At 43.3% G+C, this 132,500-nt stretch overlaps 7 protein-coding genes and 1 long non-coding RNA gene across 16 annotated transcripts in view; 2 read left to right on the top strand and 6 right to left on the bottom strand.

Moving 5' to 3' along the window:
- The window catches only part of arhgap5 (Rho GTPase activating protein 5), a 79,592-nt gene extending 69,431 nt beyond the window's left edge, over window positions 1-10,161 (bottom strand). For both annotated transcript variants that reach the window (XM_063184363.1, XM_063184364.1), the window contains exons 1-3: window positions 9,869-10,161; window positions 1,784-5,740; window positions 179-326 (exon numbers count right to left, since the gene is read on the bottom strand). In XM_063184363.1, coding sequence (XP_063040433.1) covers window positions 179-326; window positions 1,784-5,509 — 3,874 coding nt within the window. In that variant the 5' untranslated portion in view covers window positions 5,510-5,740; window positions 9,869-10,161. The remainder of the gene's footprint in view (window positions 1-178; window positions 327-1,783; window positions 5,741-9,868) is intronic.
- A 13,759-nt stretch (window positions 10,162-23,920) lies between these two features.
- Window positions 23,921-35,641, bottom strand: nubpl (nucleotide binding protein-like). The gene is made up of 11 exons (XM_063184357.1): window positions 35,408-35,641; window positions 35,010-35,157; window positions 34,349-34,383; window positions 34,158-34,248; window positions 33,941-33,980; window positions 33,657-33,747; window positions 32,939-33,032; window positions 28,381-28,466; window positions 27,042-27,162; window positions 25,583-25,665; window positions 23,921-24,545 (listed from the first exon to the last, which is right to left on the bottom strand). The coding sequence occupies exons 1-11, from the start codon at window positions 35,540-35,542 to the stop codon at window positions 24,483-24,485; spliced, it is 987 nt and encodes a 328-aa protein (XP_063040427.1). The 5' UTR covers window positions 35,543-35,641; the 3' UTR covers window positions 23,921-24,482.
- On the top strand, window positions 35,086-37,174 carry dtd2 (D-aminoacyl-tRNA deacylase 2). Of its 3 annotated transcripts, none has more exons than XM_063184361.1 (4): window positions 35,086-35,171; window positions 35,741-35,824; window positions 35,944-36,013; window positions 36,203-37,174. In XM_063184361.1, the coding sequence occupies exons 1-4, from the start codon at window positions 35,154-35,156 to the stop codon at window positions 36,526-36,528; spliced, it is 498 nt and encodes a 165-aa protein (XP_063040431.1). In that variant the 5' UTR covers window positions 35,086-35,153; the 3' UTR covers window positions 36,529-37,174. The 3 variants fall into 3 exon arrangements, with proteins under 3 accessions (XP_063040431.1, XP_063040429.1, XP_063040428.1); XM_063184359.1 differs by having other exon boundaries at window positions 35,126-35,171; window positions 35,675-35,824; XM_063184358.1 differs by lacking the exon at window positions 35,086-35,171 and having other exon boundaries at window positions 35,613-35,824.
- Window positions 37,175-64,703: 27,529 nt separating this feature from the next.
- On the top strand, window positions 64,704-98,328 carry LOC134435417 (protein AHNAK2). Of its 3 annotated transcripts, none has more exons than XM_063184355.1 (8): window positions 64,704-65,288; window positions 80,609-80,658; window positions 83,044-83,148; window positions 84,678-84,788; window positions 85,216-85,369; window positions 85,714-85,874; window positions 85,990-95,292; window positions 95,872-98,328. In XM_063184355.1, exons 1-8 carry the CDS (start codon window positions 65,231-65,233, stop codon window positions 97,723-97,725), a joined length of 11,796 nt encoding a protein of 3,931 aa, XP_063040425.1. In that variant the 5' UTR covers window positions 64,704-65,230; the 3' UTR covers window positions 97,726-98,328. The 3 variants fall into 3 exon arrangements, with proteins under 3 accessions (XP_063040425.1, XP_063040426.1, XP_063040424.1); XM_063184356.1 differs by having other exon boundaries at window positions 85,990-96,489; window positions 96,578-96,712; XM_063184354.1 differs by having other exon boundaries at window positions 85,990-98,328.
- A 2,869-nt stretch (window positions 98,329-101,197) lies between these two features.
- LOC134470188 (DNA excision repair protein ERCC-6-like) lies at window positions 101,198-106,305 on the bottom strand. The gene has a single exon (XM_063224214.1). The coding sequence runs from the start codon at window positions 106,275-106,277 to the stop codon at window positions 101,598-101,600; it is 4,680 nt and encodes a 1,559-aa protein (XP_063080284.1). The 5' UTR covers window positions 106,278-106,305; the 3' UTR covers window positions 101,198-101,597.
- Window positions 106,306-106,397: 92 nt separating this feature from the next.
- Window positions 106,398-112,303, bottom strand: LOC134470187 (uncharacterized). Of its 2 annotated transcripts, none has more exons than XR_010039173.1 (3): window positions 112,172-112,303; window positions 108,972-109,053; window positions 106,398-106,759 (listed from the first exon to the last, which is right to left on the bottom strand). It is a non-coding gene; the product is annotated as an uncharacterized LOC134470187 (long non-coding RNA). The 2 variants fall into 2 exon arrangements; XR_010039174.1 differs by having other exon boundaries at window positions 108,972-109,050.
- A 4,929-nt stretch (window positions 112,304-117,232) lies between these two features.
- Window positions 117,233-128,552, bottom strand: LOC134435416 (cytochrome c oxidase assembly protein COX16 homolog, mitochondrial). The gene is made up of 4 exons (XM_063184353.1): window positions 128,367-128,552; window positions 127,987-128,064; window positions 118,633-118,701; window positions 117,233-117,889 (listed from the first exon to the last, which is right to left on the bottom strand). Exons 1-4 carry the CDS (start codon window positions 128,427-128,429, stop codon window positions 117,776-117,778), a joined length of 324 nt encoding a protein of 107 aa, XP_063040423.1. The 5' UTR covers window positions 128,430-128,552; the 3' UTR covers window positions 117,233-117,775.
- A 3,721-nt stretch (window positions 128,553-132,273) lies between these two features.
- actn1 (actinin, alpha 1) overlaps window positions 132,274-132,500 on the bottom strand; it is a 91,933-nt gene continuing 91,706 nt past the window's right edge. For 2 of the 3 annotated variants that reach the window (XM_063184375.1, XM_063184374.1), the window contains exon 21: window positions 132,275-132,500. This exon is cut by the window's right edge and continues 676 nt beyond it. The gene's annotated coding sequence lies outside the window, so the exon portion shown is untranslated. The other variant, XM_063184376.1, reaches the window with a different exon arrangement.

Genomic DNA, 132,500 nt, shown 5'->3' with positions numbered 1-132,500 from the left:
GACACGTGCACACGCACAGGGTCAAAGTAAAAAAAACAGCACACATACCCATCTATGACACACAGGCACACAAACTGCACGGCCGTGAGTGCCAACACACACACAGACAGCCCCAAAAAAGGCACACACATCCACTTCTGACCCGGCCCACCACCCAAAAAGGCTAATAGACACCTACCGGTCCGCTCGATGTAGTCCACACATTTCTCAATGAAGAGGGGGATGGGTCGATCGCAGCTGACCAGGCTCTGCAAGGGCACGCCAAAGTAGTTGCTCTCCCAGTTCCTCCGTGTCGGTGGATATAGAGGCTTGGCCGGCTTTTTGTTCTGTGTGCAGGAAAAAGGTAATACATTAATAATAAAATATTGTTGTTGCTATATTATATATATACATTATCTTGTAATATATTATATTGCTCTTAGCTGATGAGTATTGGTTACAGTCCCTGGACCACTGTGGGGTTAGGTGCCTTGCTCAAGGGCACTTCAGCCATGGATGGAGGTGTAGGGAGGGGTTAGGGTTGGATTTGAACCTGCAGCCCTCTGATCGTAAGACCACCTCCGTGACCATTAGGCCCCGGCTGCCCATATACAAAAGACATGTAATGTAAATAATAAGAAACACTGAAGAACAGAGGTGTCAGTTGCAAAAGGGCAATTGCATTTCAGCTTGCCGTTTGCTCATTTGTTTCAGGGGGAAAAGAAATGTGTTTCAGTTCTACAGCTCTGTTTGGCCTAGTAACCCTTCTTCTGCAGCCTCCCAGCTAAAACGCTGAAACACCATTTCTCAAATCCTTCTCACAGGAGAGTATTAGACAGCAGTACAACATAAATCTCGTATGGCTTTCTCTCCCCCCCCCCCAACTGATCACATAAGTGATTGATCAAAACTAAATGTTAGTAGGATCATTCCATCAATCATAGCGCTTCACCGCTGTGAATGAGAGCGAGCAGAAGAGAGGGGGAGAGGAACATGAAAATCGAAACAGCATTTCCGCCATCGCCTGGGAACGCTGCCATCCACTGCCCTCAACATCTGTCCACATGCAGTCAAAAGTACACTGCGGGATACCCCAAAAATTCCTGAACTGAATAGATTTCCTCTCGCTACATACCGTGCAGACACGCACACACAAAAACCAGACGGTGCTGTAACAAATGCTGTGACCATTTAAGAGGCTTAATCTTTTAACATTATACATATATTATATGTATGACATACACACACTCCTTCGTATTGATTACTCAGGACTACATAAAACAAGGCCATAGATTCAGAGCAACAGCCGGCTTCACATTAGACTGCCCTTTCATCAGAGTGCCAGAAGATGATCTGCTTTCAATAAGGCATTTTTAAACAAGCCCACCACCACAAGAGCTGAAAATGACCCGCTGTGGGAAAATTACCACCATCAACACACTCACACTAGCTGAGGCAAACGGCTCGCAGACATGGCTGACATGGCCCTCACTCACTCTCACCTTTTTCGATGTGAGAATCACTAAATACGAAAAAAATAAATGACAAGAAAAGCAAGTTAAGTCAGGCATGGCAGCACAAGTCTGACATGGTTTTCACACTCTCCATTTTTGATGTGAGAGTCACTGACATCACTAACATCACATGCAAAAAATGACAAGATAAAACAAGTGAAGCCTGACAGGACATGGCTCTCGCATTCCTTTTTCTGCTGTGGAAAGTCAACTGTTTTTTTTTTTGTCACTAACTGTGATGTTAGTAAAGTCAACCATGGCAAGTGATAAGTCACACATGGCTCACTCACCTTTTTGGGTTCCTTGGGGGCCTTCTGTGCCTTCTTCTTCCTCATCTTCTTGTCGTCCTGCTCGGGGTCCGAGGTGATGGCCGGGTTGTCTATCCCTCCCTTCCAGGGGTCCGCGGGGGAGAGCAAGGGGTCCTCCTCGCTGCCCCGGTTCCCCCTGCCCGCCTTCTTCCTCCGGTGAGCTGGGCCCGACTCGTCGTCGCTGATGTCCGAGTGCACGCGCCGCTGATAGGCCTTGGTCTTGCTGAAGAGGATCTTGGAGCGGTGTTTGTACTTGGAGGGCCTCCTGCCTGCCTGGGCCTTGGACAGGCGGTCGAACCCGTTCTCCTCCTCGCCGTGGAGGACGTGCAGCCCACCGAAGGAGTTGCGCATCTTGACGATGCGGCTGTGCATGTCGTCGGGCACGGCGTAGATGTCGTCGTTGAAGCCCTTGGACTTGAGCAGCGTGTCCACGGGCTCGGCGTAGTTGTCGGAGGACTCCAGGTCGTCGCCGTGGCCCATGGGCCCGCCGCCGCTGCGCATGCCTCGCCGGTGCGTATTCCGCATGCCGGCCTCGATGGTCTTGAGCAGGTTAGGGTCCAGCTTCTTGACGCTGGGCTTGGGCAGCACCGGCTTGGGTCTGACGGGAGGAGGCACTTTGTGGTTGCGCTCGTGCTCGCCCGTGGGCGTGCTGTGGACGGGGTACTCGTTGCCCTCCAGGTCGATCCGGCACTTGGGCAGCAGCTGGACGTCGTCGCCGATGGGGCTGTAGGGCGGGGGCGCCTCGGCATCTTCGTCCGAGTCGGGGTAGTAGTTGTAGGCGGGCGAGTGGCTGTGGGGCGACTGCGGGAAGACGCTGTCCTCGCTGGCGCCCATCATGCCGTCGCGCCCGCTGCCGCTGCTGCAGTCGAACATGAAGGAGCTCTCGATGCCGCCCTTCTTCTCCAGCACCTCGTTGAAGAACGGCGTGAAGACCTCCGTCTGCCGGTGGTACTGCGACAGCGAGTAGAGCGCCGTGAACTTGGCCGTGATCTCCGTGGCGATGTGCTCGCCCTCCGTCATCAGCTCCTTGATGGCCTCGTTCTCGAAGAAGTCGGCCTGGCTGTCCGTGATGGCCACCATCTGCACGGGGATGACGTCCTGGACCTCCGCCAGGAAGGCCCTCAGCATGGCCATGGAGGCCTTGCGCTTGGCCGAGTAGACCAGGATGTAGCCGTGGACCAGCTCGTCCTTGCGGATGCCGATGGAGGAGTGGTAGGAGAGGACGGTGACCTGTATCCGCCGGCGGGTGTCCCCGATGATTTTGTCGAGGATGAGGGTGTTGCTCTGGCCGGGCTGCCCGGCGCTGCAGGAGTGCGAGTCCAGGAAGGGCGAGAGGATGAGGTCCACGCTGAACGGGTCGCCGCACATGGCACACATGACGATGCGCAGGTCCGTCTCAGATAGGTCTTTGATGCAGGGCACGGGGCTCACATCAAAGTTGTGCTTCAGCCCATCCAGGACGCTGCGGAGAGCCTGTTTGATTTGCGACTCGTTGAATTTCCGCGGAAATGTGCCGGTGGGGATGTCTATGAAGGTGCACTGGAGCTTATTGGCAAGCTGTTGGCCCTGGTGCCTCAGGATAGGCATATTTTTGCAAACACTGTCTCTCTGGTTCGCTAGGATTAAAATGAATGGCATCGGGTGGGATAATCTGTCCCTCCGGCTGTGCGAGATCTCCGCCCTGATTCGGCTGACACAGTCACCGATAAAATTCAGTGACTCTATGGAGCTGAAGACGCAGAAGCAGCCATGGGGCTTGAAGCTGGGCGCCCACGGGTGACTCAAAAGCAGCGAGTTGCCGTCCACGGGCATCAAGTCCAGCTCATAGATTTTTCCATCCAAAGTGTACTCGTCATCCGTGGACTGCGCTCTGATTTCGTTCGCCAGCTCTTGGGCCAGCCCGTCCCGGCCCACGAGACACAAATTAATCTTATCGAAGTTGGCACTGTAGTAGAGGTTGGAGCGGCCGTGGTCCAGCTGAACCAGCCTGTTGCCGAGGACCTGCTCGACTTTCAGGTCCACGCAGGCTTGGCCGCTCAAGCAGGTCTCCTTGGTGGGGTGGTAGACAAAGCCAATGTGCTTCAGCAGTAGCGACTCCCTATCCGGGGCGAGCTTTTGCAGGGCTCTGTATCTGGGCTCCTCGTTCAGTACAGTGTGGATCTCGCTCATTTTGTCACAGCTTGGGGTGGCGTTTAAATCCAGGTCGTAGAACAGCTCTGCGTGCTCGAAAAGCATTTCCTGAAACTCCTCTTTGGCCCTTTCAACTATTTCCTGCTGGTGGCGGCTGTAAACATCCCGGCGATCGGACTCGCTGATATACTTGTAGGCCTCGTCCTCCATGACGAAACACATGACCTCGTCCCACGGCTGCCCGGGGCTGATGAAGTGCACGCGCTCCAGCGTCCGCTTGAACCTCTCCTTCATCTCCACCCGCCTCCTCTCCGAGATCAGATGCTGCACGTGGCCTTGGTATATCCTCTCCGCCTCCATGGTTCTGAGGATGTCAAAGGGCACCCTCCTGTCTGTCTTGTCTATGTGGTCCGACTCGTCCCAGGGCCCGTGTTCTAGAACCACGAACCAGTACTGAAACTCTTGCCGCGTTCTCATGAGGCTCTGCGCCTCTGACCAGCTCAGGCCCTCGATTTCGTCAAGGTTATTTAGCAAGTTATTAAGGATTTTTGGCAGGCTGGAGAGATAATCCTCTCTCCGCCTCCTGATATGCTCCTGCTTGAGCTGTTCGATGTGCTTGGAAAATGTGTTCCGGGCCTTTCTGGAGCCTTCCAAGGTAATGTATTCCTCGTAGTCGGGCTGGTTTTTCAGCGAGTTGCTCACGGCCTTCCATGTGGAGTGATAATCCCGCACGGTGGACACTATGAGCTTTTCAAACCTGTCTGTCACCGAGGCCACCAACTGCCTCTGGATCTTGTAGGCCTCCAAATATGGCATGATTTTGGGTTTGCCCCGCGTCTTGTCCATCTGCTGAATCAGAGCGTTAAAACACAGCTCGACGTTCACGGACGACCGGGCGGCTGTCTCCACAACCATAAGGTTCTTTTTGTTGGCGGCGAACGCCTGGAGGTCCCGCAGATATTGCTCCACACACTCATCGCATTTCGTCGCGGCGATGATGATGGGCTTTTTCGTCTTGGCCATCTGCGAGTAAAGGCTACTGACAAACTTCATCTGGTCGTCAAACTTCCTATTGCATCCCTTGCTAACGTCTATGCAGAGCACAAAGCCGTCAATGTTCAGCTTGCCGTCGGGCATCTGCTTTTGGTCAAAGTCCTGCTCCAGGCCCAGCTGGTCTGTGCAAATGTACATCAGCTTCTCAGCCGACTGCAGTTTGGAGGAGGCCGCCCGCTTGGTGTAGGGCTGCAAGTTTGTGCTGCGGTGCGGCAAGAAGGTCTGATCGTCGATGAACTCCGTCTGCTCAATGATGTGGAGCTTACACTCCAGGCAGTCATCGCCCCGGTGGAACACCTCCCCCCAGTACAGGAAGTGGTCATTGTTCACCACGCGTCCGCCAAAGTCAATTGTGCTCAACACTGAGGTGTGCTCTGTGTAGTAGTCGTCCGCGCTGGGGCGCACGTAGCGGTTGCACAGGCACGACTTGCCCACGCCGCAGTTGCCCTTCTCCTTCTCCGTCCCTGAGAGCCCCACCACGCTCACGGCGTAGGTAGGGGGCCGCGGCTCCTTGTTCTTGGCCATTAGATCCCCCCACTCATTGCCTTCACAGTCTCAGCAAAGATCTCCTGCAGGGCAAAGAAGATGCACTTCCATTTGCTCGGCTTTAAGGTGCGGTTTCCATGGCTCGGCGTCCAATAAGCGGATCCCTCCCTCCTGCTATCCGTCTCTCTCTCTCTCCTGTGGTGTGTGGCTGGGTGGGGAGTGTATGTGTGTGTGTGGGGCAGTCGACTCTCCCCCCTCTTTATCACCTGCCTGCGGAAACAAAAAGACAAAATGTAATTATAAACAGGATCAATGTCAGTTAATGTTTGCATTTTGTTAGTTCTTTTTTTCCTCTCCACTCTGAGGCTGATTCAAATTAACTACTAACATAATGTGGCAACTCGAGTCAAGAAGGCCGTTTTAGAGGGATTAGTCATGAGTCTCATAGCTAATGTCTGGGGAGATTGTCAGCAGTTTGTGATTTCAGATAAATCTTTTGGAGTTAATACCCCTCTGTTAAAATCACATGATAAATGAAAGTAGCTGTGCTTAGCAGCATATTAGCTCCTTCGGGATTAAACAGCTATTTTTCTCCATCCAATATTCTGTCAGTTATTTAAAAAGGGGAAATGTAAAAGGGAAACGCTAAAAGAGAAATTATAGCTGTAATGTATAAACATGCACGCAGTTCACATCCGATTTATGCAGAGTAAAAAAAAAAATGCCTGGCAACTTCAGCCTTTGAGAAGCAGTGACCTAGAAATGTGTTCTCTTTGCAAAGGGCTGCTGAGGGAAAAAGAAAAAAGAAAGCGCAGGAACAACAGTCATTTGACAGATGCCCTTTTTTTCTAAGGCGATTCATTAAGTCAGCGACAGCCACATAAATACCTGCTCAGAAGGACTGCAGGTGTCAAATCCTCCAATCTGAACATACTGGCGATACATTGCCAACAGCAAGCTCCAAAGGGAGCAGATTAGCAAAGCGCTTGTAAAAAGACAACATCTGATGCCAGTCAGTGCTATATGCAAAGCTGAGATATCACAAGCTATCAACAACATATTGCATTCGCTGACGATCTTTTCTAAAAGGTCAAACAGTCAAATATTTGCTTGGGCAGAATCCGCTGCTTGTTTAGCTTAAAGAGCAACGATTTCGATTCAGCTCAACGCCTCCTCGGATGAATCAGTGATAGTTTTTGACGGTGTCTGTGATTTGTTTACGTTTCTCTCCCCAAGGACACAGGGTGCAGACGACAAATGACCTTTAGATATTTAAGTACCATACAGCGTCTTGCCCCATTCCTTGCATGGAAAAGTGAGGTGATACGGAGGTGGCCCTAAGGCACCACAGGCACTACAAACACTGTGCTTAAATAAATGACTCACTACAACTACTGACCCCAATGCTGTGGCCAAATCTAGGATACACAAGATATATGCACACAAGCTACAGCCAGTCAAAACACTGTGATTATGACTGGGGTCCATTTAAAATTCGGACCTTTATGATGTAGGCAATGCTACACCTATTGTACTTAGAAATGGGAAGGACTTAAATAGGGCAGCCATGGGCTAATAGTTAAGGAGATGGGCTTTAGACAATCACTCCATGGCTGACGTGCCCTTGAGCAAGGAATCTGACCCCACTGTTTGAGGGACTGTAACCAATACCCTGCAAATGACTTTAAGTCACTTTGGATAAAAGCCTCAACTAAGTGTAATGTAGTTTAAAATAAATTTCAAAAATACTTCTGAAAAGAATAATTTCCAAATGAACTGTGGTGTGGACATCAGATTCCCCTGCTCTGGTGACCTTATCTCTGATGCAATGCCAGGTGCACTCAGCTGGACAACTGAACAATATGTGCAATTGTATTCTGTGTTCTCCCTGAGGACAAGAAACAGCTCACAAATTCTGGACACTCAATAACAGTAATTGCATTTGTGCCCAGGCAAAGGGGGCATGTCATGATGTGAGTGAGATATGCGAGTGGTCATTCACAGGGCCAGCCGGAGGTACTTCAATCAAAGCCAGACTCATGACATCAGTTTATCATGACCTATTTATGGCCCCGGCATTGCATAATGCCTCATCCTCCTCCCTCCTAATGGCCACACAAGCCTGAATGCTTCATTCACAAACAAAAACCCTCAACTGCTAACCATGTCCACCCTATAAAGTCGACTTTGGATTGTGTCCCCATGATTTTCCATGCAATTAAGGCTATGAAAGGTCATGACCTTTCTTTTTCTAAACAATCGTCAGAGCAGTGTAGGTCTCTCTTAATTTGTTGTTAAAGTTAATAAAAGACTTGCTGTTCATACAAAGCAACAGCCTACTGCTGAAAAATGCACAACATCACTTATGGGCCTATGTATTATTAACAGCGAGTAATCACATCAAAGACTGCTTTCTGCTGTGATGAAATAAAAAAAAAACTCCATGGTTCAAGCTTTTTTTTCTCCTTCTCCCCTGCCCGATAATGATGACATAGCACTTTCGGTGCCCGCCTGCGTTTTACATAGTAAGCATTTATTGATGAGATTCCTGCTGGCATTTGTGCCAGGCAAGCAAAGGTTAAGACATTAGACAAGGTCATACGACAGCCTACACTTTTTTACATTAGGAAAGAAACTACTACACTGGGGAGTTGCTGAATGTTTCCGGAGACGGTCACTTGTGGTGCGTTTGGCTTCGTGACACCTCGGCTTGACAGAAACTCAATCAACGACCTAGCCCAATCAGGGAGGCAGAAGAGGATAAATGAGAGTACATGGAGTTCACCCACCTCTTACATTTTGGAGACATAGTTTTAAGCCACTTCTCTATAGAAATACATTCAGCCTATGTTGCAGAATGACCTGTTTGGTCTTCATTACACTACAACTCATTTCAATGTGGCATGGCAACCTTGTGAGTAAAATGTCACCATTACGCAGCATATTACTATGGCTGAAAGACTGATTAACGTTCATTTCACAAACTATTAGTCTACATGTCATCGGAGTGAGAGGCATCAATACGAAAGACACCATACGACACAGGCGGAGTGTGTCTAACACTCGTAAATGTAATGTTAGTACCACACTGTGCCGTCTCTCGTGCGCTCTACAGCTATATCCATAGCATTGTCGCTCGTCGTTATAATATATCCAACAACTTGACGGTGGTTGATTTGATACTTCAAGGGGAGCAGCTACGTGCAAACACACAGTAGGCCTAGAATCCACTGTCACCTAAGGTGAAAGAGGACAAGGTGCAGCACAGACCAAATACAAACGTTGTTAGACTGTACTTTGTGGCCGATTGATAACATTGTTGCGGCTACACGCGTCCCCTCTTTGGCCTCACTCACCAACCACCAACCAACCACCACCAAGTAAATCTTGAGTAGGAAGATCATGTTCCAAGTTATTAATTGTTTACTTTATAAATGCCACCTGACTTAATGCATCCCACAGAATCGAACTTAACAACGTATTATTTCAATGTATTGTTGAATGCATGTATTTAATCGTGTTTGGATAAGCGATGCAACTGCATCTCACTGGCTTGGGTAGGACCGACTACAGCAAATTGTCAGAGCGAAGGTTTCCTTTAGTTCACTTTCTCGGTTAAACCAAAACGTTCTCCCTTTATCAATAATGGTGTCCTTCAGCGAATAATACGTATTGTTAATCAACAGATTATGCACGAGATGCCAGTCTATGAAAAAGGAAATTGGTACGAACGACTGGTCGCACAAGAAAAGGCATGAATACCAGCATTCATTTTGGCGACGTCTAATTTCAACACTGAACTTTCCAGATAACACTATAAATTCAGCTGTCACCCCATCAACCCAAAAATCTTCTCAACTGATCTTGGCTGATGTGACACACTGACTGCACCTTCAGCTAGCTTGTTAGCAACTCATCCAGTCAGTGTGTTACCCACTGAACTAGATCCCAGTACAAACGAAGCGTAATGTTCGGCTAATGTGTGTTAGCTACCCAGTTGACCAAGTGCAGTACATTGCAGGCTTCTGACGACCCGTCACTTTTGGTGAAATGAAAAGCAAGTGTCTTGCGACTCTGATTTATGGTCGGTCCACACCTGGGTTGATGAGCTTCACGAAACCGTGCATAGCACAACGCGCCCTGCCTTGATACTGGGAGAGAGAGAAATATATGCGCCTGGTTAGCTCGCTAGTAGGCTAGCCAACATTATGCCACACTGGAGTGAGCAGTCGAACAATACACTTTTAGAGGCGTGTGATACTGCATCGATGGAAGTTGTTTATGACATCGAGATTTTGGTTCGTCCTTCTCCAACTCGTCAAAGGAAAAACCCACCAAAATCCATAAACTGACAATAAAGAAAGTCAAAGCAGTTCATTCCAAAATACATTCCCCTACCTAACATGGTCGCTCCCAGCTCCCGATACTACGGAAAAGAGGTAGCATTCCAAGTGTCTTCTTTTATTTCCACGGTTTCGTCCTTAAAATATTATCCTTGGCATGTCTTGTCCATGAAGAAGGTTCGTCTATATGAAATACTTAAACGTATTTTTTTTATCTTGCAATTTAACTACAATAGTGGTATGCGTGTAATCCGAGACTCGCTCCCTCCCCTCTCATTCCACTCGGTAATGGCGACGAGGATGGATCCTGTGCTCTCACTCACTCTCTCCTTCTCCCCCAGTAACTTTTCCATTCGACTCTGTACAGGGGGCGCGTCTCTCGCTCATGGCTGCGGCGCAATCGTTGAGGAAAACACGTTTGAAGATTTGTGTGTTTCTTTCTTTCTCTCTCTCTCTCTCTCTCTCTCTCTCTCTGGCTGAAAGGCGATTAGTTGCATTGTTTATAGACTACTTGATGACAGTGGAATGTTTGATACTACAGTGGGATTTCTGTTGAATATGATTATGCCACAATTCCCAAGAATTGCCTAACTTAAAATCCCCTGAACTTCAATGACAACATAATTAGCCAGATAGTGAAAGTGAAGTAGCCTAACTATTTAAATCTGATGCTATAAACATAGGCCTATCCAAGGCTTAGTCGGACTATAGACATTCATATATGGGCCTAAGTAGCGATACAAATGTCGCATTCAGATGTGTCCTAGGCCTACAGGTCAGAGAAAAACACAATTGCACAGAGTATTGTGAATTAAATATCAAGAACTTGTGTTAGGCCTACTGGTAGGCCTAGTCTATTAAATGGCATCAGTTCTATCTGAGGCTTCATCACTCAACTTTATTCTTTTCCATTCTAAATTATTGTGCATGGGGCTCCCACGGCTATGAATGGGTCTTGAACATTAATAATTCAATCAAACTCAACAGCCTTGCCTGTCAGCTTTTTCAGCACAGTAGATTTTGAGAGTAGGCTACATCACATTGCTGAGTGTAGCAAAAAAAAAAAAAAAGGATGATGAAATTAATACTGTTGCCTAAGGCTAGTTAGGCCTACTTTTTGTATATAGAGTAAGGGTAAAAGCCTATATTTTTCAGGTTCAGGATCAGGTTTTTTTTCTCTGATAATTATTGTATAATGATTGTTAATTATCAGTGTACTGTCTGTTGTAGGCTACACTGTCCTCTCGAGTAGGCTATATAGCCTAGAGCAGGGGTTCCCAAACTTTACCATGCCAAGGCCCCCCATATACCGGTAGATTCCAGTCAAGGCCCCCCTGATATGGGCCGTGCCACACTATTTTTTTCTGTGCAACCGGTTTCACAACTCGATGAAATTGGTGCATTCCTAAAACCATTCAAGTACTACAGAAAGCATAATACATATATAAACATTGTAAAGAAGAAACTGATTCCACTTTGTTTAGCTTATTTTTGTTTTTTTTGGTAATTGTAAGTTATTTAATGTATAAAATAATTTAGTTGATTTCACAATATTTTTCCTGCCATCCTCTGCATTGTTTTGCAGGGCTTTTTTGTCTTGTGAAATGAAGCTGATATGACTGCAGAGAGCAACATAAGATAGTGAAGGGATTGCCCCAAAAGAGGATCCATATGATGGATTAGATGCAGCCTCATCCTCAAGGCTAAATACTCCTGACAGATGACGTAGTCGCTCAACCCTATCCTTTTTCAGAATGGGGGAATCCTCTTTAGCCCATTGTCTTAACTTACCAATCTGTCATTTGCTAAAAAGGAAGTGCTACTGAGGAAGTCAGAGGATGACTTTAACAGGATTAATTCTAGCCACTAACCCGTTATATCAAGACAGGCCTGTTCCGTGCCCCAGGGTCTGAAGTAGAGAGGGCATTTATTTATTTGAAGTCTCATATTTCGTGGATATGCACTGTAAATGGATTTTGAATATTTGACCACTCTTCTTGTCACATTTTGGTAAAATTAGGCATAATTGTGTCTTTGTCCAAATATAGGTTGGAGTGTTTTTCATTGTGTGTTTGGGAGTGGACTCAAAGTCGTGTCTGGCCAAATGGAGAGAACAGGAAGAAAGGCAGGCTGAGGAGTTTACATTATTTCGCTCCCTGTTCATTCGTTTATGTTGTTGTCAGCCTTGGCCCCTTCCAGCAGCACAGATCACAGCTCCCCAAGTTGTCTGAGCATTTGTAAAGACGTGTTGTTGGGGGGAGAGAGAGCTGCATAACACAACATACAAAATGGTTCACAAGCTTATAGAAAAAAAGGAGAGATTTTTTTTTACATCCTTTGAGCAAAACTGTCAAGCGGCCAATGGGGAGGCTGAGACAAGATCCCTGTGTTCCTACTTGGCTGATGGCCACTCAGTCAATATGAGCAAGAACAAGGACCTGGAATTTGAGCTGGCTAAAGGAACTCTGAATGCTGCAGGGGTTGAACGAGGGGGCTGTGTGCATGTACCGTGCGTATGACAAAGTGCACTTCCTCATGGCTCAAAGGTTGGGCCCTGTTAAGATGACCCCAGGTTTGTTGTTTCTGTCACATCTGATGCAGTTAACATGCTTACAAACGAGAGAGAGCACAGTGCCAGAGGACACGGATAATGTTTTTTTTTTTACAGGGGCCTTCAAACCTGGTACTCCTGGTATGCTGGTGCTGTTCTTAGTTTTTATAGGTTATCAGGGGGCTGTAAAGCGACAGACATGCAAAACATATACCAGACAGTCGACATCTAATGACTGCAATGGTATGGTTTTACTGCCATGTGCTCAAGTCATTTAGTATGTTTAATGTTATGTGGCCAACTCATTTTGTTTTCTTTTCGAATGTCATTTATACTATAGCAACTGCCAAAGTACCAGTTTAATATTTAATACACTCTGTGGTATAATGCCCTGCCTTTTGTGTCTTTTTCAGGTTACTATAATCTTGCGGTGTGCCGTAGCCTATAGGCAAACAGGATCAAAACCCCAATTCTGTTTAATTATTAATGTCAGACAAGGTGTCTTGTGAGCTCTGATGGTTAATATGTAATGTTGACTTAAAGCTGCCAGATATTTCTGCTTTAAGTAATCTGCATCTTTAGATCATGCCACTTTTTCATACCCTTGAGAATAATATTCAGTCTTGCTTGTTTTACAAACCTACTGTATAGTGGAGGCGTACTTGTTGATACTATGCATGATTCACCTCTGTCTTAGGCAACATGATAAACATAACCCTTGACCATGGGCCCAAAACATCCCTAACAGCTTTGTCTCAAGCTGTTAATGAGAACATGATTATTTATTGTGACGGGACATGGACTGTGGTGGGCTCAAATCTTAAAAACGACTGTTTTCCAGTACAGCTATAAACCATGAATGCTGGCCATCTATCGGACAAGATTCTCTCTCCTCTCCTCTCCTCACCTCTCCTCTCCTATCCTCTCCTCTCCTCTCCCCTCCTCTCTCCTGGCCAACAAACAAAATAGAAATGTGGGTGCTTTCTGTATTTATGACGGCAAAAGTGTAGTGCCATATCAGCTCATATATCTCAGCTCTCTGACCCCATTCTCTCTCTCGCAAAAGAGTCTTATCGCATCTGGCACTTTATTCGCACTTTCATCGTCTATGAGAGGCCCCGCAAAAAAAAAGAAAATCAATGAAAATCAGATCACTGTATTTGCACTTGACCTTCACGTACCCAATGGCGGCTATACAGTAAGCTGTAAGACTGTTTATCTGAACCTAGCACAATTACGCGCCATTCCACTCGCTGTCTCAATTAAGATGGGCCACAGATTACATCCATGCACTGTGGTGGCCCGGTGATGCTCGCTGACAGATATGACCTTGAGGCATCAAGAGGTCAAATGGTTTCCCTCTCTCGCAGCACTTTCAACGAAGTGAGCGAAGTAGAGAAATAGGAATCCCTGAGAACCTCTACACACTACACAGGCATGCCAATGGGAGGGGGATGTCAAAAGAGGTCACTTGGCCAGGGCCCAGGGAGAAAGGAGGCCTAGAATTGCGTCCTCAAAATGGTTTGGGACCCTTTCAGATCACTTTGTCGTGGGCCCGCACAAATCTGTCAGCGGCCCTGCTTCTACATTTCAGGATTTGCTAATGGTGCTCAGCATTACTGTCTTAAACAGGCTTGCCATTACTTGTTCTCAGCCAGCTCCGTTTAATGGCATGACAGGAGATGGGGGCCTCCTATGCAAATAACTCTTTCCGTATGAGGGGAGAGGAGAGGAGAGGCGGAAAAGCCATTTACACACACCTGCGCCTGCGTTATCTGCCTCAGTGAGACTATCGCTTTTGCTTTTTATCCGTAAGGCCTATACAGCCCACTTTACTCTCTCTCTCTCTCTCTCTCTCTCTCTCTCTCTCTCTCTCTCTCTCTCTCTCTCTCTCTCTCTCTCTCTCCTGAGTGGAAATATAGAGCAGCTGGATGAAGGAGGGAACAACACTAAAAACCCTGAAAGCCACCAAAAGAAAAAAAAACTGGGCCCTCCAATGAACCCGAGGCAGGTGCTCTCCCAGAAGTCAACCTTGAATACTTAGAAGTATTAAAGGGCAAATTTACACTTTTAAATAAGCTGAGAGACTGAATGAGAGAGAGAGAGAGAGAGAGAGAGAGAGAGAGAGAGAGGCTATGGTGAATACCACGGGCCATGTGAAGCGTTGCGAAACTCACTGGCAAATATTTTCAGAGTGCAGCTTCAGCACTACCGCAATTACTTGTGTGACTGCACAAGTACAGACAGGCATAGCAAAGGCAGTGTAAGCAAACACTGCGAAAATGAAACAATTAGCTACTTTCTCAGAGGGCCCCTCTGACCTAACACAATATACCACCAAGTCCAGTGCCTTATATGAAGAAGAATAGAGACAGGCTAGTAACAATCATGGTTGGGGTTTATTTTGTCCAGTCCATGTCCAATGTCCATTCTGGAGGCTAGCTGCCGTAATCGTTACTCGCTCATGGTGCCAAGGAAACCAAAACAGTTATGGTGGAGTAAAGCTAGATTTATGCTTCGCTCGCATAGAATCTGCGTCCGTCCGTTTTCTGTCTATGCGAGTCCACGCCCCCCTCTCAGAGGCTCTGCGCCCGTCGTCTAGCGCCTCGAAAAAATTCTAACTATCCGTCGGACGGACGCGGAGTACGCAGACAAAAAGGCACTATGATTGGTCGTCTCGCTACTTCCTTGTTCTGTTCTTGTGGCAGCGCAATGCCAGTAGTTTGCGAGAGCAGAGCTGTATTCTGTTAAAAACTTTATTAATGCCTTGTGTGTAAATGTGTGTAAATACACGAAGCTAAGCTAAGTAACAAATGCATCAGTTGAACACTCGTGGCACAATGCCTGCGGTTTTACTACCGTTCCTCCACCGAATGTAAACACACATCGGCAGAATCAACTGTCTTTACATGCTTGCATTTTCTGCTCGTGAAAACAGACTGGGTATGTCAAATAATGATACCACTGCATTGCCTTTGCAATTTGTGTGAAAATACCTAGCTAACCGGGATAGAAAGCAACATTGTTTAATAATGACCGCAGTGCTTACAATGTAGTGAAAGTAGCCTAATCGCGCAATTTCAAATGTGGCTGGCAACGAGACCTCGGACCTCGCAGAGCTCGCAGATGCATGAATACAAAATTGGTTCGTGGCCACTCCCACGCGACTTTTCACGCTCGCAGTTGCTGAAGTCTAATCTGACCTTAATTGTGAATTGCTATGGCAACACATACTCTTTATTTTATAATTGAACCCTCAGGCGACTATCTTGTGTGTGTCCACACACTCTGTCTCATAGCTAGGCCACTACTTATACTACCCTGCAGACGTAAGAGTTGGCGGAGCAGAGAGAGGTGGGAGTGTGTGTGTGTGTGTGTGTGTGTGTGTGTGTGTGTGTGTGTGTGTGTGTGTGTGTGTGTGTGTGTGTGTGTGTGTGTGTGTGTGTGTGTGTGTGTGTGTGTGTGTGTGTGTGCGCGCGCGTGTGCGTGTGACTGTGACTGTGTCCATGTATGTGTGTGTGGAAAAGCATATGTGTTTATTCCTGTGCATCCTTCTCTTATTGAGGTGATCACATTGCTGCCTCACCCATGGACCACGTCAGCACACAGCGTGCAGTGGCTTACTGAAAAACATAGCAGCAGCAGCAGCAGCAGAGCTGTACACCACCCCACCCCTGCCTTCTTCTACTGTATCAGTGTGTGTATGTGTGTAACATACCCTACCAGGCCTTAAACCTGCATTGGGTCTTTGTGTATGTTTTTGTATTTGTGTACATGTATTTACGTAAACTGACAGACTGCTTAATTTCCTTCGGGATTAATAAAAGTACTCTATCTACTCTACTCCACTACTATCTGTCCTCACCTTTAATCCACCATACCCTTGTCTGCATCTGTTTATCTCTCCTTCTGCCTTCTCCTGTTTGTCTGTCTGTCTGTGTCTGTCTGTCTGTCTGTGTCTGCCTGTTGGTCTATCTGCCTGCCTGCCCGCCTGCCTGCCAGTCGGTCTATCTGCCTGCCAGCCTGCCTGCCTGTCTGTCTGTCTGTCTGTCTGTCTGTCTGTCTGTCTGTCTGTCTGTCTGTCTGTCTGTCCGGCTACCATTTCCCAAAATCTTCCAGATCCTCTTTCTCTTTTTGCCTTTATGAATTATTCATCGTCCCGGGCTCCCATATCTCTCCCCACTCCTCCCCACAAACACACACACACACACACACACACACCGCACGCACGCACGCACGCACGCACGGACACACACACACACACACACACACATGTATGCACGCTCACACACACCCAAGACACTCACAGTCACCCTCACGCTCACGCGCACGCGCACGCGCACGCGCACACGCACACGCACACGCACACGCACACGCACACGCACGCACACGCACACGCACACCACACACACACACACACACACACACAACGCTCATCAGATTTTGGGGGGCCCTATATGGAGTGTTAGCAAGCGGTGCAGCAGAGGGGAGTGCCGCTGAGTCTCTCCAGAGTCCCACGCCGCCCGGTGTCCATTTCCTTTCTGGAGGCAGGGACACTCAGACGAGCGGCCTCATCATCTCATCATGAGAGAGAAATAGACAGACAGACGGACGGCCAGGCCGACACAAGGACGGGACACAGTAGAAACCCGAGGGCTATGGCTTTTTTCTTCTTTCCCTTTTTTTCTGCAGGGTCCATTCATTTATCTGGGCTTTAATTACTCTTAATGGCCAGGCTCTCTGGTGACGGGGCCCGGCCTGCCTGCCTGTGCAGCACTGCTGCAGTCGTAAAGAATATTAAACAGTTCTCCCTGCAAACACACACACATGCACACACACATCTGCACACACACACACACCTGCATGTGCACGCATGCACACACAGCTGCACACACACACACCTGCACACACACACGCACACTTGCATGCACACACACACTTGCATGCACACACACACACACACCCACACATGCGCGCGCACACACACACACACACACACACACACCATTGCACACACTTGGACACACACACACAAACAGAGACACACACACTCACACACACACTTGCACACACTGGGACACATACACGCACGCTGCGCGCGTGCACACACACACACACACACACACACACACACACACACACACACACACACACACACACACACACACACACACACACACACACACACACACACACACACACACACACACACACACACAAGTGTACAACAGCACACACACACATATATTCACCTCCCCAGACAAGAATGCTGCCGGGTGGTTTGGGTTGCCTTTGTTTGGATTTCAGACCCCTGGCTCTGGCTACCCCCCATACGAATTCTGAGCAGCTCTGACATGGAACAGGAAAAGAGCAATAAGGAGAGAAGGGGATAGAGAGAGAGAGAGAGAGAAAGAGAGGGACAGACAGACAGGCACAGAGAGAGAGAGAGAGAGAGAGACAGAGAGACCAGAGAGAAAGAGGGGAGGTCTTGCTCAGAGCCTTCCCGACAAACGCCACCCCCCAAGACCACCCCACTCCAACCGTCCACCCTCCAGTCCAGAGCGTGCCGGAGTGGAGAGGAGAGGAGTGGGGTGCATACATGCCCTCCCTGTGACGCAGCCCAATTGGAACCAGCTGCTGCTGTTTACCCCCTTGCACAGCTCAGCACAGCATAGGACAACATAGCACAGCACAGCACAGCACAGCACAGCACAGGACAACGTAGCACAGCACAGCACAGCACAGCACAGCGCAGCGCAGCGCAGCGCAGCGCAGCACAGCACAGCACAGCACAGCACAACACAACATACAGCACAGCAAAACATAACGCAGCACAGCACAGCACAGCAGTGCCACAGTTGCATTGGCATGGCAACCAAAAGTTACGCTTACGACCCCCGATGGGGTGGGTGGAGCAGAGTGGTGGGGGTCAAAGTGAGACGCATGGGGCCTCTCTGACCGAGCGGGTTATAGTGGTTAGTGGATGGTGGGTGGAGGTGCTGGTACTGGTGGGCGAGTGGGTTGTAGGTAAGCAGAGGAGGGGGTGGTGGTGGTGGTGGGGTGATGGGGGTGCGGGTAGGGGTGGGTGAGTGAGCGAACCCTCTCACCTCTCTCCTGTCTAGGGACGCCCATGGGGCCAGCAAAAGTCAGCCTGTTACAGCGTATACTTGCAGAAGACAAGACAGTTTAGCCGGACCTCAGGGAGCCATTTTGGGGGTGGGGGTGGGGTGGGGGGGACTTCAGACTCAAGACGTGGGTGTTTTGAATCTTTTTGAAAGACCCTGTTTGGGAGGGGCGTGCACTGCAGTGCAGTACTTCACAGGGCGGATTTTTCTCACTTTTTTGAGAGTGAAAGTTTCTGTTCTTTCCCCTCCTCTCTCCCCCTCCTCCTCCTTAATTTTGGAATGCAGGATGTGGTTTTTCATAACAATGGGGATTATATTTCATTTGGGCCAGGCCCGACACAGAACTGGAATGGTTGACTGGAATGAAACAGCTTCTAATTCAAGGGTATATACCCGCCCCTATGTCCAAATGGCAAGCACGGAGTTCTTTTTTTCCCCTTAATTAAAATATTTCAAATATGCATGCCTGGTTCTAAAAATTCAAAAAACAGTTCCTGATGAATGTGTTTCATGCAGATAGTACATTTTTTTAACAAGTTCGTCGGTCCTTGTGGACTCTCTAGAAACCCTCACTTAGCATAACTTTTATCAATAATAAATGCTATTCTGCTGTATTATATATGCGAAGATCACCACTTTGGATAAGTTACCCGAGTGAACGTCGCCCTGATACCAAGACTTTAGGTCTTCCTCGACCCGGGAGGATGTGGAGTGTAAAATATTCAAAAGACACAGCACTGCTGGGAGTGAAAATAATTTCTTGTCTCTGAGGTGAAGTTCTGTAAACTTTGTGCTCTGATTTTCCATTACTGAAATGTGGAATTACTTCTGTGACTATATATTTTTCCAGGAAGCTCAGGTAACAGTGAAAGCAAACACCCTCCTTCCTTCTCTTTCTTGCCCTCTTTCTCCTCTCTCTCTCTCTCTCTCTCTCTCTCTCTCTTTCACACACACACACGCACACACGCACGCACGCACGCACGCACGCACGCACACACACACACACACACACACTTTCTCGCCAAATGTGAATCTACGCCTGATTTAATTATTGATCTTTCACGGCTAGAGGAAGTGAAGGTCTCTCTATGGCCTTCCCAGAGGACACAGCGAGCGAGTCAGTGTACTTTTGAAACACGACAGACCTCGTCTTCACAGTTTCAGATTATTGCCTAATGGCCACCCACAGCCCATATCACCAGGGTCGCTGAGAGATTTGGCCAGAACTGGGACAAGGTCATCTGAAGTTGTACCCCTCCCAATACATACAATGTAATGTGGGCTCAAATCAGGGCTTTGAACTGTTATTTTTTTCCAAACGTTCCGTTCCGGAATTATAACGTTTCCGGTTCTGAGTTCCACCAATATATTGACGTTCCCGAACCGGTTAGAACCAAAAATTATTGTTCCCGGAACGGTTAATTTCGTTCCGGTCAGCTGATTATTCCCCATAGGCCTAACTGACGTTAAAAAAGAAAGACGGAAGTGCAAATGAGTCAGCCTACATTCAAAACTGTTTATTCAAGCGGATGAAAAGAATATCCTCCAGAATTTTGTTCATTCAGGGACAACCTAAGCGGAGAAGCAGAGAATAAACCTCAATGATGAAAATGTGCGCTCCACGCTGACTTGGGTAACGGGGAGCATTATGATGGACATTGTGAGTTTGTGCATATTTGAAGCGGCCATGGAAGCCCAATGACGCCGAACATTGTCGGTGCGCTTTGCACGCACTTCCCTGCAATGTCTTACAATAATGCAATGCAAACTCTGTCCTTTTGTATGACAGTGGTTTCTCTTATTTAAGATGTGGAGTGAAGACTTTGTAATCTACAGCTCTCTCTCCATTCAGTCAGAGAATGTCTGTCACACAGGACGTGAACCTCAGCCGCCATAGTAACGTGCGCAGGCAAATAATGACTTTGTTTGTTTGTTTGAGGAACGGTATTAACCGGTATTAACCGGTTACCATTATTTTTAAATAAGTGTTCCCGTTCCAGAACATAAAAAATAATAACGTTTCCGGTTTCGTTTCTGTTCCCTGTAAAATACAAAAAGTTTCTGGTTTTCGTTTTCGTTCCTTGAACCGGTTCGACGCCCTGGCTCAAATTGCCTCGCCCCCCTCCTCTCCTAGGGCCCGGGACAACTGACTTGTTTGTCCCTCCCTCTTGGCTTCCCTGCATATCATCTGAGGTGTTGCTTATCTTTCTACGGAATATTCTTGCACTGTTGGGAATGTCCCAAATCTTCCCAGAAAGAGGGCAGTCATACCACTGATGACACAGAATTATGTTATGACTCCATATTTAACTGAGGCAGTCAGGAGTGGTGACCCTTGATATTCACACGCCCCTTTCTCTCCTCTTTCTTCCATTTGACGCAGGCAGAGAGATAAGCACAGACACGCGTGCGCGCACACACACACACACACACACTTTCTGAATGAGAAACTAAATGTGTCAGGGTTTTTTTTGAGTGCACGCGTCACTGTTTTCCCTCCTCCTGACCTTTTTTAGTCTCTGACAGAAACCTTTGGCTGCACTTGTCAACCAGACGCATGGATGGTTCACTGGTAATTCCCGAGTGCAGTCATTCATCTGGTTATTCTCCTCTGGGCTTTCCAGCACCTCCTTCGGGTCTCCAGTTGTGGACTCGCTATACTATGTGGCTTGGCTTAGAGTAGACACACTTTCCAAGATGAAGATATTGCTTTATCCATACTGCCTTGCAAAAGACTCCTAAGGCTATTTATGCCCAAAACACTGACTGCGTAGGTGGTGATGGTGGAGACGGCTCCTCTGTGCTCGGAGCGGCCGTGCTATGACATGACACAATAGAGGAGGTGAGAGAAGAAAAGGAGGAAATGGTGGGAGGAAAGTGTGAAGGAAGGAAAGGAAAAAGGAAAAGAGAGGAGGAAAAGAGTATTTTTTGTTCGTTCAAGCTGGGTGAGGTGAAAGAGAGAGAAATGAGACAGAGCAGCTGAGAGACTGGTGAAAGAAGAGAGTAGGGAACTATACAGTACAAGCACCAGCACAGAACCCTTTGTGAGAGATGCTTTTCTTTTTTTTTCTTTTGCAATGTCATAACTTGAGGTGAGTGCACCAAGACCACTACTTACCTTGACGTGGGTGTTAGGCCAAAGGAACTTAATAATAAGAAGGGAAACTGAGGCCAGGGAATACAAGACAATGCTGACTTTGTCACAGAAAACTACAGCCTGGGTATACTATAACTAACAAAGTCCCTTTTTAAACACACAGTTTTACACAGTGTTTTGCACAATTGGATGTTTCTGTTGGGTCTGCCAAAACTCCAAAGGGAAGGATAGGGTGTGTGTGTGTGTGTGTGTGCGCGTGGTGTTTTGGTAATGAATGAATTGTGAAAAACAATGAATTGTGTAACAGTATCAGAGTTCACGGCCAGGTCCATTTGGACTCTGAGTTTGCGGTCCCTCCTGCAAACACCCGCCCACCGCACACACACACACCTAAATTCGTATAAACAGGCCAGTCTAGCAAACATGCAGGATGAAGCCTGAACTGGTAATCTAGCATACAGGGCATTTCCCAGTGGGATGACAGTCCTCAAGGGCTAATAATGCTGAGCCTTTATATTTTCTAAGAGCCTGTCCCAAAATTTAGAAGGGGCCGTGTGAAACTGTCGGAGCTTTTCTATTGGGTCCCAGTCCAGCGAACGTGTGGGATTGTGTGGCAAATTAGAATTATGGGGGTGCCACACTGGACTTCGGGGAACCATGGAAATATGCAGGAAGTGTGGAGCCTGTGTGTGGAACCTCACAGGGAAAATAAATATCTGTCCACTCCACAGAGAACTCCCCAGTCAGCATGTCTGTCCATCTCGCCAGCGCAGAGGCCCCCTGGTGGCTGTCATGTGTAATGTAATTTAATTGGCAGCTAGCTTCATATTCATGTGTTATGCATGCAGTTCAACTTTTGGGTCCTGGCTTCACACTCTTTTAAAAAGGTGTAATTTTCCAGGATAACAAGCTTTGAAGTATGCCACATTAATCTTCAGTCATAGCTCACTCTCAAAGGGACACTGTGTGAGATTTTTAGTTGTTTATTTCCAGAATTCATGCTGCCCATTCACTAATGTTACCTTTTTCATGAATACTTACCACCAGCATCAAATTCTAAGTATTCATTATGACTGGAAAAAATGCACTTTTCATACATGAAAAGGGGGATCCTCTCCATGGTCTGCCATTTTGAATTTCCAAAAATAGCAATTTTTAGCTGCAAAAATGACTGTACTTGGATCATACTAGAAAATATTTGTTTATTACTTAGTAAATTTTCATGTAAAGATCAAATTTGGCAATAGGCAGCCCAGTTTCAATAATCAGCATACTTGCAGTACCTTTTTTGACCATTTCCTGCACAGTGTCCCTTTAAAGCACCACTGTTAACCCATTACCACCTCCCTGCATCACCTGACCTCTGTAGCTTTTTCCTCTGAGTCTAATGGTGCGTGTGTGTGTGTGCTACTTTTCATCTGAGTCTGATGGTGCGTGATACTACACTACATTGAATAATGATTGATGATGGTTTAATTTAAAGTAGAAGGACTAAACAGTTTGCCCCTTTGATTTTCCTACAAGTGGAAAGTGATGTCTCTCAGTCAACTCGTCCTCCAAATGTATATTCAGTGCGATTACAGCCCATAGGACTGAAAAGAGAATTCAGACCTGCCCTATACCCTGTTACCACTCTGTGAACCCGTGAAGTGATTTTATAAAACATATTTTGGGGTTGAAAGGCTACTTTCAAAACAATGTGATGTAGATGACAAAATAAAGATCTGAGGGGTAACATGAAAAGGGAGAACACCAAATACCAGCATGATGCTTCTTAGTAGAACGATGCAGGTAAAAAAGGAAAACCGAAACACAGAGCAGAGAGACCTACGTGACCAGCACAGAGGCAGCCATTGAAGTCAACAAGGGTGGACAAACAGATCAGTTGTCCCGGGCCCAGGTAGAGAGGGTGCCAAAAAATTACATTGTATTTATTGCCTCATTACATTGTATTTATTGGGAGGAGGGCCCTTCTAGGTGACTTTGTCCTGGGCCCAGCCAAAGCTGTCAGCGGCCCTGGAGGCAGCCACCATGGAAGAACAGCGATAATGTCAACTGTTTGGATTTGACGGTAGATTAGCCTGTGTCTGGCTAATGCCACTGTTACAAAACGGTAAGAGCTTTCAGCGAAGGGTGGAAGGATGAAAAAAACCAAAAGTGTGTGCCCAAAAAATTCCAAAGACATTTTCCGCAACGTTAACTGATAAGATAACAGGAAATAACAGATGCTATGCAGCATGGCCTTGATTGTTTGGATAATTAATAAGAAGAGTGAACCACAGCAGCACATGGACCCAGACTCCAGAAAACAAATGAAATATGAGAGCAGTTGGGCATTGTTTTTTTCTCTGTTTAATTTCACAATTACTCATCCACTTTACTTTCCTGTACAGTCTTCCCAGGTGTGCACACAGTGCCATATCTTTCTCTTTTACAGCACACTGGAGAAAAATTACTGTGCGTAACAGCTTTCAGCACTCAGCCAGTACAGGCACATGAATTCACAGACTTGAGCACATTCTACCACATCAGACAGGGAGACAGTCATGCAAACAGACAGATATGGCAAGAGCCCCGAAAATGTTACGGGAAAGCCATATTTCTGCCCCATATTTTAGCCCCTACTGTCTTCCCCAAAGACAACCTGATGTGGCCACGGTGTGGCCAAGCACAATTCGACCATCACAGTGAATGCTACATGACGTAGTCAGAGCAGAGCATCTCAGCTTACTATAAGCCCTTAATAACAAAGACGTAGTGGAGTTCTGGCTATTGCAGATTGGAGTATGGGAGGTTGTCTGAGGGAGGGGGTGTACACTGACAGGTAAGACTTCTCGTGCAAGGGGGACGACCAGCACCTCTCTTCTGCTCAGTCATGGCAGAGATTGACGTCCCGTCAGCTCGAACTGTCTTCCAGCCGCTGAACAACTGAGGCCGCAACTTTTTTGTAAGCTTCAGCCTACAGAGGAGAGGAGAGGAGAGGAGAGGAGAGAAGAGAAGAGAAGAGAAGAGAAGAGAAGAGAAGAGAAGAGAAGAGAAGAGAAGAGAAGAGAAGAGAAGAGAAGAGAAGAGAAGAGAAGAGAAGAGAAGAGAAGAGAAGATCCACATGTTCAAAGGTCAAGTTGTATCTGTGTACCATTACATGTCAATGTACAAAGAACTCACATCTACTAAAGTAGTAGTAAAATTCCTCGCAAGTGTACTTGATCATAGACGATCAGAGCCTCAAATGAACAAAGCTTCCAAATGTACTGTAGATCCAAATGAACGAACAAAGCTTAAGATGATCAGACTCCAAGACAAACAAACAAAGGCACAAAATGCAAATGCCTTGAAATAAAATCCCCATCCATTATGCATAAGTGGGGTGTGAGACAGAGTTCAGCACTGAAACAGATTCACCTGCATGCAATTGGGGACAGTGAGCAATGAGAAGGAGAGAGAGGGGGGGTGGGGGGTGGGGGTGCAGGCAAGGCAGGAGCGTTTGAGGAGCGCTGCAGTAGACAGCACAGCAGCAGAGCAGAGGAGCAGAGCTGCCTGTTGTAGCAGTGAAATATGAAGGGGACATGAAAGAGGTTGAGCTGGTGATGATGAGGATGGGGGATGTAGGGAGGGGTGTAAAAATGTGTGTGTGGTGTGGTGTGTGTGTGTGTGAGAGAGAGAGACAGACAGACAGAGCGAGGAAGCAACAGCCTGTATGTGTGTGTGTGTTAGAGAGAAAGAGAAAGGCAGAGAGTGTGTGTTAGTGTGAGGGAGAGAGATGGAGTATGTGTGTGTGAGAGAGAGAGAGAGGAAGAGAGAAAAAGAAAGATAGAGAGAGTGTGTGTGTGTGTGTGTGTGTGTGTGTGTGTGTGTGTGTGTGTGTGTGTGTGTGTGTGTGTGTGTGTGTGTGTGTGTGTGTGTGTGTGTGTGTGTTAACTTGGGACTGTGATTAAAAGAGGACCGATGTGCTGATGAGCCTGAGCCAGCCGATGTGTGTGCCCAGTGCCTACGTACCTCCGGACTGTCTGGGGACGACACCACCACCGGTCGTCCCCTGTCTGACGTCTCCCTGATGTTCAGGTGCAGTGGGATGTCCCCTGGGGAGAACACAGTGCGGAGGGGAACAGGTAAGACTAGGTGGGGCGGACAATTAGTTCATCATCAGCGTACCCAGAATCCTCCAGAGGCGCCGCGGGCGCTTTGGATTCATTTATTCACACATCAGCGGAGCCGCGCGGACCTCACTTTTTTTCAAAAGGGAATCCTTTTTTCCCCCCCTCGTCACATCATGTGATTTTAAAAACTCATTCACAAATGACCATACATACAGCACATGCAGACATTGGTAATTCAGTTCATTACCATTTTTTCCTCTTTTGCCTGGTTACATGTTGAGTTCAATTAGCTCTCCGCATGTAGTCCTACTCCTAATATGAATATGTTTCAGCTATTAGCTAAACTAACCACATAATCACATTATTAACACATCATCACATTAATCTGCTGTAAAAGAGAAATGAATTTCACAAGAAACCCTTCCCTGTCTAGAAGTTTAGACAAGGCCGAGACTAAGCCTTTTTTTGGGGAGGAGAAGCCTGTAATATATGCAGGTGCTCAGTTTAGAGCTTAAATAAGTTATGAGGGCAAGACTGAGAAATGAATGTCAAGTGCAATGCTACTGCTATTTCAGTTTGTGACGTCCTCAGGAGCTACAGAGCTCCTAGAACTCATTATCGCCAGGCGAAAAGCGGAAGGTGGGAACAGAGAGAGAGAGAGAGAGAGAGAGAGAGAGAGAGAGAGAGATCCATATACTGTACATTCCACCTGGTGTATTCGAATCTGTGATAAATATAGAAAGTCGTTAGCGATCTGTAGGGCGGGATGGAACAGGGATGTGGACGTGTTAGGGATGGGCCAGGGCGCAGTATACGTTGTATAATATTAACTTGAAAATCTCATGTTGATTCATCCTTGTCCCCGTCCTCCTATATGTGTCCATTTCATGAGTCGTGTATCTGTCCGAACCTTGTATGTTGGGTTTGTTAGTTATGTCATGTTTGTTGGTTTACACTTGGGAATTAAACGTATGAATTGCATGTGTGAAAGGCTAAAAAAACAAACAAAAAAACCCCAAAGAGGTTGGGTAGTGATGGTCTAAAATATGGACGAAGGCTGGGAAAGGTAGCAGAGCAAAAGGCAGTGAAAAGTAGTAGCGTGGAGAGATCCATACAGTATACACCTGGCATATCCAAAACCGCTATACATTTAGAAAGCTGTTAGTGATCCGCAGGACAAGACAGGACAGGACAGGACATGAAGGGCAGTTCAGGGATGGGCGAGGACACAGAGAGAGGGGCACGGCTGCAGAGGTGTAATATAATGTCAAGTATGCATGCATGGCTGGCTGAGCTTCGGGCTGTAGTTCTCTGAATGGGCCGCCGCTGATTAATGGTGGCGAAAGGCGAGGGCTTACCAAGGACTTCAACTCCCAGAGTGGCGGCCAGCTCCCGCGCCCCATCTGTTCCAAAGATGTGGGTCTGGTGGTTGCATTTGGGGCACTGGAAGACACTCATGTTCTGCACCAAGCCCAGAACCTACCAGGCAACACAAACAAATACAAAGTATGTTACAGTATGTTACATTACATACTTGCTCTGATACTAGGGTTAGGGTTAACCCGTTAAGACACACCGTTTTAAATTTGCTGTTACCAGAATGGCATTGTGCATTACTAAAGGCCCTGTGTTATGTCATAGTAGTGTAGTACTATGGTAGTTAACTATTCAATGACTATTATAGTGTGCCACAGGAGGTACGGCGTGCATTAAGGGGCTACGATTAGATTTACAGTACATAATATTACATGTTGAATTATATGTTGATACAGACAATACCAAATTAAGTTTTATTGTAAATAAATATACAAATAAAATAACAATTAAGTTAATAGTCAGCAAGAAGATTAAAGAGCTGTTTGTAGTCGGGAATGTGTAATCTCCGCTCCCAATGGTTCTCTTCCTATGTGCAGAGGTATGTAATATTTTTCAGAAAATATACAATGCATTAGACACGGGGGAAAGCAATTTCTGAAATGCCATTCCCGGAATGTCACATCAAATGGCAGCGGGGTTTTTTTTCTATCCTGCCACTGAAAAGGCCATGGCGCAAGAAAAAGAGTTACCATTTCTTAAGCATCGAATATGATCCTAACTTGGCAGCGTTCTGCGAGTAATACTCTAATAAGCTGTATTCAGTAGAGGGAGAGGAGAGCCATTAGAGAGGATGACACCCAGAGCTTTGCTTTTTAACTTACTGAGCCGTTCTCACTCTCACAGCAGTTACCACTGACAGTGTTTCATTACGTTCAGTAAATGACTTGACTGCTGGACACTTAGGGCAGTCAGAGAGAGAGAGAGAGAGAGAGAGAGAGAGAGAGAGAGAGAGAGAGAGAGCAAGAATGAGAGAGAGAGAGAGAGAGCAAGAATGAGAGAGAGAGAGAGAGAGAGAGAGAGAGAGAGAGAGAGAGAGAGAGAGAGAGAGAATGAGAGAGAGAGGGAGAGAGTGAGAGCGAGAGAAAAAGAGTGAGACAGAGTGAGAACAAGAGAGAGAAAGAGAGAGACATAGAATTCTCTCTCTTCCTCTGTGTACAGCTGACGGAGATAGGAGAGGAGTGACGCTTCTCCATTTCCAACCACACCACATCCCATCCCATCCCATCCTCCCTCCCCACCCCACCCCTGTGACGGATGTCTGAGGAAGGGCAGGGGACGGCACAGGAAGTCCAGTCCCTGCTGTAACCAAAGGACCCTCACCGGCACGTTGACCTTGCGGAACATCTCGGCTCCCCTGCGCGCGTCCAGCAGAGCGATGTCCTGCGGCGTGGAGACTATCACCGCTCCTGGAGAGGAGAGGAAAGGAGAGGAGAGAGAGAGACGATACGGGAAGAGATGAGCGGAGAAAGAAAAAGAGAGGAGAATAGAAGAGAAAGTAAAAAGAGAGGAGAAGAGAATAAAAGAGAGGAGAGAAGAAGAGAGAAGAGTAGAAGAGAAAGTGAAAGAGAGAAAAGAGTAGATGAGAAAAACATAAAAGAGAAGAGGAGAGGAAGAATGCAGAAGAAAATAGAGAAGAGGAAGTGAAGCGTAGAGACAATAGGAGAGGAGAGGAGACAAGACGAGAAGAGCAGAGGAGAGGAGAGGAGAGGAGAGGAGAGGAGACAAGACGAGAAGAGCAGAGGAGAGGAGAGGAGCATATAAGAGATGAGAGGATAGGAAAAGAGAGGACGAAGTTCAGTCAAGGTCAAGGGTCTGATTAAAATGACAGCACAGTGACCATTGGCATCACATTTCAATCGTGATGAACTGCAAGACTGAACTGTTGAATGGCACTGCTTAGAATGCTAATAGGTTAACTACACTGTCAGTAATGATATAAAAGCATTAATATTAAGGCTTACCATGAAGGACACATCATCGTAAACTCGTCTGGATAATGGCTGGATGGAGTCCATTAGAGGGGTGTGAGGTTGGGGATTGGGTGGATTGAGGTTAATGGGGATTTGATGAAGGGTGTGCATTTTTAAGCAGGGGACTAGACTTGTGTAACACACACAACTAAATGTCAAACTAAAGTGCTTGCCAAGTTTAAACCCAGACAAAATAGCTGTTATCAGGTCATCTTACTTAAAGTATTACAGCTTCTCAGGGAGGTGTAATTTCGGCAGATAACACTGACACATAGCACTGCAAAAAGGGGCAACAAAAGATCCTGCCTATTTACCATTTTTCAAGCTCAGCATAATAAGCTGTCTTATTTTTTGAGAGTGACAAAATCTGTGGTAGGATGCCAACTTCACCCCCCCACAACACTTTGGAATAAAAATCATCAATCCTGTCTGAGAAGTTGGAACACACATTTTTAAAAGTGTAGGCTTACAACTCAACGTAAATGCACTACATATCCACCACATTCAGTGCTGTACAAACAAGTGCTTTGAATACCAAAGCTCAGAATTACTCAGAGAGAGAGAGAGAGAGAGAGAGAGAGAGAGGGAGAGAGAGAGAGAGAGAGAGAGAGAGAGAGAGAGAGAGAGAGAGAGAGAGAGAGAGAGAGAGAGAGAGAGAGAGAGAGAGAGGGAGAGAGAGAGAGAGAGATTATTATCTCATTATTCCTGGGTGGAGGTAATGCTGTTACTATGGGCCATATCAGCTCTGTGTGCTTTGTGTGGGAACTGTGATACAGCTGATAGCAATCAAAGGGTAAGGTGATGCTACACAAGGCCATTTTTCAAGAGAGCTTGTCACAAAGACAACACTATTCATAGTCATAATACTTTTCTGTTGATGCATTTCTGATTTTCAGATAAAGTTGTTTAACATCAAAAATGCATTTTTTCCCTCACAATCATCCAGTAGGAGTGTTAGTTGCAAAGTCAGTGGCATTACTTTCTTGCATCATCACACAGTGTTTGTATTATGCTAATTCATATTTTATATTATGTATTTTTTTTAGCATATAGCACCTTACTATGGACCTCAGGCCAGTTTCACTGCGCAGCGAGAAGACGGTAGTCTTTCTGCCGAGTCTTGGCCAGTGTGTTCTACTCAGCCTTTCACACTGACCGTGTCGGTGTTCGCGGCCAGTCCTGTTCAAATTTTCCCCCACTTCGCTAGCCAGGGCGAAAGCCGACTGTTGACTCCGTCAAACAGTCTGGCAAAAGCTCAGAGGAATCCGAATTCAAATTAGAACCCATGTTGTGCTTTATTAGCATGACCGTTACGAGAACAGTAATGGGTAAGCGGTTAGGGCGTCAGATTTGTAGCCTAAAGGTTGCCGGTTCGACTCCCGACCCGCCAGGTTGATGGGGGGAGTAATTAGTAAGTAAACCAGTGCTCTCCCCCCATCCTACTCCATGACTGAGGTACCCTGAGCATAGTACCGTTCTGCCGCACTGCTCCCTTGGGGCGCCATTGGGGACTGCCCCCTTGCACGGGTGAGGCATAAAATGCAATTTCGTTGTGTGCAGTGTGCATTGTACACTTGTGTGCTGTGGAGTTCCTTGGAGTGCACATCAGCGACGACCTCTCTTGGACCACCAACACTACATCACTGGCGAAGAAGGCCCATCAGCGTCTCTACTTCTTGCGCAAACTAAAGAAGGCAAGTGCTACACCCTCCATCATGACAACATTCTACAGAGGAACCATAGAGAGCGTCGTGTCCAGCTGCATCACAGTGTGGGGAGGAAGCTGCACGGAGAAAAACAGGAAGACACTCCAGCGTGTTGTGAACACAGCGAAGAAGATCATTGGAGTACCACTCCCCTCCCTGCAGGACATTTACACCGCACGCCTCACCCGGAAAGCACTGATGATCATCAAAGACACAAGCCACCCTGCACACAAACTGTTCAGCCTCCTGCCCTCTGGAAAGAGGTACAGGCGCCTCCGTTCCCGTACCACCAGGCTTGCAAGCAGCACGATGCATCAAGCAATCAAGATACTGAACACTCAACCCACTCTCCCTTCACTGTCAGCCTCTAGCCAGCCAGGCCACTGACAACGCCCCCCCCCCTCATCCCCCACCACCATATCTGCGACTGAACATTCCACATGCACTACTACATCTGTGACTGAACTTTCAACCTGCACTAACTCAAAACATACACATGCACACACACACACACACACACACACACACACACATACATACACACACACACACACACACACAAGCACACTGCACTTTCTGCACTAAACCCAAACATACACACACTGACACACAACTCATACTCACACACATACACACACACACACACACACATACACAGGTACACAGACGCACACCGCACTTTCTACCTGCACTAAACACACACACACACACACACACACACACACACACACACACACACACACACACACACACACACACACACACACACACACACACACACACACACACACACACACGCACGCACACAAAACACATACAAACACACACACACACACACATACTGCTGCTGGTGTATTTAATAAACCTTTTTAATTATTGTTTTCTTCAAATGCTACTATTACTATGTCAGAACGCTATAAAGGACTTTTAGAAAAAGCACAACAAAATACCTCCTCTTAATGTATGTTCTCTACAAGTCTTCTGTTGTCCAGTCTTGCACTTTAAATGTCTGTATGAGCAATGTCTACGTCCATACTGTCTATGTCCATGTATGAGTACTGTCTATGTCTATACTGTCTATGTCCTTACCTAGATTAGTCTATGTCTGAATGGGAGAGCAAGAAACGCAATTTCAAATTCTTTGTATGACCAGTGCATGTAAAGAAATTGACAATAAACTTGACTTGAACTTGAACTTGAACTTGAGTGCTGTGTCACAGTGACAATGGGAGTTGGAGTTTCCCAGGTGGGCTTTCGCTTTCTTTCGCATTAGTGTCCCAAGATACATAGAAATAACAAAACAAAAGTGTGAATAGTGTTACCTTAACCAATCAGTAACGGACTTCGTGGGTGAGTTCTGGGTCACCACTCTCAACTGTTTGCTGATTAGCTAAACAGTGAGCAAACCGAGCTAGGAGGGTTTGCCAGACTATGTGCGGAGCCAAAATCTTTGGGTGGAGTACATAGGATGGTGTCGCCAGGCTACCATTTTGCCAGCCATTTCAATGGGACACTGCCAGTCGTCGTTGTCAAAATTTCGCTCAAGTTGGACTGCCGCTGGTAGAAATCGATTCCGTCCCACGGACGGTGGCCATTCTGGTGGGAAAAGGCCTTATATATTATAGGTATATCATGTATGCATCTGGTTAAAAAGGGGATCTAACAGGCCAGAGAGTCCAATGCAACCTTCTCCGACTCCCTTTCATGGCCCTGGTTCCAGTGAATGGCATGGATAAGTCTCACAAAACCTACTCCAATACCATCTTAACTCATAACCATTCTTTTCAATACAGTATATATAATAGAACATGGCAACTGCTGTCATATCTGGGTTAAAATTGAGACCTTTCTCCAGTTCTCAGAGAGCTTGTCGTGAGTTTGGCATACTTTCCAGCATCTCCAAAAAAGACTTTGCTGACACAGTCTGTTTTCACAGCCTTCAAAAACATGCAAAATATGTGCCCCACTGACTGGCAGGCGGCCAGAAGAAAAGACCCAGATTTAGCTTGTCATCTTGTGTGCACTGAGAACTGCCACCTCCCTCTCTTACCGACCACACACATAGCAGAGCCAGATCTGACACAAATACTACATCCATGCTGCCCCCCTCTGGTCACAGTAGGACATTGCACATTCCATTGAATCATGACAGTAAAAAAAACACAAACTGCCTGCTTGAAAATGAGTGGATTCATTGCTCACCTGCAATGGGGATGTTCTGTGTTATGGAGAGCTGCACATCCCCAGTTCCAGGGGGCATGTCAACCACCAAGTAATCCAGTCGTCCCCAGTCGACCTGTTAACACACAGTTAATAGAGATAGTGTGACTGTGTGACAGATGGCCAGCAGATCAATGGAAATGATGCACTGTCTGCAAAACATCATTCTAGACAAAAACACAAAGTAAATAACTGCAAGATAAAACACAATTCTGAAAAATTCTAATGTCAGTTATTCATAGGGACATAGATTTGGTTGATCATTTTGCTGTCAATAACATGCATCGTCCAGCCAGTGGAATGCTATAATAATCAATGATTTGACAGGGTGACTGACAAATTTATAACTGTCTGGGACCATGACTTAACATATTGCTTTAACAGATTAAGAGCATTTCATCATGCATTAAGTGTAAACCGCAGTATGACCAAAGATGCACATCATACAGCCCATTTCCTCACCTTATATCCCCATTAAAAGCAAAAGCAGCCATCCACAAGCTACTGACAGCCATCCAATAAAGCATCAGTGTAATGCCCACCACCCATCACAACCTCTAGCACTTAGAAGACAAAGTGCCAAGGCCCCCCAACTCCATAAACCACTCACAGTGATGGCAGATTATGACAGAGAATATGAGCTGTGGTGGTGTGTACATCATCAGCAGCGCTGACCAGCGTTTAGTGTACTGCTGCTCACCTGCCGTAGTAATTTCTCAATGGCCGACATCACCATTAGTCCTCTCCATACGATGGGAGCAACGTCCTCAACCAGGAAGCCCATTGACATGCTGGAAAAGGACAGAGACAAGACAGGAGAAGAAGTCAAGCAGAGCAAACAGTAAAGGCTGAGGTCTAGACTCAGGTGTCCAGAAATAATGTATAAATCAGGAATGAGGAAGTGTTTTTTTTAAATAAATAAAGTTGAAAGCTAGATCTCTGAACAATGAAGGCCTTATGTACAGCATACTCTTGAGTACTTACCACGGGACTCCAAAATTTACAAGAGGTCTCATGAGATTATCTGAAAACATAAAAAAGAGCAATGGGTTGTTATACACTACTACAATACGTGTAATGCTGTAATAATAATACAATAATACAATAGTAATAATAACACAACAACAATACAAAATTTCTATTTCTTATATTCTGCAATAAACCTAGCCACATGAAATCACAACCCATTTCTGTAACCTACTGTCTGTCAGTTCTGGATTGCCCTTCAGATTCATCATCTTTGGCACTGAGGGGCCGTAGACGTCAGCATCCAGCAGACCCACGGATATACTCTAGAACATAGATCACAAAACGTCATCACTTTAGGACACAGAGTTGAAAGTAGCACGTCATATCATCATTCAGTTATGAACTTGAACTATGCAGCCTTACCGGATCATTGGCCATTAGTCCGAGAGCCAGATTCACTGTAATACATGGAAAAAATGCATTAGGATAAAGACACATCAGGACAAGTAGCCTTTTACTGCAGCTGGCCCCATCGACGGGCCTATTCACTCTTTGCTAAAAACACTCAACTACATCATACTAAAACAAATCAAGTAACATTCTTCCTGTCCCGTCTTGGATAAAAATCACAACGAAGTCATTGCACAATGATGTGTTATACACTGACAGTGATTGCACACTGACAGTGTAATTGTTCTCACGATCTGTCTGGACACAATACACGAAAAGACAAGCTTCTACACAGTAGGCCTAAGCCATCCCACCACATACTGTATACAGATTCACACATCATGCTGCCAATGTGTAATCATACATACATGTATTCAGCACAGGCTGGGATAGAAAGTAAAAAAAGACATATTTCTTCAAATGAAATCACCAGTGTTATCAGAACAGGCAGAATTGATATCTGACAGTACTTTTACTTTCTAGATCCAGTTTGTCTGTCCTGAAGCATGGAAATAACAAATATTATAGGGGAAAGGAACACATGGATACAACATGATGCACTTGAATGTACATTACTATGTTGAGTCCAATTCAATGTATGCCTAGTCAACCTGAGTAGGGGGGCATTGACTACCTGCTGTGGTTGACTTGCCCACGCCCCCCTTTCCTGATGCAACCACGATGACCTTCTTCACCCCAGTAATGGGCTTTTGTTTGGGTAGTCCTCTTGCCATGTGCTGCCTCTGCTTTTCATGAAGTCCTTTGTCAGCTGCACCTAATGACTGACCACACACAGGTAAAAAAAAAAAATAGGCCTACTGGTGAATTCCCTGGAGCCAAAGTTGCATTGCCAATGCACTCTCATAGTAATAGTACGTACATATTATTACGTAAGTACTTGGTAGCAGTCTTTATGCATTAGAAAGCCTATTAAGCAAAATGAAAATGCGAAAGCTCAAATGCAAATGTTAGTGGAAATACTGTTCCACGCTTGTTTTGCTAGGCTTAGCATAGCATGGGAAAACAGCTTACCTTGAAACGTATCAAATGTCTGCAGCAAATGGGTTGAAGCTGAACACGTCCCAACTTACATGCAAAGCGTGAGTCGATACTCTGAGGAATACACCTCAGCGCATGAAACAATTTTGAGTAGCTTACGTGTGCCATATTTTACTATCAAGCTCTTATTTTGAGAGTGACATTTGACCAACTGTCCATTTTTGATGACGCAATTCAGTATACGCCCAAAGCGGAAGTGTCAAAAACATTGCATTGAAGCTGTACCTGTGTGGTCTACAGATCGTGCATATGTGAGAGAAAGCAACTTTTTTCATCGCCATGACCGACAAACCACCTTCTCTGCAGGCTAGAACTACTCTCCAGCAATGCCTTCATGCAAGACTTCAAGTCAAACCGCCCGACGAACAATCTGAGGCTGAGTGGGTCGAGGTAGGTTATGAATGAATGGACATGGCTCCATTCAGTTTGACCAAAGTTGATTGATATTCTGTATGTCTGTAGGCCTAACAGTCCACCAATGGTAAGTTTTTTGTACAATTTTATTTCAGATTGACCGTGGAATGGTTATTTACATCTGCTTTTTCAAAGGAGCAACAGAAGATATCATTCCAAAGATGGGTAAGGGTCTTGCCATAGGCATTATTATACTGAATAATAATGTTACATCTTAATCATGCAAAAACAACAACAACAGCCTATCAGATGTTTAATTTCTTCTTCTTCTTCTTCTTCTTCTTCTTCTTCTTCTTCTTCTTCTTCTTCTTCTTCTTCTTCTTCTTCTTCTTCTTCTTCTTCTTCTTCTTCTAGTGACCTCTCTACTAAACATCAAACTGTGCGAAACAGACTCAGGAAAGTATGTGTCAGTGCTGGACCTCCCTGGAAGCATCCTCATCATCCCCCAGGCCACGCTGGGAGGCAAGGCCAAAGGCAAGGTAATGCAGTACCATGGCAATGTGGGCAAAGAAGATGGACAGCAGCTGTATGCACAGTTTGTCTCCCAGTGTGAGAAGGAGATCGCAGCCAACAGCAAATGCAGCGAAGCTGGTGTGGTGGTTAGACATGGGACCTACGGGAACAGACAAGTGCTTAAACTGGACACAAACGGGCCTTACACTCATTTGATGGAGTTCTGAAGTTGCGTCAGAGTGTTTTTGTTTTGTTTGTTTTTCTTTGTGTGTGTCATGAGTAGGGGAGTATGCCTGTGAAATATTGAAAACTCAACACAACGTTGAAAGGGATGCTCATGATATCATGATAATCTACTTCATAATAAAATAGTCCTGATGAATTGGAAATAAAAGACAGAGCCTGTTTGACCTGTTATCTATGGGTCATTCCACACTTTGGGGCCTGACCGGCACAGGTTTTAATGCAGTGTAATTGCCAAGTTTCATTAAAATCCATGGGCCCCAAAGTCTCAGATTTTTAGTGGAATGGCCCCTATGGACCATGTGGTGCATGTTGGACAGATGATTATTTGGAGTTACAAGCAGTTATGTCCTTTTCTATCACTCCTATTAGATTACATTCATACCCGTTAAGCAACTTTCATCTGCTCAACATCTGACTGTTTTGACAGAAATGCTCACAAATCTGAATCTAAACCTTTCAAAAGTGATTACCATGAAGAGATACATGGGAGGGAAAGATATTTTCAAATTGTGAAAGACTGAAGCTCATGCTGTAGCTATGAATATGCTAAAGGCAAGTGGAAGGAAGACATTTAGGCCACATGGCGAAAAAGGAAATCTTTGGCAAATAAATGTTGTATCATGGCCAGATTATTTGTATTGTCATAAATGAAGAATTGCCAGAAAGACTTGCGGGATGACGAAAATTGAAAAAACTCTTAACCGGCTACTGTGACTCATTAACCGGTGGTTAACAAGTTAACCGGTAATCTTATATTATACAACGTTTGCGTGCCTGATATGCACAGCACTGATTTTTTTAAATTTTATTTTTCACATAAGCCTTTTTTTTGCTGCGCCGACAGGGCCTGCCATGTCCAGCCAGTGTTGCCAGATGGAGAATGCTGAATTATCGTACTAAAACCTCAAAAGTATCGTTTTTTGGGAGGAAATTATTATTATAATTATTATTATTATTACAACCGGTTAACCGGTGGCAGAAAATTTTAACCGGTTAAAGTTGATCCGGTCGACTATCGGTTAAACGGTGACCGGTTAACATCCCTATTTATAACTGCGATCTGTGATTTGGTGCACAGTATGTGTAGGCTACAGTAGACCTAAAGAGAGCTCTGTATTTTGTAGGCCCGTTGTGATAGTCTTGTCAAGTCAAGTGCAACGTATGAAATCTTTGCACCATCTAGTGGAGATTTACTGTCTGGACAGTGTGAGGCTCCACCTACAGAAAACTTCAGCCACAAATTCTGACCAGTAATAGAGCTTCATGTAAGCAGGGGCTAAGTAGCTTTTAACCTTAAAGGTGTATTGTCACACCAGAAATCTTCTTTCCTCTAGAATTGCCTGCGTATCCAGCCTTGCACTAGCCTAGCGAGCCAGACCCGTACAGCAAAAAGCTGTTGCAATTGCCCCCGGGAGCAAATTCAATTTGCGGTCGCTAGGGGCGTCTAGATTTCTAGGCTAGCCTTGCACCCCAACCTCAGTGAAAACACATGCAGAGTCACAGCCTGGGGATGCTGGCTCATGACTCTCAGTCTGGCACGGCACCCATACGTGGCTTGAGCCTCTGTGAAAAAGGGCTACTGGTCATGGTCACTGTTCGAGTTAATAAATACTATAGCAGAGGGCGCTCAGCTTGCTTGGTATTATTGTTGAGGTGAGACTGGGGTCAGGTGGTTGAGCCTGAGTGGGTTCCAATCCAATGTTAACTCTGCATGTAAGCATCATACATGTTCTGTGGCATACTTCTCACCTAAGAATAGTTTTCATGTGAACCTCACCTCACCAGGTAGGAGCCAAGTCCAGTGATGACATGGCTGCATACGTAGCTGCCAAAACACTGCCATTCTCCCACCTCCCTGCATTCTCCTTATCATACAGTCTATACATTTTTCTCTGTAATTTACAATATATACTGGATATGGTCTTTATCTTGCCATCATCACACCACACATGCACTGTACTCAAATGCACTGTATGCATTTGTGCACATTGTATGCACGGGTGGCTGATCTGTACACAGTATGGGTCACTAGAGGGCGCTGCAGCTCTTGAACTCTGGTGCAGCAGGTTGAAATAACTGCAGCAAATAAGGACAGGAAAGAATTTTTTTTTTTAAATCCTCTCTCCCGCTCTCTCATTTCAATCCCATATCCATTATCAAACATTGTGATGCATTATACATCAGACAGTCAGTCATCTCAGCTGGTAATCTGTCACTGTCGAAGGTTGCGCTTGGCTTGCAGTTTTGACAGAGGGTCGTTTTCACTGTGAGCCCATGGGTACAGGGAGGTGGGGGGGTTAACAGTCAGCAGAAGAGTGGGGTGATGTGAGACCATGTTTAATTTATGAGCCAAAGTCAAGACCACAGAACGAAAGAGAGGTGGAAAGGAACAAGAAAAAAATGGAGGTGGGGAATAAGCAACATACATACATGAACAGACATGTCTGTGTTTCTGTGTATGACAGTGAGAAAGGGGGTGTATAAAGGGGGCTAGTGAAGAAAATGCAGGGAAAATATATTCAAGGAAAGACAATGATTGCGTATGCCTGTGCATGTCCTATGTGGCGTGCACAGTGTGTGTGTGTGTGTGTGTGTGTGTGTGTGTGTGTGTGTGTGTGTGTGTGTGTGTGTGTGTGTGTGTGTGTGTGTGTGTGTGTGTGTGTGTGTGTGTGTGTCCATGTGTGCATGTGATAATAGTTGTCATGTTTGGGTGGGAGGGATGCCAGCCGGGCATCATCGTGAGTCAGCACTATCTGACCACCTGAGAGCCACCGATCGGCTCCAGCCCTGAACAAGCGATCAAGGCACTGCAACCTGAACACACGCACACGCACACACACACACACACACACACACACACACACACACACACACACACACACACACACACACACACACACACTTCCTTAACTGTATGGGGCTCAATTGTGATCAGTTTCATGTCTTTTAATCTTCTTAACAGCAGAAAATGTTGCTTCACCGAGTGTGAACGACTCTGGGTGGATTCTTAAAGACTGAACAAGCAATCAAAGCACTGCAGCCTGATAGCACATTTCCTTAACCTTGCATAAGGCACGGGGCACACACGGTTGGAGCACATCCTGAAATGTGAGAAATGGCATGTCTATTGACTTTTGATTTCAAAACACTGCCCCCAACATATTTCTTATGTTGCTTCACTGGTTTTGAACTGAATGACACACTATAGTATTTGGATTCGTTAAAGGGACACTGTGTGAGATTTTTAGTTGTTTATTTCCAGAATCCATGCTACCAATTCAATAATGTTACCTTTTTCATAAATACTCACCACCAGCATCAAATTCTAAGTATTCATTATGACTGGAAAAATTGCACTTTTCATACATGAAAAGGGGGATCTTCTCCATGGTCTGCCATTTTGAATTTCCAAAAATAGCAATTTTTAGCTGCTAGAAACTATTTGTTCATTACTTAGTAAACTTTTATGTAAAGATCAAATTTGGCAATAGGCAGCCCAGTTTCAATGAGCAGCATAGTTGCAGTACCTTTTTTGACCATTTCCTGCACAGTGTCCCTTTAAGACAACTGAATACCTGACCCCAGCATTTGACAAAAAAGTACTAATACCGGAATTATTATTTCTTTATCCAAATCAAAATAAACCAGAAACATATTATTTCACGATTTAGATTTTGGACATGGGAAATAAGATTGGCGATTGACCAACAAATGATTATGGTCAGCCCATGTAAACTAAAGTACATAAGCCAAAGTCAACGTCTAAAATACATGAATTTCACTGGAAATGAAGGGTTGTATTTATGGAAATGGAAATGACAGTGTTTTTCAAATCATCAGCAACACCCTGTCTGACGCTTTTGGCTTGAAAGCCAGACTATGTGAAGACTGCGGCAGAAAAGGTTTCAGCTGCGGCATCATCTCTGACAATTTATTGTATTCCAAGGGCTGTTAAACTTACCATTCTCATAACAAAATCCCGCAAATGTAATCGTATGTATGTCTACCCTTTGTAGGGATTGTTAACAGTGCCCTAGTTTCTCCATATATTCTTACTTTATGCATGCTTTTCTTCTCCCTAAGTTTTTCTTAAGTGCCTAAGTGAATTTCTGAAACACTGTGAGATATTTCCATATCTATATATTGCTATACTGAGGGGCACCATGGAAGCATGCGGAAAGATTCAGAGAAGTTAGGGAAGATGTAAGAGAGAAATGCTAGGCTGCAACAGCAGGACATCTAACTGAGTTAAGCTGTGTTTAGTGAGTTGATTGGGCTAATTGGTTAAAGCATGCACTGGTTGTGAGCGGAGACAGACGGCCAAAGTCAGTGTCTTCCTCCTTCTCTCTCTTGCTCTCTCTACCGCTCTCTTTATCTCTTTGGCCTTATTTCTGTATTTCTCTTTCTATTGCCCCCCCCCCCCCCCCTCCTCCTCCTCCCCCCAACCCCTCCTGTCGGGTGTAGTGAAAGCCACAATAATTAGCTACGCACTAAGGGTCAGCAAACCACACTATGAGAGCACAGTTTCCTCAACTCAACTAGTATGCGGCCAGTTTTCAGGAGAAGAGGGAATTCACTGTCTGTGGAGCAGTTCAGCTCCCAACCCTGTGGAATACTCCTGTAGCCCAAAGCAAACATTTCAAAGCATTTCATGTCTGCTGTGCCTGTCCTTCTATCATCTACAACCTCAGTGTGCCTGGGAGACCACACCTTGTTGTGAGTGTGGGCCATGTGGTATCAGAAGTGGGTGAGTGACACCTTCTTAGACAGCTCCTTGGAAGAAGAGACCAACGAACGTGATGGGACCTGGTTAGAAACTGTAATGGCGGACTCACGCTTGGCTGAGTTGGGCCTGCAGCAGTCCCCTGTAGAGGAGGAAGATGGAGACAGCTCCTTGGAAGAAGAGACCAACGAACGTGATGGGGCCAGGTTGGAAACTTTAATGGCAGATATGCGCTTGGCTGAGTTGGGCCTGCAGCAGTCCACTGTAGAGGAGGAAGATGGAGACAGCTCCTTGGAAGAAGAGACCAACGAACATGATATGACCAGGTTGGAAACTTTAATGGCGAATACGTGCTTGGCTGAGTTGGGACTTCAGCAGCCCACTGTAGGGAAGGAAGATGGAGCCAGAGGTGAAGAGCCTGAAGTGTTCTCTGCTGCCGTAGTGGAAGAGGTAAACGAGGCACTGAACCTCACGTCTCTCCATGAGCTGATCCAGAAGTCTCTGGAGAACCAAGAGCGTGAGTCCCACAGACAGGAGCAACGATGGCGAAGTGTTCAAGTACAGTTGAGCAGTTTTCTGGAGATGATAAAGGCAAGAACATTTGGTGGTGGGCATCGGCCACTCCCTGTGCCTGCTTCACCGCCTGTTGATGTTACTGCTGCTGATCCTGGAGCACCTGTTGCAGAGACACCTGCAGGTGTTCTTCCTGATGCTGCTCCTTCTCAGCCCCCTACTGCTGTTCCTGATGCTGTTGCTCAGACTCCTGATACCCATTCCGCTGCTGTCCTCCCTGCTGCTCCTGTTGCTGGCCCTACTCAACCTGCTGCTACATCTCCTGTTGATGTTCCAGCTGCTATTTCGCCTTCTCCAGCTTCTCCTCCTCCTTCACCTCCACTCCCCACTACACCTCCTCTTGCTGTTCCTGCTACACCACCTGTTGCTCAACCGATGCCTGCAATAACACCAGCAGCACCCCAGCACCCACCACCTAGCCCGGAGACACCGCCTCCGGTCGCCTGGACCAGAGCAAATGTGCCAAAGATGGAGGAAAGAGATGACGTAGAGCAGTATCTGACCATGTTTGAGAAGCTCGCTACTGCATACAGATGGCCTCCTGCTTTTTGGCCTATTTTCCTGGTGCCTTATCTAGCGGGCACAGCACGGGCTGCGTACGTGGCGATGGATCCCTTTGATGCCGGGGATTATTTTAAGGTGAAGGACACCATCTTGGAGAAATATGGCATCGGTGCCGAAGTGTTTCGCCAACGATTCAGAGACCCCCGTATCATAGCAGAGGAGACCCCAAGGGACTTTTACAAATTCCTCAAAGAGTTATATCAAAAATGGATGAAACCATCTGAAAAGACTGTGGAGGAGATTGGGGAGATACTTATTTTGGAACAATATATGCGCTCCTTGTCTCCTGATGTGCGAGATTGGGTAAAGAAACACAACCCAGACACAGGACACCAAGCTGCTGAGCTGGTAGACTCCTTCCTGGCGGCTCACTGTAGATCTGGAAACTTCCGGTATCAGGACTCAAGCCGACACGTGGACAGACGTAAGTCTGAGGACTATGGTGGTGGAGTTGGTCCAAGACGCTATGACCAAAATTGGGGTCCAAGCCGCAGGACACATCCTACAGCACAGAGTGCAACACCACAAACACTAGCTACAGCCATGTACTCCAGATACCCAATACGCAGAGCTAGTATGACGCGTCAATACTACTGTAAACCTGGTCACTTTGTCAGACAAAACCCAAGCCCAAGCCAAAGCCAAAGAGCTACAAGTCGTCGGATGAGTGTTCAGTTGTACAATGGCTCACATGTGCAACCGAGAAGAGTGCAGATTATTGACGTGACCGTCAATGAAAGGCTGAAGCCTCGCTATGAGCTGATCCTGAGGTCTCTGCAGACCCAGGAGCTGGAATCACACAGGCAGATGAGGAGATGGCAAAGTGTTCAAGTGCAGTTGAACCGTTTTCCTGGGGAGCTGGAGCTGATAAGGGCAAGAGCAAACGCTCGTGGACCTCGGCCACTCCCTGTGCCCGCTGCTCGACCGCTATCACCTGCGGCTGTTCCCTCTGTTGTCCCTGCTCCTCTTCCTATTGCACCTTGTATGGTGCCTGCTGCCACAGCTCCCATTCCTATTCCTGGGGCTATTCCCATGTCACTACCTGCTGCATCGTGGAGGCCAACCCTGTCGCCAGTAGCTGCACGGACACCTGAATCTCCCCAGCACCCACCACCAAGTCCAAAGCCATTGTCTCCAACCGCCTGGACCAGAGCAGCCGTGCCAAGGATGAAGGAAGGAGATGATGTAGAGCAGTATCTGTCCATGTTTGAGAAGCTCGCTACAGCCTACAGGTGGCCCCGTGCTTACTGGCCTATCTTTCTGGTGCCCCACCTGTCGGGCAGAGCACGGGCTGCGTATGTGGCGATGGACCCATATGATGCCGGGGATTATATTAAAGTTAAGGACACCATCTTGGCGAAATATGGATTCAACCCCGAGGTGTTTCACCAAAGATTCCGAGACCCCCGCGTCACGTCTGGAGAATCCCCAAGGAGAGCGTACAATCGCCTCAAATACTTCTATCAGAAGTGGATGCAGCCATCCGAAAAGACTGTGGAGGAGATTGGGGAGACTCTTATTTTGGAACAGTATCTGCGCTCTTTGTCTCCTGATGTGCAAGCATGGGTAAAGAAGCACAACCCACGCACGGGACGGCGAGCCGCAGAACTGGTGGAGTCCTTCCTTGGTGCTCGTCGTAAATCTGCAGACCGCCCCTACCAGGGCTGCAGCCGACATATGGACAGGGGTAAGTCTGTGGGCTATTGCGGTGGAGTGGGTCATATGGTTTATGAAAAAAGCAGGGGTTCAAGTCTCAGAACATGTCCTCCATCACAGAGTGCAACACCACGTACACTAGCTGCAGCCATGCACCCCACATCCCCATCAAGCAATTATAGCATGGTGCGGCACTACTGGGGTATGCCAGGCCGCTTCATCACAGGAATCCCAAGCAAAAGAGTCACAAGTCATCGCATGAGTGCTGAGATATTTAATTGTTCATGTGACACATGTGAAAAGATCAAAAGAATTAATAAATATTTTAATGAAGATTGAGCCAAAACTGAATCAATCCCATTCAAACATTAGTCATAAAGCAGTGTTGAATATGATTTAAAGCTGGTTGCATTACTCAATTGGAATAGCTACAGTATGGCTATCTTTTACTTGAACAGAGGCAAAATAGCAAAGAGTTAGAGGGACGATGAAAGTGATACGATACGATAGCAAGCTGATACAATAGCAAATAGGACATATACTATATACAGTATTGGTAATAGATTTAAATGTTCATGCATTGCATTTTGTCCAACTTAGTTTGTTAAGTTAAGTGCACTGTTAAGTTAGTTTGTTAGTTTGTTAGCTGTGGCCTAACGGTAAGGGAAGTGGTCTTTAGATCAGAGGGTTGCAGGTTCGAATTCCACCCTTACCTCTCCCCACATCTAAATCCATGGCTGAAGTGCACTTGGACAAGGCACCTAACCCCACAATGCTCTTGGGACGGTAACCAATACCCTGTGAATATGTAACTGTAAGTCACTTTGGATAAAGTTGTCAGCTACAGTGATTTAAAAAAGTTAACATTTTAGTTTGGCCTAATCTTTGGCTTTTGTGGCAGCATGCTTTATTTGACTTTAATGATGGTTCACTAAACTATCGGGACTAAGGATACGGCTATGGATAGAGAGCTAGCCATGATATCGACCTTGACTGTTGAGAGACTTTGACTTTGTTGGCATGAAGAGGATCCTTTAGTCTAAGGTTTGGATACAAGTGCAAAATTTTGACTAGTCTTTTAATGGACTAAATGATATAAATAATACGAATCAGGTGAAGCAAGAATTTGACTAGATTTAGAAGAATTACATTTAGGCTATAGGCCTAAGGAATTGAATAAAAAATCAACAGATGACTGTTAAATAGGCTATACGGAGTTCACTGAGCCCAAGAGTTACGTTTCTTTTTTCTTTTTTTGTTCTACAAGAATATTATGAACATTATGCTCATGTACTGCATCCAAAGGTTATGTGTGTGTCATGTCAATGAAATGTTAAAATATCTTTTGATTGTCAAATCTAATGAAATCTAATAAAAGTCTAATTACTTCTAACTGTTCTTTGTGGTTTCTATATAAAAGCTGGCATTCAAGCACAAACATTGTCTGTGGTGTTTGTTTTTATTTATTTAACCATACTAACGTTTTTGTTTATTAAATTTAACCATACTAATAACTGCTCTCCTCTGGTCCCTTGCATGTAGTGACATCTAAGTAGGCTACTACATGCAATGTGCTCCCAGGTTTGCAGATTATTGACGTGCAGTGATGGGCAACCAGGTGATTGCCTGATTGAATGATCGGCTGGTTGAACTGCACAGGTAAAACCAGGTCATTCGGAATATACTGGATTGTAACTTATGAATCCAGGTTGCCCATCGCTGTTGATGTGACGTTTAATGAAAAGCCAGCAAGGGCTCTTCTAGACACTGACGGCACCCAGGCTCTTGTACGTCCCACCTTATAGATCAGAGAGACACATTGACAATGGTACAGTAGACATCCAATTATAGTCTGTGTTAACGGGGACAAGCATGAGCATGTGGATGACCTATAACCTGAAGATATAGTTAAGGCCTGGGACATGCTTGCTGCAGGATAAGGGTGTAGGTGCCCATCTCCTATGTCAAACTCAAATAGACCTAGGGCCAAAACAAAAATCTGGAATGAAGCTGTGGGCCAAACTCAATATTTATGTAAAAAAATGGACAAAATTGTGCAAACACACACATAATACTGATATTTAAATTTCACAAACACATTCACATCATGGACCAGGGCCCATACTCCTCATATTCCTATGACACCAAATTTCATCTTCAAGTCATATTTCTATATATTAAGGGTGTATGTGGGCCAACTGTAATTCACATTTGATATGATCTCACGGCGCCAAATAAAATGATCTTGCAGGCCAGATTTTGGCCCCCGGGCCTGCGTTTGACATCCCTGTCCTATAGGAATGCGTCTCGATGCGTATTTTATGTCAATTTTGCACACTGTAGCACTCCTGAACACAAGGTACCCAGATGTGTGGATGCAATCCTCTGAGTCCATGAGGTCACGGAAGAGTCAAACAATGAAGGAAAATATTAATGAAAGCCTCGTTGGCTAGCTGCCCCCTAGATTATACCTCCAGTATTGTGCATAGTGCTCCAATTGTTCTTCGGCAAGTATGTGCACTCGTTCACACATGGTTTTGCACATAAGGTAAGTCACATAGCACCCACCTGACACTACATAGAAAAATAGACTCGAGTTCTTCTGCTCTCTTGGTGTGCAAGGAAGGATTCGCCCAATGTGTTTTCATGTGCTAACTATCTGGGACAGAACCTTGATGAATTCGGACAAATCCACGCACACCCCTGTGAATGGAACACGAGGAGCTCTTTCCTTGGCCTCATTGGTTTGATTAGGATACAGAAGGACAAAATTGAGGCCATTTGTCACTTTGTCCCCAGACCAAGTTTGGACCATTTTGGGCACAAGTTTTTCTATTTGTTTACATTGCCACCAGAGCTGCACCACTCACTGACAAGGGCTGCATTTCTCAAAACTGTAGTTGCTAGCCGGTTAGCAACTTGGGTAGTTGCCAATGGGAAATTGCATGGCAAAAAATAAAGTAGCTAACATAGTTAGCAACTATGGTTTCGAGAAATGCACCCCAAAGTTGATAAAGGTCAGGTGGGCCAGAGCAGCACGAGCAGGCCTTCAAGTTGTCTTGGTAGCACCCACATCCTTGTTGTGAGAGAGAATCAGTCACCACAAGCACCATTTTTCTCAGGTTATTGTTGTAGCAGGGCCTTCACTCAGTGATGTAACCGTGTAAGAATTCACACATTCACATGAAAGTACCCTCCCTCGATTCACACTGTACGCACATACACACACATTCACATTCACACACATAAAACAGGCACATGCATAGACACACACACACACACATACATGCACAAATGAGAAAACACACAGACACACACAGACACACACACACACACACACACACACACACACACACACACACACACACACACACACACACACACACACACACACACACAGACACACACAGACACATCCCAGTCCTTGGTGACGCTGGACACTTCCTGGGCGGTGCGAGGGGAAACGTTCACCACCTGCTTCCATTGTTTCCCTGAGCACAGCGCTGAAGATTGATTGGGGAAAATATTACAGAGGACTTTTGCTCTCACTGATTGTTCATCAGTAAGTAGCAGTGTTAGACCCTGTGTGGGTTTTGCTCAGATGATGTCCACCATAAGGCATACAAACAAGCTTGGCTTCAGTACTACTCCGCACTACAGACAAAAAGGCAAAAAGTGAATGTGTATACAAACACATCTGCAATGAGAACTCTCAAATCATTTCGGCCTAGAATCAGACAGTTCTTTCATGTCTTCATGCTTTCATTTTTTTATAAGTAGCACATGCTTATTAGATTAATAGATTGTCAGATGTGTATTAAGTAAATTAAGTACTCAACACTTACAGAGGAGTAACTGGTGTAAAAACTATGTAATATGCACATACATCATGAATTTATTTATAGGGGCCTACGTTTACTTTGTACACTTGGAGTTTAACCCATTGATGCTGGATGTTGCATGGGCGCAACATTGGCCCTGTCCCCTGGAGCTGCATTATGCAACATTCAGGCTCATGAGATTTGAGACAACTTTATTAAAAAAATTTGTTTGTTTGAGATGAATGAACATTCTAATGACAGATGGGAGTCTTGGCGTTTAAATGCAACTTATTGCATGTTTTTATGTGCTTCAGAGGCTAAGATATTTAGGGTTTTCTAGGCTGAGGGCAGCTTTGCTTAAAATGGGCTCAGGCATTCAGCACCCTTTCTCGCAGGTGCCTTAGGCGTCAATGGGTTAAGTGAAGGTAGTAATGTCATGTTATGGGGTTGGATTTAGCCTCTTGTATGTTCACATCATTGAGAAGACATGCACATCACTGTGACAGACTGAAACTGTGACAGTTAAGAGGACTGCCCAGCATTGCTATTTGCCACATCTATGAATTCATGACATTGTTTGTGGTGCTGTGTAAGGGCTAGTGTAATGTAATGTGTAATGCTGGCATAACAGAATTCAGCAGTCTCAATATGGAAAATTTAATTTGGGACAACTCCCCCTTCTGGCTTTGTGTTTTACCAAGTATTTGGATGTGTGTGTGTGTGTGTGTGTGTGTGTGTGTGTGTGTGTGTGTGTGTGTGTGTGTGTGTGTGTGTGTGTGTGTGTGTGTGTGTGTGTGTGTGTGTGTGTGTGTGTGTGTGTGTGTGTGTGTGTGTGGGACTGCATGAGTGTGTATGAGTGTGCGCCTGTTTGTGTGGACAGTTGCCCAATGTTTTTGAATATGCCCTATGTCTTCTGCGCCCACTGGCCTGTCTTAACCTTTGAGCAGTCTGTGTGAACCCTTAACTGGAAGTTGGAGGAGACGAACGAGACGGTCATGCCAGCTACTGTTCTCCAACATAATATTCAATCCAGAGGGGTTAGAAAGTCATACCACGGAGCATCTCAAGGGCAAAGGCGGATATGGCCTCCAAACAAAGCCAAAAAAAGTCCCTTTTGACGTCCAATCAGCTGAGCGATATTAGCCTCCAGCAGTGTCAATGACAGCTTTGGCTGGGCCTGGGACAAAGTCATCTAAAAGGCCTCCAGGCCTAATACATACTGCGTAATGCAGACCCAGTTTTGGACTCCCTTTCTCCCTGGGCCTGGGTCAACTAACCCCTGTCAGCTTCCCTACCATTATTGGGTCATTTCCTGCCCCTCATACGCAGTCTTGGCAGATATATTTGAAAGTAAACAACTAATCTGTGTACTTAAGAGGACGACGGAGAAGAAAAAAAAGATGGACATTCCTGCAAATTAACGTGGGGCCAACCATGTGTGCTTCCGATGCATGTTATTGCCATTACATCAGTCAGACATGGGGCAGTGGTTCTATCTATCGTGTGCAAATAACACAGCTCCAAGCTAACGGCACAGGCATCTTCGTTATGACGTTTCCCTCTTTAAAGGTATAACCGTCAAACGGCCACTCTGTTGTAATACATACTGACTGTATGGCCTATACCTGAATGTATAGCTCCCAGGTTGCTGTGTCGTTAGATAGGATCCATGGAAGCCGCGCTTTGAAACAAGAGCCACACTATCTTTGCAGGCCAAAGGGGGTTATCCCTGCTCACTTCAATTCAATTTTCTCCCAAAATGAATTATGAACAGGGCTAATCAAGAGCGTAGTATGAGTGATTAGGTCCCCCGCGGTACTGTTCTCACGTAGATCCCCCCCCCGGGATAGCATGGATCTCTCTCTCTCTCTCTCTCTCTCTCTCTCTCTCTCTCTCTCTCTCTCTCTCTCTCTCTCTCTCTCTCTCTTCCCTGTTTTCTGTCTCTGTCTGTCTCTCCACTATCTCTTTTTTACATTCCTGATCGCGTTTTCAAACTCTTGCTCTCTCTCTCTCTCTCTCTCTCTCTCTCTCTCTCTCTCTCTCTCTCTCTCTCTCTCTCTCTCTCTCTCTTCCCTGTTTTCTGTCTCTGTCTGTCTCTGTCTCTTGGTCTTGAATACTGACATTCCAAGTGAATGCCTCTGTTTTTTATGTTCATATTTTCAGAGATGAGAAGCAATTAGGTTAAAAACACAATGTTGGTGTACAGAATTTAAAAAAAGAAAATATCTTAAACTGCAGATCACAAATTACCAAGAACTGAAGGGGGAAAAAACATGCCCCAGAGAACTTTATTTCACGGTAGAAGAATGGGGCATTCATGTAGCACTTTTCTGTTCAAAGCACTGTTCAAAGCACTTTACAGTGTGGTGTGATGCACTGACCCGTTCGGACACAAACTACAGGCTTGCAAGGTGCCATCCAGCTGGTTGGATTTCGACTGTGTTATTGAAGATCATTTCTGGCAGGGAATGAAAGCAGCAGTCACCATTTTTGAAAATGTCCTCATTTCACACCTCCCCTTGAGTTAAATAATTGAGTTTTACCTTTTCCCTGCTCTTCCAACCTTTTGATGCTTTCTACTTAGCATATGTCATTGAAACGAATGGGACCAGTTGGTAGCATTCCGTTTGTGGTGCCATTCAGGTCAATGATACATGCTAAGACAATATCACAGGGAAGATCTGGAAGAGCAAGAGAAAAGTTAAACTCCTAGTGGTGGAGTTCCGTTAACATTACTCCCCAATGTCTGTCGTCTCAGAGTGCTTGGTGTTACTGTAGTTTGTGCATGTGTAAGGCCTCCCTCTGCAGTCTGCCACCCAGGACTCAAACTTGTGACCTACTAACAACCCTGTGCCATGGGAATAAAGATGCAAAACCACTGAGCTAAAGGGCTAGGCCAACAGATCAGCGGCACTGCATCTGTATGAGGCTTCGGAAATTAGGCTTACTAATGTTCTGCTGAACTCTGCTAGTATCTGTTACACGTGCACTGACCACTGATGGGAGAGGAGGTGTACTGTACAGCAGTGGTTCATAACCTTTTTTTCTTGAAACACCCCCTAACCTGTGCCCAAGACAAGCAGCGCACCCCCAACCTAAGCGTATACGCGTGTATACCCGCTAAAAAAATATTTGAGTGATTAATTACAATAATTCTAGCTTTAGATATTAATCAATACTTTAATGACTTTATATGGGGAACAAAACACTTTTTAATTTGGTCTTGATTTGGCCTAATTATAATGTTTGGAAGCAGAATTTTGGTCACAACCTCAACACAAACAAAATTTCGTGCACCCCCTAAAATCTCTGGCACACCCCCAGGGGGTGCCCGCACCCCAGGTTAAGAACCACTGCTGTACAGTACCTGTGTGAGACAGTGCTTGTGAAGGTGAAGGTTGTGAATGAGATGGAAGCAAGCAAGGGGAACTCACACACCTTAATGCCGAATGCAATAGTGAACTTTTATTGCATTATGGAAAATCAAAAATAGTGCTACCCAAGTGCAGTGCAGATGTTTCGGTCACAGTCAGACCATCATCAGTCCACTGATGGATCAGTGGTGCACAGATGGATTTCCAGAGAGAATGTTATAGTAAGAAACATTGAATTGGCAGCCTAATTGCAAAAGCTTAGACATGGAGTGGAGTTTGGTGAGATGAAAAATGTGAATGAAAAGTCCTGAAACTTGAGTTTGCCTGGTTCACTCAAGACTGAGTAAGTGTGTGACTGACCTTTATGATGCCTGAGTATTTCTGTGTGGCATCTGCATGTAGGTTTAGCAGTGCTGGGGCCAATCAGACTTAAAGCTAGCACAGTAAATAATGTTGTGTTTAATTTGTGTCGAAGCCATGTGTGGTTTATCCAGGGTGAAGGGCATGCATTTCTTTTTGGACATCAAGTTATATGATTTAAAAAGGATAAAGGATGAAGTCTAAATCTGCCACTTCCATAACTATTTCCTTAAAAAACCTTGCCAGAGGAATTTCAACACTCTGAATGTCTACACTCACCACAGAGTAGCCTTTCTGCTGTAATTCCCAAGACAAACCAGCTATTCCAGGCATGCCAGCCAAGGCCTCTGTGCTCTCTGGACAGGGCTATCAGACCTACGTTGCACGCAATACACCCCAAAGCAAAACAGTTACCCACCGACAGACCAACCATATGTCTTTTAATATAAAGAGTTGCTTGCACGTGAATAATAACATGCAGAGAAAAAAAATGTTTTTTTTCGATTTTTTATTTGATAGGACATTGTGAGAGGTGGACAGGAAGCGAACTGGGAGAGAGACTGGGAGGGATCAGCAAAGGGCCTGGGCTGGGAATCGAACCCAGGTCAGCCACATGGCAGGCGAGTGCCCTACCGGTTGGCCACAGCAGGGCCTCCTCTGTCCTTTTCTCTTTTCTTCATTGCCTCCCCTTGCGGTTGATTTTGCCCTTTTGATTGTACACGTCATTGGTTAGCTGTTGTGATTTTTGAGATTTACTTTAGAAATAAACTTGACATTTACGCCAGTTGATGCCGGCATTCCTTAAGAACCTTGGAAACCCTTCGCAGGACAGAAGTGATGTTGTTGTATTCTGTTTGGGTTGCGGTGGAGGAGTTATCTCACCGCGTGTGGCTCAGAAGACATCCAAGTGTGACAAATGCACAATTAGTCTGGCAATCCTCTGTCACATGTTCCTGTCTGTCTTCTCCTGGTCTTCAGTATAGGTGTAGCAAGGACTTGCATAAACACATTTTTGAACATGCAGTCACGGAAAAAACATATACATGTTGACTAATATGCAGCAACAAGGATTGGATGGGTTGCACAATCGTGCATCATATAAGACTTTCAACAAAATGATTGAGGTTATTGCTCTCCTTCCCTTAGTCCACAAAGGCCAAAACATGTTATCTGTTTTTTTTTAATTTATCAACAATGATCTAGCCTAATTATTACAGATTTTTAACTATTCTGTAAGTGTCCTTCATCTTCTCATTCTACATCTTCCTCTTACCCTTCTCTATTGTTGGTATCTTTCTTCCTCATCAAGTTACTCTTCCTCTTTTTTTCTCCTGCTGGAGGAGATTGAGGGCATCAGCTCCCAGGTCAGTCAAGGCAGAAGCGATAAGCCTCCTCTGTCACTCTCACTCTAAACATTGATCTCTTGCCAAAAATGTGCAAAAAAGCATTAAGAACGGTAGGCTATACCATGCAAATCTGCTGGGCAGGAGAGTACATATCTCACAATTTCTGTATGTTTTTCCCCTGTATGTCTAACTCTGTCTGAAGAAAGCATTTTTTTTCCTGTATCAATAATTAACCTATAGGTACAGCACGTTGAGTATTCTCTCTCTCTCTCTCTCTCTCTCTCTCTCTCTCTCTCTCTCTCTCTCTCTCTCTCTCTCTCTCTATCTCTCATATGCTGTGTGTGTGTGTGTGTGTGTGTGTGTGTGTGTGTGTGTGTGTGTGTGTGTGTGTGTGTGTGTGTGTGTGTGTGTTGTGTGTTATGTATTGTGCATTGTATCGTGTGTGTATGGTCACCAGTAAAGTAACCTGAACCTGAACCTGAACCTGCGTGCTTGGAGGAGTCATGGCTGAGAGACTGGTCCTGAGGGGCAGTGGAAGAGGGGGATATGAGGGGGCGGACTGGGGGGGAGAGTGGCCAGAACGCTGACAGCACAGGGCCATAGCTGTAACTGCTGGGGGCTAAATGCACTGAAGTGCATTTCTGGAAAGCGTAGTTGCTAACTGTGTTAGCTACTTGGTTGGTTACAATGCAATTTCCCTACCAAACTACCAAAGTTGCTAACTGCTAACAACTACGCTTTCCAGAAATGCACCCCTGGGCTGCTAAGAATAGCACACATCACTCAGACACCTCCAGGAAATACTGGAAGAGCTGTACTGTAGGTGTTGGGTAGCCTTGACATCATTACAGGAAATAGTGTGTCTTTTCACTACCCATTATCTATTTTCTCTTAAAGGGACAGTTTGGTCAATTTCAACATGCAGTTGTAATGCTCACACTACCCTGGACTTGTCAGTGCCTGAGATTGTTTTTTCTTCTTCTTCAGCCGTTTCCGAGATCCTGGTCATTGTAATGGGGGCAGCTCTTTGTTTACATTTCAAAAAAACATTTTTATTTATTCCCAAAAACATCCAAAAGGTTATAAAACATCAGCAGACAACTAGCAAACAGCAGTACCTTTTGGGAAAATATTTGGAGTTGGCCTATGTTTCATTTTTTAAATATGTAAACAAACGCTGCCCCCATTAGAATTGCTCATATCTCGGAAAGGGCTGAGCCGAAAAATGTGGCATCACCAGGTACTGACAAGTCAAGGGTAGCGTGAGCAATACAACTGCATGTTGAAATTGACCAAACTGTCCCTTTAAGAGGTGAGTAATGTGATTTCTGTCGTGTGAAATGAACCATTTTACACATCCTTGGTCAAGACCTCTAACTATAAGCCTGCAGATTCTAATAAGCACATCTTGTCAGCCACTATATATACTGTATGTGAAGAGTTCAGATGCAAAACCCCCTAAGTGCCTTTTCAGAAAATAATCTTAATTCATTTTCATTTAATACAAAGCTATCAAAATTGCACATTTTTTTATTTTATTTATGTAATTTAACTATTTATATGTATTATCAAGTACATGAATGTAAACCAAACCAACAACGGGGTTCTCTAAAAATATAGAAGTGCAGGTCTTCAGAAATGGAGTTAGGGGGCTTTGCATCTAAACTCTTCATATATAAATGTAATTGCGAAATTATTTTATCATCTATGGTAAAATGATAATGATCAAGGACTTTCTGACATAAGGGTTATTATCCATCACTGATTTTATCAGAGGGATTTTTTTGTGCTCAGCTGTTAAAACGGTAAATGACTCATCAGTCAATGCACAATACATTCAGATAATGATTTCACTTAAATGAGTGTCTGAATATAAATATGCATCTTCTTTATGAAATGTCTTGCGTGTGTTAGACAAGGTGTGTGGAACAGCTGTGAAATACATACCTGTTGGAGTCAAAAGAAAGTATACTAGGCCCATACACCATATCACAATATACAGCCACCTGGTTGCGTATAGTCCACTGCTAATTTTTTAGAAAAGTAGAGAAAGATGGCCTAGCCTAGAAACAAGCTTTGAGTCAAACTGAAGTATGACATTTTGTGACCTGTGTCATGGCTGAAAGTGTCTGTTAAATGACAGCTCAACCTTGTAAAATAACATCCATGTTTTATGAATGAATGAACGAATGAAACTGTTGTTGGTGAATTCAAAAAAGAAATATTTTACATTTCACAAGTAGCCACGGCCAGAGTACCAGGAGGACACACAGCAAAGTTGCGCCCTATAGAGCACTTTGTACAATACAGTTTGAAGAGCTAAAATGGCACCAGGCGCATCCCCTCTGGCAACCAGACCCATGAATTAATAATGCCTTCCCACAGACTTTTAGCCAAGCTTTTACAACCATGGATTTGACCTTGTCTGAGTTCTGAGAGAAAATGCAAACCGCATTATGTTCTCTCTATTGTCATGGCTCAGAGTGTGAAGAGTGTGTGGTATGGCCAAAGGTTTATTTCAGGGCTGTAGTAAGTAAGTCCACCTTTGTAGAGTCCAAGACCAGGACAAGTGAAGTCCGGGTCCAAAGCAGTTTGAGAGAGACCATGCCACGTCTGAGTCACATGTAGGTCAGTGCAAATCAATGAACATGATGAATGACAAATAATGTGACTGTTTGAAGGTAAACTAAATGCCATGCATGCGAAGACAAACCAGTAGGCTATGTTATTGGATGAAAGCTCCACTAATATATGATGGCCATAAATAAAATTAAGACAGACTCGGGCGAGTCCAAAAACAATATTTGGTATGACCAGTCTAGACAAGTCTAGCCAGGCCACACCCTATAGTCGCGCAACACCTTTGGCATTGCTTCTAGTCAGGCCAAGAGCAATGTAAATATCATTTCTGATCACTGTAAAAAACGGGAAATCCACCCACTTTGTCAGGAACCAATAATCTTTGAGCAAACCAAGGGAGGTGGGACAACCATGCCGTTTGGGAAAAGCTCATTGTTATGCTCTAGGTCAGACCAAGTCTCGGAGAGATTTTTTTTTTGCTACTTTAATTTTTATTGAAAGAATTGTCTTATCATTCACAAGAGTGCTCCTGTAGATCTTTAAACATACAAAAATTGCCACATACCCACATTGTGAAATTCCCATATGAAAAATGACAGTCACAACACACAAACTAACAACAAAAACACAATAATAACAATAATAAAGGAAACAAAACTACAGAGCAAAACAAAAACAAAAAACAACACACACACACACACACACACACCATAAGCAGGTACATAAAAGGTCACATCCAACCAATACATCATCTTGTCTCGGAGAGATTTTAAAGTCGATGATATTCAGGCTAAGACAAGTCCGAGTCCAACTACTGGCCAGTCAAAGTCAAGTCAAAGTCCATCGAAAAACGGATTTGATCCAGGGTAATTCTTAGTCCAGTACTACAGCCCAATATTTATGTAATGAGAAACCAATTTTGGGCCCTGGACAGCTAACCCTGTTGTCCCCCCCTGTCAGCTTCCCTGCTGGACGTGCACGATTACTGACCTTGAAAGATAGAGATAGGGGCTGTGTCAGACAATCCTTGTCTGTAGCACTCTGAGTCTTTACGTTGCCTCCTGAAAATAGTTGGAAATGAATGTTGCCTTTCATGCTTAAATCAAAGCAGTCGTAAGTGTCAGACAACCTTTTGGCTGCGAAATGCAGTTAACCTCTAAGGCGAACAGACATACATAAATAGTAGTCAGCATCTTCACTTCAGGGAAAATCCCCAATTATGTTGAGAGCTTGTTTCATATAGGCCTACACTCTCTTTGAGCTTTGATGTTATAGTACCCTGTTGACTGGTGGGATTCGTGGGAACTATGTTTATCCTCAATATGTACTCAATTGATTTAGACCAGTGGTTCCCAACCTTTTTCTTCAGGGACCCATGTTTTTACTATTGTAAGCTTTGGTGACCCAGCGCCCGCATGAGAGGAAGTCACTTGATACGCTCTGTCTCCTCCGAAAACTCATTTTAGTCATCATTTTATTCTCAATTCGTCTTTGTTCAAAAACAGAATAAATGTTTAATGTAGCACTTGAATTTTGTTGCTTCTATGCATTTCTCATTTATTCAACATGGGCTACATATGGTATTAAAATGAAACCCCTTAAAACTCAAGAGGGCTTCGCGACCCCCCGTGGATCTTTGGCGACCCATAGGTTGGGTCCCGACCCATAGGTTGGGAACCACTGATTTAGACTACCATGGCTGTTTTTTCCCCATGCATTCACACAAAAATAAGAATTAACAACCGTTCATTTATTGTACCATTTATTAATAGATTTTCCTAATACAAAAGGGTTAGAACGACCAGAGAATACAAGAGGAATCTTGCTATCTGTATTTATCACACTCATACCAAAACTCATGGTCATACACAGGACCCATTTATTTGTTTAGAAAAAACAAGTTGGCAAGTTGGGCCACCATTTTCCAGGAAGCTACTGTTGTGTATGTGGAGAGTGGAGGAAGGAGGACGCTGCACTGAGAGGCTTGATGATGCACCAGGGAAGAATATCTGCCAAGATGAAAGAGGAGGAGGTGGTGGGACAGGGGTGAAGCCAGGGGTGCAGGAGAATAGGGGTGGTGGGGGCTGACTAAGTGCTCCTGGAAGAAATAGCAGTCAAGCAAATATAAATGAAAGTCAGTTGGCTTTGGCCCAGTGTCTGGATAAGCAGCAAGGACCAGAGAGGACATCGGTGCTGTTGCTGCTGCTGTACACAGCTGACGAGGGACTTTGCCAGTCATGGTGGCTTTGACGTGCAATGTGTTATTTACTTCATGTTCTTAATGGTATATGTTGGATGTGTGTGGAGAGATACAGTCACATCTGATTACCAATAGCGTCGAACATCAGTAGTAGAGACAATAAAGCAATTCTGATCTGAGGACGCAAAAGCTTTTTTTAATCAGGACTGTGTTTTAATACAATTACAATTCAGTTTGTCTTGTTTTAATGAATTATAGTATGTCTGGCAAAGGAAAAAATCAAAATGGGTGGTATGTACCATCCCAACCCCACTGAATTGCTCCTCCTTAGCTGAGCCAAGAGTAATTAAAAATGGCTGAATCATCCTGCTGGTCCTGGCTGGAAGGTGATGCTGCCGCCTGCCTCTCTCTCTCTCTCTCTCTCTCTCTCTCTCTCTCTCTCTCTCTCTCTCTCTCTCTCTCTCTCTCTCTCTCTCTCTCTCTCTCCCTCTCTATCTATCTATCTATCTATCTATCTATCTATCTATCTATCTATCTATCTATCTATCTATCTATCTATCTTAACATTTTCACTCTCTCACACACACACACTCTCTCCCTCGCTCTCTGCTTTGTACCATTTGCACACGACATGGGACGGAGAAAATACAAGGCAGAGAGAGTAATGGGGGTTTGAATGCAGCTTGGTTGAAGAAAAAAAAAACCAAGCTGAAATACGGAGGACAACAAAACTCATCCAGTCATTAAAAGTCATGAGGACCGCATTTCCTATGCAGTCTGCAATGCATAATTAACAGAGCCTAACACAAGGGCCTAAATCATTGTCAAATTAAATCTTCTGTCAATCAATTATGGCTTTTTTTTAAAGGGACGCTGTATGACATTTTTAGTTGTTTATTTCCAGAATTCATGCTACCCATTCAATAATGTTACCTTTTTCATGAATACTTATCACCACCATCAAATTCTAAGCATTCATTATGACTGGAAAAAAAATTCATACATGAAAAGGGGGATCTGACTGTACTTGAGCCACACTAGAAAATATTCATTTATTACTTAGTAAACTTCCATGAAAAGATCAAATTTGGCAATAGGCAACACATTTTTAATGAGCAGCATAGTTGTAGTACATTTTTTGACCATTTCCTGCACAGTGTCCCTTTAAAAAAATGTGGCAAGATTAAAACCCAGACAAGCCAAGGCAGGACGGCTCGTACTGAAGAGAAAGCGAGCTGATTCAGTACCAAACAAAGCTCCCATCCAAGTCATTACCAAAATGAACATTCTGGATTAGGACCAAGAATTAGGCTACAAAGATCCCTTTTAATGTGATGTTAGTGCTCACTGTCATTGTGGTTGACCACACTTTAACGTCACTTGTCATGGATTCGTGGAAGCACACACATCGGATTGATCAGTGATGTTGTTTACTGTTTACTCTTGAGAGGACTTACCAAAGATTAGCGATCAATATTATCAATCCATATTCAATATTAGTGACATTTTTAAAATAGATAACCTCAAGCTTAGTAACTGACTATAGGAACTTTATGCCCAAGTGACTCAAAACAAGAACAATGGAGCTTTAAACACTTAAGCAAAGAGTGTTTCTTGCTTATACCGACTATCTTATCTCTTGTCTCTATCAAAATGTTTGATGTTGATGACAAAGACTACTTCTGTGTGCCCTCAGGGCTTGTAATAGTGATAGTAGTGAGCGGTAGGATTTCTTTGCTGAGTCATGTGCAGTGTGTGGTTGGGTTGTGGCTCTCATTTGCTACATTTGATCTGCAGCCTCCCTGTACCGTAGTGCTCACAGACATGTTTATTGAGCCCCTAACTTATACCGCTCCCATGGCTAACTGTCTGCAACCCCTATAGAGAGTTTTATGAACTGAGCACGCATTTCACCGTGATGCACCTTGCTGTCGTTGAGTCTATTTTTGTGTCGGAATGTGTCTGATTTACACACTCTTGATTTGCAAAAACGGTTGTTATTATTATGTTATAATGTAATGATGATTACTGACATGTTATGCATGTATTCATAGTGAGTAAATAGTGTATGTGTATGTTGTATGTATGTAGTGTATGTTCCCAAAATTATTGATATTTGAACATAGCTGAAAAGTGGCTAAACTGCATGCACCTCTCACAAAGATGTGGTGAAAACTAACCACTTACCTGCCTCTGTGCACCAGTCTCTGTGCATCTGACTTAGACACCATGATGCAACTGATTGTCAGATTGACATTAACCCGCTAAAACACGGCGTTATGAATTTTCTGTTACCGGAATGGTAAGCGAAATGGTTTGCGAAAGCGCTGTGTGTCCTCAAATAACCCCCCTTAAATTACAGCATCGACTGCTAATAATAATACAGCATCAGCTCAGCCTAGCACAGCCCGGCAGATAGTCACTGGGGAGAAATCGTATACCCTTGTGGCAGCGTATTATAGACGTACAGTGCCGCGGTTTGGACCATGTCGCCAACGTCTCTACTGCACTGTCTTTGCTGCATGTGCAACACACGAGCTAATCAAGAGGGGTGTGTGTGTATGTGTGTGTGTGTGTGTGTGTGTGTGTGTGAGAGAGAGAGAGAGAGAGAGAGAGAGAGAGAGAGAGAGAGAGAGAGAGAGAGAGAGAGAGAGAGACGGCAGCAGCACCTTCCAGCCAGAGAGAGTGTGTAAGGGGTGTATGTGTGTTGTGGTATGGTCTGTGTGATTGTGTGTATGTATGTGTTTGCGCATGCATGGCTGTGTGTGCTTTGGTGTGTGTGCATGTGTGTATGCAAGTATGCATGTGTGCGCACACGTGTGTGTGTGTGTGTAAGGGTCTGTATGTGTGTTTGTCTGTGTGTGTGTGTATGGTCTGGGTGTGACCGTTTGGCCTACCCACCACAACACCAGTAATCTAATTTGTGTATGGGTAGAAATTAAGGCACACAAGCAACACCAACACAGATGGAGGAACCAACAACAACCAATTGTTGTTGTTTTCTGTCTCATCTTCTCCGGTGGGTATGAGGCCAGGGAGTGATTCAGTGGCAGAGAAGAACCATCTTGTTTTTCCACTGGTGGCCCTTAATTGATTTGGATGTTGAGCCGGTTCTTGGGAGGGGGCCAGTGTCTAATGCGACTGGTGTAGCATCTCGCTCTACTCAGAGGCTGTGTGTGTGTGTGTGTGTGTGTGTGTGTGTGTGTGTGTGTGTGTGTGTGTGTGTGTGTGTGTGTGTGTGTGTGTGTGTGTGTGTGTGTGTGGGTGGGTGGGTGCACGCCCGTGTGTGTGTGTGTGTGTATGTGTGCGTGCGTGTGTGCGTGCGTGCGTGCGTGCGTGCGTGCGTGCGTGCATGCGTGCGTGGGTAAGTGCACAAATACAGCCAAAACCCAAAGCATTGCTCACAGACAATGCCTCAGCGGGGTCCAACAAAACCTGATAACCCAGTGATGTCATTTATTCGTTCATAATGAATATGTCCAATCACGTCCAGTAATGTGTGATACTAAACAAGGAGGCACTCTTCGTGTCATGGTTAGTCAAGGCAAGTCATTTTTATAGCACATTTTAAAAATATTATTTTGGTCTTTGATTAGTTTATTCATGACAGGGCAGTGAGAGATTGTGATGGGAAATGTGTGGGAGAGAGAGGTGGGGAACGTTCGGCAAAGGACCCGGAATCGAACCCGGAATCGAACCCGGGTTGCCAGGGCAGCAGCCCAGTGCCCCACCGTTACAGCCACGGCAGGGCCTGTGTAGCACTTCTATGATACAGTTGACCCCAAAGTCCTTTACATGCATAATAAAATTGAGAATTATATAGAAAACAGTTTAAAGCCAAAATAAGGTTTGTAGGGTTAGGCTACGGGTAACTTAAGTGAGCAAAAAGGAATCCGGTTAGGGCAGCAGGGAAACGGTTAGGGCAATGTGTAGAAACAAGAAAATGCGAAAGCTTGTTCTCAGGTATCTCAATTGAGCGTGTGAGATACAAGTTAGAGATTGAAATCGATTTAGACGACAGTTGGTGCCGGATAAATCATGTGAGCTGGGGGGAACAGATTGCTCAGATGTCCTGGGGCACACATCTGAATTACAAACACTCTGACTCTCTCTCTCTCTCTCTCTCTCTCTCTCTCTCTCTCTCTCTCTCTCTCTCTCTCTCTCTCTCTCTCTATCACTCACCTCCTCTCTCACACACCCACACACACACACACAGACACACACACAAACTCACATACTTATGCTCTGTCACTATTCCCTCTCCCGCCCTATCACCCTCCTTCTCTCTCTCCCTTTCTCTCTCTCTCTCTATCACCCTCCTCTCTCTCTCTCTCTCTCTCTCTCTCTCTCTCTCTTTCGCAGGCACACGCATGCACGCACACACACAGTGCACACGTGTGTGTGTTCAGTGGAAGTGTAAACAACTCAGCACTTTTTCCAGCTCTAAATGTGACTGAGGCTCTCTACTTTACTGGCGTGGCGTGGTGCTGGCTCGATATCACTTATGCAGGCACTTTTCCCCATGGCGCAGTGTGAGGGAGCATCAATACACAGCAGCAGGCCTCCACCAATGCAACACTTTGGACAATGTTTGCTTGTACGTTTCCTGTACATGTATACTGTATGCTGAAAAATAGGGATGGTACACTGGCCATTTGATAAAGGGGGTGGCCTGTTTTTTCAATTATATGAGGATTCAATTTCCCAGTCTTTCCAAGACTGTGCCAGAGTCAAGAAGAGATCATGCCAAAGCAAAACGAAAAATGTGGAAGTATCAATATCTAACAAATGTTCTGTATACTGTATATTTACATTAAAAAATACAATTTTATTTATATATTTATATAAAGAAAATTGAAAGTCAATTGGAATACATACAACTGATTGATTGAAGTTGATGGGGAATATTCATGAAAACATTTTTTAAACAGGAAACACAACATTTGATAATGAACAACACCTGTACACATTACACAGACCGGAGCTTTAATGATGAGGTATTGACAAAGTTGAAGGTTCATGGCCTACTGTATGTTAGGCTCCTGGATGAGGCAGTCAGCAAAATGTGTGGCCAGTAGCCTACCTAGTAGGCCTATGTAGAGTTGGTCTACCTCAATGTCAAAGCCCTTTGCCCTTTCCCACATCCACGTACAGTATAGCAAGCAATGAAAAACAAAGAGGACTTCTCTTTTACTTTAGACTAATGCAGTGAATGCTATGCTGTCGTTGTTTGGATGGCGATCACATGTATTGGTCAGCATTTTCTGTTGGTGTTGGTGCATGGCAGACAGGCTTACCATGTGTACAAAGCGTTGTGTCAGCATGTTGATTATGCTTACTGTGCCATATGCACGACATCATGGCAGCGTTTGTTGACACAAGACCCTCTGCAGATGCTCATGGATATGTCAGAGTGAAAAGGGACATTTATGAAAGGTGATAATGTCACGCCTGTCACCTCTTGCTTCAAACTGGAGGCAGTGACCGGAAGTGGTTACCGATAGGGTTTCTGTTAAACACTTTAGGTGGAATGAATATAACTGGACTCAGAACGTTTCTGCTAGCTTTAAAAAATATGTTTGTGCCTTTTGGGTTCTACACAGCCCCTTAATGCACGCCGCGGCCGGACCATCTGAGGCACACTGTAATAGTCAATGAAGATTAATTACCATAGTGCTACAGTACAATAACTTAACACAGGGCCTTTAGTAATGCAATACGACCTGGTCATTGCCATTCCGGTAACAACACATTTATAATGTTGTGTTGTAACTGGTTAAATAGTGTATCTTAATTATTTAGGAGCAGACTTTTGGGGTGGTGGCATACAGTGGTGGTGGCATACAGTACATTAAGTTATCTGGTGCAGAAATAACATGGAGGTGGGGTTTTTAGTTTGATACCCTGTTGCACTCACACAGCACAGAGTAGGCCTACCATTAATCCTAGTCTCAAGTGTTACAGTTTGAAAGTTTGAAAGAGTGACCACCAAAATGTTTTATGTGTTTTGGCAATGCCCGGCCCTCTTTTTTTTGGAGGGCCGCTGTCTGAAACATGACTCAGCAGCAGGTTGATTTCAGGGCAGAAAAAAAACGTCCAAAACTTCCATTTCCTCTGTGAGATCATATTTTATTCTTAGGCAAGCCAGCCGGTGTCCCAAAAAAATCGTTAAATATTTCAGGCATCCAAATGAAAGGGGCTTCAGGCTGTGCCTCAGACAGCACCGTAGAGGAACAGACAAGGAGCAGCGAGGGGGTCACGTGTATCGAAAAACAACAACAATAACAGTCTGTCACGTCTCGTTCAGTGGCACTCAGACATCTGAGGGCATTGAAAGAAGCCCTTTAAAGTCTACGTCCTGCCAGAGCCTAATGGCTCTCACTTAAAATGAAAAAAATATACAATAAAATCATCCACCGCAGCTGTCTGATTAAATTACGACCAACTGTCTGGGCCAAAATAAAGTTTGCAATTAGCAAATAGATTTGAAAAAAAGAAGGAAAATGGAATGTTTTTTCTGTACTTTATACTGCCCAGCAGACGATCAGTTGTCCGAAGTGTCCTTGTCATGATTTGATGAGTGGGATAGTGTTGGGAGGGGTGGGGGGCAAGAGTGAGCGGTTGGAGTGGGTGGTCTGCTAGGCGGGCCGGTTGCAGCGGATGGGTGGATACGAGGCATCAGAAGACACCTCCCTTTCTCCATCTCCAACCCCTCCCTCACTCTCTCTCTTTCTCTTCCTGCCCTCCCTCACTCTCTTTCTCTCCCTCTCTCCTCCTCCACCCTCTCCCTCCCTCCCTTTCCCCATAATTGGGTTAGCGTGCTCCATGGCAGACTGTGTCTGTTTACTGCAGGAGGGCAGAGGAGTCCAGTCTCAGTTCTCTGTGGACTGTCTGCTCGTGCGGATGCTGTGAGATACTTCTCTCTCTCTCTTTCTCTCCGTCACTCTCTCTCTCACACACACACACACACACACACATGCACACACACAAACAAACACTCCCAGTCATCACCTGAGTATCCAGCCTCAGCAACACACTTTCTCTCTCTCTCTCTCTCTCTCTGTTGCTCGCTCTCTCTAACTCTTTGACCCGCTCACCATCTAGTCGTGAGTTTGGAGGGGGGAAAGGGGAGACTTTTTTGGGGTCCTGACAGCTCCCTGGGAGAGGGGGGACGGAGGGAAATGAAGAGTGCATAAAACTCCACTGCTCAAAACTCACCAGCCACCGGAGCATCGGCAGCTAGCAGAAAGCAAGAACAGTAGCAGTGGCAGCAGCAACAGCAGCAGCAGCGGCACCAGCAGCAGCAGCATCAGCAGAGGGAATTCAAAGACTTTTGAAATTGTTGTGCTTTTGAGTCAGGACGCCACACCGGACGCCCATCCATCCATCCATCCGTCTGTCCGTCCATCCATCCGTCCGTCCACAGGACCGCCCCACTTCTGTACGGAACGTGAACGGACAGAGGAGTCCGTAGAAGAGCGCCACCATGTGTGACTGCTTTCACCTGGCGTTCCCCAACTGGCATGGCGGGCCAGGAGGCGCGGGTGGGCATCTTTTACATCACTCTCATCTCTATCCTCTCCTCTCCTCTCTCATCCCATCCTGTCCTCTCCTCACTTCTCTCCTCTCTTCTCCTCCCCCTTTTCTAATCTCCTCTCCTCTCCCCTCTCATCCCATCCTGTCCGATCCTCTCCTCTCCCTCTTCTCATCTCCTCTCCTCATCTCTTTTATCCCGTTCTTTCTTCTCCCCCTCTCCATTCCGCTCTGCTTCACTAACCCCTTTCTATTTTCCTCCTCTTTAGTCTCCCCCTCATTTTTCACTATGGCTATTTTTAACTATGACTCAGCAGAGTTGTGTGTGTGTGTGTGTGTGTGTGTGTGTGTGTGTGTGTGTGTGTGTGTGTGTGTGTGTGTGTGTGTGTGTGTGTGTGTGTGTGTGTGTGTGTGTGTGTGTGTGTGTGCGCATGTGTGCGTGTGTGTGTGTGTGTGTGTGTGTGTGTGTATGGCACAGACGGCGAGTGTCAGAAAAGGGGAGAGCAGGAGCGATAAAGGGGAGAGAGGGAAACACAGAGAGAGAGAGAGAGAGAGAGAGAGAGAGAGAGAGAGAGAGAGAGAGAAAGAGAGAGGGAGGGAAAGAGAGGGAGGGAAAGAGAGGGGAAGGGAGCTAGAGGAAGGATGTTGTCAGGCGCGACTGCTGCTGGTATGGGATACTTGGCTCAGCACAGGAGGAACTGAAGATGAGATGCACTTGCTGCCGTCTGCGGAGTAGAAGGAGAGAGAGAAAGAGAGAGAGAGAAAGATAAAGAGCGAGAGACAGAGAAAAAGAAAGAAAGACAGAGAGAGAGAAAGAAAATGAGAGAGGGAAGGAGAGAGAATCAAGGAAAGACTAAAAAGCGAGGGAAGAGAATAGAATGAAGCAGAGAGGAAGGGAGGGATGGAGTGATGCAGAGAGGAGAGAGAAGGAGAACGAGAGAGATAGAGAGCCGTTCAGGCAGGGCTGAGTGGAGTGTGCCTGCAGTGCTGTGCTGTATGCTGTGGAGAGAGAGAGGGTGTGTCCTGCTGATGTTATGGGCAGGTCCTGCCAGTGCGGAGGGTATGGTATTGGTGCAATATGTATAATGGACGTGCTCCTGCCTGCGCGCAAAGCACTTCTCCAGACTTTCAGTAGCAGTCGCTGCAGCCACATATATACATTGTCTGCACCTTATTGCTGGGTGGCAGGATGCACACATGCGCAAAACAGATAGTGGATGGTGTTTTAATGGCCCGTTGGAGAGGGTGGTGCTGGGGCTGGCTGCCTTGATGTTTACAGTGGGGTTCTATCTGCAGTATGAAGGGTGGGGTCTGCAGTGATGAGGATCTGGGCTGTGGCCTGCCGCCGATGCAGTGGGTGGGTGCGCTCATTGCTGTATGGGTGGGGTGGAGGAGTTGTTGGGTGTGCCCCTGCTTGCCTGCGGAAGGGTTTGGGCCTGCAGAACTTGTGTTTACAAGCCAGGACCAGTCACTGAAAAAACTGTGTCTGCTCATTTTTTAAACTGGAATTTGAGATAAACAATGCTGAGATCAATATAAGATAGTTATTATACAAAACAGCGTATGATCCTTCAAACAGGACACTGAATTTTCTCATGTTGCTTTTGGAGCCAAAGATATTTACATGAACATCCTGCTTTGGGCTAACACAATAGAAACACAATGCAGCCTGATGTTTTAGCAGATCGAATCGTCTTATCTACACTACGTGCAGTACTTTTCTCTGAGATTTGCCAACTGCCTCTCAAACAAAACCTCTCTGAACAACCACTTTTATCTGCTGTTGTGCAGAAAGGAGTACAGCATTGAAGGGGTAACTTGTAGAATAAACAGGAACTTCCATTACATGAGCATTTGACAACATGTTGCCTTTGTACTGTACAGTAAAGCTGACGTTCAGAGGAGACCATAATCTCGTGTCTTTGCTCGGTGGGTTTTGTTTCGGTTTAGATCCCCTATCTGGACTCATTGTTGGGCTGTCAGGGGGGGCACTGGGTGAGTGAGATTGGTGGGATTGTGTTTTTGCCGCCTTAGAAAGCGATTCTGTGGTGAATACATCACTCTCTCAAGCAGCGCAAAAAGGGAAATATCAAGTGTTCAGGGCCCTTCTCTCGACCCCCCCCCCCACACACACACACACACACACACACACACACACACACACACACACACACACACACACACACACACACACACACACCTCTTTCTTCTAAATGTTGTTTTTCCTCAAGTCTGAACTGCCTTTTGTCACAGACCCAGTCAAGTCCCTGAGCTGTGCGTGAAGGGACATTCAAATCGAAATCGAGTTTCAAACCCAAACGACTCTAAGTGCCTTCAGCCCCTAGAGTAGCATTCCACAAAAAATTGTGGGAAAGAACATCATTGTCCATCTAGATAGCCATCTTTGGCAGTAAATACAACCCTCTTTCACCGTGTGTCCGTCCCTTAAATAACCAGCCAGCTGTTCTCCTCAGAAGCTGTTTTCCGTCTCTGTCTTGTGCACATATTGAATTTAAAAACAGGAGCTTGTTATATTTCCTCACAATTAGTTCAGCTTTTTTGGCAAAGTACACCATTTTGGGGATTGCTCTGAATTTGAAGAGCAGTCACAATTCTCAAATTATTATTTAGTATCTTTGAAACACAGAGTGTTGGCTCAAAGGAAGTCTCTAGATTGTAATCTCTGCTAATCGTATTTTGAAGATGACTTCTTTGTACCGCAGAGAGCAACAGACATGGCTTTGGCCCAGCCAGGCGGCGTCTTTAGGCATGCCTGCCTATTTGACATCAGCTCAAGGTTAAAGGGAGTGGAGATGGGACCGCTGCCAACTAAAATGGCATCACTAACGTTGCCTGGGATCCGCTCAGTTCTTAGCAAGATCTGAGGAATGACACTGTTACAAAAAAGGGAATTAGTTTATTTGAGATTTATTTTTTATGACAAAATATTTGTATGTGTAGAGGTTATGAGGTCCCAATTGTGTACTTATTTATAATTATTAAGGCCTTTTTAGATGTGTGTAAAAAGATATGTGTTAAAATACTATACTGTGTGTGTCTGAAATGTCCATAATTATGTGCACGCTCACAACTAATGGCACATTTACAACTACAACAACACTGATGATTACTGCAGGCTGTACATTTGTGAGCAGTCGTGAGCATAAACCGTTATTAAGTGTCACAGTGACGCTGTTTAACATGCCTGACTTCATTGCACCTCTCTAATTACTGGGGGTCCTGAATCGGCCTAACTCTAATGGACACTCTTTATGAAAAATGCATGACAAGGGTACTTTTCTCTTTTGTTCAAGCAGCGACTTGCAAACATAATTCACATTGTCAAATTTTAGTTAGTGAATAGTGATTAAAAAAACCTGTGGCCTTAAAAGTAGGTTTTTTTCATTTTTATTTTAATCTGAAAATATTTAAAACATAAAACATAAAGCTTAGTCTAAAGTCTGACCCGCCTCCTACACATTGTCCTATCAGCATTCCAAGTGTAACGATCACAGAAACCATGAACACTATGATGATGTTACTGTCACTTTTTTTCTTCTTCTCGCTGCCAATTAATGTCCTTTAAATGATTGGAAGCATGAGGAATCTAGGTCCCATGTTCCCATAATCTGTCTGGAAATCCAATTCTGTTTTTTTTAATCTCCCGCCCAGCCCCATCTCACCCCACACCACCCCCCTCCCCCCTCTGACAAACTCGATTATATTTTGGATCCAAACAAGCCCCTATCCGTCGACTGGGTGACAGAGGCTCGTGTGTGCTGTTATCAATACAAGCTGCGATCGACGTCTCTCTTTTCCCCGTACTCGCTGAACAGCTGATTAACCGTGTTACGCCGGATAACGAGTGGGTTAGAGTTGGAGGGTCCTCTCAGGTGCTCAAAGAGCCTGCAAAACAACCTCTAATGTATGTAATCTCAGTCATGGGTAAGCTGGTTAGCTCATGTGCAAAAAAAAATAATGGTTCAGAAAGGCTGCACTGAAGGCCGAGGTTCTATCACCCTCCAAACACAAACCTTCTACCCGGCTAATCGTGTGAAATTTTCGGATGCGATGAACCATCATCGCTTAAACGTTTCCCCAGGCGTTAAGTGCTTTTGACGCCAGGTGTGGGCTATGATACGGTTGTAAATATGGTATCAAGACACTCTTTCAAGATGCCTGAGGGGACCTGTAGTCTATCAGGTCTCGGGGCATAAGGTCTAACAACCGCCACACGGCAGCGTGATTAGTAGATTGACCCCGAGAGGGAGTTGGAGTTACGTATCTTATGGGGCCATCAGAGCCAGGGAAGAGTAAAGGAACATGGGGTGGAAGTCAAACTAGTTAAGTGGGCTTACCCCAGCAAGTCCCACTTACCGTAATCTCTAAGTCCTGTTTATTGCTTGCTTATTGCTTATCTTGCGTAAGTCTGGAAAATTGAAAACGTATAAGCTCCTCGGCCTTTTGAGATAGAGACACCGAAAGGAACATTGTGTGGAAGTCAAACTAGTTGCTCCTGCCCTTGCCTGTTGCTTGTGGCTCATTGACTTGGTGTCACCTTGCCTTCGTGAAGAAAATGATAAAGTTACCCCAAGGCAGTCAATCAAGGGCAAGGCGGTGCAACTTTTGGGGGAGATTTCCCCTTTCAACATCCCATTGCAAATGAGATAATGACCTTTGAGTTGAGCTTTTGCGAGGCATTAACCCATTGATGCCTGATGTTGTGTTGCGCAACATTGGCCCTGGCGCCTGGAGCTGCATTACACAACATTCAGGCTCATGAGATTTGAGACAACTTAATTAAAAATCTCTGTTTGTTTGAGATGAATGAACACATTCTAATGGTTCTTAGCGTTTAAATGCAACTTAGTGCATATTTTTATGTGCTTCAGAAGCTGAGATATTTAGGTTTTTATAGGTTAAGGGCAGCTTTTCTTAAAAAGGGCTCAGGCATTCAGCACCCTTTTTTGCAGGTGCCTTAGACGTCAATGAGTTAAATACAACTTTGATCTTCTATGGCATTGAGCCTTGTGTGCCACAGTAACAGCAGAGGACAGGAGGAACTACTTTGATTTGCACCCAGAGCGGTTGGAGGAAAGAGAGAGAAGGGAGTGTGCTCTCCTTGACTACAATGGTGCAAAATTCAATCATGAGTCATAATTGATTTAACCGTGGCAGGTCCTGCATGCGACAACCCTGCAACTTAACGCACGCACGCACGCACGCACGCACACACAGACACACACACACAGTGTTGAGCAAGTACTTGTAATTTGTAGTGAGCTAAGACACCAGTTGCAGCAGTAATCAACAACAAATTTAGCTTATGCAAAGGCTACCACCAATGGACATGGAGCCAGTTAGGTTGCAAAAATGTGGCAAAAATAGCAAACTACATCAGAAGCTCCTTAACATTGTTGGCTTAAGCTGCCAACCTAAATTTCAATTCATGGTGGCAGCACTTAAGTTTGGGGCCTGCAAAGCTGACATCTGAAGACATGATTCTTTGTTTGTCTTAGATTAGAATGTGATAGAAAGAGAATTATGCTTCCAAATTCTTGGCTGACTATAGATTTTTTTAAAAATAATCTAAAAATATCTCTCAATTTGATCAGTTCTGGCTGACTTGGAGTGGTAATCTGTCATAGAGGGCATTTCCCGGTGGGCTGACAGGGGACGATGTTTCATTTCACTCGATATTTTTTTTCTCTTGGAGACTGGCCCATTTTTAGAGGTGCTTACTTAAAGGTACTGCCCTCAAATGCCCCCAGGGACATCCCGCTCAACAACTCAGAAGAACACAATGAAAGAGATTGTTATTGGTGACTGGATCGCATAAATCCCTCCCCCACTCCCCCCGCCATGCCCCCCTTCCATCCTCCTCCCATCCCTCCTTCAACAATCAGTAACAACTATTGAAATGAGAGACTTTTTTATATCTGAATGTTTAATGTGAAACAATCTATTTATTTATTTTTGTATGTATGCTACTAGACACCCATATTTCCTTCGGGATTAATAAATGTTACTCTACTCTACTCTACTCTAAAGCATGTCCAATCTAGTTCAAGCACCGCTTTACTATATGTATTAAGGTCTCCAAGCTGTCTTGTAGGCACCTAGTAAACAGCTCTTAGTTGGAGATCTTGTTGGGCCAGACTATTTTTTTCTTATTATACTCACAAAAATACCCAGATCATGTTTTGTCCCAGCCCAGCCCTGAGAGCAGGCTTCCTCTTCAGCAAGCTTTCCCAAGACAGCACTGCACTGTGCAATGCATTTTAGTCTCAGCTAAAGGGGACTTGATATTTTGCTTTATGCATAATGTACTGAAGTATTGGCAACATTAAGACATTTTTTTTCCAACTCTGCTTATTTCCACAAAAAAAACATGTTTCAGTAGTTTGAGTGAATGGCACTTGTGAACTCTCTTTACTCCATGGGCTGTAACATCAAGAGCCAAGTGTACAGAAGCAGGTCACTCCAATCTGTAGTTTGTGTGAGGCACTGTTAAGAGAATTATGTTACCAACTTCTTGAATTGCTAAAAGATTTTTTTTTAAAGTCTGTCAGTGTTGCTTCAAATTTCTCTCAACATAATCAGTACAGGCTAGTCTAGCCTAGAGTACATCTCCTGCAAGCTTTCCCAGGCAGACAGTCAGACAAGCAGGCACCCTTCCTTCGTCTCCTAAATAGGACACATCTGAGAAAGTAGACCTTAACGGCTTATCAGCTCTCAACGCAGCACCCTGATGGCAAATATTTGATTAGGGAGTACCTTCCCAGTGAGTGGCATTAAGTGGATTTTCTGCTCTCACACAAAACTTAATCTATATGTTATGTGCAGTTGACATGCTTCACAAGAGCAGGCCTCACTTGGTCAACTGTCTATATGTCAACTTAAAAGAGTGTGGGTCAGATAAACAGTTCTTTGAAAAGAGAAATTAGATTGTACTGAAGACAGAAAGTGTTTATTAGCCTATTTGAATAGAGTCATTTTGATGTAGTGCCATTGACAGTCTACTCCTGTTTAAAGGACCAGTTTGTATTATTTAGTTGTTCATTATATCTATGTTGTCTTATACATATATCACCATCAGTTCTAAATATTACTGTCTTAGAATGAGGGTGCTGATCTGTATTTAGAGAATTACACTCCGCTTTTCATGCTTTTACTGTCACACGATCAGAAGTCACACATTTTGGTCGTTTAAAGTTTGAAGACTGTATCTGTAATGTGTGGCATGGTTAGGGAGTGGGTCTTAAGATCAGAGGGTTGCAGGTTTGAATCCCACCCTTACCCTACATGTCCATGGATGAAGTGCATGCCCTTGAGCCCTTGTTGCTCCAGGGACTGTAACCAATACCCTGTGAATAACTGTAAATCTCTTCGGATAAAAGTGTCAGCTAAGTGTAATGTAATGTATAGTAGGCCTAACAGACTACACATTTGACCTCAATGTAGTCTAAGCAAAACACACCGTGATGCATGCACGTCTTATGGTAACCTCTTGTTGCAGATGGCATGTTCAGTTTTTGCTGACAAAACTCAACTAGGCTATATGATGGCAACATTGTTCCTGACAATAATGTTGGTGTACGTGTGTCGGCTCTACCTGAAGGGCTTAAATTATACTTGACTATGGTGTGATGGCTTCAGTGTCTTCGCTGATGACTGTTGTAGTCATGGTTCCAGTGGCAGTCTGTTTTTGTACTGTGCTGTAGGCTTGATAATCCAATCCCACTGGAATCCCTTTGAGGAGACACTGCGGTTGACCCATGTACAGTACAGTACAGTACAGTACAGTACAGTACAGTACAGTACAGTACAGTACAGTACAGTACAGTACAGTACATCGCTGTGTATACTATAGGTAGCCTGGGAAATCCTGCAGAAGTTCTGATCTGAAAAACAGCATGGATTCCATCCCTCAGCGCAACCGTAACTTGGGCCATTCGTGAAGTTTTTACGAGAAAAACAGAAAAAAATAAACTTTAAGCCTCGTGGCGCCGTTACGAATAGCCTCGTTTCTCGTGGTTGGGTGACGAAAGGGGGAACTGACAATTGGGGTAGTTTGGTTCTGGGGGGAAGAATAATGCAGACGGACGTCAACAATCAAGCGTGAGTGAAGGCTAACTGGAAACGACGGTAATCAAACATTTCAAACAAGTGATTTACGGTTAAGTTTAGGGTTAAGGTTAGGGTTATATCGTAGCGGCACCCCTAAGCATACAGTTGATTTTCGGCGAGACTGGGCTCCTCAGCAAGGGTACCAGATATTGGGTTCCAATCAGAGAGTGGGGAGGGGTGAAAAGACGATGACTGCAGTTTGTTTGGCTATGGGGCACCTAAGTCTCCACCCTTTCCGGTCGGCTTGTGGGGCTGGGAACTTTTGACTGGGCTGTAATGGACTGATCAAAGCTATTTTCCGACCCACCTCGCATTTCCCCGTCGATCACACATATGCTGTGCCTCAGAATTAATAACAACCAATGGTGAGCTCGTTGACTTCACTTGGCAAGCGATTTTTGAGTTGTGTATGTGCAAAAATATGTAATTATTTGGACTACACAACAGACGTCGCATGTCCGACGTGCAGCCACTTAAGCCACGGTGCAGCGGTAGGGTTGGCTGTGCCTCGGTTCACGTCAGATATGCGAGGCGCACCTGTAGTCTCTAACACAGTTTTGCACAAAAGCTAAAATAACGTTTCTTGCGTGTCGAAAATGAGTGGTCTTACGACGCAAATCCAAACCTTTCAAATTCACTGTCATCATATGTGAAATCCGGAGCACATGCCAAACGGGATGAGGATTTAGCTTGACTCGCTCCATTAACTCGCATTCAAAATTTTGAGCGCTCCAGCCCCATGGATCGGAAGTAGAAGGGCGTGACTTAGGTGCCCCATGGCAGGGGTGGGGAACCTTTTCCATTTTTCCGTGTTTGTTTATAAACATGATGTTGTGAGGAGGGGCAAGACACTAGCAGCCAACCACGTGAGCTAATAGTTTGACCGACAGCGATTTCCAACAATCAGAGGTTAAGTTGTGCGCAGCTAGTGTCGCACAGCCAGAAAACAAAAATGTAGAACCCATGTACCAAAGATGTAGTCATCACATCATATGGAAATAAACAACCCTTCCAACAAACAAATAATCGCTCACAAAATCAAAATCATTGGAAAGGGCCCCCCCTCACAACACATACAATGTAGAGGGTTACCAATTCTGAGTCTCGCCTTTCGCTGAGCCCGGGCCAACTAACCCATTTGTTCATGACACACACACACACACACACACACACACACACACACACACACACACACACACACACACACACACACACACACACACAGAGTCTCTCTCTCTCTCTCTCTCTCTCTCTCTCTCTCTCTCTCTCTCTCTCTCTCTCTCTCTTCCCACACAGACATAGGGTAAAGGCTATTCATTTTAAAGCCTTGTTTGGAGATAAAGTAAGTGCCAGCTTCTTGAGCCACATGCCCCTCATTGAGGCCTTCAGAGAGGCAGACGGCTGACCTAGGATTAAAGGTGCGCTGATGCCAACGCTGAGGGATTTGTTTTTTTTAGAGGAACGCCAAAATGTTTCAGAACTTTAAGAAATTAAGAAAAAGTCTGGTTTAGAGGTGCGTTTCTTGACAATGTCATTGCAACTTGATTGCAATGCAATTTCTCATGTCATCCAACTACAGTAAGCTGCTAAGTGGTTAGCAAAGGCCTTTCAAGAAACAAGGTCCTGGCAGACATGCAGACCATGAAATCAATCATAAGAGAAAAAAATAAAGCTGGCTTCAACACAGTCACGTCTTTGCAACCTTGTGGTTGCGACATTGTTTACATTCGTTCAGCTGACAAATGGTTTTGGATTTTTGTGCAAACTGCCACGGGGACAGAATCAAAGAAAGAAAAAGAAAGAAAGTGAGAGCATACAGTGGATGTTTGTTCCCAGTTTTGGCAGGGAAGCCGCCGTGTGAGTGAATGAATGAGTCAGTGAGGGAGTGAATGAAAGTTGCAGTCCTCATACTGTATGTCTAGCAGAGGGCAGGGACCTGCAGTCAACCGACTCCTCCTGTGTCTACAATACAACACAGACAGACCGCTGCCCTCAACACTCGTGCTGCATTTGCACAATATGCACCGCATGCTTACAGTGTGTGTCTGTGTGTGTGTATATGTAAGCCAGAGACAGACAGTTGTGAAGGTAACACCAACAGGTAGAAAGTAACAGGTGTAGCAGAGCACAGCAACAGGTGAGCACTCTCTCTCTCTCGCGCTCGCGCTCTCTCTCTCTCTCTCTCTCTCTCATCTCCATCACCTTCAGTGTCAGCACACCTGAGGCTTGGCTTGGATGAACAGAGTACCGCTGCTGTTATCTGCAGGGGAAGCTTTCATTTTATACTGCTTGGGATTTGTGTTGGAATTGTTTCAACAGCGTAATTGCTCCTTGGCAGTGCTTCACACATGCACGGTATGTATAGCTGGAAGAGATTCAGTCGTTTGTCTGTGGATTGTTGTTTATTTCGGTGTACATGCTGCAGAGCCTTGAATTATTCGAGTAGAATCCTAGGCCTACTTTATAAATGAAGCATATTGTTCCTCAAAGGAGATTATTTTAGTTCATTTGTTGTTTTAGTTCGATTAATGTCCCAATTCAACGGTGACATGTTTTTTTACTTGTAACTAGTAGTTTTTGCATTGCATATTTTTGCATCATATAATAAATAACAGGAGAAACTGTTTTTTTCTTTTTTACTGAACAACCTTGTGAAGTCTCCATCTCCTGTTGCGTCACAGACATCATATAATACATGTCTGGGCTATTTTTACATGTGGGCCTTGAATGAATATTCTGGCATAAGGGGAATGCAGTGGTGCATTTGCATGCCCATTTTCTAAACTTTTACTGCAGACAAATGAATGGAGTGCATCAGCAGTAACATTGTTAAGAAACAAAGAATGAAGAAAAAAATGCACCACCACTTTAAAACTTGTTCCGGCACCCTTGTTTTCCAGCTGTATTAAAAATGGACACCACAGAGGTAACGGCTGAATCCAGCAGACAGCTGTTGTTACGTGTTCAAAAGTAAGCCACTTAGTATGACTAAGGTTTGGGAGTAGGCCTAATAAGGTTTTAGTTTTCTGTCTGATCCCAGGATCATGTTGTTGCTTGTGATCGATGGCTGTACGTGAGAGGGAGTGGAGGAGGAGGTGGAGGTGTTGACTCTTCACTGGGCTGAAGTGGAGCACACAGTGCACACAGTAAATGTAAATGAGTGTTAATTCAACACGTGCTGTTGAGAGTTGGACAAATGATGCTGTGTTAATTCAACACAGAGAGTTGGACCAAATGCGTACTGTACATAGACATGTGTTAAATATTCTCGATTGTTTATTACCTGCCCCCCTCAGAGAGAGAGAGAGAGTTTGAGCCAAGTATTGCAATGACCCTGTCTGTCTTGCTGTCTGTCTGTCTGTCTTTGTGCTTGTCTGCCCGCGTGTCTATGCATCATCGGAGGCTGCCTAAAACACAACAACGCCAAGTGGATCTAGCATTTGCCTTATTTTATGTTTTATTTAGCCTTTGTCATATTGAGGCAGAAGTCTCTCCCATCTGAGCCCTGGCCATGGCAGATAACAGTGTTGAGTTAACACTAGATTAGAACCTCTGTCTGACCTCCTCGCTGGCTCCTGGGAGGCACACCCTTTCCATAGGAAGCAAGGCAAACACAAAAGGATGATCGCGCAGCACTGGAATAATGTACACATTATACAGTACAACACACAGTGCACAGCAGGTCAGGGCATGTGTGTCCGAGGGCAGGGATTGATATAGCCATTTTGGGGCCCTAGGCGAAATATAAACATGGGGCACTCAAAAGTCATTATATTGACAAAAAAATATGTGTTTTGGGTACTATTTTAGTGTTTCGTATCATATATATCTTCGATTACTTTACTTAGGTGATCCAACCTATTTTGTGTGTGTTTACCGTTACTGGTGCCAGTCGTGGCCGCTATGGAGGACAGATTTGGTCTGGGGTCCGTTTCTCGATTCTTGTCGTTGCTAACCGTCTTAAGACCGTCGTACCATTCCCTTGGATTTAGTGGTTAGCGCCGCTGTCGAGAGAGAGTTGAGTCGCTCGTACGAAGGACTTTGCTAACGACGATAGCAAAGACGCTTTCAAGAAACGGACCCCTGGGCGTTAGGCAATGACCTAGGTTTGCCAAACAAAAAGTCTGCCTTTGTCCAAGGGCCCACCCTACATGGTTCTCATGTCCAGTAGGTCTCAGGCTGGCAGAAGGTGATGACTAACCTCAACGTACCAGGATGTTTGCTGAAGGGGCGCGAATTACTCTCCATGTTGAACATCACAGCATTTGGGCAGTATGTTAAGTATTATTACATTGTGTTTTTTGGTTAGATATGTTGGGGCTGAAGTATTGAAGCTACTGTTTTATTGCCATTAGAATTTGGCTGTATTCCCATCAGTAGACCTGCTTGTTTTGTGATTGAGTTTGTATTTTGACTGCCACACCCTTGAGTTTTCACACCATCTATGTCCTGTTTGAATCATCCAGTTCAAGTTCATTGTACAAACTGGTACAGTTCAAAGAAGCATTCTAAGGGCATTCACTATACAGCACTGTACCAGTTTAACCCTTTGAGGAGTACCATCACAAATATGTGATTAGAATTTTGCCCAAATTTTGAGTTCTCATTATGATGTCATAATGTCTTTGCGAGATTTTTAACACAGACGTCTATAGGAGCTGTAGAGTGTTCAAGTAAAATTCTAGAAGAACCTCTAGAAATTCCTTACTCCTCAAAGGGTTTTAAAGAAGTCTTCTAAGGGCATCCACTGTACTGCACAATGTTGACTCCTGCAAGTTCAGGCCCCCACATTATCCCAATCAATACTGTGTATCATAATGCAGCATAATGTATCTGCAAACTCTGCAGACTAGCCCATGGATATTGACCGAAGGGCAAGAGACTCCAAGTCTGCATAGATCTAAAAAAAAATGTAACTCATGGTGCACTGTCTTGTTAGTGCACTTACCTGAGCATTTTCTGACTGCTGATCCATTTAGTTTATTAACTATTACATCACCAAAAACTATTTACCCTTTGCTTGGCTGACTCAGTATGAAACACACGACTTTTGATGCCTAAAAAAACACCGTTTTAGGCGTTTTGTTCATTTAAAGCACTGGTTCTCAACCTTTCTTGATCAAACGCCCCCTTGACCTGCCATAAACCTGCCAACAACCCACCCCCCCCTCTTAAATATTGAAAAAATACAATTGAGTAATGTCCCCCAATTTCAACTAAGCACCTCCCCATTTCAACGTTCTCCTTCTCAACGCCCCCCGAGGGCTCCCTGACGCCCCTTAGAGGGCTGTAGAGCCCCCGTTTAAAGTGGAGAAGAGTGGTTGAGATGTCTGCAAGAGGTTGCAGTAGGTGTACTGTATGAAATGCAAAAGTGACCTTGGCATGCTGCATTCTTTGGGTCACGTCCCTCTGAAGCTAACAATATGCTGGCAGCCCTGTGAGTGACTGCTGAATGAAAGCCCTCAGCTAGCCACAGGGCGGACTGCTCTAAGGGTCACGGCCAGGGCGGTGAGAGGACAACGTCCAGGAAAGCATTGTTCTCATTCATGTACACAAATATGGAGGGTGTGCGACTGCACGGCCAACCACACACACACACACACACCACACAGACACAGACACAGAATCTCTCTCTCTCTCTCTCTCTCTCTCTCTCTCTCTCTCTCTCTCTCTCTCTCTCTCTCTAACAATACAAATGTAGTTTGTAATTTGTTTATACATTAAGAAACCCAGGTGAAGACCTTGAATTTTATCTCACAGCAAAATAGTATATGACCATAGCTTCTGTTAAATATCTTGGGCCCTTACAAAATAATATGGACCATGCTACATGAGGGGTCCCGGTTAGTGCAGGGCCCTGGGAAGACTCCCAACATACATTGCTGTGTTCCTGACCTACGCTGACCCCCTTCAACTGTATGGCATTTACAGTACCAACCGAGGTACATGTGGACATTGTGAGATGCTGAAAAATGTCATATTAACACATTTTCACTTGGCAGCAAAGCTCTCTACTTGATTTTTCTTCAAGCTGTATTTAACCCTACTGTAATGAGTCATCTTAGTTTCAATGAGTCCACACAGAATGCTACATTTCAATGACTCTTAAAAATACAATGTCCAGAAAAGGTGCCTGTTGTTGTTTTTTCAGATGTTACAGATGATTTGAGCTCGCAATTATGGCGCTTTGTTTGACATACAGTAGCCTACATACCCCTGTTGCTATCTGTAATATGATATGCCTTCCGTATGGCAGTGTTGTTCTATTTTTAGCCCTCTTCCAGAGATTGATTAGTGATGCAATGTGTGCAACTGCAAGGTAAATTATATAGTGGTTATCCAAGACAAAAAATACACCTACTAGGCCTACACCTATATAATCGTGAGATGGCTGAGAAATACTGAATGTATAAAAACACAATATTGCACTATTTCCAGATCATTACTGTTCCATTTCATGAAAAAAAAAATCATTAGGAGAAGAAAAAAAGACTCAGGTATCAGTGACACTGGGGAAAAAGTAGACGTTCATCTCTGTCTCCCAATTCATTCTCTCTCTCTCTCTCTCTCTCTCTCTCTCTCTCTCTCTCTCTCTCTCTCTCCCTCTCTCTCTCCATCTCCCTCACTGAGACAGCTAAAAAGGCTCTATGTTTTCCAGTATAATAATATGACTCGGGCGATCAATAGCCCGCTTCACTTTACAGGCAGGTCCGGAAACAAGTGGATAAGGCCAGGCCCTTTGGGGGCCCTTTCCAGGAAGAGCCTCCGACTTCCAATCACACCATGTGCTGTTTTTGCCTACCATGGACAGACCAAATAATACCCTGAGGAAACGATACTCCGATAAAAAAAGAAACCCTCCTGCTGTCATTGTTTTATACAGTAGAGCTGGCAAGAAAAGAAAAAAAGTCTGCCTCAATTTGCAAAAACAATGCAGCCACTTTAGAAACATGTAACGTACAAACCAGTATTACATTCCTTGTCATGATGGATTCATCCAATTCAGGGGTGCATTTAAAGCGTAGTTGCTAGCAGTTAGCAACTTGGGTAGTTGCCAATGGAAAATTGCATTGCAACCAACAAAGTAGCTAACGTAGTTGGCAACTACGCTTTTGAGAAATGCACCCCAGTTGTGTTTTTACAGCATTAATGTTTCTCAGCAATAGTTGTTGAGTTTTGTCCTGTCATTTGTTTTGACCAGGAGCTGGGAGGAGGCTGAGAGGACCAGAACGGGAAACTGAAGATGATTCAGTGAGCAAACAAATAACATTTCTGATTCTTATACACATGCATGTTTCTTGTTTAAGATTTAATGTAGTGCCATTTCCTGGCCATACCAGAACATTTCTGACTCTTAATCCAAAATAATGGCATGTATAACCATGGGATGTGAAAACCGCCGCCTCCCCAAAAGCAGGGTGTGATTGTGGTGGTGTGCACAATTAATCAATTAGTGACAAGTGGTGACATCACTAAAACCCTGACTGTTATGTTGCCTTCACGGGCTCAGGACCTCTCGAGACAGCTGACGACACTGCTCATGTGACAACCGAGCTCTGGACTTTGGCGCATGAACGCCACTGATCCCGGAACAATTGGGAATCATGCCTGTTTTGTTTTGGTCCTCTTTTCTTTTTTTCACCTAAACTTGAGCCTCCACATCCACAACATATCATTTTAGCTGAAGTAATCTAAATTAAACAGTCAGAGACCAGCATTACTGACATATGTACATCTGCAATTGAATGGCATTAACTGGTGTTGTTGATAGTGATTACAAGATGACATTTTAGCATTTATTACACATGCCACTTGCATGTGTAGCCAAGTGGACCTTAGATGCTAATTAACCCAGGAATTAATTACTAATTTTTGATGTATGTAGCACCACTACGCCACTGAGGGAATTTCGCCCTCAGAATATGAATTAACAAAAGGCACAACAGGTTCGCTAAGGACCACAGAGACGGGCAACTAGGAACAATTAATCCATTATTTTTATTTACAGCAGTTATAAAAATGCAAAATCGTTAAGATCACATGCAGATATAACAGACATCAAGGACAATGTTGGCAGTAACACATGCATGAGCCAGAATGGCCTGGACTTTACACACCGGCGACGCCAATAATTACACAGTACACTACACAGCTAGTTAAAGAGCACAGTAAACAGGTTAGATAAATGGCACGACAAACATAATGTTAGTACACGGCAAACCTGGAGTCTAGGGTAGGCTACAAGTGCAATGCACAGACAAAGGAAACAGACAACCAGATAAATCAGTACAAACAAATGACAAGACAGGAGGCAGGGGCGCCGCTAAAAATGTTGGGCCCCGTGAAAGATTCAAATTTTGGGCCCCCAAAATGACAAATTATGTTATCAGCATCCGTCCAAGGGCCCTGTCAGTGCTGTTGGGCCCTTGGAATCTGTACCACCTTCCCCCCCCTCGCGGCACCCATGCAGGAGGGATCGCTCAAGTCTTCGACGCGAGTAGTAAAACAAACAAAAAGCAAATTGTCCACACACAGCAAGCACCCGGTGTAACGCGCACTTTGCGCACCACAGTTCAGATAAAACACAAGGCTAAACAAAACAGCAACCCATCAACGCCATCAGCCCCATGTATGGGAAATCACCAGGCCACCTGCACACAAAAGCTAATACAGACAGGGGATGAGTGACAGTCCAATTTCACATTATTTATACAAAGGCATGATGGCGACAACATACCATATTGGTCCTCATCCTATAAAGCAGCATCGTCTTCCATAGCCACACCTGGGGGAATGGCCGCGAACCCCGGTAATCCTAACGATGCAATGCAGGCAGTAAATTACACGGCACAATTAATATAATTCCCAAAGTCGGGAAAAGATGGCCAACATACCACAAAAAGTAGTCAATGCCAACACCAGCGTTGGAGTGCCTCGGTAACACTCCAGAAGTCACGCAGCGTAACCACACTTCGCTTCACATAATTGCCACTTCTCCGTGCGCGCAAGAGCATACCGGCTCGGGGCAACCAGCGCCAACGATCAGGCTCAATCGAAATTGACACTACCAGAAAATAAAGCTGCCAACTCAAAAGTGTGCCTGGTGCCCTGCTTTTAAAGATGACACATATCCTACCCATTGGTGCACCTGCCACATGACGCACCAATGCCATGGCAGATTGCTGCCGTGGCTTAAAGGGGCCCGACACCCATTCTGCTACACATGCATGGGCGCCATGTTGATGATGCATGTGTCGTCACACAAAACACAAGCTCGGGAACTAGTTGTTCTATACTTCCGCCAGAGATCAACCTCGATAATTATCGATCTGACATTGCGTCACCAAATGTTCACGCCCACTTTCCCGAGGTTTTAGGTCGGCTTTCTTGGGATTCTCGACTTTTTGAACGAGCCATTAGTCAGTGTTTCCCTTACCATGTGACCTCACCAATCAACACAACACATTATCAATGAAAAGTGTATAGCAAATAATATGATTAATTAATGAAACAAACACCTATTCCCAATCTTTTTGTTGCCTGACTCTCTCTCTCTATCTCACTGACCTCCTTTTCTGGCCATGTTTGTGTGGTTTGTGCTGTACCTTTTGTCCCTTCCCCCATGTGAACCATAAGGTATGTGAGGAGCCACCAGAGTTTGTAGAGGGGGAGAGACCACGGCCACAGGGATCGTCCCCAGTGGAGGAGTTTCCGGCTGCAGAGAAGTACATCGAAAAACAGGTGATGTTGTGACAGGTGTTGACTATAAACTGAAATAAGCCTGAGATAGGCCTTCGTTGTTGTGAGAGATACTGGAAGAGATGATCAGAGCTATTGGCAAGCGGCTTTGTTCATGGGACTTTGATTGGCTAGACTAGAGCTGGGCGGTGTACGGTTTAAAAACCGTGATCTCGGTTTACACTACACAAGGTTCTCTTTTTGATAAGAGACGGTTTTGATGATGTTGTTTATAGCCTACTATGTTATGTGCGTGAGCTTCATACTCCGTGTCACACTTCCAAAGATTCTTCTAATTCATAATCTCTGACACTTCATTTCAACTCTGCTAAGTCCACTGTTGTTGCTGTTCTACTAGGGAATGTCACCACAATGTAAGATGTTGATTGAACTAATAAAATAATTGGTTACGCGCTAGAGGCTAGTGAGAGTGAAACATGATGAACACACATGGCATGGATGAATCATGACAAACATTTCAATTCATTTAGCCTACCTTTGATCTCACAAAGTTAAATAAAAGGCAATTCTATGTGGTGCTATGTTAACAGGCTACAACAGTTATCTGATTCTTAACTGTATTTAATTACCATCCCAACTGTTGTGCGCGCTGCTGTTAAGACTGCTTATAAGCTAAAGTAGCCTAGCTTTCAAATGCAATGGGCAGACATTGCTATATTTGTTTGAAATGATTTGGGGGCAAAATAGGAGCGAAACACATCGCAATATGACACAAACTACTGGACAAAATACCTTCTACGTTGTATTTGGACTTTAATTGAAAGACAATATGCACACAATGTCTAGTAAATCCGTTTGTTTTCCGTGTCTGTCTTCAGTCCGTTTTGTTTTTGTCCCACTGTTGTTCACTCGCTAGTGCAGCGGCAGCGCAACACGCCGGATGTGTTGCCAGGTGTAGAACGACAAATAAGCAATTCGTGTTGCCAGGTGTAGAACGAAATAAGCTGTTTTGGGCTGTCTTGGAAAAAAGCCCAAAACAGCTGCTTATAATCATTTAACCCTTCTTCCTTGAAAAATCTATGGCACCCTGGTCAAGATTTTAGGTTATTTTATAAAATGCTGCATTTTCTCTAATCTGAGACTTTCTTGGATAGGGAAATATAAACTATAATAGAAAATATTATTGAAATGAAAAAAATATAAAATATAAATGGAGATTAATTTAAATTCATGATTTTATCTCATTTTAACATTTAATTTGAGATCTTTTCCTCAGAAAGATTAAGATTTGGGGGGAAATCGTCGCATATCAAAAAACCGTGCAGAAAACCGTGATATCAATTTTCATCAAGAAAACCGTGATGCTAATTTTTTCCAAAACCACCCAGCCCTAGGCTAAACCATGTGGGATATGTCTTTGTGGTTGTGATTAAAAGATGTGAAGACATTCATAGTATGTGCGGGGGATACCTTCAATCCTTGTCCAACCAGAAATTGTTCAATCATTCGTACTATTACTATTTATATGGCAAGGGAGCCATACTTATTAGTATGTTGCTTTCTTCCAAAAGGGTGAGGACGACTTCTATGACCCTGTCCACAAGACAGGCAGCATCAAAAAAGGAAAGAAGGTTGGATTTGGATCCCTGTTCTGTCCCTCTGGTAGAATGAGTGAGATGGACGTAAGTAACTTCATCTGGAGGCTCAAACTGCTTAAATACAATGCTGAAATATAATTGTTGCATCCAAACAAATATGAATGATGCCAGATATGTGGTAGCCAATATCAGACACGACTGTCATCATTAGTGTAGCTTCATATGAGATGTGATGCAAATGAAAATCCCAAAAATACTGTACTAATTTAGTAAAGGAATTACATTCACAATACAAAATTCTCACCTACAAGGTATTTACCGACCTTGTCAAGGTGGGCTACCTTAACTATAAAGTGCTGGGGGGAACCCTGAACTGTTATGCTAATTAAAGTAATCAGAGAGGACAGTTGTCATTACAACCCTTCAGAATTGTTATAACTGAACAACTTAACTGTATTATACTAATAAATACAGTACATGTTACAACTAACTCTTGACATCCGTTATGCAGGAGCTTGAGAATGGAGACCCAAGCGTGCTTGTCCAAACCGCAAAGGAAGCCTGTGCTGAGGGCTTGGTGGTCACAGGAGGAGGGAAGGATGGAATCTTTATCAAGGAACTAAAGCCGGACTCGCCAGCTTCAAAGAACCTCCGTGTCAAAGAGGGTAAAATGAGTTTTGGATTAACTGTAATTTTTTTTTAATATATACATTTTTAGGGGCGTTTATGCCTTTATTTGACAAGACAGTTGATGATGTTGACAGGAAGCGAATGGGGCAGAGAGACAGGGGAGGATCGGGAAATGACCCCGGCCGGACTCGAACCGGGGTCCCCGAGGGTGGGCATGCAAGCCCAAATGTGGGGGGCTTAGCACGCTACGCCACAGCGCCCCCAACTGTAATATTTTTTTAATGGAATACATGCACTTTATGTGCTGTATTGTGTACACATATTGTATTGCATATATAGGCTCATAAAAAAACCTAACATACAACTCTTGTCTTTTTAGGTGATCAGATCCTGAGTGCTACAGTTTACTTTGATAATGTGTCCTACGAAGATGCTCTTCAGATTCTAGAGCATGCTCAGGCTTATAAAATGGACCTTTGCCTAAAGCGCAAACCACCAGAGCCCACAATCCAAGACGAGGCAGAAACAGATCGACCTGAGGTAATTACCAATTTTCCTGATACAGTTACCAAGTTATGAAATACTAAATTATAATAACATTTAATGAAGCAAAAAAGATGTTCGGAATACAGCCTATTTTTTGTGTCTCCTATAGGGTGAAGGAGGCTCTCCAAAACTGAGGGGTCGCAAGCCGAAGAGACAAGACGCCAGAATCTCATGGCCAAAATTCCCCTCGTTCAGCAAGGGGCGCAAAGGGTTTAAACGGTCCCACAGTACATCAGAGGCTGAGGAGTCAAGGAAACTGGAGATGAGCCCAACAACAAGTGACACAGAGTCACCAATGAAATCTCCACTGAAATCCCCTGATGGGAAAGAGAAGAAGAAGAAGAGGCTCAAGCTTAAAGTCAAGATGAAGGGACTTAGAAGCAAGTCAGTGGAACATCCCAGCAGAGATGATGAGCAGTCACTGGAGATACTGGAAGGTGTGGAGAACCAGATGGACCAAAGCGGAACCGACACACAATCTCCTGAAAAAATGCAACTGATTGGGGAACCTCAAGTGGTGGAGCAGGAGGATGTCGAAAGACAGGCTGCTAAAGCAGAAAACGAATACACATTCCCAAGCTTAACAGGTCCTGAAATGGAAAAAGGTTTACATAAAGTCGAGTTGATCACACTGGACAACACACTGAAGACAACGGATATCACGGCTGCTCTTGCGGAGGACAGTCAAAAAGACAAGAGCAGCCCAGAAAGCGTTAAGACGAAGGAGCGGTCTGAGCTTCGCATGCATATTCAAGGGAAGGATCTGCTTGATACTGTGATAGAAGGTCAGACAAAATCATATTCATTAAGCCAAATGGAACAATCAACTATCATCAGGACATCTGATGCTTCGACCTATGACAACATTGTGATAAGCCAAAGTGATTTCAGCGATCGTCAGATGGACATCAATACCCAGTCAGCAATTCAGGGGAAAAGAATCACTGGACATGGAGAGATGGACATGAGTATGCCCAAAGTAGATGTTTCACTCGACATGTCTGATATAGGTTTAATGAGGAAATCTCCAGGACAAGGGACTGAAAAGCAATGGAAAGAACCCGAGAGCTATGGAATTCGAACGAGAGGTCCTATGGCGGACATAGCAACATCAAAGACAACATTTGATTCCCTAAATGGAATCCAGTTCTCTGGTGGAGGTAGTGCTACCAGTGAAATGGACACAGACAGTGAGTTGAAATTTGCTCATCCAAAAGCTGTAATTTCTCAACCTACATCAGGGTCACTAGACACAAGTGTCACTGACAACAGCAAAGATGGCAGAACAGATATAAAAGTTTCATATGTTTCTGGGTCACCAATGGAAACAAGCATTGGAAAAGTGCTGGCAGATCTCAGTACCACTGATGGCAAAGTTAACGCAGAATTCAAACTGCCAAAAGTGGCCATGTCTGACTCTGGTCCTTATGAATCAGTAAAAATGACAAAAGTGGACAGCACTAGACCTCAGCTTCCGAGTCGGGAGGAACTGGAAATTCCAGGTATGGAGGCTGCAGCAGCACTAGCAGCACTACAGATTCAGCAAATGAAATTACCCCAGATTCATGAAAGAGATGACACCACACTGACTGATGAGATCCAGACAAAATCTAGATCGGAAATTGAATTCAACCTGGAAGATGTGAAAGCACTTGTTGCCAAAATGCCAACTTTCAAACTGCCAAGAATCGACATGTCAGGAATTCACACACACAGGGAAATAACACCCGATTCAGATAAAGCTGGAGCAACATCTGAAACGTCCCCTCCTGAGCTCTCAGAAGCAAAGACGGATGTGAGCCTTAAATTACCTGACGATACAGTGGAAGTAATGGCAACACCAACAATCAACATTAAACTCAAAGATCCATCAACCTCAATCAAACTTCCAAATGTTGAACTGGCTCATTTACATGACCACGAACCAATCACAGTAGCACATACTGAATGCTCAAAGACAAAGACTAAATTGACTAAAGTGGGCAAATCAACTGACATGAAATACAAGCTCCCAAAACGTGAGGATATTGAAATTCCAGGAATGGAGGCAATAGTGAAAACAAATGTTCAAATACCAGATGTCAAGTCAGGTATAGAGATCAAGAAACCTGCCACTTCGCCTTCCCATTTAGCTGAGGGAAAAACAGAGACACCAGCCACTGAGACCAAGAAGGAGAAAAAAGACAAAAAATCCAAGAAATCAAAGAAGTCCATTTCCAGCTTAGGTGTAACAAAGCCTGACATTCGCTTCCCAGATACTGGAATTGAATTGCCAAAAAAGACCACTTCCAAAGTCACAGTAGAAACCAAAGCTGTCTCTCAGGTTGATGATGTCCAAATGAAAGGCCCAAAGGCCACAGTGGACATCCAAAAGCCTGAAATAGCCAAAGACATTTCCATCAAAGGAGAAGTGGACACTTCAAACATTAGAGATGTGGTAGATGTTTCTGCCTCTGGTGTAACTGGAACAGTAACCACGGACATGCCTAAAGTAGACATCAGCTTGTCTCAGACAGAGGTGAAGGTAGATGTCCCAGGTACAGACATACAGAGTAAAGTAACAATGCCAGAGGTGAACATCGATGTCAAAAGCCCAGTTGGGGAAGTTGAAGCACCTGAGATTGACAGCAAGTTGAAGAAAAGGAAAATATCGTTTCCCAAATTTAGCTTCTCCAAATCTGATGCCAAAACAGTTGATGCCAATGTAACCTCGCCCAAACACACAGATATAGATGCCACTCCTCCCGAAAGTGAAACAAAGGACAAAAATACCCCTGAGTCTCCAAGTAAATTCAAACTACCTACTCTCAAATTCCCTAAATTTGGTATGTCTTCTCAGCATGGGTCAATAGATGAAGAAGAAACAGCAGCCATTAAAATGCCTGAAGCTGATATTGTGGATGTAAAGCTGCCTGCACATGATGTCTCATTGAGAGGGGACCAGACCATTCCAAGTGTAGAAGTTTCTGTTCCAGACAGTGATACAGTAGGTAAGATAGATGTAAACAAGCCACTATCAATAACAACAGAAGGGCCTGAAGTGATTTTGAGCATCTCACAGCCAGATGTGGGCATACCATCTGTTGATATATCAATAAAACCATCAATAGACCTGGAGACAAAAGAAGTTGAGCAACCATCAGCTGAACTGAAGGCCGAGCCAGTAGAAATGGAAATAAAATCACAAGAGGGAAAAGGTTTCAAGATGCCTAAATTTGGAATTGGAATGCCCAAGGTAAAAGGACCTGAGATAGATATAACTATAACAAAGACACAAGTCCAAGTTCCGGAGGGGAAAGCAGAAGTTGAGGCTGAAGTAGCAGATGCATCCTCTGCAAAAGCAGTTATTGATGTGCCAGATGTAGACATTGACCTTCCCTCAGTCGACGTGAAAGATGGGCCTGCAGACATTGACATGTCAGTTGAGGTTGAGGGCAAGGATGGTGACGTCAAAATGAAGAAAAGGTTTTCCTTTCCGAAATTTGGTTTCTCTCGTTCTGAATCGAAGGGATCAGATATGGATGCTGAGATTTCAAAGGGAGAAACCACAGCCACAATTGCAGATGTAAAGGAGACAGACACTAAAACACATGAAAGTGAATCAGCATCAAAGGATAAAGGTAGCTCCCCAACCAAATTCAAACTCCCAACACTTAAATTCCCTAAATTTGGCATGTCTCCCACAAAAGTTCAAGCAGAAGGGATAGACGTGGATGTCGTCAAAACAATACCTGAGGAAGAAATTCTAGAAGTTACAGTTCAGGGACATGATGTATCTGTATCTGGAGATATAGCCACAAAGGAACTGAAACTCACTGCAAGTGCAAATGTAGATGTACCCGCTACTGATGCAGAAGTACCAGAGACCAAAATGGAGACACACGAACTGGACACAAAAACTGCTGAGGGGAGCAAGTTCAAAATGCCAAAATTTGGGATTTCCTTACCCAAAGTCAAAGGACCCGAAATAAGCATGAGTGTAACAAAACCAGAAGTTGAGGTTTCTGTTCCAGAGGGAAAATTGGAGGTAAAATCTGGTGATGCTGAAATTGTAGTGCCATCTGCGGATGCAGAAGTTGGAGATGCTGCAGGTTTAGAAGACAAAGGCATTGACATAAAATTCAAGATGCCACAGATGTCGCTTCCAAAAATTGGAATCGCAAAACCAGAAGTCAAGGCCACTGAAATAGATGCAGCACCAAAAGTGGACATTTCTCTGTCCGATGGAGAAGTCAAAATCAAAGATGATTTACAAGCACAGGTTAAAATGGACATCACTTCAGTTGAACAGAAGGTGGATTTAAAAGAACCAGACATAGATATTAAAGGTCCTGAAGTTGAATTGAAAGACAGTACTGCCTTGTCAAGTTCACCAAGCAAGTTCAAACTTCCTTCTTTCAAATTTCCAAAATTTGGAGTTTCAACTCCCAAAGTCAAAGTTGATACAGCAGAACTTACTGCTGATGCTAAATCTCCAGAGGTCAAGTTAACTGGATTGGAAACAACTATGCCTACATTAGACTTGTCTGTGTCAGCACGCTTGCCAGAAACAGATATTTCTATGCCAAAAGTAAAAATTGATGGTCAGAAGCCTCATGTAGATCTTGATGTAAAAGTACCAGATATGCCTGATATGAAAACTTCCTCACTCCAAATCGATCCACCAGAGGCTAATATCTCTATATCTGCTGAGGGACCTTCTGTTAGCACTGATATTGTGATCCCTTCGGCAGATGTTCTAAAAGAACGAGAGATCACAGTGAATCCAGGAAAAATAGAGTTAAAACTTCCCAAAGTTGAAGGGTCAGCACTTGAGGGCGATGCTGAGATAACTGAGACAAATGTCCAGGGTCCTGATGGAGGCCAGTTCAAAATGCCAAAGTTTGGAATTTCCTTACCCAAAGTTACAGTACCTGATTTAAGCATGAGTGTGTCAAAACCGGATGCACCAGAATCAGAGGCCAAAATTGAGATTAAAGTCCCAGATGCTGAGATCGAGGCACCCTCTATTGAGACAGAACTGATCCAAGCAGACACTAAGGATTTAGATGCTAAAATGAAAAAGCGAAAGATATCATTTCCAAAATTTGGGTTCTCCAAACCAGAGGTCAAAGCACCAGAAGTTGATGTCACTTTACCAAAGGTTGATATATCACTTTCGGGGGGAGAGATAAAAGAGCCAAGGGTTGATGCTAACATTGCAGAAGAACCTGAAATAAAAGCTGATCTGGAAATTACCTCACCATCAAAATTCAAACTACCGACTTTCAAACTTCCAAAGATTGGAGTTTCAGCATCAAAAGGAGTTCCAGAGCTGCCAGAAGTAGACGCTCAGTTAGAAACAGCTGAGCTGAAGATTTCAGGGAGTCTTCCAGTTATTGAAGGTGAAGGACCAGGTCTGGAGGTAGTTGTTCCATCTTTAGATGTTTCTCTGCCTGAAGGAAGGGTCGATGTAGAAGCCCCAAAGGTTGATGTGGAAGCCCCTCTAACTCGAGGGAAAGTAGATATGCCTGTAGTAGATGTAAAAATGAAGAGACCAAGTTTTTCATTTCCAAAGTTTGGCCTATCAAGAGCAGAGGCAAAGGCTCTAGAAGTTGACATTCCAGAGGGACAGGTTGAGGTCACCCAGACAGATCTTGATGCTAAGATTTCAGAGGCTGAGGTTCAACTGAAAGATGCCAATATCACTTCACCAACAAAATTCAAACTTCCTACAATCAAATTGCCAAAGATTGGAGTGTCAAGAGATACAGTTGAGATCCCAACTGCTGTTGATGTCAAAGCACCTGAGGTCAGTCTTGGTGATGCCAGCTTTACAATTTCAGGAGATACGCCAGTAGTTGAAGTTGAAGGCCAAGGAATGGATGTCAAGATTCCAGATGCCGAGGTGGACGCCGAGAGCCTAGACATGAAGCTCAAACTCCCAAAGTTTGGAATCTCTTTACCTAAAGTGAAGGGTCCTGAGGTAGATGTAAGTGTGCCCAAAACAGATGTGGACGTTTCACTCCCAGAGGTGAAGGCAGATGTGGAAATTCCATCAGTTGAAGTAAAGGGAGAATTACCTGATGCCAGCCTAAAGGATATCAACATAAAAGTGAAGAAACCTGGCTTTTCATTCCCCAAATTTGGATTTTCAAAACCAGAGGTTAAGGGAGCTGAACTTGATGTCAGTCTTCCGAAAACAGACATTTCTGTAAAAGGGAAAACAGACTTGACGTTGCCTGAAGTTGAGGCAAGAATTGCAGAAGGAAGCATCGAAGCAAAAGACTCAAAAGGTATTGACATGAAAGTGAAGAGACCAAGTTTTTCGTTCCCAAGATTTGGATTTTCAAAACCAGACGTGAAAGCGTCAGATATTGATACCAAAATCCCAGAGGTCAACATATCTCTTCCAGAGGCAACAGTAGAGGTGAAAGCACCAGAAATTGATGTTAAGGTTCAGGGAGATATTGAACAAAAAGACGCAAATATTCACACCTCACCATCAAAATTCAAACTTCCAACTATAACATTTCCCAAAATTGGGGTTTCAGCACCAAAGGTGTCAGTAGAAGCACCCAGTGTAGATGTTGATGTTAAGGCCCCTGAAGTAAATTTACCAGATTTAGAAGTTAAGGCTTCAGCAGATGTTCCTGAAGTAGATCTGAAAGGTCAAACCGTCCAGACACAGCTTCCCTCCATAGATGTCAGTACAGATATTGAAGCACCTGAGGTTGATGGACAGGGAAGTAAATTCAAGCTCCCAAGTTTTGGAATCTCTTTACCAAAAGTGAAAGGTCCAGAATTTGACATCAGTGTAACAAAACCTGAATCGGATGTGTCATTGCCTGAAGGAAAAGTGGATGTTGATGTTACCCTGCCTGAGGGGAAGATGGAGGTACCTGCAGCTGACGCGAAGGGTGCTGAGGTAAAAATAAAGAAACCAAGTTTTTCATTCCCCAAGTTTGGGCTATCAAAGCCAGATGTTAAAATTCCTGATGTTGAAGTGAACGTTCCTGATGTTGAAGTGAATATGCCAGATGTTGATTTGTCTCTACCAGAGGCCAAGGTGGAGATTAAAGGTCCAGAGATTGATTTCAACATTCCAGAAGGAGATGTTGAACACAAAGACATGACTATTCAAACCTCGCCAACAAAATTCAAATTACCATCATTTAAATTCCCCAAGATTGGAATGACAGCACCAAAGGGGTCAGTAGAAGCACCGAGTATAGATGTTGATGCAAAGGGACCAGATGTGAATCTGACAGATGCTGAGCTTGTCTCAGGGACACTTCCAGATATTGACATCCAGGGCCAAAATGTAGATGTACAACCTCCCTCAGCAGATGTCAGTGTAGATGTAGAAGGAAGCAAGTTTAAACTTCCCAAATTCGGAATTTCTCTGTCAAAAGTAAAAGGCCCTGAATTTGAAGTATCTGCTGAAAAAACAGACGTGGATGTCTCCCTGTCTAAAGAACTTGATGTTGATGTGTCACTACCTGAATTGACAGCTGAGGCCCCTCAAGTTGACTCTAAGGGTATTGATGTGAAAATCAAGAAGCCAAGTTTTTCATTTCCAAAGTTTGGGTCATCTAAGCCGGAGGTGAAAGTTCCTGATATGGAAGTTAACATTCCAGAAGTTGACATATCTATACCTGAGGTGAAAATGGAAGTGAAAGAGCCAGAGGCTGAAATCAAAACTCCAGATAAAAATATCCACACGTCACCATCAAAGTTCAAACTCCCCACATTTAAAATGCCCAAAATTGGTGTTTCAACATCAAAAGGGTCAATTGAAGCACCAAGTGTAGATATTAGTGTAAAGGCAGCAGAGGTTAATCTACCAGAAACTGAACTTAAAGTCTCAGGTGAAGTGCCTGAGGTTGATTTCAAAGGTGTGGATGTACAGCCTCCATCTATAGATACAGATGTGCATGTAGAGGGACCTGAAGTGGAAAGCAGCAAGATGAAGTTACCAAAGTTTGGAATTGCCCTGCCAAAGGTGAAAGGCCCTGAGGTTGAAGCAAGTATCTCAAAACCAGATGTGGATATTTCTTTGCCTGAAGGAACAGTACAAGTGGAAGCGTCTTTGCCTGAGGGCACCGAAGTTCAATTAGAAGGCACTGAAATAAAAATGAAGAGAGGGTTTTCATTCCCAAAGTTTGGATTTTCAAAACCAGACATTAAAGCCCCTGAGGTAGATGTCAGTCTTCCAAAAGTTGAAGTTTCTCTACCAGAAGGAAAAGTAGAGGTCAAGGAGGCACCAGAGGGAGATGTGCAATTAAAAGATGCAGGTGCTGTCACCTCACCAACGAAATTCAAACTTCCTACATTCAAATTCCCCAAGATTGGCGTTTCCGCTCCAAAGACGGAGGTGGATGTTGATGTAAAAGCGCCTGATGTCAGTGTAACAGACGCTGAATTGAAAGTCTCTGTGGACATTCCAACTGTTGATGTCAAGGGCCAAGCAGTGGATGTGGAAGTGAAGGCAGAAACCCCTGAAGTGGACACTAAAGGTATTGATGTAAAAACGAAGCGCCCAAGCTTTTCATTCCCAAAATTTGGCATGTCAAAACAAGCAGTGAAAGCTACAGATGTTGATGTCACTCTTCCAGAGGCAGATGTTTCTCTTCCCAAAGCTGATATTGAAGTCCAGGACACAGCAATAAATGTTGAAGTTGCTGAGAGTGAAGTTGAATTGAAGGATACCAACATTTCTGGCTCACCATCAAAATTTAAACTCCCCACCATTAAATTCCCAAAATTTGGCATCACAGCTCCAAAAGTGACAATTGAAACAGAAAGTCTGGATGCTAGTATAACAAAACCTGATATAAATATGCCAGATACTGAAGGTGGTGTTGCAGGAGATGTATCATCTGTTATTACAGTACCTACTGTAGATATCAAAGCACCAACTGTTGATGTCAACATTAAGACAGAGGATGTTGACATAAAGGGAGAAGGAAGTCAGTTCAAACTTCCACAATTTGGAATAGAATTACCAAAGGTGAAAGGCCCTGAGGTGACTGTAACAAAGACTGACATGACTTTACCAGAGGCAGAAGTGGACATTAAGGTGGATGGTTCTGATGCTGAAAAAGCCTCAGCAACAGTGAAGGTGGATCTACCTGGTGTCGATGCGAAGGGCATTGCCGTTGATATAAAGAAACCAAGCTTTTCACTCCCCAAATTTGGCTTTTCAAAACCAGATGCAAAGACCCCTGAAATAGATACCACACTACCACAAGCAGATATGTCTTTGCCAGAGGACAGCCATGGAGCATCTAAGCTGGATATTGACGTTGAAGCTGAGGTGAAGGATGCAACTGCCAGTGGGTCACCATCCAAATTTAAACTTCCCACCATCAAATTACCCACATTTGGAGTAACAGTTCCAAAGATTGAACCACAGGAGTCTGATGTGCAGGTGAGGGTGCCCGATGTACCAGAGGTTGAAATGAAAGTATCTGTGGAGCCTGTCTCAATTGATATTCCCATACATGCACAAGAATGTGATGTAGATGTAGAGACTGGAGGGGTGGGAACAAAGGGGCATGGTATTAAATTCAAGTTACCTACATTTGATGTAGCACTCCCCAAGGTAAAAGGTCCAGAAATTACAATGCCTGAAGGAGAAGGTTCTTTACCAGAATCCAAATTGGAATTAGAGGGAGCTATGGAAGGTCCATCAGTTGAAGCACAAGTAGACATGCCTGAGATTGATGTGACAGCAAAGACACCTGGCTTTTCTTTCCCCAAATTCGGCTTTGGTAAACCAGAAGTGAAGTCTCCTGGGCGGGAAGGAAAGACACCCCAAGCAGATGTCTCAAAGCCAGAAGTTACAAGTGAAGTCCAAGATGTGTCATTAGGTATTAGGAGTCCACAAAAAGAAAGTGCTACTTCATCCCCAACAAAATTCAAACTCCCAACATTTAAGTTACCAACATTTGGAGGTTCACCAGTAAAGAGCCCTGTAGAAGTGACTGTTGATTCTTCTCTACCACAGGGAGCAGCTGAAGTCAAGATGGCTGATGCCGACATCAAGGCATCTGCATCTGGGGAGACTACAGATCTGGATAAGAGTGAAATCACAGTTGAAGTTAAGCCAAGGATGTCATTTCCCAAATTTAGTTTTTCTAAACCAACAGTTAAAGCGCCTGAGGTTGATTTGACACTACCTAGTGCAGCTGTTACTTTACCAGAGGAAAGTTTAGAAGCAGAAATAGATGTGAAGGCCCCAGAAACAGAATATAAAGATGACGCAGCTACTGTCACTTCCCCAAGTAAATTTAAACTTCCAACCATTAAATTACCCAAATTCGGCACTAGCCCAATAACTCCAACTGAGGTAGAGGTTTCACTTCCTAAGGTAGATAGCTCATCAACAGTTAAAAGCTCTGAAACTCAAGATATCCCAGCAGTTGAGGGAACAGTTGCATCAGGTACATCAACACCAACAGGAGAGGGAAAGGCTATCGGATCACCCAGCAAATTTAAAATGCCCACTTTCAAAATGCCAAAGTTTAGTTATTCGAGGACAAAGCCTGAAGAAGGCGCTAAGTCCCCCTCCGATGCCAAGCCTGAGGACTCCCCAATGGAGACAGGAGACAAAGACAGCTCACAGGTAACAGACACGTCACCCAAGTTCACTTTGCCCACAGTTAAGGATGTTCTGCAGAGTTTTGATGTTGAATTCCATGTCCCCACATTAGATGGAACAGATGAAACAAAAGGAGATACCCCTCAACCAGGTGAAGGAGAACTGAGGCCTGCGGTTAGTGGGTTGAAGCAGGACATGGAAGCATCTGTAGATGCTCAAGAGAAATCAAAGTTTGCTTTGACTTTCTCTACACAAGGATTGACTCTGACGTCAAAGGAGAGTGGTAAAGTGACAAAGACTGATGTAACTATAACAGAGTGCACAAAAGAGGAACAGGTATTAGAGCCTCAGACAGAGCAGAAATTGCAGGATACTAAGGAGCCACAGCCACAGTCAAGCCCTGAAAAAGGCAGCTGGTTTAAATTCCCCAAATTCCCATCTCCAACCAAATCTGTTAAACTCATAGAGGGGGGTGTAGGAAAAACTAGTGAGGAGCATGAGCAAAATATTGACAGTGACAACGTGGAGACTGACGTCAGTACATCATGGTCAGTGAGATCATCTGATGCCTTTGCTGACGACAGCTCTGCGCCAACAACTGAGCAGATCATAACTTCACCAACAAGAGTCACAGTAAAATATGCTGAGCCAGTCTCGGCTGGAACAGGCAATTTTACGTCTAAAATTATCACCTCCACTGCCAGGACCGAACTTATATCCATGGAGCCCGATCTGCCAGAAAAGGTGAATATCTCCTTTTCCTCTGACAGTTCATCCGTGGATACACTAAGGCAACAGTCAGGGGCATACCACATAATCACATCAAATGTACAGACCCTTCCCAACACGCAGCAAGCTATGCTCCTTTCAGGATTGGAAACCCAAGCCCTCCAGTCCCTTCCCCTTGAGCAATTAATTGTCAAAACCACAACCTCCCCATGGTCAGTACAGGAAACTAGCACGATGCAAGAGGGCAGCATAGTGGTAGAGAAGCGCATCATCAAGGAGGTGTCAGGCGAGAGCTCGGAGACCATGGTGATTACGCAGAAAACATGCATGCTCGACGCTGACTCTGGAGAGCCCATCAGCAGTTTAGCAGCCTCGTCCTCTCAGGCGTTGCGAGACATAGTGCGCACAGAGAAAATGAATTTTTTTGAAGGCAAAGACATGCCACAGGAGAGCACTGTCGTGACTAGTGTTGTGACCACGGAGAAACGTGTGATCAAACGCACCACTGAAGAAGAACAGGGTGAGAAATGATCTGAGGAAGAGGCCCGCAGTTGTGCACCAACTAGTTCATAGTGCATCAGTTCATACTTCACGCACATGTCTGTAGTTACACAAACATGGGCAGGTCTATGATACAGTACATAGTGTACAGGTGTGCAGCTTTAATTTATTAACAGATACAGTAAAGTTTGTTGTCTTTGTTGAGAGCAAATTGTTACACGTGTGTGCATCCACTGCCAAAAGCTTGTAGACTGAAAAGATACACTACCGTCTTTGTGATGTGTATTATCAGTGGGTGTGGTTCTCTATCTTAACATAATTTACAATAATTATTCAGAAACCATTCAATGATATATCAATGATATGCACACACTATTAAAATATTGATGTCAGTTGTAGCAGCAGTGTAATATATAATGAAATCTGTATGGCTAAAATGAATATTATGAAACACTGTCAGCTTAAAAACAAGAAGGTATATTGAAGCAAATATTATTATTGAAAAAAATAATTAAGATATAGCTGAACAAAATATTTTAAAGCCAGAGTATAAAGAAACACACTGAATTTTCAACAAAATGTAAAATAAAATGGTGATATATGTTATGTTGTAAATAAATTTTGTTTTATTAACGTTTGCAAGTTTCTTTAATGCAGCTGATATTATTTTTACCCTTGCTCAAGATGCAGCATATTGACAAGATCAGGTTTAATAAAGCTCTGGTGGAAATGCCTCATAGTTGTGATTGTGTGATTAAAATGCATGTTTTCTGGATTGATTGTCGTTTAAACATTTAATAGTAAAGTTCCCCTTTGTATGTTAACAAAACTGTGGTAGTACAAAAGATTGAAACTAGCAGTGGCCAATACCCTAATGATGGACTCATGAAGATGAATGATGGATGATGAACAACAATGGGACTGGTTGCCAGGGTCTCTAATAAGGTGAGCTTGACCAAAGGCATAAGCAAATTTGAATAAATAATGAATATACTGTATATAATAGACAATTATGTATATGTACATGTACATGTATTGTGCAGGCATTGGTAATCCACTAGCCTGCACATTTTCACACAAAGACTTAAAGGGACACTGTGCAGGAATTGGACAAAAAAGGTACTGCAACTATGCTGCCCATTGAAACTGGGCTGTCTATTGCCATAAAAAGTTAAATTTTTCCAGTCATAGTGAATACTTAGAATTTGATGGTGGTGGTAAGTATTCATTAAAAAGGTAGCAGGTAACTGCGCAGCTGTCTGCTTCCAGTTTAAAGGGACACTGTGTGAGATTTTTAGTTGTTTATTTCCAGAATTCATGCTGCTCATTCACTAATGTTACCTTTTTCATAATACTTACCACCACCATCAAATTCTAAATATTCATTATGACTGGACAAATTGCACTTTTCATACATGAAAAGGGGGATCTTCTCCATGGTCCGCCATTTTGAATTTCCAAAAATAGCCATTTTTAGCTGCAAAAATGACTCTACTTGGACCATACTAGAACGTATTTGTTTATTACTTAATAAACTTTCATGTAAAGATTAAATGTAGCAATAGGCAGCCCAGTTTCAATGAGCAGCATAGTTGCAGTACCCTTTTTGACCATTTCCTGCACAGTGTACCTTTAACATTATGTTTTTCTAATTACGTGTTGCTCTCGTTGAAAGAGACACATGCATATCATTGCATCACATGTAAATGGCCTCATTGTGCATCATTCCCACAAACACAATAGTCAGAGCATGTGTAATGGCATATTCAGTTCATCACAGGCACCACACTGACCTCTTGTGGAGGTTACCCTCATTTCACTGATCAAATGCAACCTACAACTGCCTCACCATCTCAAGATCTCTGAGGCCCAGTACAAATAACTGTGTTGTTGACATTTTTGTCAGTGCTGCAGCAGTGGCTATCTATCTTGATGTGCAGGTATTTTTCACAAGGTAGCTTTTAATACCCTGCATATTATATGAATTAACATTTACATGCAAATATACATGTAGCCTAATACAAATGTGCAACAGTGTATAAGAATCTATGAAGATATAACCAAAACACAACTTCCTCAGCCTAAAGAGATAAGAAGACAAATAGTCCTCAAGAGACTTTCAGAGTGACACCTATGTAACCAACAGCTGTATAATGATGGTGTGTAGGATTGTTTAGATCTACTAGCTGTCACCACTTTTACCCTGCAAATGTTTCACCATATGCACACGACATAGTTTTAATTTATGGATAATTTTACCTTCATTAGTGATTATAAGTAATTATATCACTTTCACCTGCATACTAAGAATCTCAAGTTTAAGAAGAGGAGCAACAGTGTGGTGGTCTAACTTGGGATAAAGGTAAGGACAATTAAGAATGGGTTTGGAATGTACTGTAAATATACAGTGAGAGTAATAAGTATTTTACCCCTTGCTGACTTGTGCCGTAATATAGACATGATCTGACCATCATTTTAGGTGTAACATGCAGGGATAAAATACTAAAAAATAAAATCCAGAAAATGAAAACCATCAATCTGTCTGTCTGGGGTTAACACAAGATTTGACCTCGTGGGGATTCAACAGAACAGTGAGAAAGCACCCTGGGACTGCACTGGAGTAGCTCGGCAATGATCTCAAGGCAGCTGGGACCTCAATCACTACAAAGAAAACTATTTGTAAGACTTATTGCCACAGAGGATTAAAATCCTGCAGTGCACGTATGGTACCTTTGCTTAAGAAGGAACCTGTGTAGGACCACCTGAGGTTTCCTAATGAACAACAGACTGATTTAGGATATGATTGCAAGGTGCTGTAGTCATATGAAACCAAAATCAAGCTGTTTGGCATTTACCCAACTCACTGTGTTTGGAGGAAGAGAAAAGCTGCCTATGATCCCAAGAACACCCTCCTCGCCATCATACATGGAAGTAGAAACGTTATGGTTTGAGGGGGTTTGTCTAAACGCACATAACATAGCATCAACAATAAGTTGGCAGGAGACATGTACAATAAAATCCTGAGTGCCAACCTCCTTCCAACCACTAGCCTGAGAGTGTGTCATGGATGGGTCTCCCAACATGACAATAATCCACAGCATACTGTCCAGTCAAAGCAACAAAGGAGTGCACAAGAGGAAGCACATAAGGTCCTAGTGATCTAGACAGTCTCCAGATACTAACCTAATAGTGATCCTATGGAGGGCACTGAAGCTCCCATTTGCCAAGCTACAACCACTAAATCTTAATGATTTAGAGATGACCAGCTTGGACAACAATTCCTTCTGATATGTGCACAATCATTGGCATCCACTAAAATAAACCTCTGACCTGAAGTTATTTTCTGGATTTTCTTTTTGATATTCTGTCTCTCCATGTTAGCATACACCAACCATTAAAGTTATAGACTGATCATGTATTTATTAATGGGCAAACCAACAAAATCAGCAAGGGTTCAATACTCTGACTGTAAGCAATGACAATCAAAAGGTTTGCTGCAAATATTTTTTAATTGAAGTTTCAGAAAATGGGACAGAGCATGTTTCACAAAAACGTTTCTTCGAGAATTCGGTGGATAACTGCCTCGATTTAAGTTAGGTTTGTTTGATGATAAAAGCTTGTAGAGACACACAGGTTTCACCCATTAAGAGGGTGAAGTCCCCACTTTCAAATGAGCCATAACATGTTTCAGTGGCCCCATCGCATAATATGCGGTGACTAAAAAAAAAAAAACGTCAAAAGAGAACGAGTTTAGAACGCCGGTATTCCACCAAAAACACTGTACATGTAATTCAATAAGCACAGCTGGTATTCAATGTGTTGAACGATAATTGATATAAAACACACATACCAAAAAAACAAACACAAAGCAACCAAAACCAAAAATCAAAGAACGTAACAAGTTACAAATCTTTCAATTTCTTAAGTAAACGAAGACATTCCCTCCCCGGTGTCTGTACTAATGCATCTTTCTGATCACTCACAGGGCATTCGCCTGAAACTAGCTGCACTACCCCTGAATGCAATGTTATAGCCGCACAGTCGGAACCATCCTGTGACTTAGACTTAGATCCACATGCCAAGGGGCTCAGTGGTGGGTATGGTGATGATTGCCGCTGAGGGGTCTGGATTGATGGACAATCTGTGTTTTCTTGAGGGACAGCTGTATTGAACTCTGGAGATTCGTTAGTGGAAGCCAATGAGGCAGATTTCATCAGATCATCTCTAGATCCGTTTGTGGCAAATCCGTCTACGTTTTCAGTAAAAATTAAGCCAGATCTACCGTCTGGAAATCTATCCTGCTGGTCAGAGGACAAGCAACTCTGCTCTCTGATCTCCTCAAGATTCTCTAATTCTGAGAGGTACAGATCGACTTCACAAGAACCATTATTTGAAAAGCCATGTGCTGCATCTTTACAATCGTCATTCTTGTTGTCAGAAGGAGCTGAATAATGTATAGTATCAGTCATCAGGCTTTTCTTTGCGGTGGACATCTGCGACCTGTCGCTGTCATCACTTTTTATTAAGTCCAGTTTTGCTGAGGCAAGTGTAAGGCCAGGATAAGCTTCACTGCTATTATCATCACAGTCATTGACGTAAATTTTAAGACTGTTTGGAGTCCTGCTGCCGGGTACAAAAGACCCTGCATGGTCTCTAACTGTTCCAGAGTCTTCAGAAACGTTAGCAACCTTAGAGGACTTCTCTGAAAGAACGCCAGCTGAATTTTGTAAGTCTCTGAACGATCTATGAGTGAGTGAGCGATCACAAATGGGTAGTCGTGGGAATTCTGAGGACAAGTCAAGGATGTGGGAAAAGTCTTTCAGCTGTCTTGGGGGCTGAATGTGTGAGAATGAGTACTTGAAGCCAGGACTTCTTCCGGACATCAAAGCTGACCCGGGGGGCCACATGCTTCCTGCAGGAGTGCATGAGTGACTGTATTGAAGGCGAACAGAGGATGAGCGAGTTGAGAATGGTTTGACAAATGGTTTGACTCTGATGGTTTGATGGTTTGACTTTGACCGCTTCTGGTTAGGAGATGGGTCGTTAGCAAAAGTGTCATGAATTGAAGTTTTTTGCTTGTCTGGCATGGATGTGGGGCTTGAGAAAGGGAGAGGACCTTGGAGACCTCTATAGACTTTGGTGCTGCTCAGTGTCACACTGCAGTTTATATGACTCCTCTCCTCAGTAGAGACTAGAGCACAGCTTTTTCTTTCATAATTAAATATGACATGTAAACTGCCCGCGTGCAGTTGGGCTTCATGGCTTTTCTGTGAGGATAAAGGTGTAACATCATTTAAGAGGTAATCGGGACTGTTCACTTCCTCCTCCTTATCACCTTCGGCAGCAGAGTCCACTGTAAGACTGGTTGGAATGCTACTGTCTGATGCACAAGATGCTTCACAGTCAGTGGTCGTTTCACAGTTTTCAGAGACTTTGTCAGAAATGTTCTCAGCATGTAAACGGTCTGCTTGCAGGTGTGTATCATGACTTTTCTGTGGAGGGGATAAACATGTAACATCGTTTAAGAGGGAATCTGAACTATCCACGTGATCATCAGCATCATCACCTTCATCAGCAGGGTCCACTGTAAGACTGTTTGGAAGGCTGCTATTCGATGTAGCCAAGCACCAAGATGCTTCTCTGTCTGTGGCAGTTTCACAGTTTTCAGACACACAGTCAGAAATGCTCTCAGTAAGTACATCCACTGTACCGTGACATTCACTAGGTGGGTTATCTCTCGTAGTCTTCTCTTCTTGGGGGCATTTAGGATTACTGACTGGACTTGCAGCGATGGACTCTGCTGTTTTCCAAGTTTGAGGTGTAATGGTGGTAAAGGCTGTCTTGTTCAGAAACGGCGATTCAATATTTCGGGAAGGACTTTTGAGTTGACTTTGTGGCCACCTGTTGTGACTTGTGACTGGTGTTGACGTGTTTTCTGGACATAAAAACAGTGAACCATTGGCATTTAAAGAGAGGTCTACAAAGAAAGAAAAATTTGACCCTGTGTCTTTGCTTCGTGCTTTAGAGTTGAGTGTTGAATGGACATCATCGAAACTTGAGACACTGTAGGAGGTACGGCTTCCCAGTTTATCCTTTTGTGTTTGAGGATCATAGGAATTAGCGGCAGGGACAGTGTTTAAAATAGTAGTTCTCATATCAGAGCTCTTTGATAGATTTTGCTTTGTAGGAGTCTTTTGGGTGACAATTCCACTGTTGTCACTTTTATCATTTGCAGACAACTCCATGTCTGTAATCTCTCCACCTGTGTCACCTTCAGAATGTGAATTGCTCCCTTTATCCCAGTTAATCTGTGCAGATGTGTGTTGTTGGATGTCTAAAAAGCTGAAAGTATGAATGTTTTGAGGGGTCCCAACAACACTACGATCTGCACGGTCATCACTTGACAGCTGTCCATCTGTGTCATCAGAATGCACTTCACTACTTTCATCCCTGTTATTTTGTGCAGACATGTGCTGATGGATGTCTGAAAAGATAAATGTATGAAAATTTTGCGCAAGAGTTCTTGATATCGTTAGAGTCTGAAGATAATTACGATCTGCACTGCCATCACTTTCATCTGGACTGGCTTCTGCACGTGTCTCATTCAGAGGGCACTGGCTGTCTTCATGAACAGAGTCTCTTGACAGGCTGTGGTGACTGCTATTGTCAGATAAACTAGACTTGTTCACATGGGGCTTTGATATAGGAGTCTGAAGAACACTGAGGTGTTTGCTTTGATCTGGTGATTGACTCTTTAAAGGAAAGTGAGAATCTGTTCCAGTGATAGATTTGAGGGTTGAGCAGTGGAGCTTGATGACACCAATATTTCCTATTCTGATGTCAAAAGAGTTCTTCTCTTGAGAGTGTAGATCTGCAGTGTCTGGTGTGAGGCCGTGTTGACTGATGTCCTTTGACAAAGAGATCTCCAAAGTGTTGTTCTCAGTTGCAGTGGCATCTCTTTGCCTTTCAGGAGACACATCATCTGAAATGCTTTCAATACCACATGATGTTTTGTCCTTTGAAAAGAGGACAGATTCTTCTTCTGAATCGCGCTGAAGCTGTCTGCTCTTTTCTCTCCGTCTTGAACCAGAAAATGGCGAGAAAGAGAAAGATTTGTATCTTGGAGGCAACCCTGGAGCTGTTTTTCTACGAAGAAACTCTTTTTGTTTGTTCTGGTAATATGCCCAATTTGAGTCCTTCGCCTTTTCTTTTAGGTGCACAGCCAGTGATTTTCGTAGGTTTGTGTCACGTCCAGATTTGTTCTCCGTGTCTGTTCTACATCTGACATGGACCTCATCCTCAATCTCCTCCTTACATTTCTGAACATCTTCAGCAATGTGTAGTTTTTCCATCTCTGCCTCCAGGTCATCATCTTGATTTGCTTTTAGGAGCTTCCCGTGATCAGATATCCCACACAGGCTAAGAGAGACCTGCTCCTCTATCTCCCTGCCAAAGATCTCTACAGCACTGAGGTGTGTGCCGTGCTGACGCTCAAGCTGTAGCTGAGTGGAAGATTGCTGAGTGTCTCCGAGAGTGCTCAGATCCATCAGCTCTGAATGAGTGAAGTACCTATAAGGGTTCTGGTCATCTCCTACCACCTGCCGAACAAGTGAATCTTTGAACAACTGCCTGCGGTATATTTTCTCTTCAATCGTCCCACAGGTGATGAAACGATACACTTCCACCTCTCTCTTCTGTCCAATTCTATGTGCTCGGTCTACGGCTTGTGCATCTGTTGACTGGTTCCATGAGGGCTCCATTAGGATGACCCGATCAGCTGCTGTAAGGGTGAGGCCTTCAGCTGCGACTTTCAATGTGACTAAAAGGATGCTCCTAGACCCCGTCTGGAACGATCTGAGTAGTGATGGCCTGACTGCTGCATCTACAGTCCCATCCATGAATAGAACATCTCTGCGCCCCCATTCTGTTTTTGAAAGAGTGTGGAACACAATCTTAAGGGTTTCAACATACTGAAAGAACACCAAAGTCTTATGTCCTTCAGAGGACAAAGCCTTCAGCAGAGGGATCAATATGGCAAGCTTTCCAGAGCTTGCAATCAAAGCCTCAGCTGAATTCACAGATCTTCCATGTGACTTGGCTGGCTGACTGCAAATCTCACACAATTTGTGTAAAAGTGTGAAGTTGTTGGTGACATTATTTTCCTGATTGACTGAAATTTGGTGACGGTACGCCGCCTCCTGTTCAGGACTAAGCCTCGTCCACAGTACAAGCTCACGTTTGCCCGGCAACTTGGGCAACTGTTCTTTGGTACGTCTCAGCCACACTAGTTTTATTTTCTCCTTGAGGCAACCAATCAGTTCCTCTGCCTTGGCTCTCTCACTGGCCTCTGCATCAGCTTCTCTGGCTCTGGTTATTGGCTTCTCAAGGTTCTTACTGAATGTTTTGCTTGTTCCCACTAGGCATGTTTCAGAGATGAGAGACAGCAGACTCCAAAGCTCCTTCAGATTATTTTGAATGGGAGTGCCGGTCAGGAGAATACGAAAACGGACTTGGATCGATGAAGAAACTTTGTAGGTTTGTGTCTTGACATTTTTTAACCTGTGTGCCTCATCGCATACCATGAAATCCCACCTATAGGGATCAGAACCTTTTGACAGACTGTCTTTCGCACTAATCAACATCCTGTATGTTGTGATGAGAATACCTCCATTTCTTTTGACTCTCTTAAAGTGTTGCTGCTTTTTCTGTTCTGAATGATGGTATTTGAAACATCTCATCCAGGGTGCCCACTTGTGAATTTTGCTGACCCAATCATCCACTAAATTTAAAGGCACAACTAGCAATGTGCTTGGGACTCTTGGCTGTTCTTGTGACATCATTTGGCTGTTCATGTTGGCCAGAAATGCTATTGCCTGAATAGACTTTCCTAGTCCCATTTCATCTGCTAAAATGACACCTTTCTTTCCCTCTTTGTATGCATTGCAAAGGAACATTAACCCTTCGTGCTGATATTCAAACAGTTTGTCTTTGAGATGTTCAAAATCTTGCAGATGATTTCTGAGAGGTTTCTCTTGACCATCCATTGTTGCCATTTATTCAGCACCTGTCAAAAAAAAAAATGCAATTAATAATTCACAGATAAAAAAGTTAATGGATCAGTGACAAATATACAGAAGCCACAAGAGCCCAATCATATAATCTATTTTATTCACCTTGTTATTCAGAGATTAAATTAATTCAGGATCTCAAGAAAATAACACAACTAATTTGAAATCTCGAGGAAACAAAACGAGATCTCAAGAAAACAACATAATTATTTCATGATCTTTAGTAAACAGCTGAGTGTAGCAGGTACGCCAAAAGATAACTGACAATATAGAGTGACTGATAGATGCAGAAATGGCTTCTTATGATGTATTGAGAGAGAGAGATTGTAGCAACATAAACTGATTGAAAGGAGGACTGTACACATGGACACACGCACAACATACAGTATGCAAGGGGAGAACTGGGTAAAAAGCCCCCATTTAGTTACAACTGAGAATTTTGCCATCTGCCATTTTTTTACTTATTTTTTTTTTTATTGAAGATATGACAATAGGAGAGATAGACAGGAAGCAAATGGGGAGAGAAATGGGGAAGGATCGGCAAAGGACCCGTGCCGGACTCGAACCCGGGTCACCCGTGTTGCAGGCGAGTGCCCTACCGTTAGAGCCATGGTAGAACCCTGATCTCTTTTGATCAAAATGTTGCCCTATCAGGTGACTGGTTAGCAGACCCAGGCCTAATTATTCTAATGGCTGAAAATGGGCAAATGGAGGGTAAAAATACCCCTGCAGTCAGGTGTCTGCTTGTCATTGTTTGCTCGAGATCACAGAATAAATAGGCTAATTGTTTTGCTGTCTTGAGATTTCGAAATAATTGCTTTGTCTTCTCGAGGGATCAAATTACAGTTGTTGTGTTTTCTTGAGATCCTGAATTAATCATGTTGTTATCTCGGAAGGTGAATTATAAAAAATTGAAAGGCCTCTCGGCTTCTTGTAAGAGTTTGTGCAATAGGCATTTTAAAATATTAACCTATATATTGATTCTGAAAGCTCCCATCACGATTGCACAAATTTATACTTTGTATTTCTTTGTGTTTCATGTGATGTCAAATAGCCATTTTAGCTATTTTTTGAATGGCTAGTTACCCGTGAAAATGTTAAATGATGTCGGCATGAAAATACAAGAAGAAATAGTATTTATTTTCAACAACACAGTGTGCAAATGTACTTGTGAAAAAGTTACTTAATGCTATTACATCACTTGAAAATGGTTCTTATCTGGATTATTTCAGAATAACATTTTTATGTGATTCTGCTGTTCTAAGAAAAGACAAATGCTGATAAAATGTTCTAAGTAAACTCAAAATATCAGATCTGGAATATGAAAGCCCTGCAGTGTAATAGTTTTTGGGTAATAGTTTCACATTTAATTCTAGTCAATCGTTGGTAGTTACTTTGTCAACACTTTTCTTATGACCCTGTTGGACTGTAAAACATTGCATGCCAGCTGAAGGTAAAACCTTAAGTTTGCCTTAAGTTTGTAAGTTAACTCAGTGTTGGGTCCCTCTCTTATTACACAAATGTGCATTACCTGCAATGTTCATACAGGTTGCAGTTTGAAAATATGCTTAAAAAGAATATAATGATATATAATAAGAATGATAGGGTGCTTAATTATTCTGCACGCAGTGTATGGTATACAGTACTACTGCAGTGTAGGCCTATGTATTGCCTACCTCAAGTTGTCAGATTTAGATGTGCTCTCACACTTGGTCAGCAGGTGGGAGTGTTGTATATCTTACTAACATTCACTTTTATCAAAAGCGACTTACTGTTCTTTAGGCACAGGGTATTGGTTAAAAGGGCCCTTCAGTACCCAGCGAAGGTGTCAACCACCCACATTTTAGCTTCTGGTATAGGATTCAACCAGCAATCCTTCACATGATTAACAATTACCGTAGGCCACAGCTGCCTCCACAACGAACATGTTGTGACGTACACTAAAAACATGCACACCGCTTGTCTGACATTTTCACAAGGCTTTTAAAGATACATGTTGTTCAGGGACCGTACATGGATGTTGCAAGTCATTTCATGAGAAGGAGGGCTGCTTCAACATTTCAGAAAACATGCAGACTGGTTGAAAAAACGTCACATTTTAAATATTTTATCTTGGATTATAAAAAAAGATAGAGAACAGAACTAATTTGATGACGGTCTTAAAAGTGTACAGGCTATTTAACTTACAAACTAAGGATAGCCACTTACTTCTGTCTTCTGTGGAGAAGCTGTGGGACAGGGAGAGCAGGACACAGTAGATCTCACCAGCGCATTTTCACAGACACATCTGCTGCACACATCACAAGAAAAATACAAAAATGGACATTAAAATGATTGCTTCAGTCATTCTCCACATCACCACATTATTACTGCAGAGGTTACAGGACATACATTGGTGTATTTATTTGTAAATTAGCATTAACTACACTGTTCAACTCTTTCTTTGTGTTACACAGCAGTCCTTTACATTCTGTCCTTTAAATTGCTTGCTGTAGCCCTTTTTCTTATTATATATATATATATATATATATATATATATATATATATATATATATATATATATATATACAGTGCCCTCCATAATTATTGGCACCCCTGGTTGAGATGTGTTAAAAGCCTTAAAATAAATTCAGTGTTTATTGCAGAAGAATACTGTCACACTGAAAATTGTAGGAAAATGTAGCCTTCAACTCAAATGAATTGTAAGAAAATAAAAAAGATCCCTGACTAAAAAAATATTATTTTTCATTATATCACCTGTTCCACAATTATTGGCACCCTTAACAATTCCCAGGAAATAAATATAATTGAAGCATTTCTGTCATTTCTACAGTAGTTTACAAAGTTTACCAGAGTATGTAGGAACATTTAATTAGTAATTCATCACTTCCTGTTTCCCTGGGGTATAAATATGACGTGACACCGAGGCCATTTGTCTTATCCACTCTTAAACATGGGAAAGACAAAGGAACACAGCATACAAGTGAGGCAGATGTGAGTCGACCTTCACAGGTCAGGCAGAGACTACAAGAAGATTGCCACTCAACTGCTAGTGCCCATATCCACTGTGAGAGGAATAATTAAGAACTGGAACAGTGGTAAACAAGCCTGGACGAGGACCCAAGTTTATTTTGCCACCACGCACAGTGAGGAGGATGGTAAGAGAAATCAAAAGATCTCCAAAGCTCACTGTTACAGAATTACAACAAATGGTAGCATCCTGGGGTCACAAAGTCTCCAAATCAACCATCAGGCGCTGTCTACACGCCAACAAGCTGTTTGGGAGGCATGCACGGAGAAAACCTTTCCTCACTCACAATCATAAACGCAAACGTCTGGAGTTCGCCAAGCGGTATTGGGGCTTCAACTGGGACCGTGTGCTTTGGTCAGATGAGACCAAGATTGAGCTTTTTGGCAACAAACACTCTAAGTGGGTCTGGCGTGCCACGAAAGATGCGCATGCTGAAAAGCACCTCATACCCACTGTGAAGTATGGGGGTCGGTCAGTGATGCTGTGGGGCTGTTTCGCTTCCAAAGGCCCTGGGAACCTTGTTAGGGTGCATGGCATCATGAATGCTTTGAAATACCAGGACATTTTAAATCAAAATCTGTTGCCCTCTGCCCGAAAGCTGAAGATGGGTCGTCACTGGGTCTTTCAGCAAGACAATGACCCTAAACATATGGCCAAATCTACACAGAAATGGTTCACCAGACACAAAATCAAGCTCCTCCCATGGCCATCTCAGTCCCCAGACCTCAACCCCATTGAGAACCTGTGGGGTGAGCTGAAGAGGAGAGTACAGAGGAGAGGACCCAGGTCTCTGGATGATTTAGAGAGATTCTGCAAAGAAGAATGGCTGAAGATCCCTCTTTCTGTCTTTTCCCATCTTGTGAAACATTATAGGAGAAGATTAAGTGCTGTTTTGTTGGCAAAAGGGGGTTGTACAAAATATTAACACCAGGGGTGCTAATAATTGTGACAAACATTATTTGATGTCAAATAATTATTTCTTTATGTGGGATTTTTTCCCCACTGAATGAATGCACTTGTATCGAAGGTTGGATTTTTCTCTTTTTTTCCATTAAGGTCCCATATTATTTAGAAAAAAATAATAATAATTGGAAGCTAAAAAACACATCTCAACCAGGGGTGCCAATAATTATGGAGGGCACTGTATATTCATTTCCTTAATTTCATTGTATGTTTTTCTGTAAAAATGAAAACTTTTACTTTTTGAATGAAAACATTTGACTTTAACTTTTTAAAGTAAAATACATCACACAAATCACATAACCTCAAAACATGTAACACATTCATTTAGTTTATAAAGTTCAGAAACTGTTTCATGTGCACTGAAATCAGATTATATTGACCAAACGGAGGACTTGATAGAAACAAATACTGTTGGGTTTTTAAAATGTGCATCGCAACCCTCCCTCCCTTTAAAAAAAAATCTAAACCCAACCACCATATTATTCTGTCTTTTTTCTTGTCCTTTTCTTATATTTTTTTATTATAATTTCTTCCTTTCCAAAACACAGAATCACATATGACGGAAGACAAAAAATATTTTTTTAAAATAAAAATGTACAAAAAAGATAAGGAGAAAAATGTACAAAAAGAAGAACAGTTCCCAACATTTCAAACCATATATAAATTAACCCCCTACATGAGAACTCCACCAATTTATCAGTTTGTAAATAAAACGTATATACTGTATTTCCTTGTTAATTGTTGTTTTATTTAGCCATTTGTTCGGATTTATATTTGGTCTACACACTACATTATTATCAGAGCTGGTTTTAATTTTTTGTTTCCAACTTAAAGGCAGGGACGCGGTTCATTGATTATACTGTTGAATAGTACATACCCCATACCTAATTCTTAATGGTTTATATTATGGAAGCATCTCACATTTTTCATTCACAATATCTTTAAAGGGACACTGTGTGAGATTTTTAGTTGTTTATTTCCAGAATTCATGCTGCCCATTCACTAATGTTACCTTTTTTCATGAATACTTACCACCACCATCAAATTCTAAGTATTCATTATGACTGGAAAAATTGCACTTTTCATACATGAAAAGGGGGATCTTCTCCATGGTCCGCCATTTTGAATTTCCAGTAATAGATTTTTTTAGCTGCAAAAATGACTGTACTTGGGCCAGCTAGAAAATATTAGTTTATTACTTAGTAAACGTTCATGAAAAGATCAAATTTGGCAATAGGCAGCCCAGTTTAAATGAACAGCATAGTTGCAGTACCTTTTTTGTCCATTTCCTGTACAGTGTCCCTTTAACAAAAATAATTCCTTTACTAAACAACCAAACAAAAGATATACAGGTATTTGAATTAAACCATAACATCTCTTTCTTTGAACCACACACATTGTTTTCTTTTCATACCTCCGTATGCTAGCAAATCATGCACATGCCGCCTTTTTCACTGCAGTCCTTTGTGGTGAGGTCTGTTGAATCAAACGCAGGACAGGAAGGAGCAGGACACAGTAGATCTCACCAGCGAATCCTCTCAGACACATCTGCTGCACCCTTCACAAGAAAAATACAAAAACATACACTAAGAGGACTGATTCAGTAATCATTCACCACAATTAGCCATAGATTACAACAAGGATTACAACTGCAGGTTGTAGGCCCTAAATTGGTGTAGCATGTCATATATTTGTAAATTAGCATTATTGCGCTGCTCAACTCATTTGTTTTACACAGCAGTCCTTTACATACGGTCCTTTAAATTGCTCGCTGTAGCCCTTTTCCTTATTCATTTCCTTAATATCATTGTATGTTTTTCTGCAAATATTAAAACTTCATTGGCCTTGGTTTCAGTTACTTCATGTACACTTGAAATGTCCCAATTATGAGAGAAAAGAATGTAGTGGACAAAAGGCTACAGTTGCCATCCAACCACAGTTAAGTAGCCTATTATCCAACGAGGCAGATTTTTAAAGTAAAATACATCACGCAAATCACATAACATAACCTCTTCATTTTGTTTAAAGAGCAGAGAAACCGTTTCACAGGCACTAAAATCAGATAGTAAATTAAACCCACTGAGGATAGAAATAAAATGTGCATCCCAACCCTCTCTCCCTCTCTTTCTTTCAACCACACCCATTGTTTTATTTTCATACCTCCGTACGCTAGAACATAATGTATGTTCTCTACAAGTCTTCTGTTGTCCAGTCTTGCACTTTAAATGTCTGTATGAGCAATGTCTACGTCCATACTGTCTATGTCCATGTATGAGTACTGTCTATGTCTATACTGTCTATGTCCTTACCTAGATTAGTCTATGTCTGCATGGGAGAGCAAGAAACGCAATTTCAAATTCTTTGTATGACCAGTGCATGTAAAGGAATTGACAATAAACTTGACTTGAACTTGAACATCATGCATATGCCACCTTCTTCACTGCAGTCCTTTGTGGTGTTGAAACATGCAGAGGTCTGTTGAATCAAACACAAAACAACAATCAGGACAAGTTTCAAAGAAATCCTAACCACAGTGAAAAAAATGCTGTGTTAATTTAACAATTAGAGAGTACTTCAAAATAAATACACTCTAGAAGATGTGAAATCGTACCACAGCACTACATTAAATCGAATCATAACATTACTTTTTTTCTCTATTATGCATGGACGACACATTCATGCAAGGGTAGCCCATCTCAGATTTGTTGTTAAAAAATGTATTTCACTAGTACTGTACATCATAGTAAGACTTGTATTCTTTTTTAACTTCCTTAAATACATTTTTCATGACGAACTTCCAAACTTACATGACTGATTATGTTGTAAAACTGGAAGCTACAAAAATAACAGTAATGTAGTGTACTTACTTGCATGTATGCATCTGTCTAGCTGCTGGACAAATGCCTGAAAACACAGGTGGGAAAGAGGGGAGTACAGCTTACACTTCATCCCCATTTCGATGGGAAATAATGTGACCACCGTGACCTGATAGGGTTTAATAGGCCTACTGAGGGGCGCGCCCACCAGGGCTTAGCCAATAGTTTAATAGTTCAATAAAATTCAAAAAAAGGGCGGCAAGTGAGAACTGCTGTGATGCCAGAGGTGACTGTTGCAGAAACGAAACTAAACCTCAAACGACTGATGTGGAGATGAGGGACTGTCTAGTTACAGTAGACACACTGTTGAGCAACTGATGTGGTTTTCGACACGTTCTCTTTTAAACACTGGTAAAACACTGTAATACCTAGTCTTAAGAATAAAAGTAAAATCATTTATAGTTGCTGGTATTGCAATCACAGCACATTGCTGTATGCTCCCATAAATAAAAATGATGTAAGAATCAAACCAACAGTAGCCAAGAATAATTGTTGCTACAATGTAATGCAAAATGCACTCAATGAGAACTACTAGTTATAGTGATATACTGTGGGATTACTGATATACTGGGGGATTTGTGCTGGGTGGGTAGGTGTTGGTCACTGACTTTGTAATGTTACTGTTTCTCATCTTGGGATCGGTAACACTTTAGAATAACAGTCCCTTAAATAGCTTTATAAAGACGTTGTCAATAATGAATAATCAACAAAAAAATGTAACATGCATGTAAATGAGGAAGAAATACTATGTTAACTCGGCAGACACAGCACAGCTGCAGCACTCCTGGAAGTTTGCCCTCCAAAGAGAAAAAGAGACGAAACCACTAGATATAGAAGTAGTATCCAATAGGCAAATGCACATCAAACTCATCCACTAGCATAGCAGGAGCATTAATAACGAACAGAGAATCGGGGCAGGGCGGGGCGGGGAAGGCTAAGGGGATTTCCATCTGTGCCAGTCCCATCAGTGCCAACTCATCTTTAACCTGTTAACCTATAAACTGCTGTAGGCATATTACTGCTACACAGTAGGCCCAGCCAAGCAAGGGACTCTTAGGGTATTTCCCAAAAGGGATTCAAGCTAGATGTTACATGCACATCAGACAGCTATTATTCATTTTATCCTGACTGTATTCCCCTGTATTCCCAAAAGAAAGTCCCAGAAGTCTGCTTGCGTGAGCCAAGAGAAGGTTGACGACGATTGGAGCAAATAGGTGCAGAATCTCTATTACCTGGGACTTTGAATATCTGAGAAATAGAAATGCTTCAAAAAATACATAGTTTCCAACTATACAATCATATCAGAGTATTGTTGTCTCTGGATTAATAAAGCACAAGTAGTTCTTTAAAATAAATAGGCCTACGATAGCAGGCTTTGTTCTGAATGTATTGATGTTCTCTATGTACGGTATCTTGATCTTTGAATTTCAGCCACCTGAAATGAACTGATGCGATTTATTTCCACTATGAAAATGAACTGCTGTGTTTGAAAGGAAAATTGCAGCTTGTTCCGAGTTTTGGATACTGTATGAAATTATTGCAGTGTCTTTGCAGTATGCTTGTTCTTCCATGCCCACAATACTGCTACAATAAAAAATCTGGAGGTCATTTGTTTACTTTTTTAAATGAATTAGGCTACAGGTTTAGGCCTACAGATGGTTTCCTACCCTCTCACCACTGAACTAAGACATTCAGAAACAATACTGATTGTTACAATAATGATCATGTTTGTCTTACTTTGTGCAGTTTGTGGCATGTCAATTTGCCTACCCATTCAGCCAACAACTACTATTATTAATTTCATTTCAATGATTTTTAGACCAATACTGTTATTCATATTAGTTTATTTGAGTGTGTTTAGTTTGATCAACTTCATAACCAACATCTGAGGCTTGAAGTTTGCCGAGAACCAAACTGCTACCTAATCTGGATCTCACCAGATCTGTGTGTTTCAGCACCACTCTGCCAGCTCCACTCCCAGGCGGAACCACGTTCGCCTCATGAGTCAGGCTAACGGCTACCATCCACTCAGCCACTTTGCATTTGCAGTTAAAACCGTTTTGGATGGCATAGAGTTACAACTGACTGAGGTATCCCTGCAAGGTAAATATTTGTCATATCATTGTGTAGTGAGGCGAGTGTCGCACCCCCCCCCCTCTCCCACACACATACACACTCCCCATCCCCCAAAAGAAAGCAGCAAAAAGGAAAAATAAGGCAGCCCTATGCACTTTAACCTGCAATTAAAATGAAATATCAAATAAAATAAAATAACATTCCATGAAGTTCAGCTGTAAGCTCTATATTCCTTAATTTGACCAGAAATACATTAACTTAGTGTTTCATCACAAAGCAGGTTCACTAAAGTATTGTGCCTTGATTATTTTCCATTTATATCTAAAGAAGATAACTGAAATCATTTTGTAGATGTACTAGATGTGAAAGTTTGAAAAAGGACCCAATTTACACAATTCTATTAGAATAGATATTTTTGCCTTTGAAGCACATAAAAAACATGAAATAAGTTGCATTTAAAAGCTAAGACCCTCATCTTGCATTAGAACGTGTTCAGCTCTAACATTCACATTTTTGTTAATAAAAATCCCCTCAAATCTTATGAGCCTAAATGCTGCATCCATGAAGCTTCCTGCGCCTGGGTTAATATTGCTTATATGCAGCATCCAGCATCAATAGCTTAAATGATTTTGTTTTTAGTGGATTATCTAAGAAGCATACAGTAGTCATTGCAGTATATAAATTACCAATTACCTTAGCTATGGTTGTACCACCTGATGCCTCAGACCCCCAAAAAACATTGACCCCACTCAGTATTGTGAAGACACAGGTAATCAATCTTGCCATAAGCCTGCAGAAATACTTCATATGTTTTAATGCCTCTGTGTGTAGGAGCAAACATTTGTCTGTGCACTTTTTTGTATCTGTATTGCGATGTCTTGTGTGTACTGTGTGTGTAATATGCATTAGTTATACTTTGTACTTTTATACGGAAATAAAAACATCCCATCCCCCCACAGGCTAAAGTACATATTAAAATTGCATCCTGTTCCTCTCCTGTAGAATGTGCCATCCAGATGTTCCACGCCTCGTAATTGATACAATTTTGAAATGTTTTCCCACGGGACCTCAGTAATTTAAGGACAAATGCCATTCTCTACTCTGTACAGACCTGCTCAGTTTTGGACAATTACCAACATAGCACACATGGGGCCTATACTAGGAAGCTGGTTCAGTAGTAAACCAGGCTGAGTAAACCTACAGGAAGTGGTAAACCTGCTAATAGATGTACTAGTAGGCATCATTTAGTTAAGAAAATTAGGACTCCAGCCTCTTCACTTACCTCCACCACAGTATGTTTGTAGTATACCTGCCATGATGTTGATGTTAGCACTCACAAACACTCCCTCTGTTTGCTGACTGCTTGGGCAAGATTCTACTTGCCAAGATCACTCCAAGGAAAGCGGAGCCAGATCCTCTGTTCGAAAATGAAATAAAGTGGAGGTCCAGGGACCGGTTTATCAAACTGACAAAAGGTCATTAGAATTATAGTGTTAGGATGTGTTCAAACCAGGAGGAGGACATTTCTTTTTTTTCTTTGTTTATTAAAATAAAAGTATGATAATGCACTCACAAAGGAGGACAGGTGGTATAACTGACATCAACTCAGTTTGTCACACAGATGCATGTCAGAAGTCTATGGACTTATCCCCAGCACTGATAATGTGCTTGCACACAAGAAGCTCACTCAATCTCACAATCTACGAATACAGAACCATTCTCTTTAACAAGCGGTCACCATGTTTTCAAAACACATACCCTATCTTCAGCCTCATTTACTCCATTGTATTCTCTGAGGCATCTTCTGTGTCCAACAGCAGACCATCAAGGTCTGATGAAAGGCCAGCAAAAAAGGCCAGGTGATTTGAAAGTTCAAAGTTCACGTCAATCATCAGACACAGGCCTCACAACACGGCAGAATCCACATGTCCTTGTTTACATGCACGACTGCAGAACCATGCTCAGAAAAAGGACAGAGTACTTCTGTTGGCAGTGTGTGTGTGTGTGTGTGTGTGTGTGTGTGTGTGTGTGTGTGTGTGTGTGTGTGTGTGTGTGTGTGTGTGTGATTAGGGTTCCTTGTTAAGTCGTGCTCTCTGCTGTTCCTGGTATTCTCTGGATTCTTCCCAAGGCCTGGGCCCACGAATATTCTTCCAGCCATCCAAGTTAGCTTGCTGAAGTTTCTGTAACGTGCATAAGTACACATAGAAGAAACATTTAACATTAACAGGGAAAATCTCGGAAGCTACACACAGAACTGCGAACCACTCTCATTCACTCAGATTTGTTCTCTCTCTGAAACACTCAGTTAATTTGGCTGATGTTACATATTGCTACTAATATTATATAATAAGACAAATTATGACAAAGATGAAAAAAATGAAGACATATATCACCTAATATTTAACTACGTATTGAAATACCAACAACACAATGATACAGTATTCAATGAGCAAAGCATAGCATAGCATCAGAAGGAATAGTAGGGCAGCGTAGAGTAACTTTATTGATCCCCAGAGGGAAATTAAGGTGTCAAGTAGCTAACAAACACACACACATAATGCCCACATGGACATTTCAAGACACAGATAACACAGGTGACAACTGGGGGAAGGAAATAAAGACTAAAGAAAAAACAAAAAGGCAATTGCGCAAAAACAGAACTACTGTAAGACATAGTTTTCAATAAAGAACATAAATCCTGGTAAGGTGCATGAATACATTGTGCAAAAAATAAAGTGATCCTAAAGCAGTACAGTAAAAAGTAAAGTGTGTATTACACAGCCCATAGTCCAGGAAAGCAACAAACGTTCACAGTCTTGCAGTTCTCATATCAAATAAATTCATCATTTGTTGGTTAAATAGTCAGTTTCAACAATAGGTCTATTACCGCAGGTTGAGATCAAATAACTTGTGTGTACGTTACCTCATACTCTTCCTCCAGGATGACGGCCTGTTTCTCTGGGTTTATTTTGGCCTCAAGAGCTGGGTCCAACTGACAAAATAAAGAGTGGCAAGGATTATACAGGAGTCAAATCCTGGTGGCAAAACCTGCAGCAATAACTTCCGTTATTCAAGGTCAGTGAAGGAACAAACAGTCTTATGTAAACAATAAAAGAATATTCACTGATTAATCAACATTACTCACCACCAGTGACCTAGCCTACAATCTATTCCCATTCCTTCCTAGCCGGGCTGTGCCCTCCTAGTGACGCAACAGCTTCAGCGTTGCTACCAGTCAGGTCAAGAGCAATGCAAGTACAAACCCCAACTCCGGTGAAGTTGGGACGTTTGGTAAACAGTGAATAAAATCAAAATGCTATCATTTTCAAAACATTCAATCTATTCATTAGATGGAGAATAGTGAAAAGACAACATATTAAGTGTTAAAACCGAGAAAAAATATTGTTTTGGGGGACATATGTACTCATTTCTAATTTGATAAATGCAACACGTCTCAAATAAGTTGGGACGGGGATCAGTGAAATTTAGTAAACATCCAAATAAGATAAAACAACAAAGAAGAACATTTCAAAATGAATTGTACTGACGGACAATATAGGTGCCCAGGTATAAGATCATCACAGAGAGGCTGAGTCACTCAGAATTAAAGATGCAAAGGGAATAATTACCATAGTTATTACATACATTTTTTAATTCCCTTTGATTTACCACGATTGAGTGTATATAAGACATATTTTTGTTACTAAAATCATTGTATAGGTTCATGACATCATGAAATATATATTGGCTGTAGTCTCACTCTAGCACTCCAGGAATTAGAGCTATTGAAAATTGACCATATTAAGAATGCTTAATGCGTGCAAATGATACAGGGGTGTAACATTCTCCTAAGCACCTGAGCTCACTTGAAATAGACCCAGAAGACATGGGAAACTGTCCTTTGCTTACAGAAGTCAGCAGAAGTTGTAGAAGTCCATTCTATTTGACAATAATAGAGCATTGCACATCCTGTGCTACAGTGAAAATGGACCATCCAACTTGTGTTAGTGCTAGCTTCAAAAGTCAGCCTCCATGATGGCATGCGGGTGCAGTAGTGCATTGGTTAAGATGTTCTCACTCATCTGTAGAGTTAAATATAGTGCTGAATGGTATAAATGGGTTTTAAACAGCATGAAAAGCCACTCATGCATTATATTTTGAAGGGAGATCTTCGATTACTGCCACATAGTAATAGTCTAGGCAGAATTTCAGAAAATGTGCTTATTTAAGGTCCTGAAGGCAAATCATGTTAATTTTTGGTATACAACTGATTTAGGGGTATTCAAGGGTGCTGAATCCAAATCTGCTGTATACCGGGCGCAAAAATGTACGGAAATGCCTCAAACGGGCAAAATCCAATATGGCCGCCGACACCAGGTTAAAATCTCGCAATCCCTTTTCTTTTTGACTAAACAAGGTATGAATATGAAAATAAGACTTATTTTTAAGTTTTCATATATGGGGAACCCCATTCTGTCATCAGATTTAAGGTCAGATTTGAAGAAAATGCTTATATAATTGACTGGCAGCTTTTTTTAAAACAGGGAGTCTCATATTGTCAACGATTTTTAGCATTATGATCAAACTTTCAAGATCCACAGAAAATAATGTCTGATGTCTTTGTGAACACCAATACTGCCAGAAACTGCACTGAACTGTCTACTTTAACCTGAAAAAAGAAGTTTGTGTCTACCTATTTCCATTCTTTAGTTACTGGCAGTAGAACATGGGATGACACCACCAAAAAAGCACTGTTTTTTGACCCAAAAATGCTACACTTCTGTGTCCATATTTTTGCTTGCAGGATAAAGTGTCTTTTTAGTTTTCATGTTTGGTTTACAGCATTTCCATGAGTTTTAAAAGATGCTTCACTTAAATCTGCTGTATACCAGGCTCAAAAAATCCCATAGTACCTCAAAATGAAGGAATCCAATATGGCCGCCATCACCAGAGATATACAGTACATGTCTGTGATTAAACAAGGTCATCTCTTAAATATATTATGCCAGCTATAGGTTTTCATACATGGGGAATTCATTGCTGTGCTCGGGTTTAAGATTTGGATGAAAACACATGATTTAGACCTGCATACATGTTTAAGACTGTTAATAAATTGATAATTTATATTGGAATATTTCCCCTATTTCAATTTAATCCGGCATTAATTAAATGTATTGGTCTTAGATAACATATCTTGTTTTCGAATAGGCCCCCGGTAGAGTCCATTACAATACGAACACTGTCACTGAAGAGACAACACTTACTACCCACATACACTACATTCACTCCCTCATCCCCACCCTGTAGCCACTCTTAATGTAAATAACAATGAAGCATAACATTGCAATATTCGGACGGACCACACATTGAGAGAGCACATACACACACAAGTGTGGCAGAGAAGACATTCTTATTGGAACACCAACGTACACATACGTACGTATACAGGCGCTTTAATATACACTCAGGCAGATTTCAATTCAATAATTGAGTCATTATACCATGATGAAATGTTTCCATCTAAAACCACGTCCCATGCTCCCATCTTTTCAACCATAAAAGTAAGTGCACACACGAGTCTGCCTAAATAATTCTTTTTATACAACTTTACAATGGAAATCACTGTTTGCCAATTTTATTGATGTGCTCATTCAGTCTATGAATAAAGGAGGATTGAGTGGTGAGCTGATGTGTAGAATAGAATAGAATAGAATAGAATAGAATAGAATAGAATAGAATAGATTGGAATAGAATAGAATAGAATAGAATAGAATAGAATAGAATAGAATGGTGTTGGTCACTATGCACATGTTCAATGAGATTGAAAGCAACACACTTCAGAGCACACATTTAATTCACAAAACAGTTTTGGTGAGCAGAATATACAACTAGAAAAGCACCCAGAGTGTGCAGACCTCCGCCAAGGATGTTGATACTACTGTGCACATATATGAGTGTGTGATTTGTTTAACTTTTGATTTGAGAAAGTTGAGGAAGTTTGCCATTCAATATAATATAAAGAGAAAGGAGGATTAGAAAGTCTAACCGTTCGTGTAACCGAATCCCAAACGTTTCCACTGCGCATCCCCTTCTACATCCCCCTCCCCCAACGACATCAAAACAACCTAGAAACAGACCCTGAACGTCATACAAAATACACGTGTTTTTTGATGTTGATGAACGTCGAGCAAAATGCAATAGCCTGTGCTTTTTGTAATGAAGGTTGTTTGTAATTAAGGTGCTTGTTAACTTCTCTAAATAGGCTATAGAGTGATAGCTTTAAGCCTCATGACAAATTAAAAGCAAATATCGTTGTCAATTTAAACATCCCTCTCAGACTCATGGCGAATGTTTTAGGCTATTAGGTTATAGCAATTGTAGGCCCTATTAACCTAATCTTAGCCTTATGCGCAAAAGGTAAAAATCAACCTACTTGAAAGCTTGTAATCACGCGCTAGAACTGCAGCCTAATTAGTGAAGGGAATGTAATGATTTTGACCAACAGCACTAGCCTAAACAACCAAAGAAGGGTTAGGCCTATTTTTTTGCCTACGATGGTATGCATTATTTAGCCTGGCTCTCGCGAGACCCCTAGTGCTTCGTGCATCTTCGTTACACTTCGTGAGCTCGCACAATCCATCTGCGTGAGAGCCAGGTTATGCATTATTGTCATGGGTCACTGGTTGGTCTTGGCGTTGTCGGCTGAAGTGCATTTTCCTCTCCGTGTTCCTCATGGGAAATCACTATTCCCCGTAGTTATTTAACTATTCAGTTCACGTAGGCCTACATTGCTGTTGCGCTTTGATGTCCATCTCGCAACTGTGGTTAACTTTAAATTCAGTGAAGGGGGTGTAATGCATTTGACCAGCATTGTGAACTTACACAGCCACAAATTACATATTTTTGGCGATGGTAGGCTACCTAATTGTCAACCAAAATGATCTGCGGTGGTCACTGTCCATCTCGCTCAGTGCACTTCCACTTCACACACATTTTAGGCAGCGGTAATTAACAGGATTGCTTGTTAACTTCAACGAGGGTGTAGCCTACATGTTGCCAGCTGATGAGCAACTGTTTAGGCTGATGTTGGAGCTGGCGTCAAATGAGACATTCGCAGCCCGTTCCGTAGGCAAGGCTACTGCTTAGAATGGCGCAGGCAAATCCGTGTGGAATATTCGCCGGTGCTCGGCCATTATGCATCCTGTCGGGCATTGTGATCCCTGTCCATCTCGCAAACAACTTGGGGTTCACTTTAAATGTAGCTAAGGGGATGGAATGAATATTACCAGAATTGTGAACGTACATTCTTATTTTGGCAAGGGAGCCTAATAAATTCGACAGCATTGTGAACCCAAGTCACAGTCCACAACAGCATTGTGAACTTACACGATCACATATTCCATATTTTTGACAACGTAATTAATTCGACAGAATTGCCAACCTAAACTATCTGCGGGAGTGGTCACTGTCCATCTCGCAACAGCAATGATAAAAATAAAGGCCAACACAATCACAAATTCCATATTTTTGGAAGCGGTGGTCATTCATTTGACAGGATGCTGCCTGCGGCTGAGCAACATTATGAAATGCACTTGGCGTTGGAGCTGGAGGCGGAGGCAAAGGTTCCTCCCTGTTGCTGAGAGAAGCGCAGGCACGCCAGTGCTCTGTGCTTGGGAGCTCGCGCGCACCTTGTGGCAGGCAGTGAAATAGCAGGGAACGAACGAACGAACAAACAGGAAAAAAAAATAGCAGGGAACGAACGAACACAGACAACACAGAGACTCAGGTGATCACATAACCTCCTGGCGGAGGTAATTAGTAGTGCCAAAAAAACCATGAACAGAGCAGGGAGTGCATACGGGGTGTGTGTGTGTGTGTGTGTGTGTGTGTGTGTGTGTGTGTGTGTGTGTGTGTGTGTGTGTGTGTGTGTGTGTGTGTGTGTGTGTGTGTGTGTGTGTGTGTGTGAATATATACACAGAGGACATACTCATGTATTGGTACTCATGTCATACTCATTGGTATCCAAGAGTTATTGCATCGATTGTCTTGCTCAATGTAGATATTACAGTAGCGGTGGCCCACTCTGCAAACACAACTATTTTACATTGTGCTGTATCAATTAGTCTATTGCAGAACACCAGATGGATGGAAAGAGATCATTGGATTGAGGGATACCAATGAATGGTCATTCTGTGCATGTGCGTGTGAAATGTGGTTATGGCCCTTTGTTGAGTTGTTTGGTCCTTGCTTTGACACACCTGTACCAAGAGGACAGCAAGGCAAAGAGCTGAGGACCCGGTTGGAGGCTGTCCTAGATAATGTTTTAGCTCTGTTGATGCAGCAGGAGGATTAGAGAGGGGCTAACTTTTTTCCTCTTGTAGGTGTGCCTCCTGAAGGCCGCAATTATCTCTTTGGTTTTCTTTGCATTCAAAGATACAGAAATGATTCTCTGTATACCAGACTACCACCTTTTGCTGGCCACAGCAACTTCCATCTGGAGCTACGCCATAGGCATAGAGGTCCAAAAGAGTGGAGTTATTTAAAGAAATCCTTGCACTTATGACACATTTTGTGTCACATTTGTCTGAGCTGCGCTTTAACTATTCACAGATTCGAAAAGTGACTCATTGGAGCAGTCATTGTTGCTGAAAGAACTACTTTTTCACTTATTTAACTTCTCACCACCATACATTTTGACTGTGTCACATCTCTGAAAAATCAGTGATCCTGATTGGTTCTACGGTATTGTGGTTTGCGATCAGGGCGAATCCGAAGGATGAAAAAGTGAAGAAAGTGAAAGCCCATTGGGAAAGTCCAACTCCCATTGTCATTGTGACACAGCACTCCACAGCACACAAGTGAACACTGCACACTGCACACAACGAAATTGAATTTATGCCTCACCCGTGCAAGGGGGCAGCCCTCAGTGGCGCCCCATGGGGAGCAGTGTGGTGGGACGGTACCATGCTCAGGGTACCTCAGTCATGGAGGAGGATGGGAGAGAGCACTGGTTGATTACTCCCCCCACCAACCTGGCGGGTCGGGAGTCGAACCGGCAACCTCTGGGATGCAAGTCTGACGCCCTAACCGCTCACCCATGACTGCCCAGGATTATAGCTTATCTACTGTACATGATGGAGTTGTAATCCCATGTGAGGGAACCAAGTGATAGGTGAAGCTTAGATGATGGAGCACACTGGATGAGAGAAGCACAGTTGTGTGAGGGACACCATGGGGGTGAAGTGCAAGTAAGGGGAAGGCAGCGTGATATCACTAGGGTTGTGGGTGTGCTCTGACTGTCCCACTTATGATCCAAGCCCTTTGGAGTAGAAGTCAGAGCCCTAGGTTAACTTATTCTCAATTACCTCTCCTCCTCTCCAGTGATTTTGAAGGAGTTGTTCGCTTAAATGCGACAGCTATGTATGCCCAAGACAAATTTATCTTATTTGCAGCAACTGAATGACTCCATGTACTCCATGCCTCTTCTTGCAGATCCAGAGGGGGATGAGGCACTCCTTGGGGCGAGCACAAGTTGTGATGTCTTTTCATGCTTCGTGAATGGCAGATACAGGAGTAGTGGGACTAATGCCCCATTCAATTTCATCCATCCCGTTTCAGTGACTGACAGGAGGACAGGGTGGAGTAGTATGTGATCCTGCCTCAGTACATTGGCTTGATAATGAGGGGGCACAATATGCCATTGTGTGGCTTCTGATGTAGATAGCAAAGACTCTATGACTAGGACTAATCACTGCAAAACAATTCCATTGCTTTCGCTACATCTGCAGCAAAATTACAATGTAGTGCCTGGTGTTATGTAGTGTCTAAACATGTAGTGTCCAAATCACTGAGTAGGAGGAGCTTGATAATGATGGGAGATAGCCTAACTATCAAGAAAGTAAATATTTCACAATGACATCAACCTGTCTTTTGTTCCACCTTTCACCTTTCTACCGTTCAAGGATTTAATCTAAACAAGGCAATAAAATCAGCAGACAATAACTTCCCAAAACTAGATATTCATATTAGATGAAGGTACATTCAGGCATACAGATTTATCTGTGTATAGTTTTGTCATAATGGAAGAGGTGGGCTGAGGTGAACACATTTCATTGTGCATAAGCAATTGAAATAAGACAAAACATTTCAATAGAAATTAGCCTGTCAGTTAATTGGCATGAAAAACAATGGTTGTAAACATGAATTCAGACTACACTGAACTGCCTGACTACACTGACTACCTTTGATTATAATTTTAAATTTGATTACATACATTATTTCCCCATGTATGAAAAGAAAACATATAGCTACATAATGTTTTTAAGAGTTCACCTTGTTTAATCAAAGATATGTATATCTCTGGTGACAGCGGCCATATTGGATTCCTTCATTTTGAGGCATTATAGGATTTTTTTGAGCCTGGTATACGACAGATTTGAATTGAGCATATTTCAAAACCCATGGAAATGCTGTATACCAAACATGAACACTATAAATAGGCACTTTGTCCTGAAAGAAAAAATATGGACACAGAAGTGTACTATTTTTGGGTCAGAAATCAGTGCTTTTTTAGAGGCGTCATCCCATGTTCTACTGCCAGTAACTAAAGAATGGAAATAGGTAGACACAAACTTCTTTTTTCAGGTGAAAGTAGACAGTTCAGTGCAGTTTGTGGTAGTATTGGTGTTCACAAAGACATCAGACATTATTTTCTGTGGATCTTGAAAGTTTGATCATAATGCTAAAAATCGTTGACAATATGAGGCTCCCTGTTTTAAAAAAGCTGCCAGCCAATTATATAAGCATTTTCTTCAAATCTGACCTTAAATCTGATGACAGAATGGGGTTCCCCATATATGAAAACATAAAAATAAGTCTTATTTTCACATTCATACCTTGTATAGTCAAAAAGAAAAGGGATTGCGAGATTTTAACCTGGTGTCGGCGGCCATATTGGATTTTGCCCGTTTGAGGCATTTCCGTACATTTTTGCGCCCGGTATACAGCAGATTTGGATTCAGCACCCTTGAATACCCCTAAATCAGTTGTATACCAAAAATTAACATGATTTGCCTTCAGGGTTCATCTTTTGGGAAAATTGACCCTGACTATAAGGTCAAATTGCATTCTCTACTATGTTTTAACAGTTTGGCTCCATCATAAGGACCAGCAGGTGATAAAATGGTGGGCTTTTGGTCAAGACCTGTCACACTGTAAGCACTACAGAAAGGAAAACGTTGCAAAACATGACAAGGAATACACCCACCATTTAAGCTGGTGAAATCATGTCCAAGATAGGAATTAACACTGTTTTTTATATAAAATCATCTCATCGGTTAATGTATTTAACTGTTAAGTGTTGTCTTTTGTTTTGTTTTTAGTCTTCCTCGACATTTGCTGCCATTTATTGTCCCTGTCCCAACTCTTTTGAGACTTGTTGGATTTATCAAATTAGAAATGAGTACATATGTCCCCCAAAACAATATTTTTTCTCGGTTTTAACACTTAATATGTTGTCTTTTCACTATTCTTCATCTAATGAATAGATTGAATGTTTTGAAAATGATAGCATTTTGATTTTATTCACCGTCTACCAAACGTCCCAACTTCACCGGAGTTGGGGTTTGTACTTTCTGAGTTCCCGAAAATACGGGACCTCCTCCCACTTTGTCAGTTAGCAAACAACCATAAGAAAACCAAGGGAGGCGGGTCAACCATGCCGTTTGGGAAATGTTGATTGTTATGCTCTTGGTCAGACCAAGTCTCTAAGAGATTTGAACGTCGATGATAACCAGGCTAATTCCTTCCTATTCTTTTTTTCTTCTAAACCTTCTTATTCCCTAGTTATTTATTACCTTAGAGACTCACTATTATGCCTGGCCACCATTTTACTACATGGTGCTCTGATTTGAGATCTTACAGATTGTGACTATTTCTCTTTTATTGTCAAGTGGTGTTTGTATTTGCACTGTGTCCTCGATGTATGTCTGTCTTATGTGTTCTATGGGATCTTTCAAGTCTTTTTACTTGTCCAGCTCTTTGGACAGCTACCTCTGTTGTATGTTAATGTGCTTTATTGACTTGACTATTAGTCCACCTCATACCCCTTATCTGATGTGTTATCCCTTTCTCCCCCATACACACGAGCCAAAGAAGTCTCTGTACTCTGTACTACTCGTGACAGGTATGGGTTTGAATACTGCCCAGCCATGTCGTCTACAGAAATGAAACATTTTGAGTGACCTTGCTTGCAGAACAGGTGCAATCAATAATGTACCTTTTTCCGGAATTTCTGGGCATCGTATCGGATCTGCGTGAACTCCCGCAAACCAAATGAACCTCCAACGACAAGCAACTGGAAACACACAGGAACACAGACATACATGACTGGCTCTGTTTGACATGACAGACCAACCTATTCCAGTTTAACCTTCTACAGTCATTGGAACCGAATCAAGTTAGGTAGATGCTAAGGTCAAATGCCAAAAGCGCATTTAATTGTACAACCCGTGAAGCAGAGAAATATTCTATATAACACAGATGTAACTGGCCAGCTAAGTAGTAAGTTATGTTTTAAAATATTGTTTGTTAGCAGCCAGCTACGCAGCTAACTGACACCAAAACAGGAGATGATTGCCTACTGTTTAAGACGCTTACCAGCATGGGAATGCCATACTTCAACGTCTTGTTCTTCTTAAAGTATGATAAACGGTTCAACATGATCCTTCTAATTAAAAATAATGACACGGCATTTTAATATCAAAGAAATGATGTGTATGTTGACTAAACTGAACTCATTTGTTGTCACTTCCTAACATGCAATCCTGCATGCAACCGCATTGCTTTGTGGGTAAAGGCATCTCTGTCAAATTAAAAGTCCTCGTTCTGATGGAATGTAGCTGACCCAGGTTGTACCTAAATGATGGAGTTGAGTTTTTTTAAATTTGTTTTTATTTGATTATTTAATTGCTGTAGTAGGAGAACAGTTTGGTTGCTCTGATAGCCTATTTTTATTTTTAATTCACACTGTTAGAAAGAGGTGGACCATGGAAGGCTCACTACAACCTTTTTGCCCACTTGTACCATGCAGTCTAATTGTGATCCCAATAGGCCCAATAGTGAACCCAGAAATGTTGAGTACCCTAAAGCTGATTTCTGATGATGAAAGAAGAAAAAATGTATATGTAAATGTATTTGCATGAACAAAATCGGCTTTATATGGTTGAGACAGGCTCAAAACATCTTTTTCTGGGGGTAAAATACTTGAGGATTGAATTGGTGAAAACCTTTTGAGGACCCTGGTCAAGAGGGAGTTTTTTCCTGGATAGATCAAGGGATTACCCTGTGCAATATATAGGCCTATAGGCTATATAGGCCTATTTATTACATACAGTATGTATAGGCCTACCTCGAGCTCACAGACATGCAAAAACACAAACTACATACCAGACCAACATATTTAAAAACTTCTTAATTTTCTTAATTGGCCATGTAGCTGTTATGTATGTACTTAATTGGATTTATGCGGTCCAGTCACCTATAACAATCTTCAGTTTGTCCTTCTAGGTTGGGTGGCCCTGGGGGCAAAGGACTATATATTGTGAAAGACAACATGATTATCTTATGGAATAATCAGAAATAAAAATCTTACCTACTATGAGTCCCTGTCCCCGAATCCCTTATAGTCTTCCTGTAAATATGCTCGTTTTTCTGTGGGCGATATCTTTTGTCCGTCTGTCTGTGTGCTCTGTTCCAGGAAGGAACTTTTGGACTGGACAGTGGTTTTGATATCTCCACTTTTTGTACATGATTTTAATCTCACTTTAATATAATTCCATTGATATTGCTTAAAATCTGAAACATATCCCCACTTCTGGTTTTCCGACAAATCCACACCCTTGCAAGTTTTTTTTGTGTGTGGCAAAAATGAAAGTGTCACAACCACCACAGTCTTTATTCAACCTGGTTATATTGCATTGTTGCATATTGCACCAGTACACAGATGAGTGGTTAGTTGAATAATATTCACCATACTTTATTGCTGTCGTTTGGTTGCCTGGTTAGGTAACATTCCTGGGGTTCACTCTGTTCTTATTTCTGGGAAGTTATGTTAATATAGCCTCGTGGGTATATCCAATATACTGTATTCAGGCCATATATATGTAGGGCGTAATTCTCCCGTCTCCACTTAACCCTCTGAGGTCCGAGTGCCCTTCAGAGGGCAATTGGTCTCCAAAAACAAATCTGTAACTCCGTGAGTTTTTGTCATTGAAACATATAAGTCACACCATTAGAAACCTCAGATCTTGCAGGTTCCAAATATATATATATGAAATGAAAATTCTTGAAAATGTCAGGGTGGTGCAAGCAGCCTAAAAGCCTCTGAAAAGCCTTAGACCTCAGAGGGTTAAGTTGGTTTTACGCGCGCACCTTTTACGCGCTCTCATCTTGCGTGTATTCTCCCCTCTGGAAAGTCGCCACACCCCTCGCGCTTAACTCCTGCTTAAACTTAAGCACACAGCTGATGGGGTATAATAGAGACCAGAAGCGAAATGCCAAAGATATGCTCTGATATGTAGGCCAACCTTTTTACGTTTACGCTGCAAACAGATAGGACAACATGCAATAGGTTGGTGGTGACTTGTATGTTGGGGACCAGTCCAGGAAGTTTAATAGCCTACATGTACATATGCATGAGTTCCAATACATCACAAAAGTGGAGAAGTTGCAATTAAAACCATTTACTTAACATGGCTACAACATAATACAAATGGTGAATAGCCCTAAATTGGATGGCTGTCCAGACGATTGGAACAGCATTATACTCATCACAGACAGCATTATATTTGGTCGAACGTGCCTTCCTTGTCCACTTGCGCATGATGCAACAAGGTTGATGTTTTGGTTGCAGTCCGTGGGCACAAAATGATATAATCCTCATACTAATTAATTAATTGCTTGCATTTGTTTGTAAGTTCACAGATATGAGAACATGTTCTGGGGCCACAGGTAATGTGGAATTGTGTAGTTTAGAAATAGGACTACTGAGAATTGAATTTCGATTTGGACTCACGCTGACGGTACGGAACATCAACAAAGCATAACGTGTAAAATGTTCAAAATGCGAGCCAAAGCGAACACCACATGCAATATTACACTTTGCCTCATAGTGACGCTTGACCTTACTACAGCCCTTTGATGTGCGTAAAGGGAAAAGCGCATAAGTGCAAGGGAGAATGCGCTTAGGCTGTATTTACATGCGAGACTCCCTGATTTTAGCCTGGCCCCACCCAAAATGCACAACTGGTGAAATCCTGCATAAATGTGGGGAAAGTGCGTTTGAATACAGCCCGTAGTGCACTACAAGGGGGCAATACCCTGATGGCAAACGGATGTTGAATCGACGTCAATTATGGTCAAATCAAGGCAAATCAAGATCTAACACTGTTGATTCTGTCGATTCCCTTTGCTATCTGGGTGAGCTGCCACAAGAATACACATTTATCATCAGGAGTCCAGTTTGCACGTATACTACCATAAAAAAATAAGAAATGAAAAAATAACTCCGATCATGGCAGAGTTAGTGCCACTGTCAGGATCTGCATACATGTATTACCAACGCAGCTGAGACTTTGCTTTTCAGGGGGTCATGAAACGATGGGACATACGCCCTCATCACCATCCCTCACCCTGGTTTTGTGGAAATAGATAGACAGTCACAGATTTCTGGATCTTTCTGGATTTTCTTTATAGTTTTCTTTTTTGTTTCAGTGTTTCCATCAGACAGCTTGTGGTGATGACTTGGATACCACAGAGAAGGTCTCCAGGTAGGGTGGAGGGTGTTGCAGGGTCCTGTTTATACTATGCGTGCAGTGGTGTCATACACATGGTTTCTGTTTGGCATACTTTCCACAGACTGACTGGGCTTCTGCATAGCAGAGTCGGAAGAAGGTAAGAGTGGGTGTGCGGGTGTGGCACACCCCTTTTTTGTGAGAGCCAACTGTTGTGCATGATGTCAGGTGGCTGGTCGCACATGGCAAGTTGGGATACTGACCATATCTAGCCTGTGGGGGGGCCCTGGTAGGTAGGTGTGTGTGTGTGTGTGTGGGGGGGGGGGGGGGGGGCTTTGTTTGCAGCCATATCTAGCCTGTGGGGGCCTCAAGGAAGTAGGGGGCCCCTAGGCTGCAACTATTTCTAGCCTGTGGGGCCCCCGGCAACTGAGGGGCCCCTAGGCTGCAGCCATATCTAGCCTGTGGGAGCCCCCAGAAAGTAGGGGGGTCCTAGGCTGCAGCCATATCTAGCCTGTGGGGGCCCCGGCAAGTGGGGGGGCCCTAGGCTGCAGCCATATCTAGCCCCTGATAAATGTAATGTAGTCATGTTTAAAATAGTTTCTGATCACTTGTTGGCTAAATAGAAACTTTGTATGAATTGTATGTGGGATAGGATCATAAGACCAATTCGTCTTCAAGTACAAATCCTTAAGTCAACGTAACATGTATCAGTCTTACCACCATGAAGTTGATTTGACATGCAGAAAAGAAGAGACGATGCTTGCCTTTTTTCTTTATTTTCACTTTTTGTTTCTTTTTATTTCTTTTTTTTTAATCAGGTGAAGAAAAATACCTTTTTTGTTCTGTATAATAAAATATGTTAACTTTATTCATTTTTTATGAAGAAATAAAACAAAAACAAGAAAATAATAAAAACAGGAAGAAAAAAAAACAAAAACATTTTTTTCCTGTTCTCCCACACGGTAAACAATGGGGAGTTGCTGCATTGCATGAGGAAAAG

The sequence above is a fragment of the Engraulis encrasicolus genome, chromosome 19, assembly GCF_034702125.1.
Source record: "Engraulis encrasicolus isolate BLACKSEA-1 chromosome 19, IST_EnEncr_1.0, whole genome shotgun sequence".
Taxonomy (NCBI): Eukaryota; Metazoa; Chordata; class Actinopteri; order Clupeiformes; family Engraulidae; genus Engraulis; species Engraulis encrasicolus.
This window is presented reverse-complemented; position numbering and strand designations above follow the sequence as displayed.

Bases quoted from the DNA above. Each gene is read 5' to 3' on its own strand.
- LOC134470188 (XM_063224214.1), bottom strand. From the start codon at position 106,277: ATGGTATGCGATGAGGCACACAGGTTAAAAAATGTCAAGACACAAACC.
- dtd2 (XM_063184359.1), top strand. From the start codon at position 35,714: ATGACCGACAAACCACCTTCTCTGCAGGCTAGAACTACTCTCCAGCAA. The intron at 35,825-35,943 runs GTAGGTTATGAA...ATTTTATTTCAG, and splicing joins CTGAGGCTGAGTGGGTCGAG to ATTGACCGTGGAATGGTTAT. The intron at 36,014-36,202 runs GTAAGGGTCTTG...TTCTTCTTCTAG, and splicing joins AGATATCATTCCAAAGATGG to TGACCTCTCTACTAAACATC.
- LOC134435417 (XM_063184354.1), top strand. From the start codon at position 65,231: ATGTGTGACTGCTTTCACCTGGCGTTCCCCAACTGGCATGGCGGGCCA. The intron at 84,789-85,215 runs GTAAGTAACTTC...TCCGTTATGCAG, and splicing joins GTAGAATGAGTGAGATGGAC to GAGCTTGAGAATGGAGACCC. The intron at 85,875-85,989 runs GTAATTACCAAT...TGTCTCCTATAG, and splicing joins CAGAAACAGATCGACCTGAG to GGTGAAGGAGGCTCTCCAAA.
- LOC134435416 (XM_063184353.1), bottom strand. From the start codon at position 128,429: ATGTTGAACCGTTTATCATACTTTAAGAAGAACAAGACGTTGAAGTAT. The intron at 128,065-128,366 runs GTAAGCGTCTTA...GTGTGTTTCCAG, and splicing joins AGTATGGCATTCCCATGCTG to TTGCTTGTCGTTGGAGGTTC. The intron at 118,702-127,986 runs GTACATTATTGA...TTATTTTGTCAG, and splicing joins CCCAGAAATTCCGGAAAAAG to TTGGACCCAGCTCTTGAGGC.
- nubpl (XM_063184357.1), bottom strand. From the start codon at position 35,542: ATGGCACACGTAAGCTACTCAAAATTGTTTCATGCGCTGAGGTGTATT. The intron at 33,981-34,157 runs GTAGGTTACAGA...TTATGTTTTCAG, and splicing joins CAATCCAGAACTGACAGACA to ATAATCTCATGAGACCTCTT. The intron at 27,163-28,380 runs GTGAGGGTCCTT...GTTGCCTGGTAG, and splicing joins TCCGCAAGGTCAACGTGCCG to GTTCTGGGCTTGGTGCAGAA.